Source organism: Lathamus discolor, chromosome 4 (assembly GCF_037157495.1).
Source record: "Lathamus discolor isolate bLatDis1 chromosome 4, bLatDis1.hap1, whole genome shotgun sequence".
Lineage (NCBI taxonomy): Eukaryota > Metazoa > Chordata > Aves > Psittaciformes > Psittacidae > Lathamus > Lathamus discolor.
Window position 1 is genome coordinate 65,995,713 of NC_088887.1, and position 144,179 is coordinate 66,139,891.

The following is a 144,179-nucleotide window of genomic DNA, read 5'->3' on the forward strand; positions in this document are numbered from 1 at the left end:
GGAAGTTTAGATTGGATATAAGGAGGAAGTTCTTTACTGTGAGGGTGGTGAGGCACTGGAATGGGTTGCCCAAAGAAGTTGTGAATGCTCTGTCCCTGGTGGTGTTCAAGGCCAGGTTGGACAGAGCCTTGGGTGAGATGGTTTAGTGTGAGGTGTCCCTGCCCATGGCAGGGGGGTTGGAACTTGATGATCTTAAGGTCCTTTCCAACCCTAGCTATTCTATGATTCTTTCAAAATCAAACCATCACAGTCATGGGAAACTGTTCAGAATTAATTTAATGCAAAATCTCATTAGTTTCAGACTTTCAGCAGCTGGAGCAGGACGTTTTCATTTTTTATGAGCAATTCTCATTCTAAATGAATGGAATGTGGATCAGTGTTTCCATATTAAGAGATGATTCTGCTACAGTTCATCTTTTCCATCAATAATAGATACCTGCCACCCCTGGCAGTTAAGAGATCCAACTGATACTGACTGTTTTCAGATGTGTTTCAAAATGAGACTTAAGCAAATGTTCTTCTGTTGGCATCATTTGTTTGAATCATTATTTGACTTTACTCAGTTTGCAGATGCAAGCAGGGCATGTTGTGAATACACAAGCATTTTTATAGTGTACTTTATTAATTCTTAAAGTTAGAAATTACGTGTTCATCATCTGTCATCATATTGGGATGGGCTAGGGACCCTTAAGCCCTTTCTTCTCTCCTCACAGCCTACCACATTAGCACAGACAGCCTTCATCATCATGGTAAAAAAAGTAACTGTACAATGTTTTTCCCAAAGCCACATTGGGACAGTTAAAGCCTATGCATAACAATGGATAGATTTTCCATTAAAGCATAATGATACTTCTCCTAGTCTTTTCTTAGCTCTGACAGGACAAAAGCATGACTAGTTTATCAGCTAAACAGTTTGTAGGAGCCCAGAAATGCACTTATATTTGGCAAGCATTGTGTGATGCTGCTTTCCTAATGATGAGGGGCATGGGGAATGTATTTTTGATTGCTCTAAGGTTGTTTTCTAAAGGACTCCCAGCAAATACAAGCACACATATAATTCAGAATCAGTGTTGCAAGCATTTTCATGGTCCTTGGAGTAACCATGGTTTTATTCTATCAGTGACTGTACTAATTCGTACTGTCAGGGAGTAGCAAGGGCCAACCTGCAGAAGCGAAGAATCTGTAGGGGACAGAATGGAAGTGGAGACTCCAAGACTCATGTATATCTTTAGAGGTATTCCTTATAGGAGGCTAGGTCACAGCAGAACCCGTATCAAACAGAATGACCTATATCCACCCTTTGCATAGAGAAAAACTATGCTGAAGTCCACGGAGTTGATTCAGAATTAAACACAGACTGAAACAACATAAGGTAGAATCCCAGTGCCGTAAAAATTTAAAATAGAGTTGTGTGGTGTGTACCTAGAGTCTTTATGGCAGCATCTGCATATTCCCAGGAAAATGGCCAAGGACTTTATAAGGACAGCTCTCAACTATGCAGAACAGACGAGAACCTCTTCCTAGCAGTAAATAAACTTGCTCATTTTGTGTCTGAGTCATCAAAACTTGTCTCTCTAATTAAAAGTCTTTTAATTCTTTGTTCTTATTCTTGCCTATTTTTTCCTATTAGTGAAACGTAACAAGTATATATAAATAATTTAAAAAGATAAAATAATACATATCCAGAAAAAAATATTCCTATTTTTACAGGGAGGATCTGACATCTGACAAGAATTCCTTCCTGAGCTTTATCTGCAATGGTATTGTTATCGGTCAGCTTTTTGCTTTTTCTCGTGCGTGCACACAGCTGCTCTTCAGAAGATGATCATTTCAGATCTTAAAATAACATTTCACCTACATTATTCATCACAGCTGTCTGAAAATTCACATGAGGAGAAGCACATTTGTAGTGATGTGGAATGGTGGGATATTTATGCTGTGGGTTAGCATGTGTGTCAGAAGAAAGGTTTCAGAAACTACTTCAACTGTAGGGATTAAAAGGAAAGACCATAAATCTTGTGATGGAGAAGCTGATGGTGGTATAAAAGGACATATTCTCCAACTGCTCTGCAGATCTTGACTAACACAAGGACACACTATGTTACAAAAGGGAATTAACATGTTCCTCTCTTTCCTGCCTGCTTCTCCAGTTAGAATCAGAGGATGTTTTTCAGCCAGAAAGACTTTGCCTGCAGGGAATTGTAAGAAATTGTAAGATTATTAATCTGTTTTATCATGAGATGGATTATTGTAACCATGCATTTAAACTTATTTTGTCCTGATCATGTGATGAACCACAGAATGTTGCAGCAGAAACATATACATGGCAGATTGTCTGTATATGTAGCAGGCTCATTGAATCTAAAGGTAGTTTGCTGTCAGAGTCTTGACAGTATCAAGATATGCCACCACTTGGCCTGTGGAAAGCATGAGTGTTGCTGCTGAAGCACTCTGTAATAATGCCTTTGCTTGTCTAGATACAGACCAACTGCGCTTGTTTCTGTGATCTCTACTGAGATGCATGTACCTGTTTCTCAATGCATAGAACGCATACTCTGCCTTGCACAATTCTATTAGCTTGGGGCTAAACCTGGCATGATTGCTACAGAGGCTTCTTTGGCCAGAATTCCTGGCAAGTATTTTAAGGAAGGTTTTGCTTGCAATTAGCTGACAGAAGGATATATTCATTGATTACTTGCAGCAGAAAGCACAGTAATCCATTCTCAAATGGTAATGGGAAAAGAAGATGGTATTTGTGAAGAGAAAATAAGAATTATATCATGATTGTTCTTTATTCTCAAATGTTTACTAAATAAAAAGTACAAATGTTGACCTTTTTTTTTCGCTGTTTTTTCAGATGGCATTAAGCTATGTCTTTTAAGAAAAGTATAGGAAATACAGTTACAATGTTGTTTAAAACTATTCTAGATTTCAGTTTGTGCATCACCAGGGTGAAACTTTCGTTCTATCTCTCCTAATAGGTATTTTTTGGAAAAGACTCATGGTATGAAAATAATTGCTTCCAGATGCATTGTTTTTTAAAAGTACTTGGTAAACAAGATATCACAGAGTTACATAATAAGAACATACTGGCGCCTCTCTGTGGTATGGTCTGGGCTGTATGGGAAGCATATGCCCACAGTCTGGAGCTCTGAGTTCAGATACCACTGAATGTGGGCAGATTATGATAAGATAGCTAAATAGTTTCCGCCCCTATCTATCTGTTCTACTTCTTTCCTGAAAGCTTGTATTTCCATGATACGGGAAGGCAAAGAGCCTAAAAGTGCCTTTAAAATTGCATGGGCTGAAGGTGGAGAAGGTGTCTGAGGTGTCTGTATTCCTTTGTGAAATGTGTGTCACTAGACAAAAGGCAGGAAGCAACTAAAAACCAAACGAGGTCTGAAGCTCTGCACAGCCTTTGCTTCCCCTCTAGTACAGGCCAGATCCTATTTCATTTATTATTAAAACTCCTGCTGAACTTCTGGAAATTGATATCAGGGAAGAACACATTTTGCGTGGAAAAGTGCTGTAGAATACCAGTGAGGAGAATGTGACTGCGAATGACAGTAGGAGTGGTTTGGTTTTGTCTAAATTTGAAATAGGAGAACAGGATAGACTGCTGAAAGCAACTCCAGCAATGCAATACCCAGTATCGGGAGAACAAAATCCTTTTGTTTCCTGACCTCGGCCTCATCAAACAAACCATGAGAAAAGTGTTACAGAGCTGGAGGAATCCATTTACTGGAACAAATACTGAGGCTCTACGATGGCATCTTACAGCACAAAGGATGTTGGAACAGAATAGACCTATTCTGGAAAACAGAAGCAGCAACAATGCCCAGATTACAGCAAAGTCAATGGAAAATGAACTTGCATGAACTAAAAAGTAAACCCTGTCAATAATTTTGATTCATTTATTTAGCTGACAACTGTACCTAAAATTGATCTCAGTTATACTGATATAAGATGTTTCAAGGACTGTTTAATTGATGTGCATTTAACTCTGTGTGAAATGTCCCAGTTAAATATGCTTGTGCCTTCAAAAATGCATGATGTGTTTGAGTAAATCATGGTGAAAAATATCTATCCAAAATAAATACTAGTTTTCTATACTGTAGACTTAATGAAGCTAACTGTTTCTTAGTGCTTTCCTGTAATGAGCTCTGGAAGCCCCTGATCATCTTGCTGTAGTAACAGAAAGTTTCTTTAGTATTTGTGCTTTGTTTTCCCTGCCAAACAGGCTTCAATATTCTTATACTCTATATCTTGATGTGCATTTTTTGGTACTTGTAATTAATCATCTAAGTTACATACTTTGCTTCTTGACTGGATAATACACTTCCAAAATAGGAAAAATATAGCGTATCATAAATAATGCATTTTCATATTAGATTCTGGTATTAACTTCCTTATTTGCATTAAGCTTTATGATTTTTCTGGAATTTATGACCACTTTTGATTGCACTATAGATTACAGTAAATAGCAGTAGCCAACTGAATTCTGTGCTTTTATTCAAAATCACTTCTATTATTAGGAAAAATATAAACATATTAAGTATAAGCCTACAAATTCTATTCCAAAGTACTATCAAGACTTGTTTTTATTCGTGTTTCTAAAAAATATGTACAAAATGACGTAAGACAGAAATTTTTCAATAATAGCACAAAAGTTATAAAATGCATTTCTGGTTTATAACTTTAGCTGAAAAAATTAACAGTCGTAAGTTACAAGATGGAACCCATCATCTGAAAGCAATGGTATACTCTGACTTTTCAGAGACCCATTTCATCCTGTGGGTGAGCTACACACACCAAAAAATTACCAACTTCAACAAAACATATGCAATAAATCATACAACCCTTCCTCACACCTGCAAAAAAGAGTTGGGTGAGCACCTGAATCTCACACGGTGTACTAAAGATCCTCATCTCAACCTAAGGCCCTTGTGCACCAGTGCAGTGAAAGCAGGTGTCCTGCACACCTCATCTTGTTCACCCTGATGTGCCATTGCGCCTTTTTGATATGATATAGTTCCTTTGGCATGTCTGACAGTGTTGTGTCTTCTCATTCACTTGATGAATTTATCTACGAGAAGTAATATCAGGATTCATTTTCTGTACTTCCCCACGTAGATTCCCAAAGGGCTGGGATACAGTGCACTGGTAGACTCAAGGGATCAACCCAGTCAAAGAAGCACATCATTTTATCAGGCATCTAAGGAAACAGATGTAGGAGCTGTACAATTTTACATTTTCTATAGTTAGATCTGACTTCTGCAAATCCTTTCTTAGCATCTGAAACTGAACATCCTCTTGATATTTAAATTCAGAATGTTATTGTCTCTCCTGACCAGCACAGATGTGATGAGCCGAGATCTCGGATACATGCCGAAACAGCACTGATGATTTGTTGGACTCTGAATAGGTTTTAATCCGTCAAATTTTATTTTTGTGCTCCTTCTCTTTTCACAACCTGTTCTCCTCCCCCACCACTAGAGTCCTGTAATTCTGGATTATACATGGCAAAAGAACAGAATGGCAGATGGGACTGCTCCATGTTTAATGCCTTCAGGGAGAAGAACAACACAAGGGCTTGCAGAGCACATGTGTGGTCCACCAGCAGTCTGTCAAGTCAAACCCTCATAACTATGGGAAACTAATGCCCCAAGACTGAGAGTCACACAGCTCAGAGACACACTTCTACTGCAAGAAAACCTGCCATTCTCTCATGAATTTATGAAGAATTCAATCTGAATATTCTGTCAATCAGAGATTTTGCTCAGAAGGTTGGAGATTCAGAAAAGAACGCATGTGAAGAGGGATACTATCACCTCCCTGTTTCTCCCATTCTGTGAGCTGATACAGTGGATGGACACTAACAATAGAAAAACTAGATCATAGCTGTATTGAACCTGAAGCTGTGCTTCAATGTGATCTATGTGCTTATTTACAGATACAGAGAGAGTAACACATTTGGTATAATGACCTGTTATAGTATGTTCATACATCCCTTGTCCCCAGGTGTTGTTGCATTTTTCAGTGATAGCATAAAATCTGTCTTCTCCATTAAAAACTCATTTGGCTCATGAGAAAGGGTAATGCAGAACCCTGAGCAAGCTGCACAGGCGGAAGACCTTTTTCCCTTCCAATATACTCTTCTCCAACTTTCAAAGCGGTCCCACTATAAACAAGACTTTTCCTGGTCTTCAGTCTGTGCTGTCTGGCTAGCTCCACTTACTGGGAGAAGAGGAAAGGACTTAGCTTCTGGGCCAGTCATGAAGGGATGACACTGTTCCTCCCTTAAATGAACAATAGTAGAAAGCAAGAAATGCATCTGTCTGCTGCACCACACAGTAGGGTTTTTTTTTGACAGCTGAAATGATTAAGTGTGAGCCTGCAGAGCTCATCTGCTGCTATGGTGTCTGTCTGAGCAGAAGAGTTAAAAACTGGGGAAGAGCCCATGCCCTGGGGTGTGCTTAGGGAAGTTAGTCTGGTGCCTGGACAAGTCTGAGCTGTCTCCAGAGTATGTACAAGCAGTAGCAGACTCAGACAGTGGGCAGAAACCAGTAGTATGTGGTGACAGTTAATGCATCCTGTGACAGCAAAGCAAAACTGAGCAGCCCTCTTCTTCCAGGTGAGAGATGCAGTCTGCATTAAAAGAAATCAGACGGGCCCTTTATTAACTAGGTGGTAAGTGCTCTTCTCTTCATCTCTGCTGATCTGCAACAGCCACTTCTGGTAAATGATAATGTACCTGATGATGGCCACTGGCAGGGCAGTACCACTTAAGGTAGTGCCCCTCATTTGGCAGAGGATTCCGGTGGTGCAGACACAGGTTGCCTGAACAAGCACGTTTTTTAATAATTGCTAAATGTTATTTGCCTTCTGCAGTGCCACCTGGCGTCGGTTCCTTGAATGGGGATGTATTTCGAACGTCATTTTTCACAAGGCTCTCTAATCTTTTTGCATGTAGATCTTTTGAAGGCTCAGAAGTCCGACCCTGCACAACCTTTAGCACGGATGCAAGCATCATTTCCCTCTGTTACTGCAGACACGCACATGGTCCTGCTAACTGAAGCTCTCCTCCTTTCTGACAGACAGGTAATTTCAGTGGATATTCCAGATGCACCTCCTTTCATGTTCTCATGCCATCCTCCTTATAAAAAAACTTATATTAGCATTACCAATTTCATGCTGATAAAGCAGCAGTAGGTTTGTAACACAGCTTGCCGCTAAGTTGCCGTGTCAAACAGAAAAGGTCTTTGTGCAATAAGACACGGGCTATGATCTGTTTTAGTGTTGTTCTGCTTTCTGAAGCAGAATATTAGATTCAGATCCTGGTGCTTGTTTTACCAAACATGATGTCTCAGTGTTTGTGTTTTACTTGTCCCATTTCTCTCTCTGCTCTGGTACTCTTGTGTTCTCAGGTTGCAGTTATTCAGCTGCATCTTCTGAAGCTAGCCCGGAGAGAAATATAATCTGGAGAGCTCACCAGGAGAGATTTCTCTTGACAGTCTATAACTTGTTCTTATCATGCAGCCAAATGGCCTCATGTTTTTATTAAATTACATTATAGAAGATCAATTTGGGTTTAGACACCAGAAATCCAGAGTTCACTGATTATTTGCCCTTCCCATCATTTCCAGCTGAGAGATGTATTTTTAAAAATGTTTGCTTCCTCTGGACAATGATGCCCATTTCCAAACAGTGATTAATTTAATCTTAAAATATAATAGGTAATTAAAATGAGAGAAAATTTATGGTTAGCAGATGCACACACTGTATTAGCTGAGCCAGTACTTAGTAACATGGTTCCCTTATTACATTATTTTTCACAAACAGCCCCCTTAGAACTTCTTTCTACTATTCCGCATGAAGATATCTGGAGTCTGTCATCTGGAATTATTACTACATTAACATGTAACACACAGAGTCATTTCTCACAAAAGTAAGCCTTGAAGATCCCAACTCTGTACCAGAACAAGCCCTGGGCACCCAGTAGCCTCCTCCCTGTACCCTGCTTTCCATGTAGAAGTAGCCAATGTGCAGTGCCCAGATGTGAGCGATACTGTAGGCAACATGCAGGGCCCAGATGTGAGCAGTGCTGTACTCCCAAGTAACCAATATCACCTGGTCCATGGGCAGTAGTCTCTACAGCCACGCTGCAGCAAATGTCAACAGATAAGCACAGGTAAGGCTGTAATACTGTGGCACATCATGAGGAAATTTGTGATTTCTCCTAATTACCTAACCTTTCAAAGAATCAACGTCAGTGCAACAGAGGTAATAAGTATGGGCTAGATAAATGCAGGGATGGTGTTGTATTGTCCTTGTTAAAGAATTGCTATAGCTCCCGATAACATAGGGCCTCACATAGTAACAGCAAATGGAAACTGAGAACCCTGAGCCAAGGCTGAATGCATGGCAGTACTCCTGCCTCACATATGCTGAAAGAATATTGAGAAACTGAACATGAGCTGGCTACAGTGTGCGCTCGCAGCCCAGAAAGCCAACTGTATCCTGAGTTGCATCAAAAGGAGTGTGACCAGCAGGTCAAAGGAGGTGATCCTGCCCCTCTGCTCTGCTCTGCTCTCGTGAGACGTCACTTGGAATACTGTGTGCAGTTCTGGTGTCCTCAACATAAAGAGGACATAGAACTGTTGGAACAAGTCCAGAGGAGGGCCACGAGGATGATCAGGGGACTGGAGCACCTCCCGTATGAAGACAGGCTGAGGAAGTTGGGGCTGTTCAGCCTGGAGAAGAGAAGGCTGCATGGAGACCTTGTATCTGAAGGGGGCCTATAAGGATGCTGGGGAGAGACTTCATTAGGGACTGTAGTGTCAGGACAAGGGGTAAGGGGTTAAAACTTAAACAGGGGAAGTTTAGATTGGATATAAGGAGGAAGTTCTTTACTGTGAGGGTGGTGAGGCACTGGAATGGGTTGCCCAAAGAAGTTGTGAATGCTCCATCCCTGGTGGTGTTCAAGGCCAGGTTGGACAAAGCCTTGGATGGGATGGTTTAGTGTGAGGTGTCCCTGCCCATGGCAGGGGGGTTGGAACTTGATGATCTTAAGGTCCTTTCCAACCCTAACTATTCTATGATTCTATGATATGCCAGCCTGTCTCTAATTACACAGCCACAGCTGGTTTTTCCCCAGCTGTGAAGTGCTCTCACAATAAACATGACTACCTTTATATTAGGCAAATATATGTAGGCATCTGGAAACCTAAGGTACCCATAACTGAATTTAGATTCCTCACATTATATTAGACAATTCAAGAAATTTCTGATTTTCAGCTAACACTGATCTGTCAAGTATTAGCTCAGGTAGGGTTTGTTGTTGAAACTCTTTGTCCAGTTGACTGTGTTAGAATTACTCAGTATAATGTTTTTCCATCTGAATTGATAAACAGCTCTGTCTGTTTTACGTCGTGCTTCTGTCCAGCAGAGGAAGTGACTGGAAAATTAAATGAACCTGCAAAGTACGCTGGTCTGGACTCTGCTTTGTTTGATTATTTGATCACATACTTAGTTGTCTCATAGTGTCTGTATAAGGCAGGAAAATAATCCTTGCTATTCAGTTCTGTAAGAAATCAGAAGCAACTAAAGGCAAATCTCATTTCTTTTGATTACTAGCAACTCATTTTGGAGAAAAGATATTCCTAAATAAGATTATTAGACAACTTTTACACAAATATTATGCCACTGTTATTATACTCTCCCTCATAAAGCAATAGTGATAACTGTAATCATAATTCAGTGAATTCCAATCTTCATACGAAAAACTGTTCTTTCTAAATTATTTGGAATATATTGTTCATTATTTTTTCTCATACTGAGGATTAGAGTTTTTTCTGACTTTTAAAATGCTTTTGGCATTAGAAAGATAATAATGACTTCTTCCTTCCAGTTTAGGAAACCTGAACAATCTGTTCATAACAAACGTATGCTGCTCGTGTGCCTTCTAGAGATGTGCTGAGTACATATCCCTGTCTTTAAATAGAAAGTCATCAAAGGATAATTGCAGCATTTAAAATCACTGAAAGCACTCTAAGTAGAAAGGAAAGACATCTCAGTGGTTCAAGTATAAGAAGAAGAGAGTGTCTGGGTTATATTCCTGGGCTGGACAGATATTTCCTTTATAATGTTGGGCAAAATGCTTCATCTGTGGCTCTCCGTATTTTATTCTGTATAAAATGGGGATTGTAACCATTTTCTGAGTCAGAGAATATTAAAAATGTTTGTGCTGAGATGGAAGGTGTTATCCAACTGTTATTATAAATGGAAGCATGGCATGTGTCTACATAGGCTCTCAGTTAAGAGCTGATCTAATCACACAGAGGAAACCCAAGAAAAATAGTCAACAAACCTGATTCTCAAAGGCTCCTGTTACTATCTGGTTGTATCTTTCATCTATATATATGTCTGTCTCTGGGAGCCTGACTCTTTGAGAATACGCTTTTAACTGCCACAGATTTTCAGGAAGGAGAAAGTGTTGAGATTAGTTTCTAACCCACTGCCTATTATATTTAAGAAATTTTTGAACAGTATAGCACAAAAATGTTTCCTACAAAAAAACTAACTTGCCACAGGGTAAAGAAACGTTCCTGCAGGTAGGAACCAAGCCTGGCTCCCATGCTAAATCTCACACCTAAGAATATCTGTAGCTCCTGTGTTGCTCTTTTTGCCTATAGCCCCTATATTTCTACCAGTTCAACAGTGGTGATAATAAGATGTACTTACAAATTCTATAGCATCTTCTAATCTGAGCATCTGGGAGCATGTAGTGTAGCTTGGATTCATAAAGACATTTAGAAGTCTAAAACCCACCAATGTTTTAACAGCCATGAGGACCCATCTCCCTACATCTATCCCTTTGTAAATTCAGGCCTTAAAAGTCACTTTCTCAGACCAATTTATTGCACCTCTTAACTTAATAGAGTAGAATAGCTTCTCAACTAGGCATAGCAAAACCATTCAATAGTTCAATGCAGGAAGCAGAGAAAAATACTGTATTCACTAATTTAGATACACAGGGTATTAATCATCTGGCTAGAATGTGGCAGACTTGAACACTAGGAATTGTTCTTATGCACTTAAGAAGGCTATGGATTGAAGTTTGTTTCCTTACAAAAATATAAAAACATATACAGATTCCTCCCAATATTGTGAATGAAGTCAGTAATCTCCAGAATTTTAATGGAAAAAAGCTCAGGCTGGTATGAAATGGACTTTAAGAAATGGATGATCAACTTCATGAATCCAAAGAATTCACTAAGTGAATAGATTTTTTTCTTCTAATATTTGTAGGAAAATGAAGCTCAAGATGTATTCTGCAGGGGATATTGTTACCTTGACAGTCATTTTTGTGTGGAAGTATAGTACATATTGTTACGAAGTGACTAATTGCTATACTCAAACCTGCAGGAAAGAAAATGTTTCCCTCTATTTTTAGAAGCGTTTACACTATACATTTGACACAGCTAGAGGTACAGCTAGTTTCAGCATTTTCCTCACTAGTTCATTGGAAAGGAAAAAATCAGTATCATAAAAACTCTCCAAATACTGAGAGGAGAGCAGAAAAATCAATAAGCACTTTAAAAAGCATTAGAGAGTGAAATCTTCAGAGTGACCCCTTAAAGAGTATACAGTCAGAAAACTGCTTAAATACAGCTAGGTCAAATATAACAACCACAACATGACATTTGCTTATCAGTTTATTACTGTTTTTAATATTTAAAACAAAAGCATGTGAAGAATTGAATCCTCCTTTGCCAACTGGTTGCTGTCTCTTCTCCCCTGTGACAAGGATTAAAACCCAAACCTTGACCTTGAGGCTTTCAGCTAACACAGATGTGAAAGTTGCTATTGGCATGAGAAATATGCACCTGGGGAAATGAGCACGCAAAGTAAGGTTAATAAAATAAAAAAAAAAAAATAAAATAAACCCTCTGAACTTATCGGTTTATAGTGAAAATAGCTAAAACAACACTAAAAAAGGAGAAAATTTATCAGAAAACTCCAATTACCTTGTCATCCTGCTTGTACAGTATTGCAATGCTTTGTAGAGCTTTGTTACTGACTTATGCTATTTTAATGAGTTACTTTTGCCTAGTGGTATTATCACAGAATGGTTTGGATTGGAAAGGACCTAGTTCCAACCCCTCCACCATGGGCAGTGACACCTTCCCTCAGACCAGGTTGCTCCAAGCCCCATCCAGCCTGGCCTTGAACACTGTCAGGGATGGGGCCACCACAACTTCTCTGGGCAAACTGTGACAGTGCCTCACCACCCTCACAGCAAAGAATTTCTTTCTTATATCTTATCTGAACTTTCCCTCTTTTAGATTGAAGCCACTACCCCTTGTCTTATCACTGCAGTCCCTAATGAAGAGTCCCTCCCCAGCACCCCTCTAGGCCCCCTTCAGATACTGGAAGGCTGCTATGAGGTCTCCACGCAGCCTTCTCTTCTCCAGGCTGAACAGCCCCAACTTCCTCAGCCTGTCTTCATACGGGAGGTGCTCCAGTCCCCTGATCATCCTCATGGCCCTCCTCTGGACTTGTTCCAACAGTTCCATGTCCTTTTTATGTTGAGGACACCAGAACTGCATACAATACTCCAGGTGAGGTCTCACAAGAGCAGAGTAGAAGGGCAGGATCACCTCCTTCGGCTGGTGACGCTGCCTTTGATGCAGCCCAGGCCATGGTTGGTTTCTGGGAGGTGAGTGCACACTGAAGCCAGCTCATGTTTAACCAACACCACCAAGTCCTCTGCAGGTCTGCTCTGAATCTCTCCTCCACCCAGCCTGTACTGTGCCTGGGATTGCAAGGACACAGGTGCAGGACCTTGCGCTTTGCTTTGCTGAGCTTCATGAGGTTGGCACTGGCCAAACTCTAAAGCATAAATACATCAGTACATGTTTTTTGACTGGTCTGCTACATACTATTTTTATATTCAGTATCTTATTTTGATAGTTTCCACTCCCCTCCTTTGTCTGGGGCTGAGAAAGATCAAAAGCCTTTGCTCTAAAATACTGAAGCCAGATATGGTCAAAACTGTTGAAAATCTGATGTTGTATACAAAACGAAACATGTATTTGGAAATATTAACTTAGTCTTATTGCAGAGCTTCATATTCCAGGCTCCCTTCCAAAATTATTGCTCTGCTTTTTAAAATGAAATATTTATCACAAGGTGGCTTTAATTTTCAAAAATATTTTGACAGCATTTTGAGGGGCTTTGACAAAATAGAAGCATTTTTGCAAAACAGCTTCAGCAAATCACTTTCTGATACATGATGATTCCATGAGATTTCTTTACTGCAGCTCTATAACGTGACTGTGACACTATGGGCGCACAGAAACCTGGAAAATGTCAGGTAGTTTTACCGAATTTGTTGGAATGCCTGTTTGCTGGCTGCAGTTGAACTATTAATTGAGAAGATATATAATGCTGTTCTCCCCTCCGTGATCAATAACATTTAATATTGAGTGGGTTTCAGTGTGTGCCTGTCTGTATATCTTCATGTTGGAAAAGAATTCTGTTTATGGCTAAGAAGTACTGGACTGATAAAACAAAAACTTATCAGGTCAGGGCAGCACCACCAGAGGAAACAACTGTTCTGAGAAGCAAAACATTACTACAGGTTCCAGTTTATAGGATAGCTAGTATTACATCTGGAACTGTTGCTTTACTCTAAATACTGAGCAGAATTCCAAAATAGAAAATAATAAAATGTCCTTAGTTTTGCCCTTACATAGCTTCAATCATACTTTCTGCCATCTCTTAAGTATTTCAAAACACAGGTTTCTTTTTTGATACAAATGCCAATTCAGTGGACCTTCTGTAGCTGTACAGCATTTTGGAACATCCTTCAGGCTCCTCAGTCAACAGAACAGCTAAAGTGAAGAGTTTAGAAAATGGAGAGGTAGCAGTAATATTGTGAAAGTCCCAGTAAGTAGGCTGCAATGCAGAACTAAGGCACTCAGGAGAGTTAAACTTGGATCAAACTCCCTCTTCACCCAAGGCCTACTTGTGCAAAGGGAAAAATCTGCCAGAAATCAAGTCACAGCACCTCTTCCTGAAACACGCCCTTCAGAAACATGGCCTTCCTCTTCATACTGCGGATTCATCATAGCAGGGCTCTAGGCTGTTATAGGGTTGCCTATGTGGAAAACATATGCTGCGGTACAGAAGTCAGATGGTGTCAGAACCAGCAGACCCAGATGCTGGTCCTTCAGGGCTGTGATATGCTAAGTAAGGCACAGAGAGTATCCTCCACTGTCTCCAGCCAATACAGTTCTTGGTATATAATCCTTATATGACACAAAAAAAGTCAATCTGGCACAGTGGAATGCTAGAGGTGTCAGCATGATGCTCTACTCATGATTTGGCTGTGTCCCACCAACAGCTAGTGCTAAGGTATTGCATCCTGTAGACATAACCATGAAGGAGTTGAGAAAACCAGAACAATTAACCCTAAGGTTTTTTTATAACGGTAAGAATATTTTCTTAGCATTATTACTTAAATTTAGAAAGCTTAAGACCAAAAGGGATTACAATACCCTCCAGTCTGATCTTCTGCACAACATAAACACAACTCAGTTGCTTGTGTGTCAGTTTATATCTGCTCACTATGCCTGTAACAGAAGGCTGACCGTGACAGAAGACATTCTGTGACAGAATGTCTGAGATCTGGAGAAAGTGCCATGCTCTTAAACACCTCTCTACTGACTGAACATCCTTATTGAATTAAACCCTTTCTTTCTTTTCCTAGCCTTATTTTTGGCAAGCTTCAACTTTCATCTCCTGCTGGATCTCACTGTACATTCTTCTGTTATAAAGCTATGTAACAGCAAAAATATGTTCTTTATGTAGCAGCTCTGAACACAAGTCTCTTTAAGCTTCTGTGGATAAACTGAATTCCTTGCAAGTCAGTCACTGTCGTACTTTTAAAAGCATGCATTTATCTATGTTAACTTATGGATTTTCTGTACTATGAAAAATCTGAGCAGCTATTGCTTTTTTTCATAGTCTAATGCTCAGAGGCCAAGCAGCAAGGCGAACTAAGTTTACAGCTATACAGTAAGAAAAAATTGTATTTTCTCTTTCTCAATTTTCAAAAATGAAATAAGATGATTCTCTATGTCATAACAATGCTGGAGGACATATTAAGCTGATTTAAGCTGCACTGGAGCTGGTAAAACCACAATAACCTGCATATGTTAGCAACCTGCCTTATCAGAATTAGCATTTGTAAAGAGGATTGCAGGATTAATTATTTTCATTAACAGAAAAGCAAGGAGATCTGTGAGCAGCAGAACTAATGAAGCTGCCCTTCCTCCATTTCCCAGCAACTTGCATCCCTCCTGCCTCTTTCTGATCACTTTCCACATTTCCAGAGCTCCCTCTCCCTTACACCCTCGGCTCCTGCATCATCCATCTATCAGGCTTGGCAAGAAAGGTTCAGAGCTAGGTGTATATACCTAGCTGTCCAGGGTGTGCACACTAATCAGATGCTTTGCTAACAGCAAACACAATAGGGATAACTAAGTTCTCCTTAGGTTTCTTTTCAAGGGGGCACTAATTTGACCTTAGTACTCTCACTGACTAATTTCATTAGATTTTTCTTAAGTAATATCCTTAAGAACTGCACTCCTCTACTAAATTTGTTCAAAATTGGTGAAGAGATCCAAGAGTTATCAGGAGGCACAGACACAGAGTAACTGCTGAGCCTCCTTTTGTTAGGAAAAGGGGCTAGAAATGAAAGAAAACATTCCCAGTAATGTAATTGTCAGCTATTACAGTGCTTCAGAAACATAATGTAGGATGTAGTTTTGCTGAAGTCAAAAAGCTTAAATTAGTAATTGTACCTTTGCTTGCAGGCACACACAAGTGAGCACATTTTAATGGCATGTTCTTATTATGCCGCTCTGTAATATGTTCTGATTTCAGAATGGTGACACTGTTGCCACAGGTAAAATGACCAGCATGACCAGAAGGAATTACTAATATCCACTTGAAAGTAGTAACAGGATATTTGTGAGTGACTGTATTCTCTTGGAATGTAAAGATTTTGTAAAAGAACATCGCTTCCTGTTATTATTGCCAAAGTGGTGGTTTTGGTTTTTTTTTTCCATGTGAACAACCATATGTGCTGCTTGATAGATTAACACCTTCCATGATGGAATCTAAATCTGGAGTGACCATCAGCAGTAGTGAGCCACTGGCTTTTTGCAGGACAACAACTGTGTTTGCTTCAGATGTAGAATGGAAAAGAAAGTCTGCTGCTTGGTACAAAAACATGTCACACCATCTCTGAAGTCTTTCTTAGAGAATTATTAGAGATGCAGCTTTCTCTCTCCTCCCCCTGCTTTATTCACATGGGATAAAGTTCTGGTAACTTTATTAATTTTGGGTTCTACCTTACTTCTCAAAAGAGCCTAAACAAAGTATCACTAAGATTTGAAAAGCTATAATCTGAGTGGTGAGACTAAGATAGTTCCAGTACAATATTCCAAGTGACAAAACCCCATACATCCTCAATGAATTTCAGTTCTGCACTTGCCATCAAGATTAATGTGACAAGATTGCCATCAAGTCACCATCAGTAATGCTAGTGATAAGCCACCATTTACATCTATAATGTTCCCATAAGGAAAGGCCCGCATGTGTGTCTGTGCAAGGAATACACACAAAATCATAGCTACACTATGAAGAGATAACGAAGCCAACAGGGGCTGCCAGAAAGTGTACTGCACAGTAGGAATGTGTTTATATCAAAATATTTTGATTGAATATTTGTTTACAGACAGTGGGGCACCAAGCCCACCTGGCTACTCCAGCATTCAAAGCATCTCTTACAGGACAGAGATGGTGGGTTAGACGGAGCTCCAGCAGCACAGCAGAATAATTACGCTCTAAATATGTATTCTGGGCTGGACCCAGTGTGAATTTACTAAGTAAAAGAAATGGAAGACAGATGTCTTGTGAAGTCTGTGTCCATGTTAGGGGATGACAAGCCTGACAAGCTCTGTCTTGCCCACTGGAGGCCAAGACCTTCACAGGGGACTAGGACTGCCCAGCCTGAAGGCTGAGGGATGAATGTGGATGGAGTATCTGATGGATTTAATCTGATAGACTCATCAATTTATCTTGATGAACTTAAAGGTTAACATTAACTTAGCTACATTGCTTGGTGAACTTGCTGAAATTTTAACAATGGGTAGCAACTTATCTATGTCTCAGATGATGACTGTAGAAGTGAATAATGGTTTGTTAGGGCAACAGTCAGCAAAGTACTGTTTACAGCTGCCAAACCAGATGAAACAAGGGGGGGAAAGTAATAATGACAAGAGGTGATCACGACCACCAATTCATAGACCACCTACCCCACGTACACTACATCCTCAAAAGATTAAGAAAGGGAAACTCTTAAAAGGGGAGGTTTAGGCCGGATATAAGGAAGAAGTTCCTTCCTGTAAGATCGGCGAGGCACTGGAATAGGCTGCCCAAAGAAGCTATGGCTGCTCCATCCCTGGCAGTGTTGAAAGCCAGGATGGATGGGGCCTTCAGCAACCTGGTCTAATGTGAGGCATCCCCGCCCATGGCACGGGTTGGAACTATATGATCTTAAGGTCTTTTCCAACCCTAATCATTCTATGTCAGGCGAGTCAGTTCTAGCCAATCATAAGAGTGAGTAACAATACGTATGTATTAGGAGATTGAATATGTTAGTGTTCGGTGTGTATAAATAATTGCTGTTTGGGAAGCTTTGGTGTACTAGCTTTGTGGTATTACCACCTAGCACCCATCTCTGCAGACATGAAATAAACACCTTGGCCCTGTGTGTTTATTGGCTTCTTGCACACCTGGTGAAAGAACCCAGATTTGGGACAACAGAACTTCACACATTTTTCCAGCCCTGCAGGTAGCAGCCTCAAGCCATGCCAGGGGAGGTTTAGACTGGGTATCAGGTAAAACTTCTTCCCCCAAAGGGTGATGAGATTCTGGAACAGGCTGCCCAGGAAGTGGTGCAGTCACCATCCTTGGAGGCGTCAAAGCCAGTGTAGTGACATGCTTTAGGGGTGGGCTTGGCAGTCCTGGGGTAATGGTTGGACTTGACAATCTTTAAGTTCTTTTCCAACCTACTTGATTCTATGATTCATAACTACTTTGTGTGGAAAAGTTACCAACATGCCCCCACTTCCCAGGGCTGTGAGTCACAGACAGTGCAGCCACCCCGCTTGTTCTTCTCTGAGGAGGAATGAGTGAGCCTGAGCTCCCCAGCTTTGGGGGAAATGGATGCGAGGACGTTTCCCAAAACTCAAATGCCGTTGCAGAATGGGACTTTTCTATTCAACCTGGGGAATTCAGGCGACACTTTCGGCCAGGGTTGGTGCCCATTGCAGGCTTTGCAGCAGTGGCCTAGGCCCAGTTGCCACTCTGTTGCCTCAGGCCAGCCAGGCCTTCCCCACCCCTGCGTGCCCTCTACGCGGGGGTCCAGGGCTCGGCGGCAGCTCGGGCCCCTCACGGGGCTGCGGCAGGAAGGGATGTGTATGCATGCGTGTGTGTGTGTGTATATATATACACGTAAGTGTCGCCTGCCCCGGAACCCCCGGGCGAGGGGGCGGCGGTGCGGCGGAGCGTGTTCCCGGTGGCGCGCTCCGCCGCCGCCCGGCGCGCAGGGGCATTGTGGGTGCCTGGCTGCCGCCGCTGCGGCTTTCGGCGGGTTCTGTTAAAATGGCGCCCTGAGGCGGCGGTGGCCGGTGCTGCCGGGTCCTTGCGCTGCTTAGCGGGAGGGGTGGCGGGGCGTGCTTCCTCTCCTCCCTTCCGCTGTCATCCCGCCGTGCTCCGGCTCTGCCGCCCGCTACACACACCTCCTGCCTCCCGGGCGGCGATGGCGACTCCGGACCAAAAATCCCCCAACGTTTTGCTGCAGAACCTCTGCTGCCGCATCCTGGGCAAAAGCGAAGGTAACGGCTCATTCCCTCCGCCGGCAGCCGATAAAGCCACCGGCAGCGGGGTGGGTGGAAGAGGGATGCGACGAGGAGGGTGTGCGACGCCGGCGGGGAGAGGGGATGCCGAGGCGGGCGAACGGCCGTGACACCGAGAGAAGCGGTGCCGGCCCCGCCGGTCCTGACCGGCCGCCAAGGGCGTCCCCCTCGTCCCCGTGATTGTGGCCCGGCCCGGCGCGGCGGGGCTTGCGGAGGCGGGCTGGCAGCCCGGGCCTCTGGGCGACTCTGCTGCTGGCGGGGTGGCAGCGGCAGCCTGAGCCGGAGGTGCGGGCGGCTGGGGAGCGCTGTGGCAGCCCATGCGCGGCCCCTTCCCTCGGAGCGCATCGCTGGGTGATGACGGCGCTCCTGCCCTGTGAGGAACGCGGCACCGCTCCCGCGGTTGCTTGGGGCAAAAGGTGGCCCCGTTCACGTTCAGGTACTTTCGCCTTCCTCCAGTGTCTGCTCCAGTCGAAGCATTCACATCCCCGTGGTCCTCCACAGGTCCTCTGCATCTTGGTGCTTCTTTGATCCTCTAGCTAGGGAGTGAATCTCTTGCCTGTTTGCATAAGTTTCTATCTGTTGCAATCAAGGCAAACACTTTTTAGTCAGAGCAGTCTGAGTTTGCAGTCAAAGGGTGGGAAGAAAGAGGTACATCTGCTAAGTCTCCTTTTTAAGTTAATCTGTTTATGAGCGTTGCTCACTAGACAGTTTCATAGAATCAGCCAGGTTGGAAAAGACCTTTAAGATCATCAAGCCCAGCCATTCCCCAGCACTGCCAAGGCCAGCACTAAACCATGTCACTAAGGGTCTCGTCTACATGATTTGTGAATGCTTCCAGGGGTGGTGACTCCACCCTGGGCTGCCTGTTCCAATACTTGACCACCCCTTGGGGAAGATATTATTCCTGATCTTATGTCTAAACCTCCCCTGGCGCATCTTGAGGCCATTTCCTCTTGTCCTGTAAGTTTTTGCTTGGGAGCAGAGACCAGCAACCTCCTGGGTCCATCCTCCTGTCAGGTAGTTGTAGCCATAGCCATAGCTTCTGTTGTATCTTTTTTCTTGTATATATTTCTTCCTTACTAGTAATGGCTGAAAAGTTGTTTGTGTGTTCTTTCCTCTATCCATGCCACTATTCTGGCAAGTCACTTCTGTTACCTTTAAGTATTTCCATGACAGCAGCTAATAATTTTAAGTATTAACCTGTTCCAAAGAATCGTTTTCAAACTGACTGAACCGTGGCCTGTATGTGAGTTACTGCTATCTTAGAAGTCTAGAAAATGAGTGACAAGGTGAAAATACATACTTGTTGTCTCTCAAATTTTATTTTCATCTGTTGGAGACAGTATCTTATAGACTCATACACCATCCTTGTCTCTAAATGGCACAGGTATGTGTATAGTTGATGAACTACTTGATGGATAAGGAACTGGCTGGATGGGCACATCCAAAGAATCGCAGTTAATGTCTCAATGTTGAAATTGAGATCAGTAACAGATGGTCACTCTCAGGCGTTTGTATTGGGACTGATGCTTGTCAATGTCTTTATTAATGGCGTAATCTGATTGAGTGTACCCTCAGCAGGTTTGCAGATGACACCAAACTGAGCGGTACAGCTGCTGTTCTTGAGGGAAGGGCTGCCATCCAGCAGGACCTTGACAGGCTCAAGAGGTGGGCGTATGTGAACCTCATCAAGTTCAACAAGGACAAGTGCAAGGTGCTGCCCAGGACTGGGCAGTCCCCAGTATCAGTATGGACTGGGGGATGAATGGATTGAGAGCAGCTTTGTAGAGAAGGACTTGAGGGTGTTGGTGGATGAAAAGCTGGACATGAGCTAGCAAAGTATGCTTGTAGCCTAGAAAGCCAATTGTATCCTGACCTCCATAAAAAGAAGCATGCCCATCAGGTCAAGAGAGGTGATTCTCCCCCTCTATTCTGTTCAGGTGAGACCCCACCTGGAGTAATGCATTCATCTTTGGGGCCACCAGTACAAGAGAGATGTGGACCTACTCAAGGAAGTCCAGTAGAAGACCATGAAAATTATCAGAGGGCTGCAACACCTCTCCTATGAAGAAAGACTGAGAGGATTTGGGTTGTTCAGCCTGAGAAAGAAAAGGCTTATTGAAGGGGCCTTATTGTGGCCTTTCAGTACTTAAAGAAAGCTTAGAAGAATGACAGAATTTTTACTAAGACCTGAAGTGACAGGACATAGGGTAAGAGTTTTAAACAGAAAGAAGGTATATTTAGATTGGACATAAAGAAGAATTTTTTGTTATGAAGATGGTAAGGCACTGGAACAGGTTGCAAGATAAGTTGTGGATGCCCCAACCCTGGAAGATCAGGTTAAACAGGGCTTTGAGCAACCTGATCTAGTGAAAGATGCCCCTGCCCTTGATGGGAGGGTTGTACTGGGTGGTCTTCAAACCCAAACCATTTTGTGATTCTGTGATTCATCTGAGAAGCTTGGAAGAGTTGGTAAGAAGGTGGAATCTCTTTGTCTTCCCAGAAATGTTGAGCTGGGACTCCTTCACAGAAACATTCTGTTGGTAGGTCGAACTCGGTGATCTTGTGGATCTTTTCCAGTCTAAATGATTCTATGATCAACAGCTGTTGATTGCTGGGGTTTGTTTTCCAAAATCCTTTCTCTCTCCATTGCATATCTTAAGTCTTCTGCAAGGCCATAGATTTCCCATTTCCAAAATTGTCAATCTGTAATAATTATGTGACAGGAACTTCTGTTGTGAGATTTTATCAGGGTGTAGTGTTTCTCTTCCCTTATCTCCCCGATATTAATGATAGCTTCTAAACTGTTTAATACCTCTAGTGTTTTTATGTAACCACACATTTCTTTTAGCAACTGGTCTAACTGTGTATTAAAAGATATTTTACATTAGCCTACAGTTCTAAGGTACTATTATAGCTCTGCTTCTAATGCTGTTTCTTGCTTTTAATGTCCCTTGGAAACTTTTTTCTAATACAAGTGGTGTATGTTCTTACCTAAGATCACTTCAGACTTTTTGCTACCAGAAATCTGAAATTATTGTGCTAGTTCTGCCTACAAAAAGAAAGAAAAAAAAATGAAATGAGGTGACTTGTTTTACTCAAGTAGCGGAGGCCTCTGTGAGGACGTTATTTCTATGTTGCCTAATCTTTTCTTTGAGACCCTTAGACTTGAAAGGGATTGGAGTTTAAACTCAATCTAAGCTTGTTTCTAGGTATTGAGTATCTTGTCTGTGTCTGTGGTACTTATGAAATTTAAACAGAGGATGAGAATAGAAACAGAAACCTCTGTGATTATCAGTCAAGGTATGAGTATTGAGGAGAGGTGACTCCTACTGATTTTGGATCTAGCCTTTTTTTTGAAGCTATGGTTTCTATACATCTGTCTCTTCTGACTGGAATAAGAAGTTTATTTGCAAGCAACATCTGTGAAAGCATGCAAGCAAACTGATTTTTTTGTAATTTTTTTAAATAAATGTTAAACTCTTTCCTGTATGATTCTACTAATGTGACCAAAATCTCTTGTGTGTGTGACTGATGAAAAGTGAAATTTTGCCCAACATCATGGTAAGCTGTAGTCCACTACATCTGTTCAGTTGTTGGTTATTGGAGGACATCTTTGAAGTAAAAAACTTCAAAACCAAAATCAACCTCAAAACACATAGTGTGGGTTGTCTGCCACATTTACCATCACGCACATTTTTATGCATGTGACAGGCAGGAAGCCCGTCCTTACCTTGCTCTGTAGTCCTGTGTTAGTCAGAGGGACTCTAGCGCTGAAGGCTCACTGTTCTAACAATACTTCTCTTGAAGGTCAACTGCAGTATGCATGTTAGTTTGTCATTAGCTCAGCTTATTGATTTAAGCGCATAGAGACTGATGAATCAAAAAGTGTATGTAAGAAGTCTCAGTCTGAAAGGTGTGTATGGTGATTGTTTCCCCCCCGCCCTTGTTTCTATGTCCAAAGAATGATTAAAGTCAAAGGAAATTTGTTAGTACCAGCATCCTCTGGGTGGAGGTAGATGTACATATCCCTCAGTGGTAAGACAAGTTATTTAGCATCTTACTGTTCTTCAGGCTTGTAACTGTAATTTCCTTTCAGCACAGGATAAGTTTGAAATATAGTATTTGATGTGGTTAGTGGTCTACATGCAGCTTCTTCCCTCCTTGTGTACTGATGAAGTTAGGCAGCTTTGTATATACACATTCTCTTTTTTGAAGCAAACTTTACAAGTTGCAGTTTAGTTTTTGTAAGTAATTTATGACGTTTAGTTCTGTAGAATTTAGGGGAAAAAAGCTTAAATACTTGCGAGATCTTTAAATTCAGTAGAGAAATTTCTAGTAAAAAATTGTAGCAAGAAGCTGAAGCTAGGTGCAAAGAGCCATCTTTAACCATTTGTATGGTTAGCCTGCTGTGAATGTCTTGAAATCCTAGCTTTTGATACCCTCCTGGAATAAGTGCTCCAGTAAAATACAGTTTGGTGAAGTGTAATGGGTAAGTAATAGAAAGGAGTTGAGAGTTGGCGATCTAGTGGTTCTTCCTGCCTGCACGCTCCCTGAATTTGTACTTCAGAATGTTTGCTCTACTTAGCTGTGTTCCTTCTCAGCACTTTATTATGTTTGTGAGGAAGCTATGGCTTCAGAAGGAGCTGAAGGAGTCCATTTATGTAATGTCTGTATCATAATAGTGCACTTAGAGCTAATGTGGTTTGAGTGGTCTTAACACTGCATCCATGTCTACATTCTGCAATCCCATGCCTGAGCTCCTCTGTAAACCCAGCAGACAGCAGGCTCCATCAAGGATTCTTCCATTTCTGCCCATGATGACCTTAGGGGGCCTTCCAACGCCATAAATATTGTTAAAGATTTATGTTGAAGTGAATTTGTGCTATGATGGAATGTGACTGCAGAGGCTCCCAGTGGTGGAGCTATCCTCTGTCACTTCTTTTCTGAGACCATACAATAGGTAGATGGCTTGTTTCCAGAATCAGTCAGCTGCACAGGTCTAGTTACTGATTTTTTTGCTAGCAGCTGTGCCTCTGAGAAACTCATTGCAGGGTCTGCTATGTGGAAGAATTCTATTTAAAATAATAATAATGAAAAAATCTACCTCAAATGTGGGTTGTTCTTTTTGGTTGGATTTTTTTTTTTTTTTTGGTAGAACTAAGGTGTGAAAGCTCTCTGCTCCTGTCCTTTAGCCATTTGTCGACTAGAGGCTTAAAGCTGATTTCCCGTGGTGCCCACTGCAATTAGTTGGGCATCTCTGCACTCTGTGGTTGGAGCCCTTGGTGACTTCTTTGTTCCACATGTCCTCACAGTGTCTATGAACTAGTGTACTAGTCTTGTATTATAAATCTTTCTGTGTTTATCCAGGCTATCCACCTCACTTTTACATTAATGCCTGGTCTTGTAGGGTGCTTGCCTGCCTGTGCAGTAATTTCTATGATTTTGATTTTCTTTTCCTTATTTGTAGACTCCAGAAGTTCTACCAAGTTGCATGCCTCTCTCTGTGAATTTAAATGTTCTGACAAAAAGTTGAGTCGAAAAAGAGATAGTGGGGAGAGTTTGCTAATCTTTGAGGGCTTTCAAGAATGAAAGTGATTACTGATTTTTTAAGATTGTCCTACAGTTTAGAAATTATGCTTACAGACAAATTAGCCAAAGTCTTCTTTCCAGGAGAGAAGGTTCCTTTCAACAATCATAACACATTAATGTTTTGAAACACAATCTCAATTGCCACTTGGGTTTTCAGGGGTATTACTGTTTTCCTCTGGAAAGTTCTATAGACCTATAGCCAATGGCATTGAAAGAAAGGTATAAGACAGTAAAGCGAATTTCAGTTAACTTCTTTAAAGTATAGGTGAAGTTAGAAGTTCCTTTTTAGCAAATGACTTGCTGAATTTTAGCATTTCCTCTCAAATATTGGCTTCTTGGAAGTATATTGGCCAATTGTCTTTAACTTTTCCTTTAGACTTGATCTTTTGTCCTGTTTCTCCTTGCTTTCTCTAAAACCAAATTCTTCATGTGCATCACTTCCATATTTTTTGCATGTGATACACTTGTATCTTCTGCAGCTTTAAAATGCCATTATCTGTCTTATGAAGTAGTTGAGTTTTGATACTGCATTGTTTGTAGGAAAGTTTGAATGGCTGAGTGGAGTATAGCTCTTTGAATTATTGATAGATTGCTCTGCTCAAATGAGAGGGGTTTGAAAAGTTGTTTGCTTGTTTTGTTTGGGTTTGTTTGTTTTAGCAATTCACAAGTGCGATTTCTTTGTTCAGTTCTATGGCTGCTTTCCAGTATCATTAATTCTGTATATATGTGTGTATTACTTAAGTCTGAAGAGAAGTGACTACTTCTGTCTGCATTCACTGCTCTGATCAGACCTCTGGAAAACAACTTATGATGTGTGTTTTTCTGCCCTTTAGCCTGCAAACAGCTTAATCAGGCTCATGCATCAGCTGTATTGAGCTTGCTGTTACTTAATAGAGTCATGCCATAATCACTTTTTTGATTAAGACGGATATACACGTACATAGATAGCTGTGTATTTAAAGCTCATCTGCTGTCATAATGGTTGCTCTTTGAGGAGACAAGCAATTAAATGTATCTATTAGTAATGAACTATGTGAATCTTTATTTTACTGACAGATATCCATATTAAGTTAGTTATGTTTAATCACTTTAGGTACTGAAGTTATTTTACAGACTCTTAAGAAATAATCTGCTGAAGAAACTCCCACAGCAGGGAGTTCTGTTTATAAAAGAGAAGCTGGACTTGAGATGAATAAAACATGAAAATCTGCATAAAATACAAAACCCAGTCTTGCTACCAAGCTATTGAATTGCCAGTGCAAATCTGTATGTATAAAGAGCAGATAATTTTGTTCCATATTGGTAGTAATGTAACAGGTTTAATAATCAGGATTTTTTTTTTTTTTAGTGGAATTGTAGTCTCAGCTAGAGATACAATGCTCCATCCGTGGCAGTGTTCAAGGCCAGGTTGGACAGAGCCTTGGGTGACATGGTCTAGTGGAAGGTGTCCCTGCCCATGGCAGGGGGGTTGGAACTACATGATCTTAAGGTCCTTTCGAACCCTAACCAACCCTAACCATTCTATGGTTCTGTGTGTGTGAATTGTTAGGGCAGTTATGGAAAAGGCTATACTAAGGTTCTGTGCTTTAACTAGTCTTGCTATGGTTGGTGTTGAAATGGAAGGTTTTATGTATCTTAAAATTTCCCCACTACATGAAAAACCCCTGCTACTTACTATTAATAATGTCTCTGTTGTGTTTTTTTGTTTTGGTTTTTTTTTTTAGATTAAGGACTTATGTTTTAATATTCAAGGTTTCTGTCCAGAAACTTTCACGTGGTTTGTTGTTTGTTTTTTTTTGTCTCTCAGTCTTGCTATCACCATTCCCTTATACTACAGGACTAGAAGCACAGGTAGTCAGTCTTCTAAAAGCTGTAGTGTCAGAGGCAGGCAAATTGGAAAACACACAAATGGTAAAGTCTGTGATTTTCTTCTGTTATTTTGAGGTAAATCCCTATTGCAACACCATCAACAAAAAAAACCCCCAAAACCAAAAACAAACAAAGAACCCAAACACCACACCCCCACCCCCCCCACCCCCCAAAAAAAAAAACAAAACAAAAAACCAACAAAAACAACAACAAAAAACCAACCGACCCAAACTTGTGGCTGTCTTTCTGAGTCAGTTCTTCTGGAAAACTGAAATTCCAGAGAATCTCTAGAGACTTTGTACACATTTTTGCTGGATTTTGTAATTAACTCATCAGGTGACTAAAGACAGTAAACCCACTTCATTCTTATTGTTTGAATCTTGGTTCATGTGAATTTAATCTAAACCCTGTTGTGGTTTCACCCGGCAGGCAGCTAAACACTATACCGCCGTTTCCTTGTTCCCTGTTCCCCTGCCCGATGGAATGGGTGAAAGAATTGGGAGAGGAAAAAGGGAGTATGTTTGGAGATAAAGACAGTTTAACAGGACAGAAAAGGAAGGGAAAATAATAATAATAGTGATAAAAGAATTACAATATACAAAACAAGTGATACACAATGCAATTGCTCACCACCTGCTGACTGATGCCAGCCAGTCCCTGAGCAGCAGCCCTCAGCCAGCTTTCTTCGTTTATATGCTGAGCATGATGCCACATGGTCTGGGATATCCTCTGAGTCAGTTGGGGTAAGCTGTCCTGGCTGTGTCCCCTCCTGACTTCTTTGCACCCCAGTCTGCTCACTGGTGAGGTGAGAAGCAGAAAAGGCCTTGACTCTGTGTAAGCGCTACTCAGCAGCAACTAAAACATCTGTTTTATCAACATTATTATCATTGTAAATCCAAAACACAGCAGTGTACCAGCTGCTAGGAAGAAAATTAACTCTATCCTATCCAAAACCAAGGCAATCCCCAAAACCACAGAAATAACAGAGGGGAAACATAGCACTTGAATCTTTTGAAACACATACAAAACAGTTTGCTTAGAAACCACATAACTTAAAAAACCAAACCTAAAACATACAGCATTGCTTACATGGAAAATTGTGCACTATCACTCAGTGTAAATAAACAAAATGTAATGCTTTGATTTTTAATTTTTTCACCAAGCATTAAGCTTACTGATAATCACAGTATATATCATATCACATACAAGTTAGCAGAAGCATCTGAATAAATAATGCTGAATTGTCCAGAGAGCAGCATTATTTTTGTTAATCCAACTATTTATTTTCTTATTCAACACTCATTAGGATAAACAAACTGCGATAAACTGCAAAATCCTAAATGTGTAGCAGGCAAGTCCATTCAGTAAAGCAAAATATGTCTTTATTTCCTGTGGATTTGTGTTGTAGGTCTTCAGTAACCCCCCAGCATTCCTGAGCTGCAGTAGTGCCAGCCTGTACTTTCATTTGCTGTAGTTCTTTTCAGAAATGCCTCTTCCCTCATTCTCTACATCTCTGTTCCTTTGTGTTCACTGCTCTGGGCAGGTACCTGATACTGCTAATTCTGTGCAGGCTAACTAGAGGGAATAATTAACCACTGAGATTTACAGCAGTCTCTTCCCCAGGTTTGGATGTTTGTTCTAGCAGTCCCCAGTGTTGATGAAACCTGCTTGACTTGATACCCTTGAGACCTCTATCAAATTTGTTTAAGGAAATGAAACCAAAAAAGTTCAAGGGCAATCCCTAAGGCACAGAGTGGTACAGCCGGACATACAGGTTAATTTCAGAACGTAATTTTCTTTAAAATACCAGGGTAACACATCTAATGAGTGAGGAAGAACTGTAGGAAACATTTCTTGTGGCTTTGTTGTGGTTGGTTCTGTGTGCTTGTTGTTTTGAGCTTTTTGAAGACAACATCTGTTTATGGGTTTTTTTTTTACTGCTTCCTTCTCTTAGTTTTTCCTATAACTTGTATTGGAGTAGTTTACTTGGATCCATTCTTCCGTGCTTTTTAGTGGATAATCAGTGAGAGATTTTATTATTTAACCTAAATACATGTCATAACTTATGAAGTGCTTTGGTATCAACGCTTGATCCTTCACCAGACTTCATTGTAGATGCTTGACCTGGAACTCTTTTAGCAATTTTGTGTTTTATTTGTAGCCCCTGTTAAGTCGCTGTAACAACATACCAAAAATCTGTTAAGAGTTACTAGAAAAGCCTAGCTCTTGCCTAACTGCTGCTTTGTGCACAGCTATGCGATTAATAAAAGAAAACTTTTATTATTGTTTGGGATTACATAATGCCAGTATTTGACTTTAATTGGCATTTTAGAATACTTTCTGAAATCCTGAGGAGTTCTGTAATGATGTGCATTATACTTAAGATTTACTCAGAAACACTTCTTCATACTTAACTCTTCCCACCTTGTCATCAATTTACACTATCAGTAGCTGAACTATTTGATTATTTTATACATGTATTTTCAAGTCCTTATTGTAAATGAAAGGCTGCTTTGTCTAACAGTAGAACTATTATTTCTGGGAGGCATTTAAGTTGTGCAGATTTGTGACCTAACAGGAGACTGGATATTGACATTTTCTTTTCTGAAAGTGGAATGATACCCTTGCTTCTTTTGTAGGCCAGTATTGTCAAATACTGTTAAATATTAATGATTCTGTCTGAGCAGACTTTTTTCCTGATTGCGTGAAGTACCGCTTTAAGTGAACTGGTTAATGTTTAGTGGTCTGCAGTTGTATTCTAATAGATTAGGACCCGTGGGATGGCATTTATATCAAAAGATAGTAGAAAAATGGGCATTCAAAAAGAATGTAGCACATTCTGATTTCAGATTTCTCCTTTCCATAAATTCATGAAATTTTTCATGCATTTAATAAATAATTGACTCCTAGTTTCTCCCAGGCGATTTTGGTTTTCAATTGTAAATATTATTTAACTTAAGATGATCCAATACTTTAACTATTTCTGCTTCTAGTGGACCTTTACTTGTACCATTTTTCTGTTCCTTTTGTACATATTTGCTCAGGTCAGCATCCTTGCTTTTTCCTTGGCTGAACCATTGCTGCGTTACTTTACAGTTTTCTCTCAAAGTTAACTGTTTAACTGGCTAAGACACACAAGGAGTCTGATACCTTTGTTGTATACAAAACAGACTTAATACACAGAATTGCTTAGATGCTTGTTTTGTTGGTTGATTTTGTTTGTTTGTTGGTTTTTTTTTTCTGAAATCAGGAAATGTAAAGATCCAAGTAGCTGACACAATTCATTTACACTTACTTTTTCTTATGTACCTTTCCTCTCATGTTATTACAGTTATTCCTATATGAGAGTAGAAATTTATCCGATATTTTGCAAGGACACTTGATGTGTCTTTAGGATTATCGTTTGATTGGTTTTTTTCAGGCCAATAAATGGCAACATGACTATGCTGTAGAGGTATTAATACTAAGCTGGCCTTATCTCAGTGTTACCAGGCTGTTAATCTTCCAGAAAGCAGAGATACTTGCATTAAAACAGTACTGTTCAGCAACAATATTAAAGATAGAATTATTTCATAAGGAAGGAGCAGTGGAGGGAGATAGCTGGTTCGTGACCTCTACATTAGTATCTATGTTGTGCAATGGGATATGATGCTGATACCTCTGAGCTAGCTTTGAACCTAAGCAGTGAAACCATATAAACTGGTTTAAAACCAGACCTGAAAACAACACACAAACTGGTAAAACCACTGTTGTGAATATCTAAGGAAAGATCTGTCAGTTTGGGTGCCTGGTGAGAGAGTGTGCCTGGTGAACCTGGCTATGTCGTTCCTGTATATGAGCTGAAATGTGACTTTTTTTCCCAAGCGCTGCGGCATTTCAGCCCGTGGGAAAGAGCAGAGCCAGTTTAAGTGCGCTGATACTCTTCAAGAACTGGGTAGGGCTAAGTGTCTCTTCCTTCAGCATAGAATAGGAAAGGCTTATTCACAAATTTGAGTGCAGTTATTTTGCAGAGTGTATTATAGCATTGATAATATATTCGTGGGTAAGCTGGACTTTGCTGCCCTCTGGTTAAAAGTGTGTTTAAGGATTATAGCATAATATTATCTGATCTAAGCATTTATGCCACATTCAGCTATAGCAACATAATCTCATGTCTAACTTTTTAAAGATTTAATAGAACATTAAGCCTCTGCTTAACTGAAAGAGTTTTCCTTTTTTCTTTTTTCTTTCAGCTGATGCAGCCCAACAATTTCAGTATGCAGTGAGAGTTATTGGAAGCAACTTTGCTCCCACTGTTGAGCGGGATGAATTTCTTGTAGTGGAGAAAATCAAGAAAGAACGTAAGTGCATCTTTGTTTCTTTCTTAGATATAGGAATGCAAGTTCTTCAAGAAGATAATCTGATCAGTTTGTTCCTCTGAAAATGGGACAACTCTGCCTCACAGATAGTTATCTGATCTGTTATTAATGCTCACTCCCTGAAAATCTCATTATGGAAATTCCATTAATTCCCTAGTGAGCTTTCCTGATTGGCTGTTTGTATTCACAGCTCAGATTTTTCTGAATGCTCAGTTTAGACTTCTCTTCCTGCAATTTACTTTGTGTCTTAGCTACCATGAAAGTAAACAATTAATTTTGCACTCATTTCCCTTTAATAATATTCAGACGTTATGAATTTGTAGTTTTTAGAAGACTGATATTTTAGTGATGCGCACTTTAGAAATACTACACTTTGGCACAATTAATTTCAAGAGCACCTGTGTGAAAGTTGCTGAATGAGCATCCTGGGAATTGATGGAATTGTTCATGTGACTTACGTTTCTTGCCTTTAGTTTCTCTACAAGTTTTCTGCAACCACCTTCTCAAACCAAAGCATTAGACCCTGACAGTGTAAGTTACATTGCAGTTACGTTCCATTGTATTCTGTGCTGCTCTGAGTCATGTTGCAATGTGTGAATCCAATGGCGATGTAATGCATTCTTCTTGAAAAGCCAAATAGCCAAATACTGCTTTCAGCAGCTTATCTGCTCTACAGTAGAATGTCCAGAAACAATTAATTGGAATATGCTCATTAAACTAAAGCTTCATATTTGAGCTTTAAGAGTTCAGTCAGGGAGGCTGAATTAGGATAACTGAAGTCAGTGGTTCTAGATGTTTTAAAGTACATGTGTATTTTTCACTAACACAGAGCTTCCATGACTTGCTGATAGGCAGATAAGCCCATCAGAATTTCTCTAGATGCAACTTCAAAAGACCAGAATCTACAGGGTACACTTTCTGCATGAGTTTCTACATGCCTTGGCTAGTACTAAACAGCACAGCATGTATTCTTTGGCCCTATTGCCAGGAGTTTTGAAGAGTCCTATCTCCCTCATCTTCCTTCTTCTCAACTTCAGTTTGTAGGCTGATGTTAGTAGTCATGCAACAAGTGGCTGGATATATGATTCTAATTTTACAATTATTCTGGAGTTCATGTGCAGGAATTTGGCAAAGTGTCCTTAGCAATGGCTTTTGATGCTAATTAACGCTTTAACAGCATTTCTTTTATTAAGGTTTCTTCAGATGTTTTTGGGTTTTTTTAAACATGGCTCTGATGTAGCATGACTTTTCTGAAGGCATCTTAACGTTTGAAGGTGTTTTCCCTCTGAGCAAAGACTTCTGTTACATAACTGGTAGTGATTGAGACTTATTTTTCTTAATATATAAAAGTTATGTGGCCTTGGAATTCTGCTTGACTTTGAGCAAGTGGCACTACTATTTTTATTTCTTTCTTCTATTGCTTAAAATAGGAACAATTACATTTACTTTTGTGAAGGGCATGATGGCATTCTTTAACCTGTTTAAGCAGATTCTTACCTGCTTTTGGTTGTGTTGTAATTCCCTAAGCCTACAGAATGGCAGACTAGACTTTAAAAGGGTACTTACTTAGAAAGTGGATATTTTGATTGCTTAAAGAAAAACAGGTACTTGCATTGCATCACTTTTGATGTAAGAATTTTTGGGGCTGGAATGCAGATATGGGCAAAACTGTAGGAGTAAACAGAGCGAAACAATTAAGCATCATTAAGCTTTCCTGGGCATGTTTTCCAATTTGCCACAAATATATAATTTCAGATCATGAGTAACACACTTCTTTCAAATTTTTAATTTATATTTCTGTTTTTTTAATAGTTGTGCGACAAAGAAGGGAAGGAGATGCTGCTTTGTTTTCAGAACTCTACAGAAAGCTCGGTACACAGGTACAATAATAAATATATAAAGTAAAAAGACTGATGCACGCACATGCATCCTTCTGATGTTATAGAGTTGTTTTGGAGAGTGTTCAGGTCTTTAACAATATTTTTACTCTGAGGATAGTTGAATACTGGAACAGTTTGCCCAGGAAAGCTGTGGAGTCTTCATCCTTGAAGACAGTCAAAACTTGACTGGATACAGTCATGGGCAGCGTGCTGTAGAAATTGTGTTTTGAGCAGAGGAGTTGGACAAGATGATCTTCAGAGGTGCTTTCCAACCTCAACCATTTTGTAATTTGTGTGAAAAAGTTTGCTCTTTACAGGTGTTGAGGGGTTTTTGTTTTGTTTTATTTGTTTGTTTGGTTGTTGGTTGGTTTGGGGTTTTTTTCTTTTTTACTATGAGCTGTTTGCTGTTAATTAGAAATCACTTTGGAAGAGAATAAAGAGCATAGTTTGAGGCCAGTTACACAAAGGGGCACTTCATATGAAGGAAGGAATTCTGGAAAAATAGAAGTGTCTATTTTATATGTAAAACTGATGAATTTTCTTGTTGTAATTTATTTTACATCAATTGCAAGTATATTGATGTGGGTGTTTTTTTTAGTCTAGGGTTCAAATAGTCCTCTTGCTTCTGAATTTTTAAGTTCTCCAAGTCCATAATGTTGAAGGGTATGAGTTTGCTGACCTTGGTGGTTCTGCTAACACCAGTGTTAGTCAAAGAATACTGCATGTTGATATTCTAACAAAAATTGTTGCTGTATAGAAAGCCCATAATTCAGGAAAGTGGATCTGGTGAAACAGGAAAAATTGTGAGGGCAAAAATTTAGCTGAAGTATGTGAGAAATGACTGCTGCTAATCTGTTCTGGATTCTTCATAAAATTGTGTATTTAGCAAGGTAGAATATGGTGGGTAATAATAAAATAAGATTCCCAGTCGTTGTTTGCACATACCTGATTTTTGACAACAAAAATTAGTTAATGTAAGAGATGATGTTTACTATATAACAGAAAATCTGTCTTTATTTGCTCTTTGTATTTAGGAGAAATGTTTTTCTGTGTTCTGTTTTTTATTCAATAATGTATGCATAGATCATGGCTGAGTTTTACAGGGTAATACTAAGATTTTAACGTCACAAGAAGGTGATTCTGTGGAGAGTATGACCAGTCAGAACTAGTCAGAAGTTCTGCCCCTCATCTGTGCTTAACTTACCCATTAGTTTGTTAGTGCTTGGAGCTGAAATCACTCTTAACTCTTCCTGGTTTCATTATCCTGTATGTTTGTGTATTATTTGCATTGGTTTGTATAAGTGAAGCAAGTGTCACTGGCTTGCAGATACCTGTTTCGATGACCTCAGTCACTGGTTTCAGCCTCTTGCATGTATTGCACTGATCGTGCTCATTTAATACAGATTTTCTGTAGTGTGTTTCTTTAGCGTATGTAATGTATCACCAGACTGTTGCATTTAGCAAGCAGTGCACCTGCAGAGCATGATGGCTGTAAACTTTGGAACAAAATGCATTATCTGTGTTGTTACCAGTTTGGTTATTCTTCCGAATGTAAATCAAGCTTACATCAGCTATCTCTTCATACTTTGCTGTCATCTTAAATGCTTGAGGTTCTTCTAACTTCTGCTGGTTTTAGTTTTGTTTTGGTTTGGTTTTGGTTTGTTTTGTTTTCCTCTGTGCTAGCATTTTGTGTCCATGAAATGCTATAATCTGAATAATGCCTTCTTTAAAATTCTGTGTTTCATTCTACCAATTACCATTTAATCTGCTCTTAAGTTTATTACTACCAGTGGACAAACACTCCTTTCCCCCATGAACTTAAGGAAGGGCACAGAAGTAATATGTGTCTTCAGAATCAATGAGGCTTTTTCTTTCTCCAGCAATCCTCTTGAAAGCAGCTAGGAGAAAGAAAAAAGCTAGTGTGAATCTGTTTTAACTTTGTTTCTTCCATTACTCTGAAGAGAAAAGGAGGTTAGTGTTTTATTTTAGTGGCAGCTTGCCAGTTGAGCAAGCCATGCTTCTTGAGGCGCTTAGAGTCATTGTGTCCTGGCCAGTAGAGGCAGCAGTAATGTTGCTGCTCCTTCTTCACTAGTTGTTAATGAGTTGCTGAGTTAGTTATTTGTGACAGATGCAATACCTCTGCTTCTTGCTTGTTATTGACATCAAAGCAGGAGATACTAGACTTCTGCTCAACATAATAGTACAGAATGTCTCCTTCTACTCTTATATAACAATATAGAGCTTTGGTAGGTTTGGTTGATGTGCTGTGTCCCAAGAAAGAAATGTTCTGTGGCCAAAAGGTCATATACTGTGTGGTGTATACATATAAAATGTGTAATCTGCAGAAAAACAGGAAAAATAGAATAGGGTGAGAATGAAAATGTGCTTTTTGCAAGACTGATAACACTGAGCTCCATTGCTTCATAAAGGATAGAGTCTTTGTTGAATCTCGGTATGACTGAAGTTTCTCTTATATTTGATATTACTTAGTATTCGGACCATAGCCTGATCAACATTGTGATGGAGCTTGTATGAATTTCTTTGATTTACTCCAATATGTAATGTCCATTATGAGGTTCTATGTCCCTGATCAATTCAGGTGCAAGTGTTAGTGTCACAGAAGTGCTGAGTAAAATATCTAGAAACATATGCATATCTAAAATAAAACATACTAATATTTGCTATAACTCTTCAAAGCATTCTCTTTGTAGCATGAGCTTTAGCATTGTTCTGTCTTCTGCTGGTAAGCTTTCTGCTGAGATCTAAAGCTGCTGAGAGTGTTGTTTTGACAGTCTGTAGGTATCTATTTGTTTACTTAAAAGACTATTGCATATTGCTCAACTTTCATGTTAACAGTGTCTCTATCTTAAGGTGTGAAAATTTTGGTAGCTCTCTTCAAGTTTATTCATCACTTATATTTATTACTATTTAAAGTAGTACAGATTGAAACCCTCAAACATGTAAATCCTCCCTGTAAAGGAGATTGAAGGGGAAAATCTCCACTGACAAACAGACACTTCTTTGCTAACAATTGAACCAAGAGTTTTCCTTCTTCACCTTTAGACTAGCATCCACATCTGAGATGATTTAAATGCTAAGAGTGTGTGGGAATGCTGGTAAAACCTTAACTGTATGTAAACCTCCTTCTTAGTAAGTGTGAATTGGTAGCTTAGTAGCTATGAATTTTAAATTGAATGTACTTGCTGATCTTGGAGCAGGTGAGAGTTCATGTTTGAACACAGTGGAGAAATTAGCAATACAGAGGCTGCACTGCACATTCCGTTTACTCAAGAATATGGCTCTGACTTGGTTTTATTTGTGTGGCAAGTCTATATATATATATATATACATCTTAGTGGGCTGGATAATAAAAATTTAAAAAACCCACAACATTATTAGTAAACCAAACTTTTTTCTGTTCATCTTTTTTTCCAAGGGCATTTTGAAAAACAAATGGTCAATACTCTACCTCCTGCTTAGCCTTAGTGAAGATCCACGTAAGCAGTCTAACAAGGTCGGTGAAGAAAGCTTTGTTACTTCTGCAAAACAGTAATGTGTGTCACTTATTTTTGATGTCATTAAGAATCACTATCCAGACTTACCCAGCACCTCAGCTTGTGGTTGTAGTGTTTCCCTGTGAGGTGTAAACTCTTGAAAAAATTACCTGCAATTTTTCTGTGTCTTTTTTTTATACTAAGTAAATGTAAGAAATGAGTTGCCCAACATTTGTAGCTGATGATGGATGACTGACTATTAGATGGATGGTGTTTTTTTGCTTGCTTTCTGCGTGGTGATGTAATGTCTGCTTACATGCTAATGAGTTTGAAATGGAGTAGGGAGAGCAAAATTCCTCCTTTGGTTGCAGCATTTCTAGCACCAAAGTACTTTTTGCAGCTATTGCTAATGACAGTTTGTAGGCAGAAATAAGCTATATTGCTAAAAGTACTTTTGCTCACTGTAAGAAACTTGCTTTTTTTTCCCCATTATAGTTGTAACAAATTTTTCTTTGCATAAACATGGTCTTCAGTTATTTTTTGCGTTCTTGAATATTACACTCCTTTTAACTAAAGACATGACTTAAATCAAATCTTCTTTCTTTTCATTCCTCACTTTTCAAATCCTTTCCTTTACAGGTATCAAGTTATGCCACACTTTTTGCTCAAGCATTGCCACGGGATGCTCATTCCACCCCTTATTACTATGCCAGGCCTCAAAGCCTTCCATTGAATTACCAAGACCGTAGTGCTCAGTCTGCCCAGAGTTCCTGCAGCATGGGGAGCAGTGGGATCAGCAGCATCAGCCTGTATGCCCTGAATGGGCCAACGCCAACTCCACAATCACTCCTCCCAGGGTAAATTAGACTTGTTTTACCTTACAAATAGGTTTGGAGAAGATGAGAGATGATCTCTTCTTGGTGGTTTTTTAGTTTTGCCTTTTTTCTTTTTTTTTTTTTTTTTTTTTCCCCACTCTCCCAATTTATATGCTATTGGAATTTCCCCTGTAGGTGTATTGGAACTGAATTCCTTACTTGAGTGGTTCTGAATATCAGGTGCTCTCATATGACTATGCGAAGCCATAGATGGCTGGCCAAGTGTATCTATTCTGAAACTTAATCATAACTATCTGCTTGAACAGCTGATATTTTATTGGATTCACTCATTTGGATTCTAGTGCCAAGTACTTTTCCAAGAATTTCTCAGTTCGCTGAAACCCTTTAAAAATAGTCTATCTTCTGTAAGCACATTGGATTTAGGGTCCTCATTCAAGTTCCTTTTACAAAGCGTTCCTCAGCCAGTGTCAAAGTAGTAGATTTAGCATCCTCCATTTTTGAATGGGTGGCCTTTCTTACATGGTCTGATTTTCTTTTAAGCATGTTAACAGTAGGTTGAGCAGTCTTGCATCTTGGGTGGACTGGGGTTTTTGAGGGTTTGTTTGTTTTGTGTAGCTTCGTTTGGGTTTTTTTTTTAAGAGTAAAAAAATTGTGTAAGAGTTGATTTTAAAAGAATTGCCTATTAGCAAAAAATATCCTAAACCACATTGTGTTCAGCAGTGGTCTGGTCATGCCAAAGTGAATCTACATTTGGAGCTGAAACATTCAAATACCAAATAGTTCTGATTTTTGATATGTAAAAGCTGGCCATTTTAAGCCAAGAGATGACTGTGAGTATTGACCTTGTTAAATAAGCTAATACAAAGTAATGTGCTCAAAATCTGACCCCCTCTTGTGCCATTGGGTGCAGCTGTACAAAGCCTGACAGAGGTACACTGCACAGGCTCTTATGTTCCATGGCGGGAAAACGAGCACACATTTGTAGTCTGTGAGAGGGAGTGGTTCAACAGTGATTCTGTACTATGGGCCTGGAACGTTGTCTCATAAAGGTTGAGCATGGAAAAATGAACAGAATATTATTAAACTTATAAAAGTAAGGATTGTACTTATTTGCATAGCTGTTTCAGCCTGGAGTGAAAAAGTCTGGAAATAAAGCCTTCATCCAAAAGTGATGGGGGACATCACTTTTCAAGAAACTGTAGTTAATGTCCGAAAGACATAAAAGAACGTAATAAAAGGGTAAAAAAATATCTTAAGGGATGCAGAAATCATAGAATGGTTTGGGTTGGAAAGGACCTTAAGATCATCTAGTTCCAACCCCCCTGCCATGGGCAGGGACATGAGCTCAATTATTTTGCCCTAATAGAAGCTTCATTGGTTATTATTTGACACAATTTCTAATATAAGGCTAATTTATGACAATTTTATTAATTTCTTGCTTATAATTGGAGATTCCCATCTCTTAATTTTCTTTCCTACTCCCAACAATCGCAAAGCAAACACAAAATAGATGCATTTTCAGAAAGTACAATAGCTTTATTTTGAGTTGAAGATACTTCCTTTTTTTCTTTTCTTTTTTGTAATACACTGTATTTGTCATTTATTGAATTCATATTGTGGAAATAGTAAATGCTGACACAACTGGATTTTATTGTTATTAATATGCTTTACAATACAAATCATTATTGGACTTTGTCAGTGCTAGGTGTGCATGCTGCATCTTAGACATATGAGTCGAGGATACCTTTAAACTCAGAATAATAGGGGGGAGGACTATGCCCCTCAACTGAGTGAGGTAGGCCAGATTAGTAAGCAAAAGGTGCAGTGTGATGTGGTCAAGAGAGACCTTGAAACCAACAAAGCAGGGCAGAAGTGGGTCCACCCAGGTACATGCACACAAATGAGGAATGGGGAGAGGAGAGCCTCCTGGGGAAAGTTCTCATGCCTTTCTTGGCGCATCAGCACAGCTTTGTTGGGAGTCCTTACACACTTACATATGGCAGCACGGGAAACAGACAGGAGGCCTTAAGAGATGTGTGCAATACTAGAGCTGTGGTCTCACTGGAGTCACAGACACATGGTGGAATAGATCATACCACTGGAATGTGGCAGAGTGGATACAGGCTCTGTGGGAAGGAAAAACTAGGATGGCAAGGAGAATGAATTTCTATTTACATGAGAGAGCAGCAGAAATACATGGAGCTTTGCCTGGGGACAGATGAACCTTCTGTGATGAGATGACTGACTTGGTGGGCAAGGGAAAGCAGTGAATGTATTTGCTTCAACTTTAGTAAGTTTTCTGACTCTGTATTAGCATATCCTTATTGACAGACTTAATAATGTATGAACTAAATAGGGTGACAGTGAGGTGGATTGAAAACTGACTGACCTAGACTCAAAACTTAGGATCAGGGACATGAAGTCCAGTTGGAGCCTGGTCACTAAGGGTATAGCCCAGGGGCTGGATCCTTCATCCTGCTTGATGGCATAAAGTGCATCCTCAGCAGCTTTGCAGATGATAACAAAACTGGGAGTGGTTGATAAAGATGGTAATTCAGCTGTTGCTCAAAGGGACTTTAGTAGGCTTCAGAAATGGGCTGACAGGAGCCTTCTGAAGTTCAAAAGAAGTCCTGCACCTGGAGAGGAATAACTCCATGCATCAGTACATGCTGGGGTCTGACTGGTTGCAAAACAGCTTTGCAGAAAGGGCCCTGGGAATCCTGGTAGATACCAAGTTGAACATGAGTGTGGCAAAGAAGGCATGTTCATGGGCTGCATCAGCAAGAGCATCACTGGGAGGCTGAGGGAATTAAACCTTCCTCTCTGCTCAGTACTGGTAAAGACACAGCTGAAATGCTGAGTCCAGTTACGGTACAAAAAAAGACATGGACAAACTCAAGATAGTTTGGTGAAGGAACCCCAAAACTAATTGAGGATTTGGAGCCTTTGATATATGAGGGGAGTCTGCGAGAGCTGGGACTGTTCAGCCTGTAGAGGAAAAGGCTCAGGGGATCTTATCCATGTGATTATGTCTGACCAGGGGAGTAGAGAAGTCTGAGCCAGACTTTTTCTAAGTGTTGACCAGGGGAGGGACAAGAAGTAATTTTCAAAACTTGCAAGGCTGGAACCACAGTTAAAATATAAGGGAAAAAACTTCCTTTGCAGTGAGGTGAGGGCAGGAGGATGTTCTGAAGCACTGAAACAGGTTCTCCAGAGGGGTTGTATAGTCCCAATAATTGAAAATATTCAAATCATGACTGCACAATGCACCAGGTAACCTCCCATGCTTTGAACAGGAAGGCTGGAAGAAGTGATCTCCAGAGGTCCCTTGCAACCTTAACCATTACATAATCTAGATACAGTATAGAAATATGTATCAATGAGGTTAATATATCTGCTTATCATAGAATCATAGAATAGTTAGGGTTGGAAAGGACCTCAAGATCATCTAGTTCCAACCCCCCTGCCGCAGGCAGGGACACCTCACACTAAACCATCCCACCCAAGGCTTCATCCAACCTGGCCTTGAACACTGCCAGGGATGGAGCACTCACAACCCCCCTGGGCAACCGATTCCAGTGTCTCACCACCCTAACAGGAAAGAATTTCCTCCTTATATCCAATCTAACCTTCCCTTGTTTGAGTTTTAATCCGTTACCCCTTGTCCTGTCACTACAGTCCCTGATGAAGAGACCCTCCCCAGCATCCCTATAGGCCCCCTTCAGATACTGGAAGGCTGCTATGAGGTCTCCACGCAGCCTTCTCTTCTCTAAGCTGAACAGCCCCAACTTCCTCAGCCTGTCTTCATACGGGAGTTATCATCCTCGTGGCCCTCCTCTGGACTTGTTCCAACAGTTCCATGTCCTTTTTATGTTGAGGACGAGAATCATAGAAAGGTTTGGGTTGGAAGGGACTTCGAAGATCATCTAGTTCCAACTCCCCTGCCATGGGCAGGAACACCCTTCACTTGAACCAGGTTGCTCAAAGCCCCATCCAACTTGGCTTTGAACAGTTTCGTGGATGGGGCAACCTGTTCCACTGCCTTACCGCTCTCACAGTAAAGAGCTTCATCCGTATGTCTGATCTAGACCTATCCTCTTTCACTTTAAAGCCATTCCTCCTTGTCCTGTCACTGCATGCCCTTGCAAAATGCCCCTCTCCAGATTTCTTGTAGACCCCTTTAGGTACTGGAAGCCTCTAAGGTTTCCCCAGAGCCTTTTCTTTTCCATGCTGAACAAGCTGAACTCTTGGCCAGTCTCATAGGAGAGGTCCTCCTGCCCTCAGAGCTTCTTCATGGCCTACTTTGGACTCACTCCCGCAGGTCCATGTCCTTCTTGTGCTGAGGACTCCAGCTCTGGACACAGTACTGCAGGTGGTCTCTCACAAGACCAGAGTAGAGGGGAAGAACACCTCCTTTGACCTGTTGGTCATGCTTATTTTGATGCAGCCCAGCATATGGTTGGCTTTCTGGGCTGTGTGTGCATGCTGCTGGCTCATGTTGAGCTTCTTCTCAACAAACACACCCAAGTCCTTCTCTGCTGGGCTGCTTGGAATCACTTCTCTGCCCAGCCTGTGTTTGTGCTTGGGATTGCCCTGACCCAGCTGCAGGACCTTGCACTGGGCCTTGAACTTAATGAGATTGGCATTGGTCCACCTCTCAAGCATGTAAAGGTCCCTCTGGATGTCATCCCTTCCCCCCAGTACACCAACCGAACCACAAAGCTTTGTGTCAACAGCAAACTTACTGAGGGTGCACTCAGTCCCACTGTCCGTGTTGCTGACAAAGTTGTTCAATAGCGCCAGTCCAAACACCAACCACTGAGGAATGCCATTTATCACTGGTCTCCACTTGGACATTGAGCTGTCGATGGCAACTCTTCGAGTGTGACTGTCCAGCCAATTCCTTATTCACTGACTGGTCCATCTGTCACATCCATGTATCTGCAGTTTAGGGACAAAGATATTGTGTAGGATGGTGTCACATGCTTTGGTGAAGTCCAGGTAGATCACATTTGCTCTTCCCTTATCCACCAGTGCTGTAGTCCATTGTAGAAGGCCACCAGATTTGTCAGGCATCATTTGTCCTTAATGAAGCCATGTTGGCTGCCACCAATCACCTCATTATTTTGCATGTGCCTTAACATAGTTTCCAGGTGGATCTTCTCCATGATCTTGCCTTTACCAGGCTGCCATGACTTCTCAAATACGATGGAGAATGACTTCATGATTCTATGATTCTGTGATATGAAGATTCTATAAAAGGATTATGGTAGAGCTGTTATCAATACCTGTAATTCAAGCCTCAGCTCTAGTTCTAAGAATGGGTCAGTACATAAACACTGAAAACTTCAGCCATGGCAGTAGCAGTGTTTGTGTGAAAAGCTAAGAAAATGCTGTGGGCAGTTTTCAGAAAGGGTTGGACTGTGAGACCTTTTTGTCACACCAGTCTTTCAGACCGTGCTGTCCACAGGACCTGCCTCATACAGGTTGTGTCCCTATCGGCAGGCAGTGTGGATGAGTGGGAGCAAGCCTCCATTAAGTAATTAGTATTGAGGACCTGATGTGCTCAAGGTGCACATTTCAGAGTGGGTTTTACTTTGGAGGGGTTACTTCAGGCTTTCTGTCTATCGAGAATGCTTGCTCGAGCATACCAGCAGAGCTTACCTTGTTCCTGACATAATCTTGGTCTGACCTCTTCATAGTGTTACATTTTTATAGCAGTTTCACTGCTTTCTCTTTAGTCCTGTAGCCTGTGACCTGGGCAACACAAATTAGATCTTTCCATGAGCTTCATTCCACCTGAACTCTTTATACATGCTTCTCTTTGTTTCTAGAGTACATTCTTCTTGAAGGGTGACAGCCTAATTCAGTGTTGTACTCTAGTGCAGGTATTACAAATGGTAAGCATAACAGAGACAGATGCTCTGTCTTGCAGGCTGTTCTTGCTCACTAGCTATAATCATGTGATGTGTGACCATCCCATGACCCATGCGTGGCTGTTGAGAGACGAAAGGCATTCCTTGACTTTTTACATGGACATTTGTGTTGCAGTCTTGCTCCATCTCTCCCTGCAACTCCTTTCACAGCTTTGTGGAACTAGTTTATTGTTTTTAAAATATGTGTCAATTTCCAAATGTCTGCATTCAGTTGATGGAGGGCAGAGGACTGGTCAGCAGCAGAAGTCCCTTGTAGATGTTTTCAACTTCTATTTTTTATTATCACGATACATAAATAATCAGAAAGGTAACTTCTGGTCTTAAAATTTTTCATGTTTAAGACTTCTTTTTGAGAAGAATTTGACAAGTTTGAGCGTAAAGGAAATTAGGGCTTGTCTAGATGCGCCCTCCTTGATCACATCTTCAGGCACTTGATACAAGCTCTCCTAAACAGTAGAGGAGCAGAAAAGTGAACTTTCTCCTCTTTCTCTGTTTTCCTTTGGCATGTACCTACAGTTACAAGTAATAACAAAATGTAAATAGTTGTTTATTTATGTCTGTTGTTATTACAGTTGACTTCCCTTTTAATCCATTTCAGTGTATTTACACGGTTCAGTGTGGACAAAGGTACTCTGATACAAAATCACACTTGTCAAATCTGTACTTCCTTTTCTATAGTTTTGTGGGTTTTTTTAAAGTGCTTATAGGAACTACAGTATAAGCTTACATATTTAAGTACTCTAGGCTTATAGGAAGCCTGTTGTTTGTATGTTCTGCACCCTTTTTAAGGTTCCATTATTGACGAAAACCCAAACCCAAAACAATTACGAACAAAACAACCACAAAAATACCCCACACCAGGTGATGAGCACAGAATCGAAGCTCTTTAGGATGTTTCTTCCTTTTGTCCTTTTAGACAATCCTATCAAGCTCCAGGCGTTGGAGATTGCCTCCGTCAGCAATTAGGGTCACGTCTTGCGTGGACGCTAACTGCAAACCAGCCTTCGTTACAAAGTGCTACCTCAAAAGGCATTTCAAATGCTGTGTCCCGTGGTGTGCCAAGGTCAAGGCGAGAAGGGGAGACAAGTGGTGAGCAAAGATGTATTTGTTAACAGTAACTTTTTACAGTTGGTATTTTTATCCTCCACTATTTTTTAATGATTTCAAAATAGTTTTATAGCATGTTAAATTTTTTGTGGAGTGTTTTGCTAGAATGTACTTGATAGAAGGATAGAAGCAAATATGTGAGACTAATATAGTTGGCCACAATCTCTATGACTGGTTGCTAATTTCCTTCTGCAGTGATTGGTTTTATAAAGACTGATTTCATTGCAGTGTTTGTCAGAATCAGGTGATTGTGGTTTGTGAGTAATGGTCACCCTTTTGATGATCAGAAGATGGTACTGCTTTTAAGGAGCCAGAAAGAGTGCTCAGTGAATAGAACTTGAAATACTCATCCATTTGTGATTCTGTCCTTTAAAACTTGGAAATGTGCATGAGAATACAGAGCTTTTAAAACTATTTTTTCTTTACTTGAGCACACTGTTTACAGTGGTTGTATTTAGGGAACTGACGTAACATATTGGCAACAACAAAAAAAAAGAAAAATATTGCTAGCTTATTTCTTCAGTGGAGTGGCTGTAAACTTGAACAGATTCTCTAGGCATCAGTTTCTGAATTTGCACAAGTTTAACTTGTGCACAAGGAGAAATTGTTAAACAGGTGATCTCTGTGACAACTGTGTAATTTTCAGCCCACTCTACTTGTACTGTAAAAGCAGGAGACTTTTCTGAATAAGAGAGCTAATGGCAGATGTTGTCATCCTACAGTGCTGTTAGTCTCTGGCAGACAGCTAAGAGATGTGGGGTTTTTAATTATTTCTTTTTTTTGTTATTGTTTTGGAGTTTGTTTTAATAACTCCTATATAAAGAGTGTGGATAGGTAGAAGATAAAATGTAGTCTGGCTGCCATTCCCTGAATCTTCATGAGTAACAGTGTGCAAAGCAACATCTTATAGACCAGAGTTGTTCTGGTATATCTGAGGGCAGCATTTGGCATTTAGAACCAATTAACCACTAATTAGCCACTGCTGATGTGAAAGAGGATGAATGGGGGTGTGTCTATATGTATATAATATTTATAAATATATATATGACAGATTTGATGTGTATAAACAAAAATATATAAAATCAAGCGCTGCTTCTTATTTTTGTTGTACTAATTGCCATAAAGAGCAGTACAAACTTGTTTTATTCAGTCAGCCAGCAGCTGTGGCTCTTGATTCTTATATGGGATGGTGTAAGAAAAGACTGACAGTTGACTTAAATGTAGTCACTTGTTGATGCAGACATAGAAGTAGGACTGCATTCAGAAAAGGCTATTGACAAGAAAATTATTCATATTTCTATGAATATTAAATTTGTCTAATTAAAAGGGGTGGGTGTTTTTCTAAATTTGGTTTACTGTTAATTGAAGTTTTCTTATTGCTACATCTACACAGTATAATCAGGAGGTTGATATTAATTCCTGTTGTATTACTTACTGATTAAAGAAATATGCACTTGAATCTTTTACCATTTCACTAAGAATTCCTAAAATGGACTAGCTACTCCTGCACATATCTTAGTATTATTAAGAGTATCTGAGTTTTAAACAGCATCTTGAGGTGATGGCTGCTTTTGCTAAAATAAGAATAGAATTGATTTTTTTGTTTTCCTTTTGGTTTTGATTGGGTTTTTGATTCTGAGAAAGTGGACTATTGGGAAGGCAAACTGATGAGTAAGGGTGCTGTCAAATTTGGGAGAAGCATGCTGTAGCATCTCAATTTCTGGATAGCCATTAAAATTGTTTCATTCTTGATATCTTAAATGAAGTTACAAAAGCAGATAGTAACATTTTGTCCAGAAAAGGTGGGCGTATTTGCAGTGGCCTGCACAGCATCTTCTTCAATCTTCTGTTTCCTTTAAATCAAAAAATATCTGACATCTCAAACATAATCTAACCTCTAACTTGAGTTAAGAGGCAGAAGCAAACTGTATGCTGCAACAGTAAAAGCTTTACTAAATCACAGGTGTGCACCTTCAGAAACAGTATTTACACTTTTCTGTTTACCAGCTCTGTAGATGTTACACAGCTGGCAGTCTGGTTCTGATCTGTCTTTTCACTAGGAAGTAGCATATGTGATTGAAAGCCAATATTTAAACAAGCAGCTCTTCCTTCTGGATTAACTGATTTCCCAGCTGAATGTAGAAGAGATTAATCTGTAAGTCCCATTTAACCACTTCAGCTGTTTGTTCAAAGAAAGGTAAAGTCATCATGATGCTTGACTTAGAACTTGCATTAGTGATTGAATTAGAAAAGATAAGGAGTTTTAAGAACTGGCTGAAGTATTGGTTAAAATATAACTATATAGCTGTGCCATACAAGCTGACTTGCTTTGAGAGGATTGCAAGTATCAATAGAGGCCTGTAAAGGGAAATCTTGGCTTCTCTGTCAGGTTGTTAAGAGGACTTAAAACATTTATTTGCAGATTATAAACACAGGCTTTCTCTTTTTTCAGGCTATGCTTCTAAATAGCGTTTTGAAGTTGTAATAAAATCTAATTGTCCAACAAAGCGAAATAATTATTTTTCTTTTTCTTTCCAGGCTCTGTTGAAGTAACTGAAGCAAATCTTGTGAGAGATGTTTTGTATGTCTTCCAGGGAATAGATGGCAAAAACATCAAAATGTGCAATTCTGAAAATTGCTATAAAGTGGAGGGAAAGGTACTGTATATTGATATATACTGGTATTTCATATGTGAGCAGAGATGTATGGAGGGGAAAAATAACCATGAAAAATATGTTAAAAAAAAAAAAGGTAAAAATATTATCACAAGTCTTTACTCTTTCCCCATTTTTTTGTGGGCTTTTTTTTTTTTTTTTTTAGTACAACAGAGTAGTTTGAACAGTACTAATTTAAAAATGATTGGGTGGATTGGGTCCCAGAAAGAAACTGTAGCATTTCACAAGATGTGAATAGACTCCAAACTATTAAGCCAGTACGAAGACTCCTAAATTATGACATAATTTGAGGATTTTTGTCGTCATTTCCCCTCTGCAGCATAGAAGAGACCATTGGCTACACTATTAGTGGATTAAATTTAACAGCCTGAGATGTAGAATGGATGCTAGCTGCTTGATATTGTGGTCTAGATTACAACTTACAAGTCATCAGATTGGATCATGCATATCACCCAAAAAAACACTGTGCCAGTGCTGAAGAAAGTGCTTTCAGCTCCTGTAGTTGGTAGAAAATCCAGCTGATGTGAATTTGAAGGAATATGTCAAAGAGGGTGCAGAGGAACAGGAGAGAAGCCTAAGAGGGAGAAGATCTTGTTTTAAGGTGGCAAGATGTTAAGTGTATTTGCAGTATGGAGAAGAACCACGGGGGAGATTGGGTCAGCTGAACAAGAACAAAAAAGTGGCTCTAGTTACTTTAGCATCTTCTCCTTATTCAGGATTTAGACAATACTGCATCACAATTCAATTTCAGCTCGCTAATTGATTGTCATGTTCTTGTTCAAATTCTAGTTCAAGTGCTTCCAATTTTTGTATGTATTAAGAATGTTATACTATGACAATATGACATAGTCCTAAAATGGTGGGGGATAGAGTTTGGGCCATTTCATATGCTGAGAGCACAGTAGACTTATCTTGATGTTGACAATAACTGAACTAATTTTCTTTTCTCTTCTATAATAATAGCAAAAAGTGAAATGTATAATTGTTACCCCTCTTACTCTACAATGACATTTAGGGCTGATTAGTGGAGAGAAAAATGGAAAACTTCAATCTTGTTAAGTCAGTTGACATCCTTAAGAATCTGTTTATTATCTTCTGTATCTGTAGACACTGCAAAGTTTGTAATTCCTCGACACCTGCACTGAGTTAATTATGTTCCATATATGTTAGACTGTATATGGGAAAGGAAAGGTAGCATAATAGATTCTCCTAGAGGAATGTGAAGAAAACTTGGTGATTGCAAAATTGGCACTATGGGTTTCATTAGTTTTCTATGTAGCTTTCATATCAAATAGGCTAGTTTGTAGTGAAAAGGTGTTTTGCTTTGCATTCCTAACTCTGTTAAAACAGGGAGTTTGATTATTCGAATGGTTTGTGGTCAGTAATGCTTTTTTCTAAGAACTATTTGTCTTTAGTTATTTTTGCGAAGTCAGTTGTCTTCCATTATTCTTCTTTACTGGCACTTGTGCTGAGCTACTGGACCCAGTGAAAAAATAGTTTGTCTAGAGCTGCAGCTGGAACTTTTTCTGATGAACACGGAGGACCAAGGTCATGTCTCCTCTAGTTGTGTTGACTGCATCTTATGCAAAGTAGTAGCCAAAGCATGCAGTTTTCCCTCAGCTGCACAAAGAAAATGATGTTGTATACAGTCTGTTTTTTCCAGAAAGGAATGTGCTTTCCAAGATGTCAGTCTTGCTTGAATGTCAGTGTTAGTATTAGGTCTGTTGGTGACATTCAGCACTGTAAAAGCTAGCAGCTTCTGCTTTGTTCTAAGAGGTACAAATGTAGTAACACTAAGCCAATTTTGCTTGTTCCTCATTTGATTCCAGTGGATGTGTATTGTCCTTAATGCTTGCCAAGTACTCTGCAGTGGCATAATTCTAATGGTTCTTATGTCATCATTTTGGTTTTAGCTGCAGGCAGTTTCAAACTGTGTCTACCTATGCTTGTTTAGGCTAGAATTTATCCTATAGAAGTTGTTCGAGATGTTAAAAGTTGTGCCTTTGCAGCTAAACAAGAGGGCCAGAGAGTGAACTCTGCTCTTACAACGAAATACCGCTGTCCGGTTCTGATTTTTATCTTAGAGAATACCTGTGCTGCTGACTGAAAGACTTGAAGAATTAGCTTGATTTCTAGTTGTATGGCAATCCATTTAGCTTGCTAGTGCATTTCCTTTCTTTGGTTTGGACTGTTCCAGCTGGCTGTTATAATTGTCTGTAGAGATGGCATAGGCCCATTTGCTGTGGGCAGTCACTGTCTGCCTCTTGGCCTAATATATTGGGGGGTTTTGTCCTGTAGAGTTTGAAAACTTGATGATGGTTTTCTTGGGTAACATGAAATGCGGTAGAAGCAAATCTCAAGTAGGAGCACAAGGAACAGCATCTTATGTGTTGGTAATTTAAAGGAAGAAATGTGCTGATATAGATGAAAATAGCAATAGTAAAATAGGGTGTTGGGACTAAGGCAGACTTTCAGGGTAAAGTGAGATACCTGATATAAGTAGAAAAATACTGGAAGAGTTCATAGGGTCATGTGATTAAATAACTTATAAAAGCTGTTACCAGTGGATCAGACGTAAGCTTAGATTTTGGATACTGTAAGTTTTAGTTCCTGATACCTAGTCTGGCATTTAGTCATTAGTCTTCTACTATTAGTCACTACTACATGGGAATCAAACCTCTTTGTTCTGTAGGTTTCTTCATTCAGTCAGTCATTAACTCCACTTCTACAGCTCAAATATCTTCAGTCTCACTGATAATCAGGATAAGATGAAGTGTGATTCTACATCATAAAATTTCAGATTTCTTCCTCTTTTCTGAAGACCTTTTTGTCACTGCCATAATTGCCTAATGTAAAAAGATTGTATGAATTTAAGACTTCCAAAAGGGAGTGTCACAAAGTTGCCAGTACTTCATTGCTGCTGCCTTTTCAATGTTTATGTGTATAAATTGTAATTTATTTATTTGTATATTTCTTGTAATGTATTATTTATTCAAACTTAATTGAAACGAGTATTGGAATGGTAGATTTGACTTAACTGCAAGTTACTGTTTCTGTTAACTTTATAGGTGAGCTTATCCAAATCCCTCCGAGATACTACAAGTAGACTTGCAGAGCTCGGATGGCTGCATAATAAAATAAGAAAATATACAGACCAGAGGAGTTTGGATCGTGCTTTTGGGCTTGTGGGGCAGGTAGGTCAGCTAAAAAATCAGTTTTGCCACAATATTTTGGTCTTGTTTCCCTTAGAAACAGTTACTGAGTAAATGCAGTACTAGAATGATGCGTAAACTTCGAAGCTTGAATCATTCATCCTTTGATGGAATGCCACTTTTGCTATGGGTCATAGTTTGAAGGCAAGCAAAAGGCTTTTGCTCTTGCTGATGATAAGAAGGAATTGGCCCTGTCGCTTGTAGCTGGAAGGTCTCACACATAATTCCTTCTTAATCTTTTTTTTTTTCTATTTTTTTTTTTTTTTTTAGTACTCATGCATGTTTATAAACAAAACCATTGCTTACATAGGATGGTGGCATCCCTGAGCTAATTAATCACCGGTTCAGTTGTTGGGGTGATCTATGCAGGAGACATCTTGTCAGCTAATGTTGTTGTTTGTGTGTTAATGCTGCACTAACTTACATAAAATGCAAATACCCATTATCTTTTGCCCTTTCTTTTAAACACAGCATCAAAAGAATATTAATTTTTGTTTTTATAGGTTTCATCATCATGATTTGTAGTCTACAGTAACTTCACAGCTGCTGTAATACCCAAAACCACATTTACTGCTAAGACATTCCCGTTTCCTCTCACTTGCTCCCTCTGTAAAACTGGATATTATCCCTTCTGAAACGACAGAAATGTTATTCTTGCCTCTAGCCATAACATCCTACCTAATCTGCCAAGAAATTGAAGTGCTTCTCCCTTCAATCTAATTTTTCTTAAGAGGTCAGTAGAGACACTGTAGTGCTTCCTACTTTTCTAATGTTTTATTCTGTTCCCTTCTGTCTCTTATTCTAAGTAACTCTTTTAGTTACAATATAATTAATTATTTTTCTAGTGATCCGATGCTAATTTCCATGTTTTATATGGTAATGCTACTGTATATGCATTTTCTTCAGAATCTCCCCTTATATCTGAAGTTTCTAATTCTTTATCTAGTAGCTTCCTGCTTACGCTTATTTTTACTGTCTCTGGCTTTAATTTTCAAGTTTACAGTAAGGGGAGAACTTTAATTCTTCAGTGAATTTAAATGTGCAATGTCTTAGCTACTATATGCAGGTTTCAGTTCCTGTACAGAAGGCTGTGCAGTTAGTTTGCTGAATCTGCATAGCTCTAAAGCTGTTAATTTTGCTTGAGGCAAGCACTTTCATATATATTTCTAGGGCGTGAGTGTACAAATAAAAACATATATTCTACTCCTGCTGTCAGTATCTGGGTAAAAAGATTATATACCATTGTTCTTCATGGCTTTTATAGCTGACAGTTTCAGGTATTGCACACTGTACATTAAGAATTGAGCACAAGAATGTTTTGTGCATTCTAAAGCATCTTTGGCATAATGTTTTAAAAGAATGCTTGTGTAAACCCCTGTTTAAACTATGTGTAGGGTAAGATGTCTGTCACCTGTTTTGTTATGATTCTGGTGACTGTTTTTACTATGCAAATTATCATGTATTGACAATTATTAGGAGTAGAGATGTAACACTGTGCTACACTTTAACATATTCTTCTATCATTACTGCTTAGTATCTAATTTCTCCTCAGAAAGAAAAAAGAAAAAAAATCAGCAATGAAGTGCCTTATATTTTGACATTTTGGCAATTCAGATCCAGTTGAGGTAGTGGGCATCTTTTTTTTTTTTTTTTTTTTTTTTTCTGTTGAGAAGTGTTCTATTTCCTTTCCAGTTCTTTTCTGCTGTAGACCAAATTAGAATTCTAGGATAATGTCCAGTTTTCTGTAGCAGTTTGGGAAACAAATATCTGTAATTTTGGTGCAGGAATTGGCACTGGATGTAAATTTTAACTCCTAAAGCGTCTCTGAAAAGTTGTTGGCCAGTTAGATCCTAATTCCTTTTGGCTACTAAAGTCGGTGATTACTGTTCTCACTTTTTGAGATGTATGGTGCCTTTGAATGTTTTCTTGGAGGCTGTATTCTGCCCTCTACCTTGGTGAGTGCTACTTTAATAGGGTCAAAAATGTACTGAAGAAGCAAGTGAGAAGAAATGAAAAGTGGAGTTACACATAAAGAGATTTCTTTTTGCCCTTCAGTATCCTCTGGAGTAAAACGAATTTCAAATGTCTTTCTAATTTATGATGTTGAGTTGAAGAAAGGAACCCTCTTTCCTTCAAACAGATGTAATGGCAAGATTAATGGTTTTGTCGTTTGGGTTTGGTTCCCCCTGCCCGGCTTCTTAGCCTCTTAGCGGGAATGAAGATTTATTTTCTACTGGTGCTTGTAGTAATGATTTCTGTCTTGTACATACTCTAGTCAGTAAATATTTTACTTCAGCTCTTGGGTTCTTTTTGTGAGGTTTTCCTTATGTTTTCCAAATTACTTTGTGATCATTTTAGAAAGGGTTGAGGGCAAAAGTCCTGGGGAATTGCTTGTTAAAAAAAGTCCATTAATACAGATATCAAAATCGTTAGCTGAAAATTTGTTAAGAAATCAGTTCTGAACAATTTGTCTTTGTGTATGGGAGTATTCTTCAAAAAAGGAAAATATAACACATACCTCAAAAAAAAAAAAAAAAACCTCAAAAAAACTCCTACAAATCACCACAAACAATCAAAGTGCTTAAAGCCCAAGATTTTTAACTCAGTCCAAAACTAATGAGGCATAATTTTAATTCTGTTTTAGAAACTGTGTTGCAGGATATTTTTTTAGTCTGTATATTAGGTTAAGAACATTACAGAAACAAAGCAAAACCCCAGGACCCTAAGCTGTGGAAAACTATCTGTTACTGAACAACTGTTCTTTCAGGAATTGTTTTTAAAATATACCTCTATTTTTATTTTTAAACAGCCCAAAGTAGCTGTGCTTAGATTTGTTTTAGAAAGAACCATTAGTTCAGGCCTGTTGACTTCTGCCTGTTTTACATATTTTTTGGGATATACTCAGTCATTTCTTCCATGTCAAGTGAAGAATCGTATACAACTGTCAGTTGATAAAAGGCCAAAAATTCAGAGTTCTTGATCCAGCAGCACTTACTGGGAGTGTTTTTTTATGAGCATTATGTTTGCTTGTTCAAGTCATGTAGTCTATATTGTAAATATAATGATTGCGTCCCCACTTCCATGTTCTGTTATTAGAGGCCTTCCCGAAATTGAAACTCTATTACTTTATGACATACTGTGTTTTACATAATTATTAAAGAAAATTTCTTCCGGGTCATGTGATGATTTTCGTACCCTATGGTACTTATTAATGTATTTATTGAGATGATGCATCTATTTGGAGAGTTATAGTTTAATCTGTTGATAGAATTAAGACAGCAAGAAACAGTCACTTGACAATGCGTATATATTCCTAGAAAAGGTCTGTGCATCTCTTAGGGAAGCACTTACACATTGGCGAGTTTTCTAAGAGTTGGCTTTTGTGCTGAAACTTGTAGCTTGATTCCCTATGGGGAATTTCTAACTACATTCACAGTGCAATGATAGATAAAAGTTACATCAGTTATTCAGAAAGGCGCTTTCTGACCACCACCCCCCCCTTTTCTTTCTTTTTCTCTTCTCACAGAGTTTTTGTGCAGCCTTACATCAGGAACTTAAAGAGTACTACCGACTTCTGTCTGTTTTACATTCTCAGGTAAGTTAAGTGGTTTTTATTTAACTTTCTTATTTTGATTTACATTATACCTTTGAGAGGATATTCAGATACCTAGAGAAAGATGCACAGTGGTTTCTATTGACAGTGAACACAATTCTCTGTAATCTACCAATGAGTATTTTTCTCACAGAAATCACTGTTATTTGTAGTAATATTTGTAATAATAATACATTACATAAGCAATTAATATGTCATTTAGAGATAGAGCAGTAGTTCATCTAGCCAAGTTTCTGACAGAGGATGGCATTTCTTATGTTCATAATTGATGGAGCAGAAATCTCTAAGGAAGAAGTCAGCATTTTCAAGACTTTTGCTAGATTATCCCAGAGGTGAGCTTGGTGACTTGTCAGTGTTATTTAAAAAAGTGATGGGGAAAAAAATCTACTTTTTGGAAAGGCTCTTTATTTACTAAACTGGACATTTAGTTACTTGAAAACATGTAGAAATTGTGTCTTGGAATTGAGTGCATGCTGCATTCTTGTATGTGGGAGATCATACAGGCTGCCAGCTTAGTTGTTGTCAGCTGCGGTTCCAGTTGGCAGTTCTGGCGTAGTAGTACATGACAGTAATCTCATGAAAGGATTCAGTATTGTCTTTCTCTCTGTGACTTTATATTACGTCTTCAGAGCTTCCCTGAAACGTGGTTCTGCCTTAAGAGTCTCCCTGAGTGATGTAAGGGTACTATCTCTTTCCTGAAGATAAAGGGCGGGTTTTGCTCTATGTATCTCTTACCATTGCCAGTTTCCAAACAAACTGAAACAAGCAAACAAAAAAAACACATGGACCCAGGAGCACCCAGAAGCTAATAAATGTAACTGGTTTTAAGGATGAGCTTGATGAGGATGACGCTAATCTTAACTGATATGTGCTAGGTGTGGAAGCATGAAGTGGATTGGTTATTGCATACAGGAAATAGATCATCTTTTCTAAGAGTTTATCTGCTTGGACTGCTCTAGAAACTTGCTTCTGTATTCCTGGGTTGTGTTCTTATCCTGCTTACCCCAATGGTACTTGTATGAAATATACATTTACATCTCAGATGAAAATGTTTGGCTTTCTTTTTCCATGGTGTTGTAAGATTCATGGTAGTCACATCGTGACAAATTTTTTCTTTCATTGGTTTTTTTTTTTTTTCAATAGCAGCAATTTCTTAATCTCACTATGTAGTTCACTTAAGTTCTGATGGCTTCTGGAGGAAGACTTTGAGCAAAATTTGTCCCATGTTGAACTAAAATAAGCTGGCTGTGCAGTAATAAAAACTACCTCTTACACCTTTCCTTTCCTTTAGATGTTTTTCTTTACTTTTTTCTGAGCATCTCTTTGGCTAATATTTGCCGTCTTTCAGGATCTCTGCTCTCTTTTCCTTTGATCTTCTTTCATGACTGTCACCTTGCATTCCTTAACCTTCTTGACCTTTGTGCTCTGTTGGCCTTATTAAACTCCCACGTGTCTCTGTCCTTTCACCTGCATTTGATTCTCAATTTCCACTCATGTGGCTCTTGGGTTTTGGCTCAATGATTTAATGAGAGAACATATAATACTGGGAATTTCAAGTAAAAAGCTAACTTCAGAACAAAAAGTATGAAACATTAGTTCTGCTTCAGATTTGCCAGCTTTGTTCCTTGATATGTCATTCTGTTTCTAATCTGATCAGTTGCAATTGGAAGATGATCAGGGTGTGAATTTGGGACTTGAGAGCAGTTTAACACTTCGCCGGCTTCTGGTCTGGACATACGATCCTAAAATAAGGTTAAAGACCCTTGCAGCACTTGTTGATCACTGTCAAGGTCTGTCTAACATTAATTTAATATTTCTGGGGAAGTTATGTAACTTTGAGTGGTTGTGCATGCAAAAGGTGGATATGAGTAATATTACTCCTGTGGTTTTTTAGAAAATTTCAAGTAGGTAAGCCAGGGGGTTTAAGTGAAAACCCGATGAATTATAGTGTTTTGATACACTTAGATGTTTTTGTTGTTTTTTGGTTTTGGCTGTTTGTTGTGGGGTTTTTTTGTTTTTTCTTTTTTTTTAAACTAGAACATGCTTGAGAAATCCTTCAGATTTTAAGCACACGCTTTTCATGCTGTTTTCAATTTTAGTCATCTTTCAGAGAATGTTACACTGTTAAAACCCCCCACTAATACATTATGAAATGGTTGGCTAAGTCTCTTCACTGTGTATGAGTATTTTGCTGTTCCTCTCTAAATCATGGCATATAGGAGTCATTTGCAACCTGTCTGCAGGTTCAAATGAAACAACAAAACTTTACAAACCCACCAGCAGTGGATGGCTGCAAATGCTGAGAAGTGGTGTTGGAGTTGACCAAAACTTTGGCCAGTAACTTACCTATAGGCTATGCTTCTCTCTGAGGGTACTTCTCTGCTGTCTTTGAAAATAAATGGAGATTGTTGCCCCTTGTAAAAAGCATTTGTCATGGTTTAACCAGAAGAATCTTATATCTGTTTTACCTTGATTATTGGAATTGGTAACAAATTTCTTCTACCAAGAAGTCAGAAAGATGTGTTTGTGTATATGTATGCACGCAGAGCATCTAAGAGAGGGTCAGGTACAGTAAAGAAGGAAAATGTACTAAGGCTCCTTTAAGCCTTATTCTGGTAGGGGAAGGAAAGCAGCTTGAAGTCAACCATTGTGTGTGATCTGATGCCTTGAAATTTGCATTCCTTCAAGCACTGTAAAGTAGACAGAATACGGTGTCAGAAAACTCTGCTTGATGCTTCAGTGCAATTAATAATTCATGCCTTAAAACCTTGTAATTCCCTGTCAACATTAAAAAATATACTTTTCCTACATTTTAGAATTGCTGTTTAGCAAGCTATGAATAACGTATGACTAGCTGAAATCAGTGGCTGCTTTATTTTAATGTGGTGTATGTATTCTTTCCTTCACCCATTTCTTTTCCTCTCCCCTATAATCTCACAGGGAGAAAAGGTGGTGAACTAGCCTCAGCAGTCCATGCCTACACTAAAACAGGAGATCCCTACATGAGATCTCTGGTTCAGCACATTCTTGGCCTAGTATCCCATCCTGTACTGAATTTCCTTTATCGCTGGATTTATGATGGAGAGCTGGAGGATACATACCACGAGGTAATGTATGTGATACAATAAATAGCTGATCTTTGTTTGTTTGCTTTGTGGGAGTATAATCTGTGGGAAGCCTAGAGGAGAATTTGAAAAGTAGACTGTGATGGGAATGAATGGCGTATGAGTAAGTAATATATACAATAACAACATGACTCTCTTCATGGAGGCAGTCAGTGTGATATTTGAAGGTTGCAGTGGTGCAGTATCTTGTCTCAGTGAGTCATATCCTGTGTATGTTTAGTAGAGGCAGAATGGTGGTCTAACAATAGATGCTTCTACAGAGAGAGAAAGTCATCTTTCTATCTTTTCTTAGTTAGTGTAAGATCAGTAATGTATGCAGAGTTCTTTGTAAGTTATTAGAATGCAAGCCTTGTATTTGAAATAAAGCATATTCTATTGTGACTACATACTGTTATCCTCAGCTTCATAAATGGCTTCCGTTTGTCATATTGGGTAGAAGAGGTTTACAGTTCCAGAGTTCCTCTATAAACTCTCTATTTTGTTATGACTTCTGTAACAGCAAGTTCTAGTAACTGTCCTTTTTCTTCCATAACACTTTGTTTGTGCCTTTTTAAGCTCTCTGGATTATTTTTCCTGTCTGCAATCAGTACAGTCTTGTTAAAGGGACATTTTTTGGATCCAAGAAACCAAAGGATCATTTTTAAAAATGAATTGAGCCCTTCTGAGACACATCTGGGTGACTTTGAGTGTGAAATATGCTGTCTGCCTTCTGAAACTGTCTATCTGGGGCAAATTTAAAATGAGTATTAATATCACTCACAGCTGATCTTTTAAGGTCAACATTAGAGACTTGTGTGAATTGCCTACAAATCTCTATGGCTAGCATGAAATAGACTTTACTTGTTTTCCCAGCTGTTCCTCAGATATGTGAGGTGGTCTCTTTTGGGGTTCTACATCATTCACTAGCTTTCAACTTTGTTTAAAAATGTGTATGTTCATTGTAAGAACATTCTTAATACTGGAGATCACTGTTGGACATGGCTACAATTTTCATACCATTGACAAGGTTTTTGAACAAAGACAATTGACTGTACTTAATGGAAATGGTATTTGGGGGCAGCGAAAAATGTCCTTGTTGAAAAATGGATATTTTGTTTGACAGGATGAGGACAGAATCAATACACACATCATTTTAACAAAACTAATCATGTATTTTTAGTTTCTTACTAATGAATGTATTTTCTTGTATGGAGTTGAGAGACTTGAACATTTGATCACCAGTTCAATTGCAGGTTTTCTTGGTCTTGGGTTTTTCTCTGCTATTCCTCAGTTGTCCTTTCCAACCATAACTATTCTATGATTCTATTCTATGATTCTATGTGTCCCTGCCCGTGGCAGGGGGTTGGAACTGGATGATCTTTAAGGTCCTTTCCAGCCCAAACCAGTCTGTGATTCTGTGATTCAGTTTGTGAATTCTGCATGTGTAAAAATAGAAGGAAATCCAGAGGGACCTGAGTAAAAATAGAACCAGTAAAATAAAATTATATTATATTCTGAGCTTTATCTCCTATGCTAACTGTATAACTAAGAAAATGCCATATGCTTCTGTATGTTATAGTGGATGTTTTACAGCTAGTACACTTTACCCTGAGTTAATCAAGGTTTTATAACAAACAGATGAGATTTCTGAGTACAGAAATTAAATACTAGGGGAGAGAGTTTACATTTTTGTTCTTAATATTTATTTCAATCTACAGTTTTTTGTAGCTTCAGATCCTACAGTTAAAACGGATCGGTTGTGGCATGACAAATACACTTTGAGGAAATCAATGATTCCTTCTTTTATTACAATGGAGCAGTCAAAAAAGGTATGAATTCAAAAGTTAATCTTCTGATAATTTGTTCACCCTGTGCTGCTGTTTCTGTTAAAAAAAAAAATGGAGGCCAAATTTAAAAATAAATAATAGTCTTAAGAATTTTAGAATTGTGTGCTGAGGAAGACTGGAAGACTCTTTCTCCTTTCAATTCTTTAACTGATAAATTTTGTTTAAGGAGATTTGAAGGGGGTTGGGAAGAGGTTTGTATTTAAAACCGCTCTGTGTTAGCGTATGAGTCCGGGACTGCTGTGGTTGTCATCGTGAAGCTAAGATCACAGAAAGGTGACAAAATACCCTGTTTTGGTGATTGTGATTTTGGTGATTTGCATTTTTTTTTTTTTTTGTGGTTTGTTTGTTTTATTGGGGATTTTTGTTTTGTTTTCCTTTACACAAGTCATTTTTTTTTTTTTTTTCAGGTCCTTCTAATAGGAAAATCCATAAACTTCTTGCATCAAGTTTGTCATGATCAGACTCCATCCACAAAGATGATTGCTGTGGCAAAATCTGCAGAGTCGTCACAAGATGGTAGAGTATCAGTGTTAGTCAGTTTCCTCCCTTTGAACTGAGTTCTACGATAGGTGGTTTAGACTGTAAATTGACATTTTGGATAGTGAGGTGGAAAGGACTAGAAAAGTCCCACCTGCCGTAAAACATAGGTATTTTAATAGATACTTGTATTTTACACACGTGTAATTTTCTTACTTTGGTAGGTTTGCTGGGTGTTTGTTAATGTACTAGGTTTCTGAATGCAAACATTTGGGAAGCAGTCTGCCTTCAGCTGGCTTTTGTTGAGAAAGCTGGGGTGTGAGCAGGGATGTTCTTGAGTGCTGCGGTAAGAATTTGGTACTTGTTACTTCTCATCAAATATACTTCATTATTTGATTCCATAATAGTACTGAATTAATTCTGTGATAAAAAAACCTAAATAACCAATCAGTTGCAAGTAAGAAAATAAGCAGTAAAAAGAGTCAGGACAGAAGCCTTTCTGTAAATACCCTCTACCACTATGATCTGGCCAAAGAAAATTGAATATGTGGAAGGTTAGTAAAATTATATCTTTTCTGTTATTCCTGCACTCAAATGTGACCTTATTATATATAACTATGAAGCTTGGTTTTGTGGATTGTCACATGTCTGTTGCTTCTGTTCTCTGATTAATCTTGGGTTAGTTTTTATAGTAACTTTTCACAGCATGGATTTTTAGCGTGAGTGCCTCCATGAAAAATGTTCTAATAACAAAATCCCATTCATATCCGCAAGAATTTTTCATTTAATAATTTGATTTTTGTACCATGTATGATGCTTGCCTAGTCAAAGATGAGCTTAAAGTGCAGAGAAGGGTCAGGATTAAGTGAATAAGGGCTGTAAATGCATTTGAACCATCATCTCACCAGCCGTTCCTGAAAAAGGAAAAAAACATTCTTTTGCTACACTACTTCCACCACTTTACATAGTGCTTGTGGCCATGCTTTTCCAGTATTTTTTTTTCATTTGCACTTGTTTCTCTCCTTGATTGAACGGAAGATCTGCACAAATACAGGTTCCCTGTTACGTGGGGAGTGAGCTTCAAAGCAAGTACGCGATCTTAAGTGCTGAGAATACCCATTTCAGACAGAAGTGTAGTTTTAGAAGTGGATATTATCAACTATATCTGCAGTGTGCTGAAGACATGTGGAGCTTATGGTCGGCACCCTAAATGCCTCACAGTATTGCACTGCCTTAATTCTGCACAAAACTGCTGTTGTATTCAGGGCATTTTACCCATTCAATCCAGAAAGAACATTCTGTGTCAGTGATGTTGGAAATGCATGCTGTCATCCTTGTTTGTGCCATCTGACAATATTCTGAGAGTCCATTCAGATAATTATTTATGCTAAGATGATGGAAGCTAGGATGCCAACCTGAATACTTTTTCTCATTTTAAATCAGAATGTTTTATGGGTTTGGCTGTATTTTTTATTTCTTTAATTTATTTGCCTTGGAACCTTAATTTTCATGTTTCCCCAGTTTCCTTTTGAACTTCACAGGGTACTGAATGAGAGTTAGGAAAACTCAGGGAATGTCATTGAACCAGACGTTGTAAGGTTTCCCTCATTAAAGAGTGACTTTTATAGCCACTGTTTATTTCTTCAATGTAAAAGTACTTTATTAATTGAGACTGAATCTCGTCAGAACATGAAACTTGGTTTTAATTTAAAAAAAAAGAAAAAAAAATCAGTTGAAACTAATCCTGGAGCAGGGAGTACAATGTCGTATACTAATTTGGTACATGAATTTTCATTTTTTTACCTGTAGAGCAATAGTTATTCAGTTAAAAATCACTGGAAGTGGGAGTATATCCTTTAATGCTTGGGAAGCTTTGAGTCTTAATAGTTGGCAGTCCAGTATTTAGAGTTTTGCTCCATGTTGCCTGAAGAGGTCACACTTCCTGCTGTATTGTAACTGTCTCATTGCAGTCCCTTTCTTGATAAGCTTGTAGTTGTAGAAAAGAGTCAAATACACTTCCTAGTAAGAGGCAGTGTCCTACTTTCTGCCCCCAAATTGCCATGTATTAAAGGTGAAGAAGAAAACATGAGGATAACACAAGCATATTCCCTGCTTTCTTATTCTGACTTGTACTTGGGAATTCATTTCTGTTAAATGTTCTTACTGATTCTTTGATTTCTGCACACACACATATGCACACATACACATACTTAGAAGTGACTTTTAATTTAGATCCCCCCCACTGAAAAGCTTTTCCCTATGAGTTTAGAGCTCCTTCAAATTATTTGATTCTGTAAATTGCAGTATTTCAGCAAGCTTAAAAAAGAAAAATCACTTTCTGTGTAAAAGTGATGAAATAATGTGAGCTCTTATTAGAAGGTACAAGAGCTGGGCAGAGATTAAAAGCAATAATGTTGATATATGGGCTGCTTTAGACTTGCTTTTCCTTTGGCTATGTGTTCTGCTTTTGTATAATACAGTGGATCAGAATAAATAACAATTTATCTTCTTGTATGTTTCAATTCCAAAGTTTGTTTGCCTCCATTTTGGAAAACTTACTAATTTTGACTCTTTCTGGGTTTTTTTTTATTTTTTTTTTTCTTTTAGCTGCTGATTTGTTCACAGATCTGGAAAACGCATTTCAAGAGAAAATTGATGCAGCTTATTTTGAGACCAGCAAATACCTGCTGGATGTTCTCAATAAAAAGTACAATTTACTGGAACATATGCAGGCCATGAGGCGATACTTACTACTCGGTCAAGGAGACTTTATCAGGCATTTAATGGATTTACTCAAGTAAGAGAGTAGGAAGGGTAATTGTGTTAAATTTATGGTGCTTGCAAATGTACATGATCAGCGCGGAAACTGTTTTGCTTTTGGAAGAGGACCCTTTAAGTATCTTATTATTCAAAGATTTAATTGAACAACTTTTATATTCTATTTTACATCTAATTTCTTTGACCCTGAGGCTGAAACTTTATTCTTCCTTTTTGGTAGGAAGTATATATGGTACCATTTCAGATTGTCTTGAAAAGTTGGACTAATATAGATACCTTTGCACTGACCCTGTGACAGCCTCACGGATGTTAGCACTTCTCTCACTCCTGTCAGCAAGTTTAAGCAGAAAAGTTCAGTTGCCTTTGATGTCACTAGTTAATATTGCTGTGAATGTTAGGCTTTTATATTTTGGAGGTGTTTGGTCCAAAACATTGTGTCAGCACCACTCAATGCATTTTTTAAAAGTTTAATTGATGCCTCACCAGTCTCTGTTTTAAGCAGTCTGGTGCACCCACAACTGTCAGTTTCAGGTTTTGAAATATATTTGCAAGCTCACTGGTTTTACATGATGGTGCTACTGACGACACTTAGTCCATCAAAAATGTCCTTTATAAAGCTTTCCTTTGTCTAGAAGGCTTTGTAATAGACCTTTTATTAACTTGCTTGTGAATCAAAATCAATATTGTCTGGTGACACAACCATGCTTTTTAAAGTGAAAATTACTGCGAAGCAGAATAGATTTGGATTGTGGAGTCAGTATTACATTTGAGGTAGCAGCAGTGAGGGACTTTCCAGTACTGGTCATAGGGGAGAGTAGTAGTGCAGGGTACTTGTATGTTGCAAATCTTTAGAAAGTTTAAGTTACCTAGAGGGTGTGGGTTTGTGTGATTCTGCCAGCACTTCTAAGCCTGTGAATGGCCGTCAGCAAGTTTCTCAAAACTGAAATTAAATTATTGGTTTGATATATTAATGGTGCAATCTGGCTCACTTTAGATATGAATGCAACTCAAATTACAGAGTAGTTATGCTAGCAATCTTAGTAATTTTAGATTATTGGCATTAAATGAGGATAAAGTTACTCCTCATGCTGATGTTCAGATGTATATCTGCATATTAATAGACATATTCTGCTCAAGTATTTTGGTCGTTTATTTTCTTTGTGGTTAAGACAAAGATAATATGAGAGGTTTTGAAAGTCTGTCAGAAAGTGTTTTACTGTGTGTTGCAGTTATTACCAAATTGTTGCTGCAGAATATCTCGGTAATGTGCCATAACTGTTTGTTTCATAACCACCAGGCCAGAGCTCGCACGACCAGCTACAACTTTATATCAGCATAATCTAACTGGAATCCTTGAAACAGCGGTGAGGGCAACTAATGCCCAGTTTGATAATCCTGAAATTCTCAAACGATTGGATGTTCGACTTTTGGAGGTCTGTTGCATGATGGTGACTCACCTGACGTCTTTATGTGTATACATGCAGAAATCTATATGAAAATTTTCATATGTGTATATATTAAATACATTTTCCCCCTCCCTTTCCACTGAAGTCTACTTTGAATTATGTAAACTTAATTTAATGAGTCTTTCCTTCTTTTCCCACTTCCTGCCTGTTGTCTGTTTGTATTTCAAGCTGTGGGTTTACAGCTGTTTCATTGGCAATACAAAGTTAAGCATTTGGGGTCTAACAGTAAGGGATGCTGGTGGGCCCAGTCTGAGGCTCTGCAAACAGCTCATACTACTGTTGCCTCTACAAGAATCTGGGGATGGTTTCTTTGTCACCAGTAATTTACAAGGAGTGAAGCAATTTAAGTGCTTTTTATGAAGGAGACCTCTGGTAAGAAACTTAAGTTCATAAAAAAGCTTCAGTCCCATTGGTGGGAGTTCACTGATGAACTGTAGCATCTAAAATAAATCTATACCTTAGGTTGAGTCTTGCCTAAGAAATTTTCCTTCCCTTTATTTCCTTTACTGGCTCCAGTAGAAAAACATTGACATTACCACATCAGCATTTGAGTGAGATGAATCCCACCCTTGTGTCAAACTTTGATTCATTTTTGCTTAATCTACTACTTTCAACAAGGATCTGTATCTCGTATTGATATGGATCCTTTTTTTTTCACAGGCTGTGGAGGATGGAAGTGTAAGCAAGAGCTTGTTTTCAGTATTACTATGCTCTGATTATACACTAAAATAGTGTATCTTTTTAATACAGGTATCTCCTGGGGACACTGGATGGGATGTTTTCAGCTTGGACTATCATGTTGATGGGCCAATAGCAACGGTAATGTCATATACTGGTGTCTTTGAACGTCTCGGATACTGAATTGAATTGCTAATTTTTAATATTTTTTTTTCGATTGAAATAACCTTCTTTTATTCTGGAGTGTGCGATCAGAGAGACTTTTTTTTTTCATCTGAGATGCACCCACTGTATAAACAGTTGAGCTAAAAATCTCAATTCTTATAAATTAACCATGAGTGCTGAAAAGCTACATTTAAAACAATAATTACTGAAAATCAGTAATTCATTTGTTCCAGCAGAGATTTTAGCAAGTACTTAATAAATGGAGTGCTCCTCTTCTCCCATCATTACTATTTTGTAGCTACTAATTTGAGATAATTTGCAAGGAACTGAAGAATGTATTTGAGGAGAACCTATTTGTACTATCAAATTAAATTTGATAGGTAGTGTTCATTAGAACTACTGAGAAAATAACTGCACTATCGATCAGAATGCATTTAGCTTCTGTAAAGAACCTCTATTTTTTAAAAAACAGGACATCAAAATGTGAGTCTGACCAGCAGAAGGAATTTTCATATGTAGTTCGGAAAGAGCACAATGTTTAGGTTTTGTCACGTTCACCTCTTCTTGCACTTCCTGCAGTGCCTTGTGCCGGCTTGAATATTAGGTAACTCAGTTCAGCCCATGAGGGGGAATCTTCCCAAAAGCTCTGGGTTATACAGGGTTTTTGTTTTGTCCATAGTTATTAATAGACTGTGTGGGTCAGATAAGATGGACTGTGATGAGGTTCTTGGTCCTTCAGAATATACAGTAAGTCTATTAAATTTGTACTGTTATGCTTTTTTTTTTTTTTTCAATTTGTAGGTATTTACACGTGAGTGCATGAGCCACTATCTAAGAGTATTTAATTTCCTTTGGAGAGCAAAGCGAATGGAATATATTCTTACTGATATATGGAAAGGGCACATGTGCAATGCAAAGCTTCTGAAAAGTATACCAGGTGAGAGAGGCCCAAATGGATGACACACTTGTAAACTGGATTTAGATGACTACATCTTATTTCAAACTGTTAAGAGGGGAGGAAAAGGTCTCTTGGGACAGATTAATTTTATGTTTTATTGCTCCTCTTGACTGACTGCTTAATGGCAGATGATGATGAAGATAAAATAACATTGTAAATGGAAGTTTCCTGTTCGTTCTACTTAGTCCTTGCTTGTGATTTTTTGTAGCAGTGAGGAGATAGAGCATCCCATTCTGGAAGAATACCCTTACTCTTCCATCACCTTTATTCATCTTCGTTGTTAACTTCCTATCTGTAACTTGTGTCTCCCTCTTTCCTGTGCTGGAATAAGTCTCACACATGCACACTTCTGAGTTTACTAGTTTTACCTTCACTCATTCCTTGTGCTTTTGTTTAGCTAAGAACAGAGGAGGCTAAGAAGAGAAACATGTTTGAGAAGAAATGGGAAAGCTCTTAATTATAGTGGCTCTAGTGTATGTCTAATGGACTGGGACTTTTTGATCCTGTTTCTCAGCTGAGAGTATAAGTCGTATTTGTGAGCATCTGTACTGGCTCACTCTTGACTTTTTATACCTACTTACATTTCTCTCAATAAAAAGAATAATTATTGGAGGTTATGCTTCTTTATGGCATAGTAATATTTACAAAGATATATTTATGTATTTATAGTAAGGAACTGTTTGGTGGGTGGGAGTGGACACCTTGGCCTCAGAAATTCCCTGGGAAACAAGCTTTTGCAAAGTCTGCTCTAGTGTACAAGGCTGATCTCTGGAACTGTCATGATAACTTCTCTGAGATGGGGTTTAGTTCACTGTCATTTCCTTACCCCAAATAAGTGCCTGTTTGACTTGAAACCAATGGCCTATTGTGTTCTTGCTTTCTGTTCCTTATGAGACTAACAGTTAACAGATTTTATTCTCATTGCCTGAGGGTCTTCAGGCAGGACCTGTCTCCCATTGCTAGGGTTTTATTTGTTCCTTTGTTCTCAGGAGGAAGTTTGGGTTTTCTCCCACCGCCTCCTGGGAGGCCTTTCTTATGCTTTGCCATAGAGCAGTGTTTTGTAGGTTAGTTAGCTCAGTTGCTTGTCACCTTTAGGTTTGGCTATGTTTAAAGTAACACAGACATTCAAAATGCTGGCCAAGCTGTTAGAGTTGTTGTTGGCAGAAGGAGCTGAGCGTTGTATTTCTTGGTTTGTACCTCTGACATGTTTAGAAAGACCTGTACTGCCTTCTGCCTAGAGGGACAGGAGCTCTTTTTGCTCACTGCCATATCTAAGTTGGAAGCTGTGAGTAGAACTTTGTCTGAAATAGATGGAGAGTCCACCCCAGCGCCATTTTTTTGAACAAGTAGTAGAACTGACTTTTATTTTTACTCTTTCCCTCTAAAATAGTACCTTGCCATTCCAGTTACAAAGCACCAAATGGAAGACAGTATCTGATAGGAGGAAGCAGCTGCAGGGTCTTTTGGTTTTCAGCCACACAGAGGTAGCATTGACTTTCAAGGATAACTTTATTCACAATTCCTGAAAAGTCTTAACAGTCAGGGATTTTAGTGCTTTAAAGGAGTACTTCTAGACAGCAGTGCCAAGCTCGCTCTTTTCCTATCAGGGAGAAGAAACACAGATGTATCCAACTCACCAATGCTGAAGTATTTCTGTTGTTTAGCCAACCCTGGAGTTTGTTTTTACTGATCTTTTTTAAAGTAGATGCAACATAATGTGTTAGAGATAGTTTTCCTGCAAAAACATAAGAAATGAAGAGCAGAGTATCCTGTAATATTTTTCAGATCATTAGATATTCCTGTACCATCCCAAGATATAAAAATGTAGAATTCCTTTTGTAGTAGTCTCATATCTTGTCTGCAGTGGCAAATTACTTTGGCAGGTTTTTAGAAATTATGTCTTCTGTCTGGATATCTTCCTGATTCCAGAAGGCTGAGTATCTTCATTCCAGAGAATTTTTCAGGTTGATAGTAATCTTGATACTACCCTTCCACGACAGTGGTCCCCTCTCTTACAGGTGAGCAGCTGATGCCATTAGTGATTTGCCTGTTGGTCTCTGTTGTAGATCAGGGAATTGAACCTGGACCACATGAGCCACAAATTACCTACTGCTGTCAGAACCACCCTCTCTTTTGGTCTCAGTGTAGCCAAGTAGTGCAAAAATACACTCTGTGTTTTAAAAGGCTGATGGTAAGAGGTGTGAGAGGCCCCAGAAGCAGCTGCAAATCCGTGGCCTCAGATTTTCAACCAAAAGAACACATGGGACATTAACTGTATTTTGATCTCTTGAGACTGAGAGGGTCTTTTACACCTGTGGTTCTCAGCAAGCTTCCAGCATTGTCTGAGCACACGGTGTCATCTTTGGCTCACATTTTCTATGAGGTTGTGCAATGTTCTTTGCTCATCTGCTGCCAGCCAGTGTTGCTTCTACCATCCAAGATTAGTGACTGTTTTATGGAAGTATTCTGTTCGGTAGAAAAAGCTGGTTTGATGGCTCTGCCTGTCCTTGCAGTCTTTAACATGTCATCTCTTTGGATTTTTTACAGAGCTTTCTGGGGTGCTGCATCAGTGTCACGTTCTGGCATCAGAAATGGTCCATTTCATTCATCAAATGCAGTATTACATTACATTTGAGGTACACTCTAGCCACCTAATCAGTTGCTTAAAAATTAAGTACTTTTAATATTCTATATGTGTTGTGTGTCTTAAATTTCAAAGAGCTTGTTGTCTAGCAAATCAAAACAGCCAAATCCTGAATCATTGCTCCAGGTGCTTGAATGTTCGTGGGATGAACTCTGGAACAAGGTCCAACAAGCACAGGACTTGGATCACATCATAGCAGCTCATGAAGTTTTTCTAGACACAATCATAGCTCGGTGCTTGCTGGATAGTGATTCCAGGGTAAGACTTCTCCTTTGCATTAGGTTGTATCTTTGTGGTCTTGACTTAAATGTTAGGAATCACCTTCTCTTATGTTACAGAAGCAAGGGGAAAAGTAAATTTTCTTTCCCTGGTAAAAGACCTTATTATGGTAGGCTCTGTACATAATCCCCAGCACAGATGCTGATCAGAAAACTTGTTGCAATGTGGGCCAGTTGCTTTTGGTGCTAAGAAGCTGTGTGATCATGCAACAATTGACATAGGGCTTTGCAAAACAGTCTGTCTAGCTGTGTGTAAAAAGGCTTAATTTACTCATGTTCTGAGGAATGGTAGTAAATTAGAAACTTTTGCTGTACAACTGTTTCATTGTTTTGTTGCTTAACTGTCTCACAGGTACTTCTCAATCAGCTTCGAGCTGTTTTTGATCAGATCATTGAGCTCCAGAATGCCCAAGATGCAATGTACAGAGCTGCTTTGGAGGAGTTGCAGCTGAGGTTGCAATTTGAAGAGAGGAAAAAACAGCGTGAGCTTGAGGTATGGTAAGAATATTACTAAAACATGAAAATTAATAGAGGCAGATACACTTGTCTTTTGATATACAGAAGATTTTAGGTATCATGTAGAGGTACAGCAAAAGTTGAGATGTTGTTGGAAAAAATGTTAAAGTCATCAGCAATAGCTAGCAATTTCAAACAAAACTGCTGAATGGTGTTTTTCATTACTCTCTTGCCCAAAACCTCTAGGTTGGTAGATTCTCTAGGGAGCTTTGGAGGATGAGAAATCTAGGGCTCTTTTAGGAGAAGGAAATAGAAGAGGTTTTAATATTCAGAACCCTTTTGCAGAAAATGTCATAGCTCCATGCCTGCCTTCCTACTGTCAGCCTGTGGGACAGGCAGTGCTCCTGTGAGACTCTCCTGCTTGCTTAACCTCAGATTCCTTTTGTGTGCTCTACCAACCACCGAGGGGACTGACAGTTTCAGTGTTAAGAGGCTCCATGTTTGGCTTCCTATGGCAGTGGATGGTTTGTATAAATGTGGTTCAGTTGGGTAGAAATGGGCCCAATTAGCAATTTTTATCATGTGATGCTTGACCTCTTAACTTATTTGTTCTCTCTGTAGGGAAAGTGGGGTGTAACTGCATCAGAAGATGAAGAAGAGAGCAGGAGGATGAAAGAATTTCAAGACTCAATACCCAAAATGTGCTCACAGCTGCGAATACTCACTCACTTTTACCAGGTGCCACTTAGATTTATTTTTTTTTTAAATATGGATGATGAGCTTTGATATCTAGAAATAAAATACTGAGTAGGTGCAATTTCTGTATTCGTGTGTGCAGCTTGTTGATCTTGGTTCTTAATTTTTTGCTTCTTTACTTAGAAGCCTGTATTACTGTTCCTCAGTAGACAGTAGGTTTTGTGATCATGTATGTTCCCGTGACAAAGGGGAATAGTCTCTTCATGTACCTTCTTCAGCAGCAGAAGTAATAGCTATCTTCTGGTGTAATCTGAAAAAAAAAAAAAAAAAGAATCCTTCTGCATTCCATTTTTTTTTCTCACCATCTTTGCAAGTCACTGCTATTAAAGACTACAGAAAGGGTCCTTATTAAGGGCTTAACACTTAAAATTAAGTGCACTGAGATGGGTAAACTGTTTGGGTGAATCTGCACGGGCTGTCTTCTTCAATGGTAATTTTTCTGTCTTTTTCTTAATGTGTTATATCTAATTCTAAAAGCTCCCATTCACCAGAAAATTCAGCTTTTAGATTTCAGGGAAGTGTAGATTCTGAGCTTTGATGCAACAGCTTCAAATCTGGGAGGAATTTGCTCCTGGCTCCAAGTATTGCAGTTCTCCCTTCCAGAGGAATATGGAGCCAAATTAAGTGCAGGTTGTAGTTTTTGTACCCTACAGGATTGCCACAAGTTGCCAATGTAGCTTTTGCCTGTTTGAACTTATTCTTGCTGGACCCTACTTTTTGCGTTTTTCATGCATTTTCCATGAAGGACTTCCCTGGCCATCCTTGGTCATCTTTAGAAGTAATGGGGTGCTCTAGTTATGGGTATGTTCATGTTAGTATTTAGTGGAGATGAGGAATGAGCTCTTCAAGTGAGTCTTCCCATGCTCCCAGAGTGCTCTTCATTCCTGCATGCTATGGAACTTCTGCAGCTGCTTGGCTAGAGCCGAACAGGAAGATGGGCTCCAGAAGCATGCCTTCCACATGCTGAGTGCAAGTTTCACTTAAGAACCGCTCCAAATGCGTAGAGTCTAGCTATTAGGTCTGTAGCACTGACTGCCCTAATTGGCAATTACTCTGCTGCGCTGGTGTGCTGCTTGCTGCTGTACAACCTACATCAAATACTTTATTTATGAAGTGAGCAGTGGTCTAGTACTGGTCTGGCCTGCATTTGAGATGCAGCATGGACACAAGGTGAAGTCTCATGTTGGCATTGGTCAGGTCTTGAATGATGTCCTGGCCTGGGGTCCTGAATGATGGGGCTGGCCTGGGAGGGCCAGGGCAGCAGCACAGCGGCAGGTCCCCTGCAGGCACCTTCAGTGAGACGGAGGGTGCCAGAACGGCACAGTAGGGGTGGTTTGAAAGACAGAGCTGTTTGCACTGGAGACTGATGTGCACGGCAGACATTTGAAGATAGTGAAGCTCTGGGATTTTGCAGAAAGAATGAATCCATGATAACTGGTTTGCTAACAGTTGGGTATAAATGCTTGTGCTTGCCCTTTCTGGATTTCCTCTGCTCATTGCTAGGCCTGGGCACTACCTGGCATCCCTGTGCAAAACACAGCAGTGATATCTCTTCGGTTTTTCTTTCTCCTTCAGGGAATCGTCCAACAGTTCTTGGTTCTGCTGACAACTAGTTCTGATGAAAGCCTTCGGTTTCTTAGCTTTAGATTGGACTTCAATGAACATTATAAAGCCAGAGAGCCAAGGCTTCGTGTATCGCTGGGCACTAGAAGCAGACGAAGCTCCCATATGTGAAACAACTGCGAAGGACTGCACCTCGGTATCCGAAGGATGTTGAACCTCTTGTTGGACAAGGCAATCAGTGTTGACATAGTACCACCAAATTGTGTGTGATCGGTGTCTACCATTTCTGTAGGCAACATGTTTTTTGGTCATGTGATTGTGTGACACTGTATAGCAGAAAGCAAAAAAAAGTAGGGTTTTTTCTACACAGACGTTTCTAGAATTACCAGATAAAATGGGCTGATAAAACCTCTTCCAACCGACTTCTTAAACCATCCTTTTAAAAAGTTGCCAATTTAATTTGAAGCTTTCTGAGCTCTCTCCACTGTAACTTATATCTGTGTCAAGGAAATCACATCTTTTGTTTATAGAAAGCACCCTTTCCTTTTTTAACAAGAAAATAAGAAGGTTATTTTTTCTATATGTACTTGTTCTATTTGAAGAGAGCTTTTGTTAAAGCCAGCAGACGAGGACCCAAACCTAATGTCCCTGTTAAGAAGCTATACAGCATTTCTTTATGCTGATTTTTTTTTTTCAGTGTTGTGATGTGTTTGATTGTGTGAGAAACTTTGTATCAGGAGACATAAACTTCTATTTAATTTTTTGTTGTTTTCAAACTTACACTGAAATGAAAAAATCTAGTAGGGAAATTCTATGGTTACTGTACAGGAGAAAACTATAGAAGCAGAGCAGGAGTGTATTTGTTGCACATAAGATCTAAAAAATGAAGTTAAAGCCTCAGTACTGTTAAAGGAAGGTGTTGGTTAAGATTGAATTGAATGAAATAATTGCTATTCAGAATAGGATGTGTAGAAGCAAACTGACTTGGCTGATGTTGACTTCATTCTTTTCCCTTCCCTATTTTTTCATTGTAAATATTTATATATTGCTGTCCAGATGTTGGGGAGAGGGGGACTCTTCTTTTGCAAAGTTGTCATTATATCAGGTCATTTATTATGTTCCACAAGTGCAAGCTTAGAAAAATAAAAACACAATTATCTTTCAAACAAGTATTTTGCTTTTCGTAACTGAAAGATTGTGATTTTTTCCACAGGGTAAGAAAGGAGAAGCTTCTGGTTATTCTACAAATCCCTACCCATTATAGGGTTTTTATATGAGTCTTATCTATACTTAGGGTTGTATGGAATTCATTGATTAACAGTTACCCTCAGATAAACCATGTCTGTGGCCTCTTTTGCCCTTACTCTGCTTGAACCGTCAGGAAGCAGAGGCACCTCCCAAGCCATGCAGATGAGGCTGCTCTCAGTCATGACAGAAGTGAACTCTCATCGTGGGGACGATGCACCCACTTACAGCTCTGGACTAGCAGGTTTGGTTCTCTGGACATGAGGTTTCCTGTTACTGTGCAGGCCTTGGAGTGCTTGCTTTTGTTAAGTAAAACACACAAGGCTTTTACCCCAGTGTTCTTCAGGGACCTGCTGGTGCAGCTACCTTCATGAGGGTACTTGCAGGCAGCTTTTCAGTTATAAGAAAATATGGACTCTGAAACCAGTGGTACTCTGTGTGCCGAAGGAAAGATGAGGGATGCCAAGATTGGCATCACAAGGTCACGAATCACTTGACAGGCAGGAATATTCTGGTTTTGTGGGTGTGGTGAGAGCATATTGTTCTTGTAAAGTCTGAAAGAACTACAAAGCTTCTATGATTGGGTTTTGGCCAAAACTGTTGGAAAAAAAAACCCTACCTGTATGAGCACTCTTCTGGCCATTGCCTTGAGACTGTTACATGATCCCATGTATTATCAGACAATCCACAGACAGAGAGGTAGCATCCAGTGTCAGAACCAGTTCCAAGTTCTAGGACAAGTTCCAGAGGAAGGTTTGGTTCTGTTTGCTGATAAAATGAATCCACCAGTACACAGGAAACCTGCAGTAGCGGCTGTGTTAGGAAAGATCAATTTGAGGTGATTCCGCAGAAACCCATCAGTATGGGAAGAGTCCTTACTGCTGCAGGAGTTGCTCTGTGACTGCCAGGCTAAAGTGGATGTTCTGAACACAGGGCCTGAACCTGAAGGGACCTTCCACTGTCCTCTGTGCTCCTCACTGTATGAAGACCAGTGTTTTGTCCCTAAACCCAACAGCTGTCATGTTTATTTTAGTCTTCATGAGTTTGGTAGCTTCTGGTCCTACAGGTAAAATTGATGAGTTGTGGTGTAGCAAGCATAGCTTGAGGAAGCCAGCGCCTTCTTCTCAATTAGGATTGATCAGTGAAAAATACATACCAACAAAAAGGTGTATCTTTGTGATTGTCTGTTGGCTCTATACTGTTAGAACCGGATTCTCAGCAAGAGAGTGGATCCAAAGTAGAGCAATGGGTACTTTAAATCTTCCTTTGGGCTTTGAAATAATTTACAGCAATGTCATACTAAATTATATGAGAGCACCAACACATCAGAGCAGAAAATTATGACTTGAAGCATCAATAAATATTTGAAAGGTGATTTCGAATCACTTTTCACTTTCCAGCTCTGCAGTGGCAGTGTATGGAAACTGTTCCTGAGATCTCCAGTTTCCCAGGCAATGGCATCCATTCTTCTCTTTCTTGGAGACTGCTTTTCCTGCGCCTGCACCTGGAGAACAGCCATCACCCCTCTCAGACCCTTTCTGACTGTCAGGCTGCTAGGAAGGTTCTGAATCCCTGGCGAGAAATAACTGGACCAGCTCTGCTGAAAGAACCCCTGCAAGTGGATGGGAGCAGCGATGCTATCTTTTATTTTTTATGTCCATTTCAGCCATTTTTTATTTTTCCTTTTGTGGATTTATGCTTTACCTTCACCTGCAGGCTGAGTCTTCCCTCTTTGGGGCACTGTTAGCATTACCTAGTGCTGCTTCTCTGCAACCCAAGGCATGGCTGTCGTGGAAGACTTCAATATGAAGGAGGACACTGACTTCATAAGGCTCTTGCAACAGAAGTGCCAACAAAGCTGTCCACAGTTACCTGCAGTCCAGAGTGCTGTCCCTAGAAAAGCTTCACTGCACAGAGCAGCCATCCAACAAAGAATGCTGGGAAAACCAATTCACTCTTTTCTCTTCTTCAGCAGTGATTTAATCAGGTGACCCAAAGGCAATTTTGGAAGGAGAAAGTGTGGGGAAGTAGTGGGGTAAGCAGATTAAAAGGGACAGTTGTGCAAACAGGGTGCTGCTCAGTATGTTTTTCTAGCCTTGCCCTTCACCTGATGAGTACAGCCTGCCCTGTCTTCTTACTAAATCCCTTTTCCTGGGTAGGATGGGTGTCTGAGTGCAGCTGCTCAAGTGGGATCACAGATGGGAGGTGTGCCTACAGTGCCAGCAATTGCAGACACCAGTGAAAAGGACGGGTGCATCTGGAGGTGAGAGATCCAAGGTTCAGCTGCTGATTGGGATGTGTGTGTATAAGCCCAGCTACTGAAAACATCCACATTTGTACCATGAGCCTTGCAGAAGGTGGTGTATTCAAGGAGTTGATGTTGGACAGACGTGTCTGCTCTGCTGGCCCTCATATCTGAGGCTTGAGCAGCCTAAATGTCAGCATGAACAGCTCCTCTATGGGAACCTGATGGAGTGCCCCGTGCCAGCCCATCCTGTGTGCCAGGGCATGGGAAGAAGGAAACCTTCCAAGGATGGTACCTGTGCAGTGCAGTATGGGAAAATCCATTCAGATTCCATCCTGTGCTCCACAAAAGCAGGGTGCTCAGCATCTGAATGGATATAAGGTTTGCTACCCATATTCGTCTTCTTATCCTATTTATATTCCTGATTCTATTCTGTCCTATTAAACCAGCTATTTTGTTAAGCTATTTGTTGTCAAGCCTTTCTTATTGAGATCTAGAAGAACCTTGCACACTCTCTGTCACTGACTTCCTGGTGCAGAACAACATTGTACTTGTACATATTGTTCACCTTTTTTTATATTATATGTTTAGTGAGAGATAGATTCCCACTAATATGGGAATCTACATGTACACCCTTCTGAGCCAGAGAGGTGAGCAGGGTGAGGCCATTGGTGTTGCCTGTGTTTTTGTGGCTGCTCTCTGTGCCTGTCTGGGTTGACCTGTGTGGCCAGTGATGTATATATACGTGTGGTGTGTATGTGTGCTCTGTGTGCACAGGCCTATAGGGGATGCATCCTGAGCCTTGCTACTGCTTGGACCTAGGGCCATAGAGCTGTGGCAGCCTTGCCTCTGTCAGGCTGTTGGATTCAGAAATTCCTAACAGAAGTGAGAGAGAAATTGTCTTACATTTCATTTGTACCTCAAAACCAATACTGAATTCTATGTAAATGTGGGTACTTAGTGCAAAAGTTAGCAAGCTCATGCTGCAACTGCGTGAGTGCTTTACCTTGCAGTGGGTGGCGACAGCACCATTCAGGCACATTTCTAAAGACAAACATAGCACTTTTACCTTTTTACTTTTTAAACTCTAAACTGCTTATCTACTACGATCAATGTTAGTAATAATCATAGAATCGTAGGAAAAGAGGGTAGATTTAGATTAGATATAAGAAAGAAATTCTTCACTGTGAGGGTGGTGAGGCACTGGCACAGGCTGCCCCAAGGAAGCTGTGGCTGCCCCATCCCTGGCAGTGTTCAAGGCCAGGTTGGACAGGGTTTTGAGCAACCTGGTCTAGCAGAAGGTGTCCTGCCCATGGCAGGGGTTGGAACTTGGTCCTTTCCAGCCCAAACCATTCTATGGTTCTATGATTCTCTCATAAAATTCTCATCCACCTCAGGATATCATACAATATACAAAGCTCTTCTGGGGTGAAGGTCTATCCCTGCAGTGCTACCAATATCATAAATCTATTAAAAGGAAAAGAATGGGAAAGTATTAATGTCTTATTCTTTTAAACTACAAGGGGTATTTGTTCTGCTAGCTGACACAAAAATTATAACTTAACCAATCTGAACTATGAAGAAGAAAAAGTTAAAAGCAACCCTTGAAAATTTAATCTCCTGTAAGTTACAGCAGCTCGGCTGTCTCAGGGTACAGTACAATGCAATTTAATATTAGAAGCATTCACTAGGAAATGCAGAAGCTCATGATATATTTTTCAGTGAATTAGTTATAGGTTTAGGGTAGGAGATCAAGGACACAATATAATTATAATCCAGTTTTATTATAATGATTCCATTTTTCACTCAAGGCCATGTAGATTTTCTCCCCTTATACCACATGCACTAAACAAATGCCAAGGTCTGAACTCTACATAGGAGTGTACTTTTCTTTATAAAAACCCTAAATTAAGTGATTTATTTTGCTAAAATTAGCTGTGGACACGTTCTCTCTTCCTCCTGTCACGTATGTAAGATCTACATTTGTTTTTTTGCCAGAACTTTTTTCAACCCCTTCATAAATAGCATTTCTATCAAAAATGGCCACTTATCTTTGGTCAGTGTGAAACTGTAGCTTTCAGTATGCCACATTTAACAATGTTTTTCGGTATTAAAGACGCTCTTCAAGTGCACATGTAAATTTTTTGACACGGTAAGACTTGAAGGGTAATGAATGGTTGAAAAAGAAGAGAGATAACTGGACAGAAAAGTTGAGCTTATTTTAAAACCTCTAGGCTTGAAGATTGGACTGCTCTGTGACATTTCATGAATGCAGCCTAATGATGACCTTAGAAGCCAGCTGTGGATGTACGCGTTTGTGCGCATTCCAATTTTCCCCCGAATGAGCAGCCTCAGAGATGACCTCACACACATGTAAAGGTGCTCAGAGACTTCTTGGAAGTGCCTGATTAATTCTGAAAATTCATCTTTTGGCTTCTTGAAACCTAAAATATCACTTTAACTCCGAATAAGATTCTACTAATTGGAGGGAGGAAAAAAGAGTTGGGAGAGCTGCAAGGGATGTGCAAAAGTAACTAGAGCAGGGACAGACAACGAGAACTTGCTGTTTCAGAAGTCAGAAGAAATTAATTCTGTATGGTTTCTAGAAGGACAATTGTAACCATCACCTGCTCTACCCAATTTAACAAACCAAATTTACTCAATGTCAAGGATAACAATGAACATCAAAAGCAAGATATTCTCTTCTAGTTTGTAATTGTTCAGAGTGAAAAGTTTTTGCAGCCATTGATTTAACCAGTCATATGTCACTCTGAGGGCTTGCTGAACAGCAGTTTTAAAATACAATGAAAATGCATTAGTTTTAGGTTGACAGGGGATACTACTAATTTAACATATGAACCACTTGCTCTCTTGAAAGTATTAAGCCATGCTCCCTCATGTAGTATTTTAACTGCTTTATGTTAGCTTAGAATGATACAGTCTTTAAGGCATCAGAATCACTCATAAGGGTTAACTTGTTACTTACACTCTTTCACAGGAAGAGCAGCAAGGATGTCTCACTCAGTGTTTATTTTCCTTTCTTCTTTGCTCCAACCTTAGCTTTTTGCTAATACACTCTGACTACACAACATTGTACATCCTCTCATAAAATCATTGGGCTAAAACCTGAGCGCCACATGAGCAGAAGCAGAAACTTGAGTGCAGGTGAAAAGATCAAAGATGAGCAGAGATGTAAGGGGTCAGAATGAATACAGAGGCCAGGAAGGTTAAAGAAACCGAGGTGATGGATAGTTGCTTACAAAAGGAGAGAAGGGCAAGGCAGAAGAGAGCAGAGATCCTGAAAGATAACAAATGGTGACCAGGGATTCTCAGGAAAGAGTAGAGAAAGAAAAACATACCAAGAAAAATCTGAGGAGTGTAGGAAGTGACATTTCTATCACTGCACAGTTAGTTTACTTTAGCTCTCTATGGAACAAGTTCTGTTAAACATTTTCCATCAGAAGTCATCAGAACAACGATTAAGTTAGCTAGAGCATGGAAAATGCAATTGGCAGGATTGTTACCTTCAGTCTGAATATTAAAAGGTATGATAGGGAAAAGCTGTCGCAAGATGATGATGAAATCTTCCAGTGCCGTGGAGAATGAAAACCAATTACTTGCATTTGAGATACATGCCACAAGAAGAAGGCAGGTACGCATCCAGGATCCCGCTCACTTCTACAACGGGAATGTTCCCAAAATTAGTCAAGGCCACTTCATTGCTCTTTAAAGTTTTTTCCCAAAATTGCCAAGAGTGAGGCAAAGAACACAGTCTTCTGCTTTGCTTTCAAACAAGGCACTGCATTCATTCCTTAAAGGAGGCTATTTGTAGTGAGTTTTGCCTCTTGTTTCTACTGAACAGTGCTGAAGGCCATAAAGAAATGGAGGGAAATTACAGGCAGGCTTACAACAGCAACTAAAAAAGCAAATCAGAACTTTTCTTTAACAACTCGGTGTGTAAAAATAAGTACTAGAGCATAACGTAATGAGTAGAAAGTTAGGAAAACAAAATTCTCTAGAAAACAAGCAATTGAACCATCAGATAGAGATGCAGCATTTAGTGGAGAACAAAAAGCATAGAGAACATAAAATGTGAAATGAAAACGGTATTTGATAAATCAGAAATTCCTACCCGTTGTGACATTATTAACACAACCAAAGTTTAAGACCTAAATAGAATATATTTTTTACAGCTGTGACCCAGGTTATTAAAATAGCCATAATTAAACTGAAATATTTTATTATCCTGTAAAAGAGACTAATGCAGTATAAATTGATACTCTTTGTGTACATATATATGTGTGTACAAAATGCATACATGTAATTAATAAAAGTGCTAGTAGACCAGTAAGAATATAACTATTATGTCTTTTTATTTGCTAAGGAAAAGGATACAGTACAGATTTCTCAGCTACCATGAAATGGATAAGCCAACACTGTCTCCAAAGTGCCAGATAGTGCATTCGACCCTACAGAAAATGCGTTTCTTCAGCACTGCAGACAAAACACGTACTGCACTTCTTGCAACAGCCATTTGCAACTTAGGTGCAAGAACAATTAGAGATGAGTGTTTCCCAAAACAACTGAAGAGGAAGCATGTAGTGACTTTACTTCCTAAACCTCTCATCATTGTTGTTTTCAAACACTGAAAAATAAACAAAATGGATGCATTCTGAAAATAACTCATGTCTCAACTTCCCTTTCACCTTACTTCCCTGCTCACCAGCCTCATCTCTCACTTTCAAATATCTAGGGGAGTTCTGGGATCCTTGATTTAATTAGGTAAGAGAGTTAAAAGGATCTTATAAATGCACTTCTAAATCTTGACAGATTGTTAGTCAAGAGTTGCAGGAAAGGTGGATCCTTTAGAAAGCTGTAAATGACCACAACTGGAGCATTACACTTCCAGATTTCCCAGAACACTCTCCTAATAGCACTGTACAGACTTGAACAGTCTGTACTCAGTCTTGTACTCAGATTGCTTTTGTACTCCAACGTTGCATGGTACAGGATTTACAAGCAACATACTCCAGGTCTTTCATATTTTTCTCAACCAGGTTACCTCTTTGCCCACAGGATCAATCAGTTGATTAGATCTACTCTATAAGCCCTCATGGGCAAAAGAAAATGAAAGGCATTTTCAAAAAGTCTTCAGGATACACCAAAGAAACAGGCAAAACCCAGTTCTGACCTCGTGAAGAGACACCTTGACAGGTAAGATGTCTCATCTTCTAGGAGAAAAGCAGCAAAGCAGCTGGGAGAGGTGGAGTAGCAGCAGAATGGTACCTGTCAGGCCCAGGCTTACCCAAGTTAGAAATGTGTGCACAGGTTCCAATACATTACGGGCAAAAATTCTCGGAAATTAGAATAAATCAAAGATGCTGCAAAGCAAAGGAGCAAACCAGACATTAATAGCAGAATAGGAAATGATTTTTAAAAGAGTAATTGGATGGTAGCCAGGAAGTATAAGAAAAGAACGAATGTTAGTGTTTCCTTAATTAAGATTGTTAAAGGGCAATACTGTAAGTGACTCAGAAGAAACAGCTGCATAGAAGAAGTTTACAGGCCCTTGTGACTTTAACTATAGGGTTTCTCAATGGGCAATTATATAATTGTAGGCTTATTTTAAGGCTTGACCTTTCTCTGTTATAAATAAAGAACACCTCAAGAGCACTGTATAAAGGTGTAGGTAGGTACCAGACAAGATCAAATTTTTAAGTTATAAAAGTCATAGAATCATTGCGGTTGAAAAAGACCTTTAAGATCATTGAGTCCAACCGTTAACCCATTCTCAACAAAAACAGTTTTCAGACTTTTCAATTCCTGCTGACATGGATGGCATCAGAACTGGCCTGACGGAATTCCCTCCATACATGTCTTTATACTTTTTTGCCAGTGGAAGTGATTAATTGTGAAGTGATTTAGCTGTAATGAAAGTGTGAAGGATAGTATCAGGCTAACTTTGAGCTACAGGAGAGAAGTTTTCTGTAGACAAATCCAAGGGGAAAAAAGACTCATTCCTCAAAAACGATAAAGAGTTTCTAAATTCTTCTTCACTCTTTTAGGAAGTCTTCTCTTCATTCTCAGAGTAAATACAGCAATTTTTCAAGCCAAAATAATATTTCAAGCAAAATGTGATAAATGCAAGAACAAGGCTTTTCAACAGACTGAAACGTCCCCATAAGAAAGCAGCTTGTGAATGAGTTAGCACGGGTATGAGAGTTCTATGTGTATTTTCTGTTGCGGTTTGAAAGTATCAGTCCACAGCAGCAGTACAAGACAAGACCTGAAAACTGTTCAGTGTCTTCACTGGCCTAGTGAAACTGATCTTTTTTCCCCTCTAAGTTTTAGAAATCTGAAAATGCTGATTTGAATGCACGGTACTATTTGGAGCCAGTGCCTGGACGTGCTAAGAGACCTCAAAGCTTCACCAGCAAAGCAAACTGTATCAGGAAGCAAAATAATAGCAATCATGTTAATCCCATCCTTTGGCAGAGACAGCAGTGCTGCTGGTAAGAGTGACAGAGCACTGGAACAGGTTGCCCAGGGGGGTTGTGGAGTCTCCTACACTGGAGATATTCAAGGCCCGCCTGGACAAGTTCCTGTGTGATGTACTGTAGGTTACCCTGCTCTTGCAGGGGGGTTGGACTAGATGATCTTTTTAGGTCCCTTCCAACCCTTGGGATTCTGTGATTCTGTGATTCTGTGGTGCGTCATCACACGTCTCACAGACAAAGTCTCTCCGTGTCTCTGATCAGACCCATCTCTTGCATTGGCTTGCATGGTTCTAGCTGAAGCTTTGCATAAACCTCCCACTTCTCTTCCATCCGGTGGCCTGCGCTCTAGCACACAGACAACAGAACAGAAGCAATTTGCTGTTCAAACTCCGAGGCTGAAATTCCTGAAACAGCCTTTAGAGGACAGCGGAGAATTGCAAATGACACATTCTCTGCTCTGGTGTCATAGTCTGGGATCCTTTGGGACTTTTAAATGAATTAAGAGTTTTGATTAAAGACAAAGTGAAGCTTCCGTATTAATGTGTGCTGTTTATGTATTATGGCTTTCTAAGATAAGCTTGGGGCTCATAACAGATGTGTATTTTTAATTATATTGTAGCCTTTTCTATCATCAAGAATTCCAATTGCTACCTGGCTAAGATACAGTCTCTCTGAATGAACAGCTGCATTGTCAAATGGAGCTCAGTGCTTCGTGGTCAGGTCTAATGGAAAACAGAACAGTGTCCCCAGATAAAAAAATACTGGGGACCCTTGCTGGAGGCTGTAGTGGTCCTGGGCCTTGACATGGGGGCTTTAAATCTCTGAGAAGTTTGTCATCTGGTCTAAATACTGCACTTGTATCTCCCTGGGAAAATTTGGGCCAAATTTTGAAGAGCTGTTAGCAATAATTTGACCGTAGTACAGTTTTACTCTAAATTGATAGGAGCCGGCTGGGTCAGCAGCACTGACTGCCCTACTGGGAGTATGCTCTGCTGTGCTGGGGTGCTGCTTGCTGCTGTATGTATGGTCTACAAATACGTATTTGTGAAGAGAGCAGTGGTCTAATGCTGATCTGGCCTGCGTTGCCCATACAACACAGACACAAGGTGAGGTCTCCAGCTGGCATTGGTCAGGCCCTGAATGGAGTCCTGGCTGTGGTGGGGCTGCCCTGGGAAGACCGGGGCAGTGGCACAGGGGCAGCTGTCCTGTGGTCTGGGAGCCTTCAGGGAGATGGAGGGTGCCAGCAGGGCACGAGGGGGGTGGTTCAATAGACAGCTGTTTGCACTTGACATTCTGATGTGCATGGCAGACATTAGAAGATAAACCAGCTGACAACCAGTTCTGATGAAAGCCTTCAGTTTCTTAGCTTTAGACTGGAATTCAGTGAGCATATAAAGCAAGAAAGCCAAGGCTTTGTGTGTCGTTGGGCACTAGAGGCAAATGAAGCTCCCGTATGTGAAACAACTGAGAGGGACTGCGCCTCTGTATCTGAAGGATGTTGAATCATAGAATCATAGAATAGCTAGGGCTGGAAAGGACCTTAAGTTCATTTAGTTCCAACCCCTCTGCCATGGGCACCTCACACTAAGCCATGCCACCCAAGGCTCTGGCCAGCCTGGCCTTGAACACTGCCAGAGATGCAACATTCACCACTTCTTTGGGCAACCTGTTCCAGTGACTCAGCAGCCTCAAAGTAAAGAACTTCCTCCTTATATCTAACCTGAGTTTCCCTTGTTTAAGTCTGAACCTCTTGTTGGACAAGGCAATCGGTGTTGACATAGTACCACCAAATTGTGTGTGATCAGTGTCTACCATGGGTTTTGGTGTTGATTGTGTGACACTGTATAGCAGAAAGCAAAAAAAGTAGGGTTTTTCTACACAGACATTTCTAGAATTACCAGACAAAATGGTCTGATAGAACCTCTTTCAATCAACTTCTTAAATCATCCTTAACTAACAAGATATTTAATTTGAACCTTTCTGAGCTCTTCTCACTGTAACATGGGTCTGTGTCCAGGAAATCACGTATTCTTTTGTTTAAGAAAGTACCCTTTCCTTTTTTTAACAAGAAAATAGGATTCTTTTTCTATATATACTTGTTCTATTTGAAATCACTTTGGTTAAAGCCAAGCCAAGAGATTTGGACTCAGACCTAATGTTCTTGTTAAAAAGCTATATAAAGCATGTAATTATGCTCATTTTCAATATTATGAGATATTTCTGGCAAACTTACTTTAAATCTTTGCTGTGTTGGTTTTCAAGGTTAATGTTACAAATAAAAGTAATTTAGTAGGAAATTCTATGGTTACTGTACAGGACAAAACTGTAGAAGCAGAGTAGGAGTGACCTTATTACATATGAAATATCTTAAGAACTGAAGTTTAAACCTCAATACTATCAAAGAAAAGTGCAGTTTATTTTCACAATCTCATGTGTTAGAAAAATAATGGCTCTGGCAATGAAGACTATTTATCTTTCCTTGCTTATTTTTCTTTTATAAATATTTATATGACTGTCCAGATAATGGAGGACTGAATCTCTTTTTTTATTTGCCAAGGATGTCATTGCATCAGGTAACCAAAGTATCCGTGTATTATGTTCCACAACAAAAACACAGTTATCTTTCTAACGCTTGCTCGCCTTTTTGCAATTTCAGCAGGGTAAGCAAGGGTAAGTTTCCAGTTCAGAGTGCAGCTGTTTTGCAGATCTCTCTGGCAAAAAAGCCCATTACAAGGCTTTGGTACTAGTATTAGCTATAGTTACAATTGTGTGGAATTCATCAGTTAGAAATTGCCCACAAATAAACCTTGTCTGTGGCCTTTTTTGCCCTTTGCCCTTACTCTGCATGAGCCCCTGGAAGCAGGGGCCCCTGCCAGGTTCTGCAGATGAGACTGCTGTGAGTCATGATGGAGGTGAACTCTCATGAGGACTATGCTTCAAACCTGCAGGGCCTGACTAAGAGTTTTGTGCCCTGGATATCCAGACGCTGCTGATGGTGGAAAGCAGTGCTCTGCAGTCAATTATCCTGTAGGATAACCTGCCTTTCTGAGGTGGGATGAACACAGACTTTTCAATTGCACTGTATGGTGTAAGAGGGATGGACCTGTAAAGAAGGGCTGAAGTTCAGGTGGTGAGCAAATCCTGGGAATGGGGGTGGCAGAGGGTGAGAGAAGTGGGAATTCAGCCACAATGTCACTTTCTTTCTGGACAATTAGACATATTGCTTTCAAGCGAAAACCTTTTAAATCAAAATCAAAAGGGGCAGATTAACTTCTTAGCAGGCTGCCAATCCCTTGAAACAAATCTGCTGATCAAGACTTTGCAGATACTGTGGTTGAGGCATCATCCCAGCTCCAATATAGCATGCCCTGTGTTTTTCACCAGAAGGATCTGGGTGGTACAGCCTGCAGTTTACACTGCTTGATTTGTCTGTCATTTTGTTGAGAGCAGTTGCATAGCATTTAGTTGCCAGCTGTGGTTAAACCACGACACTTTCTCACAGAGGAGGCTAATCTCAAGACCAAGCCACTGATTTAGGCCAGGGAGGAGCACGTCCCTGATGATACAAAGGTCTGGCATAGTATAAACTTAGGCTAAATTGGCATTAGGATTCTGAAGCAGTCAAAGGTCAACCTTCGAGGCTAAGTTAGCAGTTTTATTACCAGGAGAGAAGCCTGTCCTACAGTAGCTTCTTTCTCACCTGCACAGGCTGAGACCTGTCCTGGCCTAGGTAAACTGCGCTGAGATTCTGATCTTTGCTTGGAAGCAGTTATTTTTAGCAAGATACAATGTAAACCTCCAAGTTTTGCAACAGAAACACCCATTATGGCAATGTACTTGATAAAACTAATTGTGACCTATGTAGAGGATGGAGACTTGTTATACTAAGTTATACTTGTTATACTATGCAGGTCATGCGCTTGTTTAACAAAGAGAGCTTGTCTTGTTTGTCTCCTACTCCCTTCCCTCTGTTTTGCCCTCTCTTCACTTTATTGGGCCAGCTTTAACTGAATTCTTGCCTTACTCTCTCTCCAGCAGCTGTATAGCTCTCTGCTTTTCCCCTCAAGATCTGCAATGAGCTCCTGGGACTCACTTGGTGCCTCCTGGAGCCTATTAGCCAAGACTTGGGGATGGACTTCAGAAAGTCTTACTTCCCCTTCTCTTCTGAGTTGTATTTTTGTTCCTTTTAGCTACAGTTAGAGCTATGTTTCTCCTTTAAAATAGAAGTCAGGCTTTTTGCATCCTTCTCACTCTTCTCTCCCAACTAAACTTCGTATTTTTATTAATTCATTTTAGCAGCTCTTGGGCTTTACCAATTACAGTTATGAGTTCAGAGATGTTTTAGGGAATGAATTCGTCACTCCTGTGACAGAAAACTTGTAAACCTTAGATTTAAGTGAAAACTTAGTTTCCACTCAAGGGAACTGCCAAAGCAGCTTCGTTGGAGCACTTGCAGGCAACATTTCAGCCAGAACAAAGTTAGGTCCATGAGGCAAGTGTTGTTTTGTGTACAAAGGGAAACTTGAAGGTTTCAGAGGATTCTGATTTAAAGGACTGCAAAATTAAGTTGCTGCTGGAAATCCAAGTGCATCTACAAACCTCTGGCAAACATCCTGAAGGGCTGCTGGCTGGCTCACTCTCCCATCTAGACACCTTCTGTGTATCACCATTACAGTAATTGCGTTGCTGTATCAGCTCTGGCCATTTGTAAAAACTCAATACTCATTTACAGGCATGTTTAAATAATTTACTGGCCTTTGTATGTGCTACTGTAACTGTTGCAGAAGTGTCTCTGTAGTCCCAGATATTTATTCTCTGCCAGCTGATCTCATATAGCTAGTGCTTACAACCAGTTCTGTATTGGTAGACCCAAATACCCAGACAGAAATCACTGTAGCTACCAGAATGTGCTCCATTTTAGCCAGACATCTTTATTTTGGAGAGGAAAAAGGAGATTTGTTTAGTTAATTTCTCACCACTACTTAAGTTACTCTTACTATATAACTAGTTCTCAAATAGAAATAACCTAATAGAAAAACTTCTTTTTTTATTAGTATGATTACAAAAAAACCTTGACTTTCATCACTTGCAGGACATCAGGTAAAACTACAGATGCTAAGCTCTCATTGTATAAAATGATTAGTACAAAAACGATCAAGTGAGATTGCACCTTCTCCACTGTTCTGAGGCAGGCACTGTAGTTCCTGTAAGTTTTGTATTTGTGGACAGCAGCTGTGGATAATGGGTATTTGTGAGAGCTGCTCATGGTTTTAGGGTACAGTATAATAGCAGAAGTTCTGGTCTTCTCATCATTTGCTTTCGATGCCTAGTGACTGTAGGATGTCTCATAAGCAGGCTGCTCTTCTGAAACTGCTGGGTCCATGCCATTTCTCTAGGACTCCTCTGCTGGCAGTCACATGCAGTTGACTGCAACTTTGTTGAGATTTGCGTTTTGTTTGGCAGTCACATCCTCTTTTTGCTTATGTTCCTGAGTTTTGTCTGTGTTCTTCTAATGGATTCTTCTTTTGATTCTTTTCATTTACAGGCGGTGTCACTACAAGTTAGTATTTGCAATAATGAAAAAGTTTCAGAAAGACACTTACTGGTATGAATTAAGAAGCCAATTTAAAACCAGCCAACCAACCAACCAGCCAAGCAAACAAACAAAACTTACAGCAAAGATCTTAGTATTGTTAACAGATAACGTCACACTCCAGAGTTCAGTGGAGAATACTCTTAACTGCAAACAACTACTAATATCAACCACCTAATAAAAGATTAAGGGGGGGGGGGGGTGTTGGGGAATCAATTGACTGTTGATCCCTGCAGGTTTTACCTCTATGGGTAAACAGAAAGGAGTATAAACAAAGACATCTCAATGCAATAGAGGGAGACTACTGCGATAAACAGCATTTCCATGAGGGTGCTTCTCCCTCTGTTCAATAAATACCGTTCCTTACCATCTCTCCATAGTCGGCTGCCTACGAACTAGAAACTGTAGGCTTCCCACTGAAGATATGCTGCATGAGGGAATCATCTATCATATGCTTTTATTGCATTGTTATAAGAGCATTACTGCACTTACTTAACTTTCTTTGTTCTGTAGAATACATTTCAGCTGAAAAATATTGCTCAGTTAGACCCACAGGTAAGCTTTAATTTTTAAAGTGTTTTCTTAAGGTGTGTTTGATGAATTCACAGACCAAATTTGCACAGCTGGATTTCAAAATTAATGCAGCAAATAGACCATCAGTTCTGTTCACTGTCTTATTCTGAATTCTCACGTATTGCCTTATTGGAGTTTTTCTTTGTATTCTAAATGACTCAATAACAACCACAAAATCTGAAGCTGAGGTCATATAGCAATAGAAAATTGTTTGCTGTCTTTCAGCTGAACAAAACCAAACTATAAGACCCAAAACCAGGGTTCAAAACCAGCATGAGGATGGCTGTATTTTACTAAATGAAGAAATACAGGACCACAAGTCCAAAATGATACCTGTCTTTTATTAGGGAAGACTCAGATTAACTACACAACCCTACATTGCACAGAGCTGGACAGGAAATCCAAACCGAAGTTCACTGACTCTGTTCATTCATTAGTCTACACATCAGTCATTAGTTTAGACTCTTAGCTTGGATACCACAGCTAGAAACCTGAAATGATGTTGGGCATCACAGTAGGCAAGAGATGATGAGGACCAGATGATGCTTATTGTTCTTCTAGGGCTCCAGAATTGCTGGATTGCCATATTTGAGCTGAAAATCATAAATTGACATTTGTACGTGTATGTATTGGTGCTGTTTGGTTGCTGTTGCTCATTGTAGTGAAGTGATCTAAGTGGTTTATTTAGGAGTAGGCAGAGCTAGTAGAAGCTCCTGGAAGCTCCTTTTTCCCCCCTGCCATAGGGAGGTAGAGGCAACAAAGGAGTTCTCCCTGTTCTTCAAATTCCCTGAGAACCAGGGGGTTGATCTCTTCTCTCAGGCTTGTTGGAGGGAAATGAAGCAGAAAGAGCAGACTGCCCTTTTTCAGACAGATGCTTTAAGTGCGGCTACTTTGCTAGCATTCAGCACCCCTCCACTGCTGAGGGCTCTCCCTCCACTTCCACTTTCCATCAGAGAAGTGCACCATCAGACATCACACGTCACACAGTACTCCAGCTGGTGTCTCACCAGAGCAGAGGGAGAGAATCCCCTCCCTTGACCTGCTGGCCATACTTCTTTGGATGCAGCCCAAGATAAGGTTGGCCTTCTGGGCTGCAAGTGCACATTGCCAGATCATGTCCAGCTTTTCATCCACCAGGATCCCAGGTCCTTCTCTACAGGGTTGCTCTCAATCCCTTCATCCCCCAGCCTATATTGATACTGGGGGTTGCCCCGACCCAGGTGCAGGACCCCATTCTTGGCCTTATTGAACCTCATGAGGCCTACTTCTTGAGCTTGTCCAGGTCCCTCTAGACGGTTTTGTTTCTATATATCCACAGTTTGCTCTTTAAATGTCTTAGGAGAATATTTTACGTCAAATCTCCCCCGAACAAAGTATTGGCAAGTCAATTTTTATTCTTTCAAACAAATAGCTTTTTATCACTTTGCCATGGAATTGCCCCAAGTAAAATAAATACATAAATTATTCCCAATGTAATTTTGCTTTAGTAAACTGTACAGCATTAAACATGCCTTTGCAACACTGAAATTGAGAAAACTGCACCTTTATGTAGTATCATATTGAGGATATTTTAGACCATCTGTGAATAAATTGATGGAGTGGTATACTGGTTTCCTCAGTTACAGGAATAACATAACAACACACATGTGGACACTGACAGCAGCAGGGATGTATGTGAGGTATGTCAAGTGTCTCTTGTGCATCTAGGAGACCCCTGTGACAGAGAAGGAAATCCTAAAATATGTTACTTAATGAAACTGCAGGGACATGCTGTAGTTACTACCAGTGCAAATGCTTGCAACAATAGTGCAGCAAGACGGCACAAAACTCCCTGTAAATGATTCTGAAGTGAGTATTTGGATGTGTAAGCAAAATGTAACCTTGTGATAAGAAATGGTGCATGAGGTCAAAAGGCAAGATCTACAAAGGTCTGATACCTGACATAGCAGTCCGCTGCTATAGTGCCACATGGAACCACCTGCTCTGTGAGCAGCAAAGTGTGGGAAGCAATGGACCCAAGCTGGAAGAGAAGCTGAGAGAAGGTGACTGTGACACGGATGTCAGTAAAATGAAACTGCTGACTGTGCTTGGTGACACAGTCCAAGAGGTTGTTTGTCACCTTTGCTGCCAGGGCTTTGCTACTGGCTCATGTTCAGCTTCCCTGCCCAGGTCCTTTCAGCAGAGCTGCTTTCCAGCCAGGCAGACCTCCTTGTGTACTACTACTTGGGATTATTCTGTCAGGTGCAGGGCTTTAAATTTATTGTTCTTAAACCTCATGCCATTCTTGTTGGTCCAATCTTCCAGCCAGTTGAGGTCTGTCTGTGTGGTGGCTTTTTTGCAGTTTAATGTAATCTGCAGTCTTGGCAAGGGTGCATTTAGACTCGTTCATCCATATTGTTTGTAAAACTTTGAATAGCGTTGAACTCAGTATTAATTCCTAAGGAAATCCACTTAGGAGCTGCTGCCAGTTTGAGCCATTAAACACCACTTCTGGTCACAGCAGTTCAGACAGATTTTCATCCATCTGCTGATCCACCTGTCCAGTCCATAACTGTCCAGCTTGTCAACAAGGATGTTTTGGGAGATGCTATCAAATACCTTGCTAAAATCAAGGTAGCGTACTTCACCGATCTCTCCTCATCTATCAAGCATGTTGTTTCGTCATAGAAGGATATTACCCACTATATGGCTTTTCTTGGTCACCTTCTTGTCCTTGCTTTGCCTGGAAATACCTTCCACAAGGGCTCAATACACAGTTTTCCCAGGGAAAAAAGTGAGCCTAACTGGTGTGGTTTCCCAGATTTTCCTTTTTGTCCTTCTGTAGATGAACATAATATTACTCCTTTCCTATGTGTTTGGGACTCCCTGACCTGCATGATCTTTTAGAGATGATGGAAACTAGCTCTGCAAACCTTTTAGCTCCCTCAGCTGCATCTCATCAGGTCCCATAGACTTGTAAATACTGGGTTTGTACAGATGGTCCCTAACTCAGCTCTCCTCCACTATTGGTAAGAACTGTATTTATACATTTCCTGTTCTTCTAACCCCCCCGATAAATTACACATTGTTAAAACGAACATTTCCTGTCACTGAATCTTTTTATATAAATGTAGTTTTTAATTTTTACTTTCATTTTATTCTGATTATGATTATATAGTTCACTTGTTAAAGAGAGAAGACTTTCATGCCATTTGACACATCTACAATGCAGCTGCAAATAAAAATACTTTTTTTTTTTCACATAGTCATTAAAACAGTTTTTTGTAGATGAGTAAACCCAGGTTCTGCACCAAGAACTTGTGATACCTGAATACAAACTGCCAAAAAAACCCAGAAGAAACTCTAAATAACTGTATGAAGATAATAATAGATAGGCAAGTCAAGAGACCTTTGGTTTTTGAAGCTGAAATTCGACCGCAAAACTAAAGCAGAACACTCCACCATGGTTGTGTATGAACTTTGGGTGGTTTTGGACGATGATGCGGGTTCAAGTGTCACAGGCAGCAAGGCAGATGCTGGAGCAGGCAGCAGCTGGGAGGTGTACCACCTACTGGAAACAATGACCGGCTCTGGGGCTGACACCTCTTCCAAGGTGTCTAGGAAAAACTTCTGCAGCATTTTCAACAAACGCACACTGAGTCAAAACACAGTGAATAAAGCGCAAGAGGAAGGAAAGGCACAGGCGCTGATATGGCCATGTGTATCTTACGTGATTGTCGTGGTTTAAACCAATCCACACAGCTTGTTCACTCACTCCCCCGCTTTTTTTCTCCCTCTTTCTTTCCTCCCCCCCACCCCTCACCACTCCCAGAGGGATGGGGAAGAGAATCAGGAGAATGTAACTCCCGCGGGTTGAGATAAGAACAGCCCAGTAACTAAGGTGTAACACAAACCACTGCTGCTGCCACCAGTGATAATAATGATAAGAGAAAATAACAAGGGAAGAGAATACAATACCACCACCGAACGAGTTTGACCCCCCCGAAGAGAGAGTGTGCCCTTCCGGGTAACTGCCAGTTACCTCCCTGGGCATGATGTGCTGTGGTATGGAATACCTCTTTGGCCAGCTTGGGTCAGGTGTCCTGTCTCTGCTTCCTCCCAGCCTCCCCTCATCCCTGGCAAGAGCATGAGACTCACAAAGTCCTTGGTCAGAGTAAGCATTACTTAGCAACAACTGAAAACATCGGTGTTATCAGCACTGTTCCCAGGCTGAAAGTCAAAACACAGAGCTTGCCCCAGCTACTAAGGAGAAAAACAGCTACTGGCGAACCCAGGACAGTGGTTTGCAAAAGAGAAGGCAGTGGAAGCAGAAGACTTCAGCTTGCAGGCCTGGCCCAAGGGAAGAATTTCCCTTGAATTCAGTGGAAGTTCTGCCGATATGAAAAACAGGACCAGCCCTGCGTGAGGTTGGCACAGCCACCTCACCGCACACATGAAGAACAACACATTACATTCAGGAAGGGTATACAAGCTCCAACGCTAGACCAGCAACAAAGCTGATTCTGAAACAGTTTTAATGATAGACAATCTGCATACCAATTGACTCATTTGCGTGTACGATCGCTTGGAACAATAACAGAGAAATATGTAAAAAGTCTGCAACGCTGTATGACAATAGCTTCCAAGTATGCTGACCTTCGGTAAATGAAACAAACGGAAAGTACAGTACTCTTTTGATGAGGCATTAATGAAGGATTAAGAGCGGATACAGCTGCATCACACGAGCACTTTCTTAGACACACTGTTTTCACTCCGTGCTTTTTCCATAATTGTAACAGAAACGTTGTGTGAGGCAGGCAGGGTTCATACGCTGTAACACGTTTCTATTTTCACAGAATCACAGAATCATTAGGGTTGGAAGTGACCTCCGGATATCATCTAGTCCAACCCCTTGCCAAGGCAGGGCCACCTAGAGCAGGTTACACAGGAACGCATCCAGGAGTGTTTTGAATGTCTCCAGAGAGGGAGACTCCACAGCTTCCCTGGGCAGCCTGCTCCAGTGCTCTGCCAACCTCAATGTAAAGAAGTTCTTCATGTTGAGATGAAACTGCTTGTGTTTTAATTTATGGCCATTGCTCCTTGTCCTCTCGCTGGGCATCACTGAAAAGAGGCTGGCACCATCCTCCTGGCACCCACCTTTGAGATATTGATATGCATTAATGAGATCTCCTCTCAGTCTTCTCTGCTCTAGACTGAATAGGCCCAGGTCCTGCAATCTCCCCTCGTAAGAGAGATGCTCCAGACCCCTGACCATCCTCATGGCCTCCACTGGAACCTCTCCAGTAGCTCCTTGTCTTTCTTGTACTGGGGAGCCCAGAATAGGATGCCGCACTCCGGATGTGGCCTCACCAGGGTCAAGTAGAGGGGGAGGATCATCTCCCTCGACCTGCTGGCCACAGTCCTCCTGATGCACCCCAGGATACTGTTGGCTCTCCTGGCCCAGAGCACACTGCTGTGGGCTGGCTTGTAGTCAACTTATCATCTACCAATACTCCCAGGTACTTCTCAGCCGAACTGCTCTCCAGTAGGTCAGTCCCCAGCCTGTATTGGTGTCGTGGTTTAAACCATCCACACAGCTTGTTCACTCACACCCCTCCCCGACCCTCCCCGCTCCCGAAGGGATGGGGAGGAGAATCAAGAGAGTGTAACTCCCACGGGTTGAGATAAGAACAGCCCAGTAACTAAGGTATAACACAAATCACTGCTTCTGCTACCAATGATAGTAACGATAAGAGAAAATAACAAGAGAATACGATACCACCGCCGAAGGAGTTCGACCCCCCCGAAGAGAGAGTGTGCCCTTCCGGGTAACTCCCAGTTACCTCCCTGGGCATGACGTGCTGTGGTATGGAATACCTCTTTGGCCAGCTTGGGTAAGGTGTCCTGTCTCTGCTTCCTCCTGGCCTCCCCTCGTCCCCGGCAGAGCATGAGACTCACAAAGTCCTTGGTCAGAATAAACACTACCTAGCAACAATTAAAAACAATCGGTGTTACCAGCTCTCTGCCCAGGCTGAAAGTCAAAACACAGAGCTTGCACCAGTTACTAAGAAGGAACAAAACGGCTCCTGGTAAACCCAAGACAATTGGTACTTGGGGCTCCTTCTCCCCAGGTGCAGTACCCTACACTTGCCCTTGTTGAACATCATTAGGTTTCTCTCATTTTACACCAACCAGGTGATGGGGAGCAGCCTGCTATAACCTGACCCCCCTCCTACTGACCCCAAACTAACTGCTGTTTCACACGCTAGACGTTCCAGTCCAGCAGTTCTCAGGGCATCTCACAGTGGGGACTGAGGAGGAAGCACAGCAAGGGCCAGCCTCTGCAGAAGGGCCACCTGAAATGCATCCCTGCCAGCCACTCCACTGCAATGTGGGAGGGTAAGCACACGGCAAGAATATAAAACCTAGGGAAAAAGATAGATTAAAATGTGAAGGAGAAGGACACATACATTCATGCAACTGCTTTGTCACCAGGGCTCTGGTGTTGCATGCAGTAGCTGCAGAAAGCAGGGCTCACGGAAGAATTTGTAGGCTGTATGGCAGCCTTTCTAATGTGCAAGCGAATCTTCTACCATGGAACTGCTCCCATCCATTTCAAGAGATTATGGCTCTTTGAAGTGTGCTCAAATACTCACTAGGTGAATAGTGACTACTTACGCTGTTGCTCTTACTTTGGTGTCTTTCCCTGGTGTCCACCTCTAGAGTAGGGAGCCATGCCATATACCTGTGAAAAATAAAGTCAATGTGTTTTCTTTCATATATTATTACACTGAATTTCTTCCAAAGCTTGTTTGTAAGGAATAAGTTGAACAAAACTGAAGCTACTAACATGCCAGAAGGCTGCCTATTTTAATGAACTGACTTTGAGCAGTGCAATTCAGACACTACATTTCTTCTGCAGAAGCATGTGCTCTGGTTGGATCCCATGTATGGCTCTAGAGTACACCTAATCATTATTAGGTGTACTAAGAATCAGTAATCCTAGTTTTCACCTCTGTTAGTATTTGGTGCTTCTGATTCCATGCCTCTGTGTTGTTGATTTTTAAAGACTAGTAGGGATCCAGCTGGGAGCTTAATTCCCACTGACATTTCCATTCTCCCAGTACCAAGTATGCTTGGATGGTGCTTGCTCTGGCAGCAAGTGCAAGTTTTGGCAGCCCTGTGGTTCTTCCATCCTTGTGAGGGAGCAAGGGTACTTGCCTTTTCCTCCAGAGAGTCCTGACAAAGATTGCTGGATGGTGTGGTGAACCTCTTGTCTTCATCTGTTTTCAATGTAGGTAATTTCAGTCATCTGCCTTGGACTTTGTCCAGGCTACCAGCAATGTTGGCAGAAGTGCAAGTGAGTTCAGCTGAGGGGCAAGCACAATAAAGTGTGCATCTTAAAGGTGTATATTTTAAAGTTAGTTTTCTAAGAGTCAAAAATGCGAAAGGCAAAAATCTAACCTATTTGAACTTTCTTGGTAGGAAATGTAGGATTATCTGTATTGATCGTGAAGACTGGGCCAAAACATCCTTGTTCTGTCTTAGTGAATAGCAAATACCTGATGTTTTAGAAAAGCATGGAGAAATCTTTGAATTCAGTCTTCCCTTTATGATGGTGAATAAAACATAACCACAATTTTGAATGACTCAGTAGCTGGAATACAAAATTAAGAAGAAAAGAGAAAGCCATTATCTGCAAAGTAGACTACCTTTGTTCTTAACAGATACTTCCACCTAGGCTACCTTTTGTGAATGAGCACCACCTCTTTTCAAATAGCATGCTTTAAAAAGACTGGGCTGATTTTTCATCCGACTTTGAACACCCTCTGAAACATATAAATTGCTGTACTGGCTCAGCACCAGGCTTCATTAACCACAGTGCTCTGTGCTCTGAAGGAATCATGGAAATGCAGCGTGTGACGGAGTCTCACCTGGTACATTAAAACGGGATGGAGCATGCCCAAACAGTTCCTGAGAAATGTTTGTTTATCCTGTCCTTACAGAGCTCCATCTGTAGAAATGCTACAGTGCACTGAGTTTCACCTTTCCAGGGTTTTATTGTTAGGCTGGAAAGTTTGTTTACTAGCTTAAATCTCCGGAGCAGTATAATCTGCAGGGGCTCTTGTCTCCTGCCTCACTTGGGGAATTTTCGAATTAACCAGGGATTTCTAAGTAATTCACGCAGGAGGGCAGGCCTGCAGGTCAGTAAACTGTGATTGGTGTACAAAATGTCAAAGCAAGAAGAGACAAGGAATTGTATGGTTGGAGGTGGATGGAGAAGGGAAAGGATAGAGGTGATTGATTAGAAAAAGTGGTGAATGGGGATTGCAGTGATTGAAACTAGAGGCTTTGGCTTTCCACATTTCTTTCCAAGCCACCCTGCACTTGTTTCAAGTCAGCTGAGCAGAAGTTAAACAAAGCTGTATGGACTTTGATCTGTTCAGGCTCATGTATTTTGGTAAACGTGAGATGCTACTGTAAGGTGTAATTCATGCTTCTGGCAACCTCTTGTAACAAAAAGGAAAAACGCCTGGGAAAAATGTCCAGTGTGACAGGGAGTAACAGTTCGCTAAATTTAAAGCATTTTTGCATAGAAAGCCAGGTTAAAGGTGACTTGTATTACCAATTACTGATTTTATTAACTTTGAGAGTAGACTTAGACATATAAAGAGACCTGCAATTTGGCAATATACACTGCATACAAAGTAATAGCTTGTTTTAAAACACAAACAATGCTGACTATTATAATGTGAACTGTTTTACAGATGAAAAGAATTAACGGGATGTAATTGGAGAAGTATGCAACAGTGGCTAATACGCTATTATTTGAAAAGAGATATTACAACTTATAATCTTCTTTCATGGGTTTGCGTTGTTAGTGTTTAATCAGGCATGTGAGTGTATTCAGGTGTTAAACCATTCTATTAGCTAGGAAAATTGCACTATTATTTACTGAGCTGTTTGTGATATACTGCTGTTGGCTTTTTTACTTTCTATTTCTTGTGTTCATGAAGTTCATGAATTGTTCTTTCTGCTTTTGTCTCGTACAAAGTCTTGTGAAGTGTCACCAGGGTGGATTAGCCTTGTAAAAAATCCACATTTTATATATATATTTATATTTTTATTTATATATATATTTATATGAATTAATCTTATTTCCTCTCTTGTTTTATTGGGAGTCACCACAGCTACAAACTGGTGCCTTTGAGCCTTTGTCAGCTTTCCACTGGGAAACTGAAGAACCTCTGGTATCCCCAGTCATCTCCAGTGCTCAACAGAGATGGCAGAGTGGGAGAAGAAGAGCTTGATAAAATAATGTTTGCTCCAGACCTAGGTCATCAGGAGGTTTGTGGTGATGAGGATGCGCCAAGGTCAGCCCACAGGCTGGCATACGAGCGTGGGTCACCAGAAGCATGGCTTAGCAGGGGCAAGGATGTAGTGCAGGAGGGATGTGCTATAGGGGCTTCTAATGCAGGGCATCAGTCCCATGCTTGGAGTTTAGGTGAGAGGTACTCATGGCTACCTCAGCACTATTCTGCATGCAAGGATAAGAGAGGACTTCTGGCAGCCCATGGCTCTGAGCAGCCTTTCCATCTCCTTGGAAGAAAGGTGGTGGGATGGATGGACCCGTCCAGTGAACCGCATCCTACAACCCAACAGACACTGATTTGCAGCTCTGTATGTGGGACAAACTTGCCTTTCAGTTCCTGAATAGGAACGGCTTCAGGCATGTGTTTAATATTTTTCTGAATCAAAACTGTGCCCTACGAATCTGTGAGTTCAGCAGAGGACAACGACAGCATTGCCTGCCCTTCTCCTGGATGAATCAGCCGGACATCTTAGTAATGGCCTAGGTAGACCTCTTACTTTCCTTTTCTTTTGCTGCTTTCTTGCTTTCATGAAGTTCATAGATCTCAATTTTTGCCTCAGTGCTTCCTTTCTGTACTTAGTATGTCGTAAGGCATGGGCACATTGTACTCTGACACACAAAAGAAAATACACTGGTTATTGTTTACTAACATCCAACAAAACTTAATTAAAACCATATTTTTTAAAAAATATGACTGAAAGAGCAGCAGCATTTTGAGACAAATGAGAAAGTGTTGGTGAAAGTTCAGTGTGTTGTTATGGGAAGTGTTCTAACGGCATGAGATTAAAACACTCTTGAAAATTAATGTGTATGAATTTTAAACTTTGCTGACAGAATTCTGCCTTCACCCACTTCACTTTAAGAAAATCTACTGAAATTTCCAGAAGTTACTACAGTATTCTTTATAAACTTTACATTTCTTTTCTAAACCTCTGTTCTGTCAAATGTGATCCTAATTGTCTGACGTTTAATGTCATCCATCAGACCAATTTTTCATTCCTCCCATGCTGTTTCAAGAACTCTGATCCCTAATTTAATTAATGAATCATTGTTTCCCAAGTTATTAGCTGCATCTGTTCCTTTTCATTTTTTAAAACAATTGCAGTATTTTTTCACTTGTCGCCTTGAAAATAAACGTTGCAAACTGGTTGTGATGCTCAAAAGTCCTATTGCTTTTAAGTCTTCTTTCCCTTCCCTTTCCTTCCCCTCCCTTCCCTTCCCTTTCCTTCCCTCCCCTCCCATTCTCCTTTCCTGCCTTTGGCATGGGGCCTAATGTGACCCCTTTAGCACCTTCAAAGCTCCCATGGGGGCAGAAGTTCTTGGAAGCTGTTCAATCTGTAGGCTTTCTTCTATGTAATGACATCCAGACCCCAATGAAATCCGTGAACATTTTGACATCTAGTGTTTTTACTCATATTACAGCTAATTAATTCATGCCTGTGAAGCACTTTGAAATTATGCAAACACCTAATATTGTTCTTTTTTTTATGACTTACATTCTTAACTCGCATGAACTTTGAATTAAAGGATTTCTCTCTTTGTGATCTGAAATCTGTCTTACCAAAGATTGACAGACTGTTTTCACTTTTCAGAACATGCCTTCTCAGTTTTGGCTTAACTTTGTTACCCACTGAACGAAACACGGTGAAGATGCGACCTCACCAAAGCCAACAGCGACCATGAACCCGTCCAGAAATTGTCACCTCAGACACAACTGAACTCCCGAAGTGCATGCTAGAAATATTTTAGGAAGTTGTACAACAGCCACCTATGGCATCTGACCTGCGTTTGCTTGATCAGCCTCTTACTGTACTGCGCGGGAAGAGCCAAACTCAGCCAATTTAGATTGTCTGCAGTACAGCACCCACAGTCAGTGACCATGTTTCTGGATTTACACCTAGTCTAATTGCCCTTAGAAACTAACACTACAGTACCAGTTTGGGCAAATGGTAGTTTCATTCAGAACTTCCAAAACTCACTCTGTTTCTATTCAGTGCTTGAGGAGATGCCGCAGATTATCTACAAAAATTTATTCCACAGGATTAAGGCTGAGCTCTTCATAAAAGACAAGGACTTAAGTCCAGAATAATTTTCATCCAACCCCCATGGCCTTCCAGTGCTTCCAGGAGAAACCAAAGTGAAGGTGGTGAGATGAAAGAGGACATTGTACTTAGGTCTTACCCTTGAATGGGCACAGAACATGGCCACACTGGCACTTGATCGTATCAGCGTTCCTGTAGAGGATAGTTCAGACAAGGCTGGGATGAACAGGCACTTCTCAAAAAATTCATTTATAAATCATATTAACCGTGTCCTTTGTTAAAATAGGTGGTTTTATCTTACGCAGTGATATATTATTATTATTTGTTATGTATATTATCATACTGCCTACTTGCACTTGTATGTTATCTGAAAGTTAATTATACCTCCCATCCTTTCAGTCTCCACTAATGTTCAGGTTTAATGCACTAATGTGTTCTTCTTGTATGACGTGTATCCTGGATGCAAGCACAAAAATTAAATTGAAATCTTAAGGTATAAAGAAGGTTCATCTCAGTTAATTAATATTTACCTCCAGCAAAACACTGACTAATTACACTGGTGCTGTAGGGGGGGAGAGACCTGTAAGAAGCTGGTTACCCATTATCTGCCCAGCCTAACAAGCTCTGCCAGCCGCTGTGAGCTGATGAGAGTCCTTGAGAGACTCCCAGCTGCGGCAGCAGCAGCACAGATGCTTTCTCCCTTCATACCATGCCTGTGCTGCTGAAAAAACAGAGCAGTCGGCACCAGCAGCTTCAGGCAAAAAGCCCAAGGCGGGTGACCAGACAGATTTTATGTGGCACCCAGCAGCGCCATGGAATGAGGATCACCATTCTGCTCCTGGCTGCCACCACGCCTGGATCGCAGTGTACACTGTGGTCAGTCGCTGGATGAGGTATTGCAGGTCATGCAATTCACAGCATCAGTTCTCTTGGAGAGGCCATCTGCCCTGGCCGAGTGTCTACCAATGCACTTAAATCTTAGGTTAAAGAAGGATTTGTCGGAGTGACTCCTTTTGACAAGTTACTGACTCTTCAAAATAATAAAAAATAGTCCCATTAAGTGCTACCTGCCAGTACACCCTGGTGCCCATCAGCATTTTTTGGGTCTGACCCCTTTTGCCTTAAAGTAAGTGGGGTTCTCTTATTACTGGGAAGGAGCAGTGGGACAGACAGTGCTGATGCCACAGACCAGGTGGTGGCTCTATTGCCTGTTTGCTGCGATCCTCCCACAGTACTGTGGTCCAGCAGAAACAGAGACCTGACCTTGGGAAAACTGGGGTTCAACTCCCATTGACACTGATTGCCTGTTGACATTATTTTGGGCAAAGCATTTAAGCTTATTCCATGTCTACAGGTTACCAGCTGTAAAATCAGATGCTTGCAGGTCTTTCCAAGGTCTGCTGATAATATCTCGACGGTAGCCCTAGCAACAGGTTGTTCCTTACGAAGATGGTCTGTGAGTGCCACTGAGAAGCTGGCTGTCACCAAAAGACCGGAGTCCACAGCTGTGAGATTCCCTCAGCTGCAAAAGGGATAAGTGGTTGCAGTCTTACTGTACTTTCCACCGCACAGCTGGAATGGGGATTCCTTCCGCTATGCATATGCCCTCATTAGAACTAGGCCAGGTAATCATAAAGCTGAAACAAAATTCACCCTCTTTTCCATTGAAAAGGTTATTTTATATGTATATGAAGTAGGTTCTCTGACTTGGTGACTTAACAAACTCACAGGATTGAGTAGCTATCATTTCTCTAAATCACTTTTAATAGATATTCTCACTAATCATTGCTGATCTAAACAGTTTGATCTCACTGACGTATGTAAAACATGCACTCAGTGACTGACTTAGGTATGGAGTCACCATTTAGTCCAGAGGTTAAATTCAAAGTTGTATTACACATAAAGTCTTGCAAAAATAACCCTGGGCTTTTAGTTTTGATTTCTGCTTTATTGATTTACACTAGGTAAATTTAATTCTGAATCTTAGAGATGGCTGAGATATTTTGATGTCATTCAATTTTGTCATTGTAGTGAAGAAACCATTAAGAAAATGGAGAAGTAAAGGTCACAGTAATCTTTACTGGAATGAAGACCGAAGAAGCAATTTTAGTCAGAGATCAGATTTGTACCAAAACCTCTGAAGCACTTACATGGTGCTGTTATTTAAGCATTTACAAAGTTTCATTGATATGCATGTGTGAAACACAGCATAGAACATGTTGTAGAACACTGCTCGACAGAAAATGGAAAAGTGGGAAGCAGCGTCTTTTCTTCCATGCACTGCTTGTGAATTTCCCATGTTATGCAAACAGGATAATTATCCATAGGCATTTTTGTACTCCTTTATCCTATGGAGGTGCTTGTACTGGCCCTGTGTTCTCTGACTGTGACAGAGGGACCTTGGATCTGCCTCAGACACATACCCATGAGCTCACAAATAATCTCTTTCTTCTTCTGAGCCATCATTCTTTTTGCTCATGGGATACTTAGAGGAAATACTTTCTGCTGTGAGATAAACCAAATTCATTTACTTCAATTTTAAATTTCTAATTTTTGCACATGAAAGATATTCAATATGCTTTAACAAAGCCTTCTCACATTTAAAAGAAGGAAGAAAGTTACATATCTGTTTCTTGGAAAAAAAGACTGGCTTTTACAACCACAACTGAGGTATTGTCAAGTGCCCGAAAACTCTTTGTAAGCCCTCAGCACGTAAATGTTGGGAGAAATCCAGACACTTAAACACATGGGTCTAGAGCTGCTGCAGATGACCCCAGGGTGTCTGACTTGGCTCCCCAGCTATCCTGTAAGGGCAAGAGTAAGTCTCCAGTAGGTCCTGGACCAGATCTGTCAGCTTCTCAGATGTCTCAGCTGCACAGGGTGACCAATGGCATGAGGCGCCTGCACCCATTTCTCTGGAACTTCTATGCTAAGAGGTGAGGGATGACAGAGCAGGCAGCCTTGAGACAGAGCTGTCAAAACCCGGAGGTTAGGCTGTGCAGAAAACTGCATTTTGGAAACCCCTTAGTCTAAGGCTTACTTACAGACGTTTGCCTGCATTAGTGTGCCCTACCGCTCAGGGGCAGCCACACTGGAAGCAGAGTTTGGACAATTCTGTCTTAGAAGACACATTTCAGCCAGAGCTGGTGGCTTCCTTCCCATCTCATTACCAGCTCAGATGTCAGCAGTAACTGAGCTCCACGGACACATCCTGGTTGTGGTGAACCATTTCCACTCAAAGCCTGGTAGAAGCCATGCCACACAGAAGAATGTTGCAGCATCAGCTGTTACGATATGGGGCTTGTTCTCCTCTGGATGCAAGGATGTAGCCTTTCTGAATTAACAAAGCATGGTTGCAGAACATGCAGGATTTGAAGCCTCCTCCTACTGAGGGACTGACTGCACAAAAGACCTCTCACTACTGGATGACTTTACTTGCTCATCTCATAAAAGACCTCACCAGTAGCTCAAGGTATCATTGGCTACTGAGGCTAGAAATGGAGTTGAGTAAATGGAGCTTTTGCTGCATAAATTCATATCTCTCTCTGTCAGTCTTACAGGAATTATATTGATTTCCCACTTGCTGTTGCTTTTAAATTCTTTCACTATGAACATAACGCCTTTTGCCTCATTTAGCTCTGTTTCTTACACCTTTTACCTTCAATCAAAATGCTGATATCCTTCCTTGTACTCTTCATTACATCCCAAGTGCCAGCAACCTTGAACCTCCAGCACACTGCAAACTTATGAAACAGAAATAAGTTGGTGCACTTTATTCTAAGAAAATACAGTATTATATATACTTCATAAATATATATGACACTCATACAGTTTTCTGCGTATTTTTTCCTTTGGAAGAAAGCAGTAATCCAGAGAAAAACAGTGGATTTTTTAACTATGAGCCTTATGTTTTAGTCTTATTTATTGAAATGTGATTTAAAAACTGAATTGGACAGAACTAAAGAAAGTAATAACCACAAGGGTCTTGTGGAAACCCTCCCACATTCTACTTCATGTGCATTAGTGAGAAAGTGTGCCGTGACCGCACTGAGTAAAAAAAACAAAATTAAAAAAGTGTGAAATATAGCCCCTTTTTAAATTTGGTACCACAGCAAGGTTACAAGCTTTATTACATTTCTATTTGCATATTACAGCCCCCTGACTGTTCCAGGGCAAATGCAGCTGTGAACTCTGCAGAAGGGTAAGTCCCAGTTTATACAGGAAACAGAGGCAAAAGGGGCACCCTGGTTTAGAAGGGGCATGCAGCAAGGGATGATAAACTGAGCTTCTTCCAAGCTCCCTGTGCCAGGTACCTTTTTACCCTGACCTATTCAGGGTTCACATCTCTGTTGGCCATTGCAGTATCCTGCTATCTTGCTTGCACTCCCAAATTTACTATATTGCAACTCTTGGCAACAGGAAGCCTCTTTCTGATCTCAGACATATTCCAAGGCATGGTGTTACCTTAAAAGCTAAGGGGACTGATGAGGACCATTACAAAGAAGAGGACTGATGAGGACTGAACCTCCTCCTGGCTTTTTTGCAGGCTAGCCCCTTTGTTTTTTAATTGGTCAAACCAGGGATAGCAATGCACCTGTGGTTCATGTCGTTGTGATAAAGATTATTCTTCTCTAAAAAGAAATATGTGTGAAGGACTAACTGCAAAGTGTCACACATGACAAAAATATCTGCAACTGTACCTCTCCCTCCTTTCTCAGCTATCACTGAATTGTATCATTTTAATTCTTATATGGCTTATTATCATGGGAGGGAAGCAGAAGTAATGATTATTTACTTAATAAAAAAAGACGTATGTTTGTATGAGTGCCAAGATCAAGTGCCTAGAAGTGTGTAAAACAGTGTGCTTTCCTAAACTTACCCTCAAGATAGACTATACCTATGGTACAGTCAATTTAACTCATTTTTTCAGTTAATTCTACTGAACAAAGGCAAAAAGTCTTTTTTATTATGCCAATGCATTTTAATTAATAACATATTGCTTTACATTTTCCGGTTTAGATTTAAGCCCTTTTATGCCATTGATGTGCCAGTGATTTTCAAATGTTACTTTGGCTGAAATACTCAGTAAAATAGAAAATGGTTTCAGAATCCTGGATTAGCTGTCACTGATGGCATAAGTCTGTCAATAGCAGCCAGTAAATGCTTGAGACTGACTTTTCCTTCTAATTTTTATTTATAAATTCCATTTCAGAATAGCAATAAGACACTGCAGGCCATGCATTTTGAAGGGATTATTGCACTTCTCTCATGACTAAAGTCACCTGCCCTTTAGCCTTGTGCTTTACAACACCTCCTGAGGTGTTCAGTAGTAGTCCAGAAATGCACAGCATGCTGTGTCTCATAGCTTAAATATATTTAGCTTGATCATACAGAAAAAATAAAGTAAGAGAATGTGCAAGGAAACCCACCAGCTATTCCATTCTTTCTCCATTCTTTTTTAATCTACTCATAAGTAAAATAATTCGCAGGTTTCCAACTGTTTGTTAAAATGTACATGAAACATGGAAGAATTGTTTCCCTGTTATAGTTACAGGATCTTGCAGTATATATGAAAATATATATGAAACACCAACGTTTTAATACAGTTTGGATTGTTGCATAATATAGAAATACATCTAAACTCTTAAAAGGGTTAAACAGTTCCATTCTGCCTTAAATTACCACTGTCATTCAATTCATTAGATGAGTTTATGGAGTTACAATATGTCTGTAATTTATAGCCTGCTTACTGACAAAGCTTAATGCTAACATATGCCTAATTTGCCAAGGTTATCTCAAGCCCCATTCATCTCCCCCACTAACAATATGCTGCTGATTCCATGCTTCATGGATGAGGTACATGTGGTTTCATATTTAGTGCTATCAATCACAAGTAATTGCCTCCAGCTCCCCGCCTCAGTGTTCAAAGTGATTTCTCTTCAGCCTCCGAGGCTTGACGAAAAGGGGATGCGTAACCAGAGGAGGGCATCCTCCTCCAGCCTTAGCATCTGCGGACCTGAAGGAGCTGGAAATCAGAGAGGAGAGGCATACCTGCAGCCGACATTTCCAAACTTTTCTTTTCCGGGGCACACACTTTTTGCAGTCAGGAAATTATGATCCTGGGTCGTGGCATGTATGTAGCAGTGACCACCCTCCTTGGGAAGTGGGCCAACTTCTGGAGTGGCACCCTTGGGACTTCCCCAGAGATATGCTGGGCTGCCCAGGGACCCCTCCAGCCCAGATCCCCCACACCCCTGGTCGCAGTCTGGGGATGCACCACTGTTCTCCTGGGCCCTTAGTCCGGTTGCACTGACGTGTGGGATGTGGCAGGACCAGGGTCTGTCAAAGGAGATCACAGTTCATGTGTATTTTCAGTATCTACTGGGATTGTTATACCACCAGCTACTACTACCACCAACTACTGTGCTTTGTAGCACAACATTTTTTAATTGCAAATACCCTGGTCCTGCTAATTCTTAAACCTGTGCCAGGCTTCGTTCCTGAGAAAGGTCCTGTTGATTTGCCTTGCAGAAGTGTTTACAAGTATCAGGATTTAAAGAGAGCAACTAACCCCTGGTTCCCTTCCTCTTTATCTGCTTGCTGGGATTTTCTGCAACTTCATGTAAAGTTGTAATGACCCCTTGTATCAGCATGTACTTGCCCCTCTCCCTGTCTGATTAGGCTTCTTTTATATGGCTGTAGTCACCCTGGGAGCTGAACACCGAATCAAAAATTTAGCTAAAGCATGGTCCCAAACCGTTTATTTGTATTCTTACTGCAAGTCACTGGGGATTACTCACATTCCTGTATGAGTACTAGCATTTGTATTTATAGTATGTGAATCAAAATCTTTCATTTTATGGATGTGAACACACACGCGTTGTCTACTGAATGAGTTGCTGAGCCGTGCAGCTATGTAGCTTCCTGTGCCTTTATATACATTCCAGAGATCTCTTAGATCACATTAGAAAACACAGTGAATGAGTTAGCAAATATAGTTTGCCTAAAATACATCTTCCACTTTACCTTGAAATTCGACAATCAGGAATATCTAGGAAAAGGTTTGTTCTTGGATATTCTGCTATCAACCAGCTGTAATCTTAGATTTGTTGAGGATGTTGTTACGCTTGATATTCTAAAACTTGCCCAGAATAATGGAGGCAGTTTGGTAGACCCAGTGAAACTCGCTGTTCATGCGAATTTACTATGATTTGCAGTACTGAAAGAAATGACTGCAGCTAAACCAGTCCTGAATGGATGAACAGGATTTAAAACCAGAGTGATATTCATTAGTTTCACAACATAGGAACACCATAATTTTAATGTTCACTTGGAAAATGAAAAGCATCCTGGGTCAAAAAAAAAAAAAATTTGATCAAAGAAATTGCTGATGCTGATTTTTTTTTTTTTTTTCTATGGAATGAAAATCATTGTTCTGTATGGAATTGACAGCTCAAAGTGTACCAGTTACCAGTGTAAGCTTCTCTTCAGGGTTTGGGGTTTTTTTGTTTTCTGTGTTGTACCAGAACTCAGAAGCGTGACTTGAAAGGGTAGGAGGCAGTCCTGAGCTTCACGTAAGTTTGCTTAAGAAAGAATTAACTCCTATAACAATCAGAAAAACTATTGCACTTGCAAAAGAAAATATTAACTTTGTGGCTGCGTGGTTAATTGTGATTAGGCTTGTTATGAACTGACATTTGTGTGACTTCAAAACTGTAGTGATTCTTGCTTGTACTTAAATAAGCTTTTGTTTTTAAAAAGTCTAATGGGATAAACTCAAAGAATCTGCTAAAGAATTCGGTTAATTTCACTTCTTGCTCTCAGATGGAAGTCCAGCAATTTTATTTTTATAGCATAGTTCTAACTTCTTAGGTTTATTTTCAGTCAAATAAAGTAAGCAACATAAATACATGTAGTGCTCTTTTTTATCTAATATGTATTAACACGATTTACAATTCAAGAGGACTGCACTGTACAGGTACAAAATAAATTACATTAAAGAATACAACATTAGCTATTAATCAAGGGGTTGAGAGGTTTTGCTCTTTGGAATATCTGAAATAAACATGAAAAGAAGTAAATCAGAGAATATATGGAAAACATTTCTGCAATAGAAGAATTTTTAGAGATTTTTTTGAAATACCACTGTTGTGAAGCTTCAGGAAGATGCACATTTATCTAAATAAATGTAACTTAATCAGTACTAGCCAGTAAAAGAAGTCTTCACAAAACTTATCTTTTTGTTTTAAAGACTGTTTCTTAATCAGTGGCTGGAAGGAAATGTCTTTGTGAATCTTTGCATACATTGCAAAGGGCTCTAAGGCTAAGTGGCTGCACTTTGCATTGCATCTGCTGACTTCCCATTCAGAGCTTCTCCGATGAGTGGGGGATGGAGGGCTGCTGTGCTGTGGTTTGTGGGAATAGGCTCTTTCAGTTCTGGTTTATTACATGGCTAATTAACCAAGGTCACCAAGCTCTTTTAGAAGTCTGCCAATAGAGACATCACTGCTGCTTTAACAGATCTGTTTATTATATTGCATGCCCTGATAATGTGACAATGATTAAAAAACATATATGGGGCAGAATTTACCTGGAGCATTCTATAAGCATGCAAACATGGGAAACAAAAATGAAACTGAAATAATAGGCACCACAGTATTCTGTATTTTGACATGTTTAATCTTAAAACCATTTCTTCTCTGTGTTATTCCACAACAGAATATATGAATGATGACTGCAGGAATTTATAAGCTGTAACAGCAACATGTCACAGTAATAACCTGATTTACCCGGGACACAGGATCTCCAGCGAGATTGCCGCTCTGTATACAAATTAACAAGGAATGCATGGTGGTGAATAATTAGGGGGTAAAACAAGGGACTGCATCTCAGGATTATGCACCAGGTTAAGATAAGCTTCAGTGCCCCTGAAGCTGCCATGAATGCAGAACAGGGCTGCTTACTGCTGACTTCACAGAGCCATCTTGCAAGGTGTGGTCACCCACACTGAAGTAACTAAGGCCTCTCTTAAAACAAATGAGACCAGTGCTATGCTCTGGTGTGAAAGTCTGGTGCTCAGAGGCCTCCTCTGGCTGCCCTTGGCATGCACAGTGTCCTCACTTCTGCTGCAGCCCTGTGTATGAAGCCAGGTGTACATGACACTGTCCCTATATGAATGATGTGCACAACACTTCCCAGGGGAGCTTTGGCAGCAGCTCATGAGACCCACAACACCCAGCTTGTACCTGCCTCTGGGAAATCCTGCAGCAGCTGTGCATTGCTCCCTTCTCATCTGCCAAGACCGGCCCATGGAGGTACTGCTGCTATGTGACAGTATGCCTAATGCTGGCAATGTATTACTGTTCATTGTTGAATCCTCTCCTCAGCCATGAGAGAAGCTGCAGCCTCTGTATCTGAGACTGCTGTGTTACTGGTGGTTATTGATGCTGCATCTGAACTAATCCACATGGATCATGGTTGTCCGTGGCTACACGGATGTGTGCAAGTGCCACCAAAGGCCCCTCTGGATGTTACCCTGGGTGGTTTGGCCACCACAATGCGACTGACTGAACCAGAATGATTTCAGGATGATCTTCAGGAAGGCAGGGGATGTGCAACCCAATCTTGAGTGATAGTGGAGGGGACAGTCTGAGCAAATTTATCTGGGGAATGCTAATCTGCACTTGTAATGTTAGATCTCTGTAGGGTCAGCTTTCTCTAGGAAAGGGCTTACAGGGCACTTAAAAAATTCTGTAATGTTCACAGGGGATGGAGGCTGTACTTTTGATTCTCAATCCCAATTGCATTTTTCTGGGCAGTGAACTGAGAGGCTGGGCGCCTCTGTGGCCCATGTGCATGCCCTGTACTTCAGGGGACTCCAGGGCAGGCAGGCGGCTCTGATTCTCTACTGAACTTTCCTGTATTTCCTCTAGAGGCCTCCAGTACACTATAGGAACCATGTCTAGATTGACTACCTCAGTGTCTTTATACACGTCATTCCCATCCTTAATCTCATGTCCTGTCTTGGTACTAGAAGGTGAGTTGTTTCCTTCCTGTCGAAGACAAGGATCCCTAAGGTACTGTGTAGTCTGCTGAAAAGGTGGCCTCTTGGACTATGACATCCCTTCAACTGACTTACACCTTCCAAGGCTATTTCCCACCTTATTTAGAACCTGCCTTCATTGCTCACTCAGTATGCAAACAAGCATCTTGCTCACTCTACTTTAGAAGAAAGCTTCTCCTAAAAATTTGCAGTTCATCTCGTTTATTTATTCCTGAGGCTCTTCCGTTACGCCTACAAAGATCCTGAAAGGTTACTCTGCTGGTGTACAGAAACCAACATTTTTTAGATGATGTATAACCCACAAATCTCTCCTCATCCACTTTCCTATCTAGACTTAGAGGGTGTACTTAGAGGCTTTGGATCAGGATACTTGTACTTAGATATATATATGTAGGCACCACATTTGGACTAGAAGCCCAGGTCTCCCTTATGGTCAACCGTGTCTAGTTCATACAGTCACTGGGAATGGCAGGGTGATTCAGCTTCCTCAGGCATGGACACTAATGGCTTGATTGATCAACCAGAACTCCTAGTAGAGGAGCACAAGTAGGAAGTCTACAGTAATACATGTGACAATTATAGCCATAAAGGGTTCTAAAAGCAGACTGGACAAAAAAAAAAACCACAACCACACAAACTAGGAATTCTTCCTATAGGTATCTAGCCAGAAGTCTTTGATCCTTAGGAAGTGTGTGCTGCCTGGAGAAACTAAAGAATGGTTACCAGTGACATTTAATCTGAGTAACATCACCTCTGAAGTTGATATTGGTCAAGGTGGACCATGTCTGCTGTAGTCACAACAAGCAGCAGTCATCACTGTAGTCCCCCTTGCAAGGATCAGGGTAATCAAATCACTGTAATTCACAACTATAGAATTTAGTTTCTATTCCTTTCTGAGATCGTTTTTACTCTTGTCTCTCAGACACAAGTATGCTTTGTAAGCATATGATGCTAGAATGAAAAGAGAAAAAACCCAGAACCAAAAATAACACCCTAAAGACCACAAGCCCAAAGAACCACGCCTTGTCAGAGTGATGTGTCAGTAGGGATCAGAGGTCTGAGTCCATAAAAATAAGGCAAGATGAAAACTTTTTACTCTGTCCCCTTTACCACTCAGTAACCTTAGTGGAAGAATCTGGAACTATATTTTGTTATTTGGCTGTTTAATATCCTGTTATAAGTCTTAGAACATGCATCAAAATGCTCTTCTTTCTTTAAATATACTCTGTTTTAAGCTAGTGTCATAGCCAGCAGGGATATAGAGACATGCTAGTGACTTGGGTTAGGTTACAGAGATACACCAGTTTGCAGCTCGTGTCACACATAGATTTTCTTCCTCGCTGCCAAGAAAGAAATTCAAGCACATTGTTCATGTCCTGGGTGAGTGAAAGGATGGAGCAGCTACCTCTCACACTTTTAAAAAGGAGAAGAGTGATGAGTTCTCCATTTTTTATGAAACAAAATGAGATGTGTCTTACTAGGTCTGATTTGATTTCATATTTAATGGTATTGTTCCTTACAGGGGCCTAAGTATTTCTACATGTAGTGAGGACAAGCAGGCTGTTCTTTCAAAGTGAGTTTACAGGGTTACAGTGAGGTTCCCTGCAGACTTGAATCCTGTGACATCCATGCAATTGTACTGAACATTTAAGCCTCTGGAAATGACTCTGGTAAAAGGAAGTTTGTACGTACTATGATTGGGAGCAACTTATGGTGTTGGCTTGCTCCCCACTAGTACAAAATGTGTTCGCCTTATCAGGATAAATTTTTTTCTATGATGTGCCATATTTTTTATTGTGGAGCCTTGGATGTAAAGACCATGAATGGGCCCAACTTTTTTCATATCGATACTTACAGGTTGAACAGCAGCACCACATACATTCTGTTCTTACAAGTATAATTTGAAAGGGAATCTTGCTGCCACTACGATTGTAAGGGCAATGTATTTGTAAACATTTAATTATGTACTTTGTAAAACCTGAAATAATGTTTTATAGGAAAAAATCTAGCCATGATGTTTCTGGAGAGAAGAATGTTGAAACTTTCATTGCTTTTATTTTCTTCCAGCAGTGCCTAATATCTAAATGGCACAGATTTAAATAATTTCCACAAAGCTGCTGAATTGAGTAGGCCATGCCAACAATTTTACCAATAATCTCTTTCCCTTTCACATCTATTTTCTTACCACTCATGTGAAATTTGCTCTGTTTGGTGTTAACTTTCTGTAATTTTTTGTGTAGAAAGAGCAACAACATTCTTATCCTCATCATCTTTTCTCCTGGACATGATTGTTTGAGCCTGGCTAATAACTTAATGCAGTATGAAAACTTAATCAGTTAATGTTTGTTCCCAGTGTTTTTCAAGAGTCCTTTTGGTTTTAGACACCCACACGTGGTCTCCTTTTGTAAAAAGGGGTGCTTTTCCTCTAAGTCCCCATACACTGCTTGCTAAATCCTCAGCAAGTTGAAGGGTTTACACCAGCAGGATTGGTACCCATAGACCTTTGAAAGCTGCCATTATAGCACTTCATAAATGAGGGTAACTGTAATAAAAGCATTGTGGGTTGTAAAATATCTCCACATCTTGGATTTTAAACTTCTGCTAAAGCACCCTGTAACTGCAGTTTTACCTTTGTTATCAGTAACAAGATGGTGAACATTATGTTACCTTAACAAACTGCTGAAAAACCTGCTTTGAAAGTTCATTAAGCCTCTCAGTCTGTAATGCCTGAGTTTCGCCTCTTTCATCAGAAAAGGTTTGAAAGGCTTCTGAGCCTTCATTGGCTATCTTACCTGCTGCCCCTAAAATCCAGGCACATGATATATATATAAATAAATATCTCATGTATGTCATTGTTACATCATACTTGAAACTACAGATGTTCTTGGAGAACTGCTGCGTACCCAAAGTGGACTTGCCATTGCACAGCCCCACGTGGTACTTCTGTTTCTTTCAAAAGGTACTTGGGCTGCCTTGAGCAAAGTGGAGGGTAGTCCACTTTGTGGAAGTGGAAGGTTGTCCCTTCTGCTTGTGTGCTGGTCAAGGCCTTGCTACATTCTTTTGGCTTTTTGCCATCAGGTCAGTACAAACTTTCCTTTAACGAGAACACTACTGTAGCCAGCACTGAGATTCATTGGGCTTCTTGAAGGAGGGACCCTAAAGACCATCTAGTTCCAGCCCCACTGCCATGGGCAGGGGGGCACCTTCCACAAGACCAGGTTACTTCAAACCCCGTCGAACCTGGCCTTGAACAATTCCAGGGATGGGGCAGCCGCAGCTTCTCTGGGCAACTTGTGCCTATGCCTCACCACCCTCACAATAAAGAACTTCCTCCTTATATCTAATCTGTTCTAAATCTCTCTGAATTTAGAGCTGTTCCTTCTTGTCCTATCACTACCTGCCCTTGTAAAAAGTCCCTCTCCAGATTTCTTGTAGGCATCCTTTAGTAACTGGAAGGCTGCTGTAAGGTCTCCCCAGAGCCTTCTCTTCTCCATATGTACAAATACACCCTCTCTTCAGAGGCTTATTAAATCTCTCACAGTTGCAGAAGTGTTGGTCGTCAAGCCAGGATATAGCCATAACATTGTGACCAAACTCAAAACTAAACCTCACAGTTCAGACTCTGACTACTGGATATGAAGCATTTTACTAACAATCTCACAAATACTTTACAACAACTTAACAACAATATTCAGTATTGATTACTTGGAATTCTCAAATAAACCTGAAATAGTGTAAATATTCAGTGAATTTAAAATATAGACTTTATTATATAGATACATAATAAAGATTATAAACATAAATTATGAGTTAGTCATCTCCATGTGACACAGAAGAACATCTGAATCTTGTTTTTACAGTCTTTTGGGGATCTCGGGTAAAAGGCCCTTGCATGCTTTGTGAAACTTTTTAGGGGTCATTATAATAACAACTGAGATGACAGCTGGTTTTGAGACTTTTATGACACCGCTGCATCGGGAAACTTCAAAAAATGGCACATGGAATATTTGGATTGTGTCACCATTTTGTATGTTGTCTCCCTCCTCAGTACTTCACAGGTGGCACTGGTCTCTGTCTTGTGACCTGAAAGAAATGTTTATACCCTGGTTGCTTCAGAGCTGCCATTCTCCAAAACAGCCAGTAGCTCTGTTTGCTCAGCTCTGAATGCAAGAGGAAGATGGACTCTGATTTTCACCCTGTTATGTGTACATTTGCTAGTTGTCTGTATTTGTTGTACTTGTATTCTGGGCTTTCATCCAATACCTTTTATTAACATTTTTTTCTTGGCTGTCTCTCATTCCACATCCTATGTTTTATTTATTTTTATTTTTAATTTATTCTCACACTTATCTTTTTTTTTTCCTTTTTTTTTTTTTTTTAGCATCTCCTGCAGTCTTTTTTGCAGTTTGCTGAAGCTAATTTCTTCATGATGTCCCACAGCACGGGTACCATATCTCAGTAACAATGTTCCATTTAAGCTCCATTTAAGCTCCCCAAAGAAATTTTTTTGTGTCATCATCCACTGACCTAGGATCTTGCTATCCTAAAGCTTTGAAATGGAGGGTGTCATGGTATTCAGCTTAACAGCAATCTTCAGTGACTAGAAATTTAGTTTTCATTGTACAGGTAATCAATGATTGGGAAATTTATAAAAAAAAATAAAATAAAAAATCAAAACTTCTTATTTAATGGAATTCTTTTCCATCTTCTAATAATGTTTCCTTACCTGGGGAAACATTGCATCCAAGCCTGGCACACTGATCATACATTATGTATTTGTACTATTGGTCTGAAAGGTCTAGTTTAGTTTTTCTTCAGATTTAGAGAGCTGGAGAGAAAGATCAGTCCACTATCAACAGTTCTAACCATCCCTGGTTAACCTCCATCCTCTATTAGGCTCTCATTCCGTTTCCTCATGGGCTAGGAACACATTTACCTGGCATGGGGCTCTCAGACTTGCAGAAATGGCAGTCAGTTGCTTGGCCAGACCTGGACCTGGCTACCTCGGTCCACATAATAGCAGCATTACAGAGGCTTTTGGTGTTGATTCACTCTTACTGTGAGATTAGGGCCCACAAACCACCTGGGTATCTGCCTCCTACCTCATGGAGGCACCTATGCTTGCTTCAGTCTGGTGGGAGTCACACTGTGCACATCTTCAGCAAGAAAAGCACTTGGGAGCACAAGGTGGCAGGGGGCTTTTCATTGTTTCTCTCTCACACACGATATTCTTTCAGGGATTGAACACAATAAACAAATGAAGGCTTTTGTAATAGTTTGTTGCTAAATCTGTGTTGATCTAGGTTGCAGCAGTGCCATTAGCACCCCCAGACCTGACATCTTAGTTGGTCTTTACATATCCCACATTCAGAGCCTACAGGAGCATGTAAAGTACCTGAAGTTTTGACCAATTTGTTCCATGTTTCTATTTTGTGTCTTTTTTGTAGAAGAGGATCTTGTCTTCCAAGCTAGTCAAAAGTCCAAGATATACCAGGACAAATCATTGTTCCAGGTATATGATGTGTAGGCTCTGGTTTTCCATCTCTATTTTGTGATTCCCTGTGCTCTATTTCAGGCAGGGGAGGTGCTGAAACTATTTGGCCCACCATGGCAACATAGTCCTGCTTAGCGGCATTTTGTCCAGTCCAGGAGGAACATCACTGGTTGCCCATCAAAAGCCTGACCGAGCTTAAAAGGCAGGTATGAGAAAAATCACCGAGTTTTAATCTGGGAGAGGCAGCTGATGATGAAGGAGGAATGTGCAGGAACATCCATAACATAAGGGAACACAGATTTCATTTCTTGGTATTTGCCTATCTTATCAGGAAGCACTGGCAGTACAGAAGTGTGTTTATTAACCTATGTCCATCTTGAGTGAGTGTGGCAAGATAGGCAATGCCTTCCCAATTTCTAGAGTGGCGTATTTCCTCCCCGTGGGTGTACCGTTGGTGCTGGCAAGCTATCAGGTAGCAGGTATGGCACCTGAGACATGCCATCCTTGGACAGAGCACTCCCCAGGACTGTGTCTACATTAGCACAGCTCACCAGCACTCATGATGGAGAAGAGCAGCTGAACAGTTTGAAATCTGCCTCCTTCATTTCTTCTTCCTCCCCAGGACAGAAAAGGGGATAACAGGCACTTGAGTAAGACGTCCCCAGGTTTAATTGTGTAGCAGTCACTAGTGAGACATTTTCAGTGGAGGACTCTTGACTCTGGAGCTCACTTCCAAGGAAGCTCAGAATGGATTAATTGACCTGTGGGGCACAGCCAGGCTTTCACCTGAAGGAGAAATGGTCAAGCTGGTTTTGTTTTGGAATTACATACAGAGAAAATAATTGTGCAGTGGTGATTTGGTGAACGTTGTGCACCCATTCTGTGTTAGGCACATATTATACATGAAATGGAAATAGAATAATTGCTAGCACAAGCCCCATGTTAGCTCCCCATCTCCATCTTCTAGTTTGCTTTGACCTTACAGTTTTCAAAAGTGGGATTAATTTACTATTCCCTGAATTTATCCATCCACCCTACTACAACCCCAAAGACTCACCCTCTCAAAAATGGAGCAAAAAACCAGCTGAATGTCTTGCCCCCAGTGGCCATTCCATTAGTTTTCAATTTGGACAACAGCATTAAAAATCACCCTTCAATGTAAATGTTGGTAGACAAATATGTTTTCATAACCTGGGTGGCCATGATGTCCCAGTATGAACCAAAACTTCTGAAATCTATTGGTATTTCATGGACTCCAAATGGAGAAGAATGTCAGAAAATCTATTCCTTCTCTTCTTCCTCAGATTTTTCATTACCTCAGCTAACCCAGAGAAGAGTCATTCAGTGTAATTTACTCTGTAATAGGTAGACTACACAAATCTCCTAGCATGCTCTTCTGCTGGGGATCATTATTGAATTAGACATGCAGGCAGAAGAATCTAAACGTCAAGCGGTGCCAGAATTTATAATCCGTTGTTTCATCTTGGTTTTGCACTTTACAGCCCAAGCTTGTAAGTAGGTGTATCTCCAGTGACTTCATTTTTTTCTGACTTCGCTAAAGACTTGTCAGAGACAAATCTGTCTCCCTTACACTGGCAGGAGCTGACAAACAACAGTAGACAGCAATCCCCTGGTAACACCAATGATCAAGAATAGGAATCTAATGGAGAATAACCCAGGCATGTGCCAAATTTCAAGCAGAAAATTGAACTTCAACTTCTATTTTCTATAAAGGGAGAAATCTATGTGGAACACACAGGTGTACGCTTTGTGTTTTGCGTTTTGTTTCAGTTTTGGGTGGGGTTTTTTGTCTATTTATGTTTTTATCTGAAATCTTAGGTGATTACAGTTGGCTTTGGTAAAGAGTACAGATGTTTTGAGAACTCTGGACTATGGTTGAATTGGATGACCCAGAAGTGCTCCCAGGTTCGTAGCCTGGGATATAATATAAAGTCCAGCTGCATTTTTACTCCATGTTATAATGAGACATATGCACTGATCGTAACATTGCTCTTTCTCTGGCAAGGGAACTTTTGTGTATGGACTAAACAGGAGCTACACCGGGTTCTGTGAGATACCCTCTGTGGACAAGAGGTATCCAGTCAGGATGTAGACTTTGTCAATGCAAATGGTGCTGAGATGCAATTTGTGGCTGCTTTATTCACAACATACTTATGGGGTAATAAAGTTATTTTCAAGCTAACCCCGGTAACTTGAACCAGCTTGGGAGGTGGGCTTAAGAGAGAGGTAGAAAGGGAGAGAACACTTGGAATGACTTAACGGTTTTGGATTAGCAGATATTGTCAAGTATCATGCCAGCAGTGTTGTTTCCTATTTATAAAACTGCTCATATTTTACACGTCTATTGATGTATGTAGATGAGATGTATATTGAGAGGCTCTGAGATCTTATGCAGGAAAAGGCATCGTGTGTGCAAGTCAGAATGCCCTCAAATTATTTGTCTGTAAATCTCCTTTTGCATTGAAACTCCAACATGCCAAGATCCCTAAAAGCCCCTTCTAAATGAAGGGATAAGGCTACAGAGGTTTGGTTCTGGATGTCAGCAGCTCCTGGCTTCATAATCTCCACTGATGCCTGTTCTTGGAGCAATTTGCATTCCTGAGTGATTAAGGGATGCTTTGTCCTTCAGGTTTTGTAGGTCATTTCATTATTAGAAGCTCGCAATATTTTTGCCAGACTCTCTCTTTCTTTCCTTCTCTCCCCAAAAAAAGAAAAAAATCTGATCTTTTTATCTATGGCCTTATAAGGGTCATTGGTGAGCTCAGAAGCTTTAATGGAGTTGTTTATTGTAGTTCACATAATCTCTAGCGGCAGCTTCCTGGAGCTATAACAATGGAAGGGTATTTTATAGCTTTGAGCATAATAGTGTCCAATGGAAAAAAAAATAAATCTTTATTATCTCAAGCTCTCTATCTCAGACTTAGAGCACACTAGAGAGACATTTTTATATATCTTGAACTCAATACTTAATAAGAACAGAAATAGACCAAAGAATCTTTACCTGAATTACTGAGCCTACAGGCCTTCTTGCCTCTCTGTGTTTGAATGCGTGCAGACGGTCTGAAAAACATGCCGCCACCGCTCCTGAGAAGTGAAATTATTTTAATCTTTGTCCTGAAAACTTGCTGCGTTTACTCTTTGGTTGCAGAGGAGCCAGTCGGGAAATGTGGGCAGCTCAAGTTTGCTTTTTAAGAAAAGGTCCTGTCCTGTATGCTGGTCTTTGGCAGGAGCCCACCAGACACCTGTGCTCCCAAACCTGGCCTGCTAGAAGTGCCCACTACAGATGTCAGAGCTCTTTTGTTGACTTCCTATTAGTCGCCACTTAATGGATGTGAGCCGAACACAGCTTTGCCTAAGCACTTATCAATAGACAGCAAACATTCTTCTTCCAGTGGGCAAAGGGTCAAACTGTTTCGCCTGGCTATAAAGCTGTGCCAGATAATTGCTGGTGATTAGCAATTTTAATTACCAGGTGCTAGGGGTCGTTGCTTGTGGAGCCTTTTTTTTTTTTGCTGTTGTTGTAATTGGGCAGGCTGTTAATAGGTATGGCGTATTGTAGGCATGGTGTATATTTTACAGATACATCGTGCATCCTTTTAAAGCAGGTAAAATAAAGTCAGTGACATAACCCGCTTCTGTTTGCATCTGATTAGCCGCATAGTGCTCCAACACGGTTTCCGATAAAACTTCTCTGATAAAGGAATCTTTAATACAAGTCGCTAAAGCAGCTTTTAATCCTCTTGTAAACATTTGTATGTACTATTGTTATTGAAGAGAGGCAATGATTTTAAAATCTTTTCCTGCTACATTGGTCATGTTGGAACTAAGCTTGTCAAACATGTTCTACCTCATTGGTTTTGCATGCAGACTTTTAGGGGGTTTTCATAGAATCACAAAACCAACAGCACAATTAGCAGCGAACTAATCTCTTCCCATATTCAGCAGCGAAACGGGTTCAAAATAAAACTGACACAAAAGACTCTTCTCTGATCTTCCTCAGAGCACTGAGAAAGTAAGCAGCTATAATACTTCAGTTTCTTTTTATTTTTTTTAACAAAAATTTCCATTTATTTCCTTTACTTATATTATTTTACATCACAAGCCCTGCAGACACACTGAAGATCTCTGAAAGCTGAATGTACTGTTTACTAATCTACTTGGGTTAGTAGATTAGGCTTGTTCTTTGAGGGAATACAAAGGATGAATACCTCTGCAATACAGAGTTCTAGTTCTGTTTTTATTTGTTCTGCAGTAATAATACCTCATGTCCCAGCTCAGATCACAGCTTCATTTATTCCAGCAATAGCCAGGCTGTCGGTCATGGGCTGCTTCTTGGCCCACAGAATAGGGCTTTGCAAACCACTCCCCAGCATCTTCTCTCCTGGGAAGCAAGGAGGCAGGGGCCAGTGCTAGGCTAAGAACTGTACCCTTTCCCGGGTGATCTCCAGTAAAGAAGGTACGCATCCAGGCCCGGGGATGGGGTACTGGAGTGCCGGACTCTGGCACGGATTCACACTTGGGATATCTAAGGGAAGAAGCACTACAGTGTAAGTTCTTGCCTGGGTCTGTTTTCAACCACATAGCCCTGTGCTGTAAATACAGGAATGGGAAAGGGACAGATTTTAGTCTTTTTTTCACTAGGAAAGGCAAATAAGCCCCTTCACTGTTTTGATGTGATGAAGTCTCACTTGAGTCTCAGGACCTACAGCTTTCACATGAGAGGGAAATTGCTCAGGGCACTGTGGTCTAGAGCAGCTGACCTGTCCCAGCACTGCAGCAGCCTGTCTTCACGAGCAGTGACCAAAGTTACAGCTCCCTTCATAATTTCTTTGTCCCTTCATATGGATGTTTATGGGCCCTTGTCACTGTGGCAAATCCCAGCCTAGGAGCCCAGGAGTTGCTTGTGCAGCACACAAACACACAGGAGTGAAAAAAATACAGTGCATGAAACCCACGATTTTGAGCCAGCTATAAAAGCATCAGCAGAAGGCAGGTCCTCTCTGGCCTAGCAGCTTGCTTGAAAAGCAATACCATCAATTTTGAAGTCATAATTCAGCTTCTATGAATTTATGCATTCAGGATGTGCATTTTCACTCTAAGTGTAGAATCTTTTGTAGATTTTTCTTCAGGAGCTGCCTGACAAAATCCTGTGGCAGCAGCTGCCATTGAAATTGAGGGCAAAGCTTTGCCTGGCTTGAGGAGCTGTGAGACTGCAGCATCAGGTCCCTTTTGTGCCAAAAAAACGAAGATGCCTTAATGCTCAAGATTACTGTGATGATAGTTATGGAGCTCTTCAATCTGACGTATTCTGCAGCTGCAGATTAGCAATGCTGGTTCACCTTTTGCTGCCAGTTAAATTAATCAGAGCTTTGAACTCATTGAAACCTGGAGAAAAATAAGTAGTTAAATAGACAGTGCACATAGAAAGACACCACTGGAGAAGATGCAGTGATCAGGGTACTCCCATCCCCTGCGTTTCCATGGCACATCTATGGGCCCTGACACCCTGTGGAAAACACGGAGCCTTTTCCTTTCTGCTGACCCCAAAACCTGAGGATGAGCTGCAAAACCCCAGTGCCAGACCTGACATCACTCCAGAGAAAGCTGTAAATAATGAGTATTCCTGAGAAGTAGGACAGCCCATGGCAGAATTTGATTTCCTAAAATCAGTCTTTGAGCAGTGGGAGATGTAGGGCCCTGGTAGCAGCTACTTTTTGGCAGGTGTTAAAATTTTTGGTCATAGCACTAACACACAGTCATGATGGGTTGATTTGTTTTCACAAACAACCTTTGTTTCCAGTTCTGAAATCTGATCTTTGTTGTAGAAACAAATTTCTTAGCTCAGGTATGGCTGAATTAATTACGTTTCCCTCTGTATCCTTGCTTGGAAACAGACTGTTTTGCTTCCCACACTGTTTTTCTTTGCCTACAGTGTCAGGCTGAAGAAGTTCTTAAACTTGAATACCACTGATGCAGTTTTATTTTAATTCCAACATGGATTTGTATCCCTCCTTTTTCAGGCTCCCAGTAACATTTAAAAAAGATGCAGACACCAGCACCAGACTTGCTGTTCCTGTTGCCACAAGTTCACAAAATAGGTATTTCCCTGCCTTGTCTATCACAAGACTCCAACATGCCCCAAAGAGCAAAGAGAAATATACAGTCATCTAAATCCCGCTCATCCCAAACACCTTTTGCAATTATCACAGCCTGCTCCCAAATTCCCCAGTTGCAGGCTCAAGTACATGCAAATGCCAGTAGACGGTATTTTTACCAGATACAAAGCAATCGTAAAGAATCTGCATATAACAGTGGGTTTGCTTTCTGTCACCATCTGTGTGGCAACATGTAGTTGCACAGACTTGAGATGAGAGTTCAGCTGCATTCATAAAGCAATTCCGAAAACGAGTGGCTTATGGATAGAGTTTAAGCCTTAACTTTGAATTGCCTTGCTTTTGTGGATTGAAGTTAGACCCATACAACATTATTTGAACATAGTCTCTGGTACTTTGTTGATATTAGTTACCTGCTGTGACACACAACACATGACAGTTTCATTTTTGTACTCTGTAAAATACAGGTATTGTACACCTGAATTATAATCTTGCTGTGATAATATGCCTCTATTGATTCAACAAAACAAGTTGTCTGCTTTGTCTCCACTCAGACATGCTATGAAGGAAAGACTGACAATCAGAAAGGTAAATATTTTGGACTTCGCATCTCGTGGCATGACGAAAAAGATAAAAGTGCCATAATTTTGAAATGAGACCTCCGCAGACAATGCCGCTCCATTTGAACCAGCGAGATGAACTTCATACAAAAAGTGTTTATTATACAGCAGTGTTAAAATGTTGTAATCATTTAAAACCGTAGAAAGTGAAAATCATCTATTTAGTCATGTGCTACTCTCTCATGTATCAATATGCAGGAACTTAAATGTAAAATAAGGCTGAATTTTGAAATCTCACAAAATGAATGCTATTTTAGCCAATAAACTACACCAATATAATACACTGAACTATAATATATATAATAATATTAATAAAAAATAATATAACAATAATTATATGTAGTGTATATATATACCATGATAATACACTAAACTCAGATAACATACAGGTTCTGAAGAGAGACTTGTATTCATAGACCACTAATTTCAGTGTGTGCCATGAAAAGAAAAGTTCAAAAACAAGAAAATTTGCGGTTTTTTTTCTTACGAAAGATTTCAGTCTCATTTCGCAGTGGCTTAATTTTAAAATTTTACTTCCATACATTCACAGTAAATGTGTTGCAGCCCTGATGGAGCTTTTCTTAACAGGATGCCCTTGGAACTGCTGGTTTCAAAATACCACTGTATCCAGAGGGCATGAGTTGTACTGCAAGAAGCCAGAATCCAGCCTAGGCCAATATTGGACAAACAATATTGGAGTGCTTTTAGAAAAGACCTGTGGAGCCATGAAAGGATGTGTTTTAGAAGCATCTTTTCTACCCAGAATTTTTACTACAAGGGTGAATGGTGGCTGGAGGCTGCACAGCACATCTGCCTATCCCCACACATGCATAAAAGGGTACTGCTAAAAGTCCCAGGGTACTCAGATTTCTGACTGGAGTTACCAGATGCTGGGTCCAAAGGCCAAGCAGGAGCAAGCTGGGCAGGCATTTTATTTGGCCCTCCTGCCAGCTCAAGGGCCATCACTGAGTCTGTGTAGACTCAAGAAAAACCCTTTTTTTTCCTGTCTAGCACCACTCTATGCACAGGCTGTGTCTTTCATTGGTAATGCACTGAGTCTGAAGAACAAACTAGTTAAGTGCATCTTTCAGAGGATATTCCTGCAGTGTTTTACTGACTCTTTCAAGAACAGGTGTTATTTAGATTGCATTAATTCAGGAACAAGTGTTCCTGAGTAAAACTTGAGTGGGCAGACCGGTAAAAACAGTCCAATAAAGACGTGTATAACAAAGAAATGAATCATTTGCTGATGGTCTTTGGATACCTGATGAAAGTGATGTTCAGCTCCCATGAAGACAAAGAGGCATGCTTCAGGAAACGAGAGGAGATGGAGGGCTGAGGCATACTTTTACTTAGCAAATGTCTGCTGAGGTTCAGTTAGGGTCCTTTAGCTCTTCGCTTCCTCACAGCTGCTTGGTACTAGTGCCTACAGAGCAGAGGAAGAAGGCTGGATCATGAGCTCTCTTGCATGTTTTGCAGCATGAATGCTGGCAACCTAGTGGCAAGCCCAGGTTTCTTGTGCGAGGCTTGAGTCAGGGGCAGAGTGGTGCCCACCTCTGTTGTACTGTGAGAACTGGAGAACAGTAGCCTGTGGCAGGGCAGTGCAAGCCAAGAGGACATGGAGAAGTATTTTGATTTTCATTGCTCCATACATCTGTTTTGTCTGTTGCGTCATCCCAAACAGAAAGGTAATGCCAGTGGAACATATGTACTACATGTTTCCACCACTGTATACCGCCCTGCAGGTGAGTTATTAACCAGAGTGCTCATGAAGTAAAAGCTTGGAAAGAGAGTATGTACCAGCAACTGAGGTGCTTGTACAGGGGATTGAGCCCTAATTCCTGACTTTGAGGGACTAACCCAGTGGGATTACAAGACTGTACTTCTGTGAATGGGTCCTGAAAGTGTCCTGAAGGAGAAACTGTTGTTGCCTATACATGTTAAAGTAAGATAAAAGCATCACACAGTGATGCAGTGATGTGTTCAGAACAGTGGTGAGTCCAATTGAATAAATTGGGTTAGAAAAATGGGAGATGCCTTCTCTCTCATTCCTAATGGTGAAGGAAACGATACATTTCAGCTCATGGGGGCACAAGCCATGGAGGTAAGTGACTTGAGAATGATGCATGGATTCACAGCAGGAGAAAACCAACAGAAATAAGTTGATGTATTAATAGGAATTTCAGGGACTGGAGGAGAAAGGAGAGTTTGTGGTATGCAAGCGTAAAAGTAATGTAATGAAAGAGTTTAATGCGGTAGACATCTGTGAGAAAGAATAAAGGAATCAAGTCCAAAATGAAATGACTACAAGATGAAATTGTAATCAATGTCCTACAAATAACTTATGCTTTTTTAGCCAATGTTTTTTCCTGAGATGATAAAAGGAGTGCAGAATTTTGTATACAAAGATAGCATATGAGTGACTTTTTAGAACCTATAATGTGTGTGAGCTGTAGTGTCTACAGAAAAAATATGTGGCTACAAAGAATTGCCTTAAGATATATCCACCGTATATGTCAAGGAGATAATGACAATCATCTGTTGCCCTACTTAGTGTCCTATTCTTTTCCTTACAGTTTTGAAAACTGTTGGTCAGTGCCCTCAGTCTTCTGGACATCGCAGTTCCTCCAACTACTTCTTTGTTATGCCCATGATCAGAGGCCATGTCCCCTCTAGAATCTTTCCAACTTCAGTGAAAATCAGTCCCTGTAGCTAGACTCATTGCTTTAGCTGTGGCTTTACCAGCCTCAAGTAAAGCAGAAGGATTACTTCATGTGTCTTACAGATCACCCTCCTGTTTACACATTCCAGCATGCTGGGGTTTTTTTTGCTGCCACATTATGTCTTTGGCTGACATTCAGCTTGTGATAACTCCATATCCCGCAAAGCTGTTAAGTCATTAGCCATTTCCCCCTCTGTATTTATGCAGCTGAAATGCAGAAATGAATGTAGAACTTGGAATGAGCTTTGAGAAACTGGAGTTGTCTGAAAAAAACTGGATGCAGTGTCTGACTCCTATCCTCCAAATCACTTCCAGCTCTTCATGGCTTAGAGTCAGATGTAAATGTACAAAGTACACTCTCTATTCCATCATCCAAGTTGATAATGCAAATATTGAACAGTGCCAGACACCGGACAGACTCCTGGGAAACCCCCCTCAATACATCCTTTTCATTTGATGGTGGACCATTGATAACTAATTTCTTAGCACAGCTTTCTGGACAGTTTTGCATCCACCCTATGCCTGCTCTTTTGTTACTGTCCTGAAACTGGGGGCTGTTCCTGTAAGCACCTGCTCTTTTGTCCCCAAAAAATATTCCCCCCTCCCTGTACTTGCATGCTGGTAACCCCAGGGAACAGTAGCCAGAGAGGCAGCGAGCACACAGCGTCTGAGGAGCTCCTCTGGGCCCTTAGACAGCCAATTAGTACAGGATAAAAAGTCGGGGTGCCCGTGGGCAATTTGTCTTTTCATTCTGTCAGTTCACTTCTATTCAGCGCTCCCAAGAAATGCCCTCAGTGTTTATGCAGGGTTTTTTGTTTTTCATATACTGCTCTTGTGTCCCTTGGAGGAAAGAAAGTATTTGTGTGTCTGAGAGTGAGCTAATGTTAAACACAAGTTTGTGGTTGGGTTTTTGTTTTGGGGTTTTTTTCACTTCCTAGCACTTGATGGCTTTTTCCCTTAGTATCAATATTCTAATACCATCTTTACTATCAAAAAAAAAAAGATGTAAAGAAAGGGTATGTGAACCCTGATATTTCAAATGCATTTTGGTCTGCAAGCCTCAAATGCATGTTTGTAGCACTAACTGCTCAGGTAAAGAACCAATAATTTGAAAATTAGAAAAAATCCATAACAAAATTTTTTTAACGAAGTTGCCCATAATTTTTCTGTATGTTTTAAAGCTCTGGATTGAGTCCCACACTTCATTAAATGAATTTACCCCATAACTTATCTAAAAGGAACCTTCCCAGAGAGGACCAATTGTATTTTTAAATAAGCATCAGAAGTTTGGATGTGATTCAGGGATAATGAATGGGCATTTCCAAAGGTCAGACTGTTGCTATAACCATCCAGAGCAAATGGAGATGGTGAATCACTAAATCTTTTACATATTCAAAGATACAATTCTCAGAAGGTTGGATCAAGGCATTTTAATTCCTCATCTTTTATGAGAGGCACATACATGAGGTGATGAGAGACATCCTGAGACACAGTTCAGTAGTCCTTCACAATTTGAAGAGTAGCTTGTAAGAACACAGCCTGCTCTGGGCCCTGCCTAGAGAAAGTAAGTGTTTGTGAAATGGTTTGATATTTAAAAGTACTTCATATCTTGCCGTTACAACATTTTAGAGGTCAAAAGCACGGATGGATAAATGTGAAGAGCCTTTAAAAAAGGAGTATTTCAGACACTGAAGTTGCAGTCCCATATTGAATGAATAATCCACTTTAGAAATGTGGAAAATAGTTAGTGAACAGCTGGAGTGACTGTAGTTGATTCATCACTGTTTTAACGGGGGATAGAGGTCAGCAAATGCTAACTGTGTTTAAGTGGGGATCTGAAAATTAGTATAATCAAGAATTTTTAAAAATATAAACCATCTGGTTAAAGCAAGAGGATAATTTTCCAATATCAAAAGCTAAGCTAAGGGATAATTATGAGAGCAAAAATATGAATTTTGAATCGCTGAGAACATTTCAGCTATCAGCAGAACACACAATGAGGATAACACAAGTCCTGGCTCCATTTTTAGCAGAGTGGGGGACTGACATACTTGTTTTTACCCCATGCAGCATAGTGCTTCCCTGAAGTCAGTGAAGCCACTGGTGTATTCCCAGCACTGGAGAAGGTGCATGCTGCAGACATCTTCCTGGTATGTTGCTTCAAAAAGGAACAGCGCAACACTGGGACTTTACAGTGTAAGCCTTCAGCAGGGCTGTGAAAGCCAGTCAGATACACCTGCCTGATTGAAACTGGTTCCTCTTTGACATTTCTACTGTAATTTATTATGGGCTTTCCTGTTTTCCCTCTGCAGTAATTTGGCCCTAAATGAGTAATAAAGAGGTTTGCACAAAATCAGCAGAGTTGTAAATCACCACCATCAAAAATAATAAAAGCAATTCTAGCATCTTTAATTTCCAATCAATGAACAAATGAGGTTATTGGCTGAGTAAGGGGTAGAGGATTGTCAGGCTTTTTAATTCAACCATTCTTCTGGTCTGACTCAGCTGTCAGAGCTGACTTGAAGGGAATGGTTGAGACAACACACAATCTGAGTTGTTAGAGGGCAAGGAAATCTATAGAATGAAAGCAATGATTATGACTTCCCAGGAACATTGATATGCTAAATCTGTGAGCGAGAAAGATATCTTGGAATAGAGTTTTAAATAAATTCAAGATTTTTGTAAAAAATTAGCTTTTGAGGCCCACAAGAAAAGCTTGCATTTGAAATGCTGGCTGCTTGGATACACCTCACCTACAGGAATTGTCTTGTGTGATTTTTTGGTTGCTAAGGATGCTGTCGCAAACAGATGGAATTTCAATTGGAGCCTGGAGCAGGCAGCATGCTATTTCTGGTGGGGTGTGGAGTAGCCTGTTTATTATTACTTTTGTAGCAAGGTATCAGTTCCTGTAACTAGCAAAGTAATCTTCCTTGGTATGAAGTGCCTTCTTTTTCAGATGGGGGAATTCAGAATACAACCACGAGTTGAATTATTTACCAGACTTCTGTAAAAAATCAGAGCATAGTGTCTTTCCCAGGTCGAGGTTTTGTTAGATTATAGAATCATAGAATAGTTAGGGTTGGAAAGGACCTCAAGATCATCTAGTTCCAACCCCCCTGCCATGGACAGGGACACCTCACACTAAACCATCCCACACAAGGCTTCATCCAACCTGGCCTTGAACACCGCCAGGGATGGAGCACTCACAACCTCCCTGGGCAACCGATTCCAGTGTCTCACCACCCTAACAGGAAAGAATTTCCTCGTTATATCCAATTTAAACTTCCCCTGTTTAAGTTTTAACCCATTACCCCTTGTCCTGTCACTACAGTCCCTGACGAAGAGTCCCTCCCCAGCATCCCTATAGGCCCCCTTCAGATACTGGAAGGCTGCTATGAGGTCTCCACGCAGCCTTCTCTTCTCCAGGCTGAACAGCCCCAACTTCCTCAGCCTGTCTTCATACGGGAGGTGCTCCAGTCCCCTGATCATCCTCGTGGCCCTCCTCTGGACTTGTTCCAGCAGTTCCATGTCCTTTTTATGTTGAGGACACCAGAACTGCACACAATACTCCAGGTGAAGTCTCACAAGAGCAGAGTAGAGGAGCAGGATCACCTCCTTCGACCTGCTGGTCATGTCCAGATTTGGGCCACAGCAGCTCAAAAAGGCATATTCAGACATAGCAGATTATTACTGGCAGTGGAACTCAGGCAGCACACAGCTCAGAAACAGTGTCTAGCAGGACGAGGGAAGTGATTGTCTTCTGTACTTGGCAATGGTGAAGCTGCGTCTTGAATCCTGTGTTCAGTTCTGGGCCACTCCCTACAAGAGAGATGTTGAGTTGCTGGAGGCGGTCCAGAGAAGAGCAACAAGGCTGGCAAAGGGTCTAGAGCACAAGTTTTGGTTTTAAAATCTAAAATTATAATGCTAAAATTTTGTGACTGTTAGAATCTGTTTATTTGCTAATTCCTGAATCTCTGGTTTGCAGCACCTCTACTCCGTTCACCAGACAGTTTACTACCTTTAGGTGATGTAAGGCACCATAATGTTAGACATCTACAAAATGTAGACCTCTGATCAAAGCTGTTTCTTAATTCCAAGTCATGTGACCTATGGTAGCTGTCTAATTTGGGATGAGCCAAATTACTGTTGGGAATTACTTACATCTTTCCATGGACTCTAACAGGGGTCTTTTCAATCTAAATTATTTTGTGATTCTATGGTTCAATGACGGTCACAGGTAAGAGAAAACCCCCAGTAAATACACTGAAATTGGTCACATTAGGTATCAAGATGCCAGGGCTATACTGCCATGAAATCCCAGTTAGTTTTAAGCTAACTGCAATGTAAACATTACCTTAGTGGGGATTTGCTGGGGAGGAATGGTCTCAATCCTTTTTTTTCTTTCTGAAGATGTAAGAACAAACGATAACTAAACTACTGCGGTTCACAGAGACACAGAGGTATCTGTGAGTTCTGTTCTCCCCTGGGGGCTTTGAAAGTTTTCCCTGCAATGCCATTGTCACTAAAAAAGAACAGGCTTGTTCTGTCAATGGATGTTAAGAAGTTCCATTAAAGCAGTTCACAGTATCTGTTCTCCTTCTGTTGCTCTAATGTCCTAAAGCTAGGCAGCTTCTTTTCTTTCTATATAAATTTAGACCTAACAAAAGTACCAGAAAGATTCCTCTCTTTGCCTAAGTGTTGGCAACAGGGCTTAAAAGAGCTCTTTAAATAAAGCTATTTAGTAGAATATCTTGCAAGCTGTCTCCCCATTGAAACAGCCCCCTAATCCCACAGTGATGATTCCTTCCGTTTCCAAAGGCCTCTCTGTATGGGAGGAAGGAAGAGGGCACCTGGCTGGCTAACAGAGACTGTGAGATCCCTGCCACTTGGGTATCTTTTCACAGTGCCTCACCTACTGTTTGCCCTCAGATTATGCTGTCAGTGAATAACAGCAATATGCATACCAGCTGTTGTTGCTCTTAAACATGAGTTTCACAGTGTGAATTCTAAAAGTCTTAGGCTCTGATTGGTCATTGTGGCTTTTTCTGCTGCCATCTCTTTTCCTCATCCTCTTCCAGATATGCTGCTGAAAGTCATACTCGAAGGAAGATTGTTACTGGTGACAGCCCAATCTCTTAACCGCCAGTGACTCACCACAGTGTCTCCACAGACATGGAATTACTTTTATTTTTTTAAAAAATACAGGTGAGCCTATTTTTTCCTATATGCAAACTGATAACCCTTGTTATTCATTCAAAACATATGTAATTCAGCTTAAGCAGGGGGAAGGGGAATCAGAAGGAAAAGGATGCATCCTGTTAGAAAATGGAAAATACTGTATTTATCATCTTAAAAAGAACAAAAAGATCTGCAAGTTATGTGGGTTTCTGTGACAGTAATTATCCTTCTATTCAAGAATGAGTAATTACATTATTCTGCATGCTAACTTCCCCCCCTCCGTGGTTATGTGGCATGTGCAGGCAGGAACATACACAGACGCAATGTGGTTGTACCCTGAAGAATAAAAACAGGGTGCAGTAGGAAAGGTAGTTCTGTTGTTTTCTTGAATAATGGTGATTATGGTACTTTTTTGTTTACGCTAAACACCTGAAGGTGAGAGGACAGAAAGCTGATTTTTTGTATCTTTCTCGCTAGGGAAACAGGGCTTGGCTCTGTTCTGCCTTAGCAATAGCCAATGCAATGCTTTGGAAGTATTTGCTCCCTTCTCTCTATGCTGAGAAAATATTAAGTACTGGTTAACTTAGAAGACAAATTAGGTATGTGTAAAGGGAAAGTTAGTCCACCACTCGACACTTCTGAGGAGTGCTTTCCCTTTGGTGGAAAGGACAGGTTTCCTCTACCTTTTATGTGCACTGACTCATGTAAGGTGGTAACTGCACATTGTACCTGCCCTTCTCCAGCAGTCCAATTTCCCTTTATCATATTCATTCTGTGCTGAGAAACAAAGTAAAGTGAAATAAATAGGAAAAAACCTAGATAACTATGTAAAGCAAAAGTCAGGCTTCACACATATATGCACTGAAATTTGATAAAGTTCTCAGGATGCAAAAAGTGCAACCCTGCTGTATACAATTCCACTACAAACAACAATACCAAAGCATGCATACTCAGAGATTAAAATTGAATGTGTTCTGTGTTTTCCCACCACAAAACAACGTTTCACTATATGGAAAAAGAGCAGCTGAGCGTCAGTAATTTGGGTCAGTTTTCATTAACAGCCTAACCAATAACATAGCAACTGCATTCAATACATTTGCAAACAAGCAAAACTTGAGAGGGGATGTTGGCATGATGGACCAGGAATAGAATTCAAAAGTTCTTGGCAAATTGGAGATAAACTGCAAAAAAACAGATGTTCATGCTGGGTATATAAACAGGAATACAGAGGAATACAGCATGCATGACATGTCCAGTTCTCTTCTGCTCTGCATTAGCAAGGCCCTGTATGAAATATTGTGTCTAGCTTGAGGTGTCATATTTTGGGAAGAGTAATCTGATGGAGAGCAGTGAAAATGATCAGAGCTCCAGAAAATATGGCATCACAGGTCTGCTTGTGCTAACGGAATGAATATGTGTGACATGACAGGTGGTGTAGTATATGAAAGGCTATTGCAATGGAGGGACGAACCTCTCTTTTTGGCCTAGGTGGATGGGAGACACATGATTGGCTTACACTGCATTAAACAGAAATTGGGTTCAGACACACAAAAGGTCCTCAAACTATGGATGCAGAAGTGATGGAGACCTCATTGCTACTGGAGGAATTAAAAACATGTTAATAAGGAACTGAGATGCTTGAGCTTGCTTGGGAATGGGGGACAGGGTATAATGGGTATCCTACCAGTCTGGTGGTTTTATGACTGTATAAATAGTCCATATAGATAAAGGAATGAACAACAGACTAGGGGGTAGGTCTAATCTTACCATTTTGTCATGTACCTGGAAGGGAGGAGGTGGTTGGGGTTTTTCTGGGGGGGCGTTGTTCCCTCCCCAAAGGAAAAATAAAGCATCGGTGAGTGGAGTATTTGAAAGCTCTACCCTAGCTTGCATAGGCAGAATTTGCTTTCCTGCTGCTTTCATAGACACTATGTGATGGTGCAAGTGTATTTCTGAGTTTCCATGTAAAAGCACACAGGATAAAAATAAAATTACATTATATCTGGATCCATGAAAGCTGTGGGTGGGTGGGAGGGCTGCTGCCAAAGCCCTGATTTTAAGCTTCATGGGAGAATTGGGGAGAAATTGCGGCTTCTCAGTGAGATTGATTCCACGACTGCTCAGCTTGATAAGCTCAGCAGAAGATCATCAGGAAAAAAATTCCTAAAACCTGTGGGGGTTTTTTGTTTGAATCAAAGCCCATGTTACGAAACTGTAGTACTGCTTGTTAGTAGTTTCACGGTTTGACACAAATGTTACCCGTCAGCTGATAGTGTTAGTGATTGTTTAGTACTCCAGCCTCTAATACGGTGATAAATTCCTACAGCAAATACCATTGCACTTTGCACTGAATACTTTTTAAAACTTGTTTTAAGTCTTCTTGTTAGGCATATAAATAGGATTCAGCAATAGAAGGGGTTTTTGTGTGGCTGGAGTAGAAAAAAGGGTTGTGTACGTTTACTTCATGGCTTGAGAATTCTAGGGCACAGAGGAGTTTTTGGCATGTACATCTTGGCTTAAAAGGGAACTGGGAAAGCTACACCAGGCTTCGTTGTGTTTTTTCCTGTAGATCTCCATTCCCTTTGCCATCTCTCCTCCCTCTTTTCAGATGGGCTTTGAAACTCCTTAAGGACCTGATACAGCATTGCTCTAGGAGTTTCCTCATAACCAAATCCTGTCACATGAGGATACTGCTAAGAGGAGAAAAAACCCTAACAAGTTCTAGCAATGCCAAATTACATTCAGTTCTTGTATTTTCACTTGGCATGGTAACACTTCCAAAGAGCAATTGTTTCACAATCAGAATTTTTGCAGCCTGTTCATTTTCTTTCTCTTACTTAGCCGTTCAGAGACCATCAGACACCAGGCAAGCCAATAAATGCCCATCTGAGCAATAATATAGCATAAACATCAAGTAAGACAAACTGTTTTTTCCTTGCAAGTACAAATTAAAGGGACAAAACTGATAGCATCACCAGAAATAATTCATTTGCATGGCAACTCTTTTCTCTTTAATAAGATTCAGGTATTAATTAAATTAAAAATCCTGATTTTAAGAATTCTTTTCTCCTAAAATAAATCCTCTGTCATGACAGATACGGGACACAATTCTCTTACAGAAAACTCAGTATTGCAGCCATGATTCATGCGACCTTTTCAGCAAAGAACTCAAGAATATGCTAGCTGTTCCTAGGCTGCTTGGACTTATACTAAAAGTTGTATTTATAAATCAGAAGCTTTTGCCTGCAACATTTGGAATAGAAGCAAGTCCCTTTTTAGGCTATTTCCTGGAAGAAACACTGTTATGCAGAGGAATTTTAATGGCTCTCTATTAGGGATCACCAGTAGCATCATTTAAGATGCTTTCAATAAAGAGATTGAGTGGTTTATAGCTCTTCCCTCTGATCAGCATTTAAAGGAAAGAAAAAAATCCTTTACACAGTACATCAGATGTGCAAAAAGATGACTGATGCTTAATATCCATGCTGTTACCCATGTTACCCACAATGAAGTCCTGAGCAAGAGGGATTTCTGAATCACAGAGCTCTGAATCATGAGAGAGGAGGAAACCCATTTTGCTAAGAAATTGGTTTTGGTGGGATACTTGTGAAAGAGGTCAAAACCAGCTAGGTCTGCTTAACATGTCTTGTGGTGAATTGCAGAGATCTGCGTACTCTACCCTTTGTTTCAGGGTCTGTGTGCAATATAGAAGTGAACAACTGACATGAAACAAACATTATTTAGAGTCTCCGAGTAATTCAGATTAATTGATAGAACGCTGACATTCAATCATTCGCATCCCAGTAAACTCCAGGTGTTCAGCAAAGGTATCCATGCTGATGAACCACAAAAGGCTAAAACTCATATTTCCTGTCTTTAAACATCTGCAGTATAAATGTCTGTGCCTACAAATCTCCCTAGGCTCCCACTATATTAAGTGGAAGAGAATTTGACCCTATTTTTGGTGTCTGCTGTAAGATGTCTTAAATCACACCTTCAAAATGATTCTTTCTGGTTTTAACTAGAAGGCAGCCCGTGGTACCTAGCTCAGGAACAGACATTTAAGTAACAAATCTATCAGGGTAGGAGAGATGAATCCCAAACAAAATACATACAGTACGTCTGGACACACTCCCACTTTGTCCTGGTCCTCTGCCAGTGACAAGTGACACCTGGCTGGTCAGTGCCACCAGGCACTCCTGGGCTGTAAGTCTGCCTTAAGTCTGCCTTTCATGAGGAAACCAGAGAAGAGGGAAGGAGGAGAGGGGCAGGCTGCTGCTCAGCTCTTGTTCCAGTACGGAGTGGGCAAGTGGCTGCAGAAACCACCAGGCCCAAGAGCTGCCCATTGCAGGGAGGTCGGAACTAAATGATCTTAAGGTCCTTTCCAACCCTAGAATTGGTCCTTTCCAACAAGAGAATTTTGGGGTCCCACAGAGCAGAAATAAGCAATATGCCTCTTACGAAACGGCTGTATTTCAAATCCCAAGCGCTGTATCAGGAGCCCTCAGCTGGTGGCCTCACTCCCTCCTTACATGATGCTTGACATAGAAAAAAAATTCAAAGCCATTACAGTTGAAAATCAGAGCACCAGGTTTCTTCCTGTTTTAATTTTTAGGTATAGGAAATTATTGCTTAGCAAAGGAGGCAGTGTTAAAGCAAACCTTCTGCTTAAAGGACCAAGTATCTTCTCTATCAGTACATTAACATGAGAAGTCTGGCAATGTACAAGGTGTTGCTCCACCTGAGGTAGCAATAGCAAGGCAGGTCACCCTTCCTCATTGTTCTTTGACTTTGCTTTCATGTTATTTCAAAGAGAGGTTAATAAAGAGTGTTTTTCTTTGAGCAAGGCTTGCTTTCTGTGATCATTTTCTGATAACATCATTTGTTTTCAACCTGGTAGTATGGTTGTGGAATGACATCCCCCTGGACCTCCATGACTTTGTATTTTACCTGGCAGTAAACATCTCAGCTCCTTCCCTTGTCACTTGATCTGGGATAAAAGAAACCTACCCCTTTCTTAAGAAAAGGAAAAAATAAAAGAGGGGGGATGGTGGGGAATCCCTGAGGGAAGGCATGATTACAGGAAAGATGGGATGTATACTGTACTGGGTGGCCATTTTCTGGCAGACCAAATCAAGCCTTGAACTCAAACTCTGTTTATTAAGCAAACAAAATGTTTCACGATCGGCAGTGTGACTTATTCTGCAGCAAACAGCAGAAACAACCTTGAAACAACCCCGAAACAACCCCATGTGCCAGGCAAGGAATGAGATAGTATTACAGTCCTTCAAGCTCTAAACAGAAATCTTTGTGCCAGCTTTGGTGCAATATTTGGCTTGCTTGTTAAAAAATCCAGTCTCCTATAATTTATTGTAGGTGTAATGGAATATATTTAATTTGATGGAAAATCCTTGATAAGAGACCAGTGGTGGTAGCATGTGGATGTTCCCTAACTGACATTTGAGAAAGCCAACATGATTTCATCAGGGCTCATTTTAAGTTGACTTGTAATTGCCTGCACAAGAAAGTTAAAAAGTGAGTTCCTCTGTTACTATGAGATTCTGTTCTCCACATCCAGCTGGAATATAATATTGCTGCATTGGCTTGTAGGTCTGTGGGGTTTAAATAGTGCCTGCAATCTGGTGCCATGCTGATTTACTAATCCTTGATCTTAGTTGAACATGATCACAGTCCCTGCTTCTGTTCATAAGGGATAGGCTTACTGTTAATTGACAGGCTTTGGCATCCTACCAAAAGAACTGCAATGTAGAGAAGGAACTAAAACTGAGCAGAGGATGCATTGGACAAGCCACTTTGGGGAGGCGGGGGGGGAGGAAGGAAATCTATTTAGTAGATCTTTATGCCAAAAATTATTTTCTGTTTTATTGTTTCATTGAAAACACAGTATGTGATTCACATTTTAACATGAAACTAATAAAAACAAAGTAATCTGAAATTACTTTGTGTTTGCAGGGTGATTAAGTAACTAAGACGTGATGTTTGGAATCTTCCCAACTGCTCTGCTTTCCTTTTAATTATTGTGTGAACTTTCATGTTTGTGTCTGCTCACAGAAACTTGTGTACAATTGTACACACTATGCTTACTCAATCTCACATTTGTGATATTGCTCACAGATTTGAAAGAGATTGTATCCAGGGGTTGGGGACCGCATGCCATTTTATCCAGTGTGCTTGAAATCTGATGGAAAAATGTCAGTAAGCTGTAGCTGCCTTTCCAGTAACTCCACAGAATTCTCAGTCTGTCTTCTTTTTATTCAGAACCAAGTTTGCCCCAGGTTTTAATCCCTTTCTTTAGTTTTGTAAACCTGGCAAAACTTGAGAGAAAAATTACTGTGAGGGTAGGCTGAAATCCTTTTAGATACATCTATCTGCACTGCTGGCCTTGCAGTCCTCAGGCACACTAAGTTGAAGGGCAATATTCAGGTGTCTGTGGTACTCTTGGAGAAACCATCTTTCACCAAACTGTTTTGTAGCCTTCAGTACGGATGAACAATGTAGGTGTGCTTGATTGATGATAACTTTAATCCTTTCTTGTGTTTTGGATGTGTCACTCAAGCTAACTTCGAGCACATCTACCTACAACCAAAAGTAATTACTTTGAATTCCCTGGAAAGTAGTTTTTACCCAGTGAGCCAAGCTTCAGGGAATTTCCTGATTAGTTTCAGAATTTCATCTAACCAATGGAAAAGACAAATGCTGTTTTTGGGTTGTTGTAACAAACCTTTCACTGCTGTGCAAGTAAAGAGCAAACCAGCACCCCCCTTTTTGTTAGGTAATTATTAATTTTTTTTAGCTTTAATGCAGGGGAATATAAGACTGAAAACTGAACAAATTATTTCACGCTGAACTCTGGAGCAAGACAGCGCATGGCAACTCTAAAAGACGCAGGCCAAACTCAAGCTACGTGAGACTGCACCAACTTGGAGTGAACTCTCAGCCCTCCCAGTTCTTGACTGCTTCATATGTTCAGGTCTCCCTCAGATAACCAAAATGACTCTGGGGCATGTCTACTGATAGACTTCTAGCTTTCTCCAACTGATTGTGTCGTTAGAGGCATTTCAGCAACACAATGCTTTGCTTCTGCTAGGCAAAGCTCCAGCTGGTGTATTTTCCACACTGGGTGTACAGATGTTTCCTTCAAGAATGTCTGCATAATTGCATTGCAATCCTGATGCCAAATAATTTATCTCTATGTGCTCACATATGGTATCTGGAGGTGAAGACCATGATGTCAACAGTTGTTTCACGAGTGTATGTGTAACCCACCTGTGAAGCCTGTGGATAGTAGGCAGACATGTACACACCAACATGAGGATTTTGCTCTCAATATCCATCAGTTCAGCAGAAAAATCAAACATTCCTCCAAGCCATCCCACGGCCTCTGTGGTGGTCTTAGGCCTCCACAGCCACAACAGGCTACCAGAGTTATTGCCATGTAACTGCAAGTCCATGTAAGCCTCTGTCTTAATGATGGGGGTCAGTTTATGCTGAACTTAGCATCAATCAGAATCAAAGAGTCCTTCTTCATCTTACCTGTGCTGGTGTCCATGGTTGTCTCTATTATTCTGCAGCATACCTTCTTCTCTGTCACCTCAATTGTCTGTGAGGTCTTGGTGTTGTCATGAAGGTGAGAGCACTGGAGTGAAAACAGGAGAGACTGGAAGCTGCACACCAGATCCTCACCCTAAACATATGAGATGGGAGACATTCCTGGGTTCAACACCAGAGAAATTAAATGGATCATTTTTCTTACCCTCTAATAATGTTTAAGTAGGTTAAAACCAACAAAGACATAAGAATTACCAGTCTTGACAGGTCAACTTATGCAACATTTCACAAAGTGATATTTAGATAGCAGTGAAAATTCAAGACAAAAAAACCAATAATATGTTTTTGTAAGACAATTGCCAATAGTTTTCCTCACTGGCTTCTGGGCATCCTGCAGTTGTGACAATCCAAATATTAAAAGATCTTTGTCTTCTAACCAGAGAGGCATATGCTATGGAAACACCAGATGTATTTTTTCTTGAGCTCTAAGAGAAGCTGAAACTTTTCACCTTCTCTTAAAGGTACTGGACTGTCCATTTAACTCCAAACTGATAGTAACAGTTGTACCTTTTTGAATGATCTAACAATAATCTTGTTGTGATCACTCAGATTGCTTGAATTAACAGAGGTATGAAATTGAAGTGGATTAGCTAAATCACATTAAATCTCTATGTGTACATTCTCACAAAAATTAAAATGGGCTTAGAACTTAGTTTCATTTATTTCCTGCTGTGATGGTTGAAAAGTGTTTCAAATCAGGGCAACTTTAATCTGAATTGGAAAACCCACAGGGGAGGTGAATATATTCTACCTAAGGTGCATTAAAAAATTAATTTGAACTAACTTCTTTAAGAAAATCTCTTACTCTTATCTTGAATGAGAGAAGAACATATTTGCATGATGCTGTAAATTGAAAAATGGTTTGTCACAAGACAAATGGAAAAATATGAGGTGAAAAATAAGGTCTATTCTCAAAAAGTTATTAAAAAAAAATCCTTCTAAAATTTAAAAGAGTTCCAAATTAAACAAATTGTCTGGAAAATTCAGCTATCCCCAAAGAGTCATTGTGTTCAATTTGGAGACAACACACAGACATTACGGTGTGAAACATATTCGCCTTAATTGCAAATCTCAGAGCAGTCTCCTCCAGGAAGTTGCTTCCCACCTTTCATTAATAAGACTTGACTTGTGAGGGGTACCTGCAAACAGCTGACAATGGCCTTACTATAAATATTTTATTAAAAGCACTTATTTTTATAAATAGCTTTGTGTATTGGTAGAGACTTTTGACTAATGTTGGTAAATATTAGATACAATTAAGTAGCTCACTAACAATTCAAACCTGGGGAAACTTACTGGAAGGATGCTTAAGAAATTCTCAAGTTAGAAATGAGGACATGTATGTTTAAATGCGGTCTTGGAAAAAAAGAAAAAAAAAAAAAAAGAAAAAAAAAAAGTATTGTTGTGAGAATGTAATGTATTTATAGAGCTCAAAAGGGTGTGCTCTGTGAAGGTATTGATAGGCAGGCTGTCCTTTTTTCAAGTCTTATCTTCAGGGTAGCAGAGCTCCAGTGTGCCAAACACTTCTTGTGTTCAACTCTGATTGCATCTGTGCAATTTTCTCTGAGATTTATGTCTGGTGCCAATGAAAGCAGTGGGCATTCGATCTCATTGTCTCACTATATTTAACATATTTGTTAGATTAACTGATTGCTTAAATGTTTTTTATTCTTATCACATCTGCAGTGCCAAAACTTCGCTGATCAACAAAAGGATGCTGGCTGCCTGGATAACAAAGTGACTGCTGCTCCAGGCAAGAAATGCAGCCTCAGAAGTGTGACTACCCCAGCCGGCAATGAGAAGAGCTCCTGTGCTTTCTGAAGTTACATTCCTGGTACTGACAGGAAGAAACAAGTATTTTTTAGTATTTTTCTAAGGGGTTTTGGGTATGCACACCTTCACCCACACACTTTTCTTTTTCATTTAGGAGACACTGTAGAAAAGACAGACGTCTGGAGCACGGAAGGCAAAAGAAGCAGTAATGGGGCAAAAATATTCACACCTTGACTTTTGCCGGTCTTGCAGAATAATTCAGTACCACACTATTTGCACGTGCTCTGCTACCCCAGCATGTATCCAAGTTTGCTGAATGTAGCCGTGGATCATGGGTATAGGAAATCAATTGCTGTTGCTGTCTTTGTGTTGCATTTCTTAATTCTAGAGGCATTTGGTGAGTAGCTGTAGCAGTTTTCTTGAAGTCAGGCTTGTTTAGATTTCTGATGTGACTTGTAGAGTCTGGTGTCCTCAAGGCACACGTCTGGGTCAGAAGAAATAATGCCCTCTGTTCGCTGGGTGCTCCTTTCTCTGGTCCAAGTTGGCTCTCCAGGGCACTGTGTTGCTGGCCTTTCAAAAGAGGTGAGTAACTTACTCCTTGACTATGCTTGGTCATAAAAAGCCTGTCAGCATTGCACAGCATGACTATATGCTCATCAGTAACCTCTGGGCCTTTGGGTGATTGAAGTGATCTTTATTTATGTATTCGTTGTATCATACTTGCCAGGGTACTATGAGCCTGGATGAAAATCTGTATTTACTCTTCAAGTTCTGCTCTGAGAAGGGACTTATAAATGGTGAATGTGGGGGATAGAAATAAGCAATGTACCTTCCTTCCTAAACACTTTTATTTGTCTAGTAGGGATCAAGTGCCCCTTATCCCTACCATTAAACACTGGTTTATTTATTGTAACTGCTCTGGCAGAGGGGCTTGAGAGGGGTTTTGAAAGACAAGTAAATATAAGCCTTTTAAGTCAGCTCACTTTGAGACCTAGAGCCAAAAGCAGTTACTGTTGTAAGAAGTCAAACCAAGGCTGACATCCCAGCCAGCAAGAGGATGAGTTTAACGGGATGAGAGGAGTAAGAGGGAGTAAATAGAGAGACACATGGTTGATTCGGAAAGGTAAGACAAAAGCATTGATCTTGACAGAGTGAGAGGAAATTGGTAAACTGTTTATGGGGTAGAACATCAAGTAAGGGAAAGGACCTCAGCCATTTTACCTATCAAACTGCAGCTAGTTATTCTAGCTTCTCGTTTAGTCATTTGAGCAAAATATTTTTAGCTAGGTTATCCCAGAGTTTGCACTACCCTTTCCATGTTCAGGGTGACCAGGAGTTTCTATTCCCTCTGTGCTTTTCTATTAATTTGAACAAGTGAACTTTATGGAGACATTACAGGTATCACTGACACAGTGGCACAGAAGCAGAAGCTATCTGTTCCAGTACCGGGCTCTGTGTGGCTAATATTCAGTGCCTTGGCTGCACTTCTTGCAAAACACACACAAAGAGGATGGAGTCTCAATATTGGAAAGCTTTAGTAATGTTACATTTTTTTCTCATCCAACTTGAATGTCATTGTTTTGGATTGTGTGGGCCTCCTTTTTGTTCCTGCACAAAATGTACCTTTTTCACCCAGAAAATAATTGATAAACTTTCAAATTATGTATATGGTTCCAAACCATATACGTTTCACAATGCCTACAAAATCCACACAAAATGACCATCTTATAATGCCCAAATATGCTTATTTAAAAGTTGGTGGGGAAATTGCATAGGATGTACAATATTTGTGCCAAGGTTTTGTTCAGAGCAATTTTTTTTTAATGAGGCTTTAGTTGTTGTTGTTGTTTTTGTTTTAAATCTTTGAAAATAGGATTTGATGCTGATCTGCTGAAAGGCCTTATCCAGCAGTACTGCTGGCACTAAGTCACAGTGTAAACACAGCCTTGTGGTACAAGTCACAATGGACCACAGCTTGAAAATTATTGGCCTAGCAGCCCAGGAGCGGGAGCTCTCAGAGCTCTGCCTTTGAATCTCTTTTCTATTTCCTTTCTGAATTTCATCATGAACAGTATTAAAACCAACATTTCTGCTTCTTGCTTTTGCCTGGGTAAAGGGAAAAGTGAAAGCAGAGAAATACATTACTTCTTCCCCCCCGCCTAAAGTCTTTATTCCAATGCTCGTCAACCTAATTTTTCCTTCCTTCTCCTCTTTGCTCACAGGCTTTCAGCTCTCCTTTGCCATGACCCTTTGCTTCTGTTAGCATTTCTCCTCTTTACCTCATGTTGTTTCTCTTCTCAGCATGGCCTGCTGATGTGCTGTCATGCTGAGCAGAGGGGCTGGAGCAAGCAAGAGTCCTGCCAGCAGTGCAAGTGGCAATGCTGAGCCTCAATTCAATGCCACACTCATGTTCGCTGATTATCAAGAGGTGCTGGATCCAGCTGAGCCACTTGAGCTTGGTGTGACAGCATATCAGCAGGGTCAGGAGGGGGCCCCAAAGCCCCCAGTGCACCTTGATTCAGGAAAGCATCTCATGGCAGACATGGACTTTCTTTACTTCTGGCCAGAGGGGACTTGCTTCCCCTTTTGTCTGTCTAGTAAGACACTTCTGACATCATGTTATTTGAGATTATGTGTTTGTACTGCATCACTTGTCCACCTAGTACCACACAGATGATTGGACTAAGGGTTTGCTCTCCTGTATTAGTTCTCTGGAAGCCCTATAATACACATCTTAGACTCTTGGTTGAGAACATCAACCTGCAGCAAGCATCATCCCCTGTCCTGCTGAAGGCATTTCACCTTCCTTTGGGGTACTGTGCTAATTGCTGTGTCTCAGCTAGAAGGCACTGGCTTCTCAATATATACTATTGAGATTGCTAACAGTCAACAGAATTTTAATCTGAATTTTTGTTTTGGATGTTAATGTTTTCCCATAAAAGAAGTAGTCTGTTGCTTCAGTTGATATGGAACACAGTGTTGAGCTGTCTTTGCATGCTTATTGATGGGCAAATGCATATAGTTCTCTCCCACAATTGATGATACTGCAAACCTTGTCCTCAGTTTGTATGCAGACTACTGCAACACTTCAAATTCCATGTTGATCAGTAAAGTTTGGTAAGGCAGGCTTCAGCAGGTACAACTGTCTGGATTATAGTCTATCAAATAGCTTCCTACCTCTTTTTTTTTCTCTTGGTATAGTATGTTGTACATTTTTATAGACAGCCTCAAACTCTCAGAAGCCTTTGTTGAGAGGCATGGAATTTTGCATGTCTTTAGTCTCTGCATCCTTTTTTTCTATGATTACTTTTGCTGTGCTGGGTTCTAAGTTTTCTTCCCAGACTCCATCTTCCAAGATGTGTAATTTTGGCAGCCATTTCACAGCAAGAGTAGAAAAGCCAGATCACTGATACTTAATAGGCATTTTTTCTTTGAATTAATCAGTTGTAATGTTAAGTCTCCTAGTATTCCAAACAATTAGAACTATGAAGGAAATGTGAAAAAAATATCAAGGAAAAAATGCAGAGTCTCTTTTCTTGCATGGCAACCCCATATTTCATTGCAGAATGTTATGTTGATTTTCAAGGTCTTGCAGTTTCTAGTCCACACCTACTAATCCAGTAGACCGTTAAGGACCTTAAGGGCTTCATCTCTTGTTCTCACCTCGAGGAAGAATGCTGTTTGTTTTAATGGATTATTTTGCGGTCAGATGCAGGTTTATTTACAGGTGATTATGGGAAACGGTGCAACAGAGAGCTTCCACCTTGCGCTCAGGTAGTCCACTTGCTCACAGCCATACCGTATAAGGCAGAAGGTCAGATCCAACACTGCAGTGGTTAAATAGTCAGGTTTGCCCAGCCGTGCCAGAGTGCATGGGGCAGAGCCTGTTAGCAATGAGGAAGAGTAGAGAGGCTTGGTCAGTAATCAAATGCATCTGAATCAAACGGACACTGGTGCAAGCTCAGGGGTAGCAATATATATGATGGGAATGAATGATTGTGCAGTCCTCCTTCCAGGCACAATAATACAGCTTTCTACCATTGACAACTGCCAGTGCCCAGAGAGGACAAGGAGGAGATGGTAGCTCTTGATGATCCTGCTTGGGGTGGGATTCCCAGGGCAAAGGTTCTCTGCAATCTCCCTTGTGTTCACAGGAGAAGCCATCTACCCTTCCCCTGACTCAGCCCAGGGTTAATAACAGAGCTTTTATGACCCCCTTTCTGATAACAAGGGTAATTCTTAAAATGTGAATTTCACTTGCTCTCTCACACACTCTTTCTTCTCTTTTCCTAACACTTTCCATGACTTCTGTCTTTAGTCAGTCACCCTTGCTGTAAATTTCTATAAATTGTGATTAGACAATCTGCCAGATATTGGGGAATGTCTTTTCCAGGGGTGTTCCTGGAGATAGAGCTCCTATTTGATGAGACTGAGATTTGAAATACTAGCAAAGGGCTCCTAAATATATGATTATTTGCTTGTAGTAGAAATCTTGTTTCACCAGCAGCTATTTTTAAATAACCCTATAACAAAATATATATTCTTGTCCATTCATGTTCCTGCATTTTATTTTCTGTATGAATTTATGAATATCATGATCTGATTTGTGTGTCTTTTGGGGAATTTGGGCATTAGCCTGAGTGCTTACTACCCTTGACCTGGACAATCCCAAATGTGTAGGCATTGTTTGAACTTATTCCCCCAAATCAGTTTTATTTTTGCACTTTCTGAGTGTACTAGTGACTCTTATTCACATGCAAAAGCCCTACATGTAACAGTGTTGAGCCAAACTCAATTACCGTTGTAATTTGGGCTTCAGGTATTTCTGCTTTTATGTGCTGTAATTACTTCATATGTTCTTATCTCAATAACTTTATTCATACCTATTTTGGCATCCTGCTTGCTACGGGTTTTGGGCTAAAAAAATAAACAAACCCAAAAACCTCTTCTAGGGGCTCTTCCTCCAGATTCAGCACAATTGCATTTTTATTTTTTTTTTAACTGTAAAATTTTTTCAGATGTCATATTTTCTTCATGATGTTATGGTATTCCCATGTTGAATTTCTGTGGTGTGTTCCATTTTACATGCCCTGGAAGAGCTTCTTTCTTTTTCAGTATTACTGGGTTTTGTTTCTATTTGTTTGGCTTAATTTTAACCTTATATCTTTCTGGCACTGTAAGTAGAAAATGGTGTCTATCTTATCTTCAGCTTGTGCTAATTTTTTTCTTCTCATGCTGTGACTCTTTCTGCTAGAGCACTGATTTGTCATGGTAAATTATACGTAACTCAATGTCATGCAGATTTCTGTGCTTTAAGTTGCAGAGTTCCTTCACTATTTTCCTTAGAGTGTAGCACCTTTCATCAAACACTTCTTTCTTTTGCAGATCAAAAAAAGAGTAAATACCCTTCTGCTTTTTCCTTAGCTGCTTTGTTGCAGACCCTACAGAAGTTTTTTTTGCAGCAACATCTATGCAAACTACTATTTATCCAGCGTGGTGCTGAGAAATACCACAAATCATTTTTTAGTGAGAAGCAGGAATTTGAGAAGCACTGTTACATTCTTTCTTTGACTCTTGACCCTGGCTATATTTCTCAGTTACTACCTAGGGTTCTGTGGTGTGATTACTGTTATTTGGTATGATTTATTTTGGCTTTGGACTGGTGAGCTGCGGGCTGCTTGGGTGGTTCAATGCCACTGAAGCCTTGTCTGGTGGAGCAAAGCCATTCACAGGAATGCTCTTTGCTGAGTTACAAGAGTTCTGCCCACACTATGCTGTGTAATTGAGCCCATGTTGTGTTGAGCAAGTGGGGGAAGCGTCTTCTCATTCCCACTGAGATGAAATTGCACAAGAGAAAACTTTCTATTGGGAAAGGATGGATGGGACAGGAAATCATCATGGTCTATTTTTCACTTTAGAGTGTGGAAAATGCACTTCTTTTGGTAGGTAAGTCAACCTTTTTGTCAGACCAAGGCAGGAAACAAGCCAATGTTTGCTGGTGTAAGTACATGGTAAGGGGGTCTCATGAAGAGCCTTTCCATAGCCCTTGTGATACTGAAATGGCTCTGGGCATAATTCCATTAGCTGCTGCATGCACTACATCTTGAGCCCTTGCTGCTGCAAGGGGGAGATGGGCTCTCAGACCTTTCCTGCCCCAACTGCAGACTAGGGGAGATAGAGGGGATGAGGAAGAGGAAGCTGTGCCCATTTGAGAAAAGGAAGTTCTGCCCCCAGGAAAACTGAGTCACTGAAGAATGGGATGATATTCCTGATGAGCTACAC

At 40.3% G+C, this 144,179-nt stretch overlaps 1 protein-coding gene across 1 annotated transcript; it reads left to right on the top strand.

Moving 5' to 3' along the window:
- The first annotated feature begins 18,677 nt into the window (after positions 1-18,677).
- On the top strand, positions 18,678-71,906 carry TUBGCP3 (tubulin gamma complex component 3). Its single transcript, XM_065677903.1, has 22 exons — positions 18,678-18,974; positions 30,689-30,796; positions 32,627-32,694; positions 36,131-36,208; positions 36,828-37,045; positions 43,877-44,049; positions 46,606-46,724; positions 49,811-49,936; positions 53,481-53,549; positions 55,225-55,357; positions 56,508-56,674; positions 58,390-58,500; positions 58,926-59,034; positions 61,603-61,792; positions 63,071-63,206; positions 63,990-64,058; positions 64,884-65,019; positions 67,588-67,676; positions 67,811-67,942; positions 68,315-68,455; positions 69,040-69,156; positions 70,750-71,906. Exons 1-22 carry the CDS (start codon positions 18,899-18,901, stop codon positions 70,906-70,908), a joined length of 2,724 nt encoding a protein of 907 aa, XP_065533975.1. The 5' UTR covers positions 18,678-18,898; the 3' UTR covers positions 70,909-71,906.
- Positions 71,907-144,179: the final 72,273 nt, after the last annotated feature.

What these genes read in the sequence shown, in the direction of transcription:
- TUBGCP3 (XM_065677903.1), top strand. Translation starts at nt 18,899, where the DNA reads ATGGCGACTCCGGACCAAAAATCCCCCAACGTTTTGCTGCAGAACCTC. An exon ending in CACGTAAGCAGTCTAACAAG is followed by an intron (nt 36,209 to 36,827) that starts GTCGGTGAAGAA and finishes TTTCCTTTACAG; the next exon opens with GTATCAAGTTATGCCACACT. An exon ending in AGTATTACATTACATTTGAG is followed by an intron (nt 67,677 to 67,810) that starts GTACACTCTAGC and finishes TCATTGCTCCAG; the next exon opens with GTGCTTGAATGTTCGTGGGA.